This window comes from Macrosteles quadrilineatus, unplaced genomic scaffold (assembly GCF_028750875.1).
Source record: "Macrosteles quadrilineatus isolate MER2022 unplaced genomic scaffold, UCM_ALF_1.0 Scaffold_3__2_contigs__length_128488019, whole genome shotgun sequence".
NCBI classification, from domain to species: Eukaryota; Metazoa; Arthropoda; class Insecta; order Hemiptera; family Cicadellidae; genus Macrosteles; species Macrosteles quadrilineatus.
In genome coordinates this window covers 1,381,683-1,523,931 of record NW_026542596.1, presented here as the reverse complement: position 1 = coordinate 1,523,931, position 142,249 = coordinate 1,381,683, and the positions used below count along the sequence as shown (strand labels likewise).

Below are 142,249 nucleotides of genomic sequence, written 5' to 3'. Positions count from 1 at the left end.
GTAATAATAAATCTGTATTGTTAAATAATAACAATAGTTCATATTAACATAATTTATTAGATAGTTCAGGTAGGTTCTTAGACGCAATGTGTAAAAACGCTGGGTCATATCTCATCATATTATTATGACCATACAAGTGCTTACAAATTGATTCTTAGTCATAACTGTTTGTTAAAATAATCATGAAATGCGATTGATATATGTTTGTTTCAAGTATGTACCTATTTACAAAACATATCAGTGGTTCTAATAATTACAATCACGGTGTTACATGTTTCGGCGTAATGTTTTTATCAAACACCTCAGTCCAGAAAACCGTCGATATTTTAACACACCCAACATAAAAATACAGTATATACTTTTTATATGATTCGCATTTCCTTTAATCCCGTTATTTTAAACCATCAACGAAGCCGAGTAGCGTAACACACTATTTGATATGAATGAATGATTTATTCCGTTAAATTTGCTACATATTATAAATGTTAGCAATTTTTTACTATAACTATTAAGATTACAACATATTTTCAAGAAAACAGAAATAAAAAATTAACAAAGCTTTGACCTTAATGTTAACTATTTACTAGCAAGGGAGGCTAAATATCATTGACATTCTTGAGCGGTATTGTAAATTAATATCCGTCAGTATTTCATCTGTACGACTACTCATATAAATTTCAATATTTACAGTTTTACAGTATTTAGTTTTTCGTGTTTTTGTTTTCTGTTCGTGTTATATGTGTTCTCAATACAATGACGCATCTAGCCAAATCGGATAGTTAACCTGACGATGGACTTATCCTACAGTCCGAAACTATAGTAGGTAGTGTACTACTAAAATAAGGATCACTTGACGAAGCCAGGATTTTATCTATGTGATAATGTCGCGATCATCCAGGACTAGCTTAAAGTAATGTGTAAAAATGTAGAATATAGCGTCCTATGATGTGAAGGTAACAAATATATTGATATAGTTTGTACCGATTTTATAACCAATTAACTATCATTAACATTAAATCTCCCATATTTAATAAATATACTTCTACTATACTGATAATTCTTGATGCGTGAAAAATAACACCTAATTAAAACCAAATCGTCTCTATGTGTTTAAAGGTTGTTTTTAAATAATTATGAGGTTTCTCGTTTCATTTGCCACTCACCTGACCACCTCTCTACATTTGCCCGCCTGGTCTCTCTTAGCACCTCCATCACATCCTCTGACAGGTGCTTCCACCACCACTCTCCTATCTTCATCCTCTACCGGTACAAGAGGCTTCTTGGTGGTAGAGGGTTCTAGATCTGTAGTATCTGTGGAAGACTCGTCAACGGAAACTTCTGGTGTTCCACTTCCCCCGGTCGGATTGTTCTTTTGTTTTAACACCCCTGTTATAGCACTCCCTACCTGAACTGCATGACTGAAGGTGTTGTACGGTTCAAATACGTCAGGTGATTTGGGCTGAACTGTTGTTGAACCAGGAAAGAGTCCGAATCCGATTATTCCTGAGTCACCACTTTTTAAGACGAATAGAAAGAATAAAACACTATTTTTGGACCACATGATCTTCACGAAGTGACTCACAACACACAGGTTGCTTCTGGTAGAGAAGGAGAGCAGGTGTTATTAATGTTCAGAATCAGGATGAGCAACTTCAAAACAACGGTACCAATGGACTACTTCAGTGGGGAAAATCAGGCGGAACCAGTTTTATTTCTGATCGAGATACCACAGAACGTTTCGTTTTAAGTGTGCATTAATAACGGTTTTGTAAAAAGATATAATTAATTATCCTATATTATAGGCCTATATGTGTTTTAATGTTATTTGTGTGGTATGCCTTGTTCGTACTAAAACCCGAACAAATGTTACAGCCAAAACAACCTTTGACCACAGAAAAACAGTAGATAACGCCGGGGTTATCAGTTAACGAGAGCATTGTTGTACATAAACACACAATCAACAAAGCTAGAAGTCATCGCCATGCTAGTGGGACTGGTGGTTTTACTGGGAGTCTACAGTGTGTCTGGGAATATATGCCAGAGAGGGTTTCAAGGCCCCCCAGGTATCCCCGGAATACCTGGGAGGCCGGGAGAGAAAGGTGACAAGGGAGATCCAGGTCTTCCAGGTCTACCGTCGGAAGTGAAACCAAATCCAGAGTTAGCTGAGAAGGGAGAGCCCGGCCCTCCAGGACTACCAGCCTACAGGGAAGCGGCGAGAGCGAAAAGGTTCTTGGGGCAGCATCATCAAGATAATGTTCAAGGTATGATTGTAATCTACAACTTTTAACAAGTTAGTATTAGAAAGTTTATGTGTAGCAGAAGTTTTGTGAAATTTAAAATATAACATATTAGTGTAAATATTTATCTTCAGTGAACCATAAAATGACGAGAGGGAATGGTTCACTAAATAAAAATATAATTTTTTATTAGATGAGGTTTATGTTTTATGATTATTTCCTCGTATTAATTTTTTTTCCTTTGCATGTTTTCTTAAAAACGAGTTAAAGTTACAAGACTAGCATATTTTGGACTATTTTGCATGTCTGTGTATTAGGCCTTAAAATTTAGATATTTTCCAAATGCAAGGAAAAATGTACTTTTTACAAATTTAAGAGATTTAATGTTCAAATTTAATGTTTACAAAGTTGTCTTTGTTATACACTTTTACAACCATTGTTTTCCATTACCACTACAATCTTCAAAGATTTTTATTTAGAGGCAGACACTTCAGTACTTATACTTTCTTTTATCGTAGACTTTGGATGCTAGAACCACGAGGGGTCTAGGAATCTAAAGCCTTTGAGATCTGTGTTTCATGCTCAGTTATCCTACTTTTGAGAGCACTGAGTGGTTGGTGTGTATCTATCTCTACACTAGATTTAAATAAAATAATTTATAAATAAAAAATACTTTTTAAGAATGCCACGTTTTTAAACGCACTAAAAAGTAGACAATAATTTATAAATATGTTGAGAGAATAAATGCTTGTAAGATTTAAAACGAAAAATGTGGAGCGCATGCTAATTTACAATTAACTTCACCTATTGAACTATTATGATATATTGCATGCGTCCCACGTTTTTTGTTTTAAATCTTACAAGTATTTATTCTCTCAACATATTTTTAATTATTGTCTACTTTTTAGTGCGTTTAAAAACGTGGCATACTTAAAAAGTATTTTTTATTTATAAATTATTTTCTACTTTTTAGTCTTTAATGTGGTTAAATCTATTTTATATGGCCTGTTAATAACATAACCAAAACCCTATTATCTGTAATCAGATGTTTGATCTTTACAGTACTTAGAAATCCTTGTGTTATATTTCTAGAATATTCCAGAACTTGTACCTCTTAACCTCTGCTCTTCGAACTGTCAAATTTAAGTATTTACAGCTGACTTAAATTAATTGATTTATTTACATTCTTTCAAAATGTAAACATGAAAAATTTGGAAGCCCATGGGGCGTAGCCCAAGGGAAATATGAAAATTAAGCTATATAATATTGCATTGTCATCCATTTGTGAGCTATTTTTAAGGTTTCAAGTCTCTAGCTCATCGGGGACTTCGTTTGAAATTGATATCAAAATTTGTAGGAAAGCGAGCTAATAAAAACAAGCCCATGGGGCGTAGCCCAAGGGAAATGTAAAAATTAAATGATATAATATTGCATTGTCATCCATTTGTGAGCTATGTTTCAAGTTTCAAATCTCTAGCTCATCGGGAAGTTAGTATAAAATTGATTGCAAAGTTTGTACCGGACAAGAAAGCGAGCTAATAAAAACGTTTTAATAAAATGTCTCCTCCGCGTCCTCTCGTTGCGAAAAATTGCTAATTATGATATCATTGAGTTTGTTGAAAAGATAAATTTTGAATGTGGTTTTGTGGGAAGAATGACGGAGGAGTTATTACTCTATGTTATTAAAGTGTGTGATTATCCTCTTATTTACTAAACCCATAGAATAAAATATTTATTCTATTGTAAAAAAGATTATTCTCCTTCTATCACTTTTCAGCCCTGGCATTGTGACTTAACACGACTAGTTTATCTAACAGCAATATGTATATTGATTGGATTGTGTAGTCTGTTATAATATAGTTTTGATTCTAGGGTTAGTCTTTCATTGAATTCAGATCTACCATTAATTCAGTATATTTGCTTGCTTAGTTTTTGTTTGAAAAATTTAATATATTCCCTGTGGCATGCAATTGTAGGTTATGCGGGAATCGGCCGTTGGTAACCTATGTCCAGCATCGAGGATGCTAACTAATTGATAAGTCAATTTGTATACTGCATATCGTAAGCGAATCTGACGTTTGTGTATCAATTTGTATATCAAAACATACAACAAACACGCTGCCGTTTATCGTCTTGGATTTTTTATTATTCTTTGTGTTACTGTACGATGTAAGTAGATATAATACCAGAATATGACCCCACTTTCGGCGTTTTAGAGGCACTTTTAGGGCACTTTTTATAGGGGAAAAATGAGAAAAAAATGGAAGAGCTTTTTTTGGCCACTTTTTTTAAAGACCCAGCTCTCGACCTATACACCCCTATATAAATTTTCTACTTTTGTTAATACTAAAAATCACGTCTGGAAATGGTGAGCTTTTTATGGCCACTTTTTTAAAGACCTGGATCTCGTCCAATACAAGCCTATATAAATGTTCAAACTCCATTAAAATTTCAAATCCACATCCATTCCCATGTATATTTTCAAAATCATGTGAGGTTTGTGCGCGAACTCGGGCATGCTCCCGGCTCATGATGTGCTCCCTTGGACATCCTTAGTGGAAATCCATGAGTTCTGGCTACTTGGGAACCCAAGCCATTTGACATACAATGAATTACCCTTTCTCCTAATTACCTTCTCTACCAAATACATGTCCTTATACTTGGTCTTTAACAACTCCTCTGTATAGAAGCCTCCCCTGATTATATTGCCATTTTCATCTTTCAAGATATAAGTTACAGGCTTTGTATTCTTAACTTCTGCTATTGTAAATAGTTCCCCTGTCCAATTTGGAGTATAACCTTTACTAAAAACATGTTTATACTTGGAAATCCTTACGCTATCACCTACCTTATATCTTGGCTTTTTAACTTGCACTACTTTAGAAGTCAACCTCTCATGCACATATTTACTATTCTTAACATTCACTTGGTTAGGCTTCATTCCTATAGATCTATGCACTTTATTATTATATTTTCGAATTAACTTTGGAAGTAAATCCAACCATTTATAACTCCCCTGAGCACTAAATTCTCTATATAACCAATTCTTTAAAGTTCTTTGAAACCTCTCCACAATTGCAGCCTTAGTTGTAGAAAATGTGTGATAGTGATTAATATTTAATTTTTTCATTAGTTTGCTAAAATATTGATTAAAAAATTCTTTTCCATTGTCAGATTGAATGTTTTTAACCCCCTTTGGTAGAATGGTTTTAATGGCTTCTGTAACCACTAACCCTGTCTTATTCTTTAGTGGAGCAGCATAAGCTTTTTTAGAAAATGTATCTATTAAAGTTAAAATATATTTATTGCCAGAATTTTCTCTAGCATAGTTTTGCATATCAACTAAATCTATTTGTATGGTTTCGTTTATACCCAATACTTTAAAAGACCTTCTAATGAAATTCTTTCTTGCAGGCTTATGAAGCTCGTATGCAATTTCATTCATTTTTTATAACATCATCCTTTCCTGTAACTCTAAATACATCACCATTAGCCCCAATCAATAGATTATCTTCCATTCTTTTAAATACATAGTTTTCTGGTATATATGGTCTATTATCTATATACTTAAATCCACTCAAAGATGTGGGGTCAGCAACTAATAAATCAGGATTATATTCCATCAAATTAAAATTTTTTTCTCCATATACAAATTTTGATCCATCGTAATGCATAGATTGTGACATTAGACAAATATCATCCAAATGTTCCCCCTCTGGTAGATTTCTTATAAATTGTTTTTTGGCATCCCAACATTTTTCTTTTTTATCAAAAGTTATAGTCTGTTCTTTTATAACACAGTCAGTGTCATCAATGGCAGGTTTAACACGTACTAACCTTTTACTATTAAAACTCCAATAGCCTGCTTCCATTTTTGGAACTTGTGAAACATTCACAGCATCTTTACTATCTGTACCTTCCATCAAATTACTAATTTTCTGTTTCTTTGCATTCCAAACACCATTCTCTGATTCTAAAAATTCATAATTATTATCGTCTTGTACAAATTTACCATCTTCTTTTCGTATTAAAGTCTGTTGTAAAGTGGGCACATCATCTAAACTTTCACCCTTTTCTACATTAGTAATTTTCCGTTTCTTAGCATTCCAAATACCATTCTCTGATTCTAAAAATTCATAATTATTATTGTCTTGTACAAATGTACCACCATCTGTTCGTATTAAAGTCTGTTGTAAAGTGGGCACATCATCTAAACTTTCACCCTTTTCCACATTAGTAATTTTCTGTTTTTTAGCATTCCAATTTTTATTCTTAGATTCTAAAAACTCATATTTAGTTCTACCTTGTAAGAAGACATCACCTTTTCTAGTTAATGTCTGTCCCAAAGTTGATACATCATCTACAAACTCCCCATCTTTAACGTTACCAATTTTACGGTTTAAACCATTCCAACTATCGTCTTGTAAATTTAAAGTAGGTTCACTACTAGCCCTGGGTTCTGCAGGCTTATTATATGGATTATATAAACGATAAAATTTATCTATAAACATATTTTTATTTAGTAAATAATTCCACTTTCTCTCAATTCCTCAATAATGGAATCTATTTCATTATCCACTCCTGAGTTACCGGCTTGGCGACTTAGCCAAAGAAGTCTTAACCTATCTACAAGCTCATTAGGATCATCCCAATAAATATAGTCTATTTTATTACCAGTCACTTGTCTCAAACCTTCACCAACAGACTTAAATAGAGGTTTAATTATATTAAGATATTTAGTATGTCTATTACTTGAAATTGGTGCACCATCTTTGTAACTCTTTAAATGTCCATTTGTAGCTTCCAAAATTTCTTTATAATTTTGCAAATCAGCCGGAGTATAATCCTCAGGTTCTTTTAAAGTTAACAATTGCCACAAACCTTTTGTCCCCTTGTAGGTTTTATTTGCAATTGTAACATCATCATTGGCAATGTCAACTTCCTTATTTCCAATAAAAAATTTATTTGCTTCTCGTCTAATACCATATGTAGTGTCTGTCATACTACTTTTACTGAGGTAATTTCCTAAATAGTCTGATGCTAAAAGACCAAAATCTAATTTCTGTGGGGTGGATTGCTGTAATGGTTGTAATCTTGGTATTATTGGTATTCTAGATGGAGTCATTGGGAGAATCTCCATTCGAGGCCTCTCTGTTTTGGCGATTTTTTTTAATTCTTGTAATGGCTCTATTAAAGGTTGGAATGTTTGAAACCTCTCTTCAGCCTCTAGAAACTTGCCACGTTTTAAAGCTCTATATTTCTCTCGTATTTGATTTGCAGAGTCAACCAATTCTTGTTGAATGTTTTTCATCTTTTATTTACATTTTATTTATCTCATTTGACAAAGGATTGTACTCAAACACTTTATCATGTATTATTAAACAATATGCAGATGTATTTGCTGGTACATTTTCTGCAGTTTCAATCTCTAATTTAATATCAACAATTCCTTCCTTCACTGTTTCGTTCTGTCTAGAACAGTCTATTACAATTAGTGGATATTTCTTCATAAACTCAGCCCTACTAATCATAGGATCTGGGATAGTATTATAGTAAGTCTCTCTAAACCTCATAAACATCTCATAAGCTTTAGAGACATCTCCATTTTCAAAGTCGAGATTTAAATCACTATAAGGATAATATTCAGAGTTTAGAAATACTTTGAGATTTTTTAACTTACAGTGATCAAATTCATCAGTTCTTTTTCGTGCACTATTATCCCTAGCTGTTTGGAAACCAAATATAATATACCTAGGCTTCTCCAAACTTGAAGATGTCTTTACTGACCATGTATGTCTTGTAGTATTGGGATATGATGGAAGTTCATGCAACTCTAAGCTTCTAAATGCAATTTGCAAATTTTTATTTTGCAATAACATCTTTTGTAATTGTAACTTCTCCCCATCTGATGGTATTACATGTGGCATCACCCATTGAATTGAGTTAAGTATAATTTTGGGAATTGCATCAGCAGTACCACTGGCTGGAGCACTAGTGGTTGTTAATATACAATTCAAATCATTTTTGGATCTTTTCAACACCAATTCTTGTTTGACATTTACTAATACCTTATTAAAATCCTCAAATACACCCATTAACAGTTCTAATGGCAAACAAGTACTAAACTTGCCACTTTTATGGAACTCTTTTAAATTCGTGTCAGAATCAAATGCCACATTTGACAATTTAGTTGTTTTATTGTAAGAGCTCAATATTTTCATAAGACTAGAAATTCCTGGGTTTCTTACAATGTCTATTTCTTTACCTGCGACTTCATATCTAATTTCATCAAATAAGAATGCAAATGCATTATTTATAAAATGACCTTTATCATGATTTTCAATTTCTCCCTTAATATACAGATAACTCCTACATGGGAGAGTTAGCAAATCTTGATTATTAATACATATTCGAATTTCATCAGAATTATTTATTGCTAAAGTGTTATGGGGAACATAGGAGTGATTTGTAATTTTAACCACACTATCGTCGAATTGGGATTTCCCTGTAACGTCTAGAAAATCTTCCATTTTTATTAATAGAAAATTTTAACTTTAGTCCTATTGATCGTAGGAACCTAGCATTTTGTATACTTATAGATAAATTCTTATAAATTCTCATATCTTTTTTATATGACAAGTAATTGTAGTTTCTTCTCCATTAAAGTCAATTGCCTTGTCATGCTGATCGGCAAATGTAATACTGACAACATCTAAACTTCTCTTATTTACAGGAAAATATATAATATTTCTTGGAACTTCAATAATTTTGTAGCCAGGAGGAGCTTCTGGATAAAAGCTATGTATGGTGTGTGATTTGTTTCCATTTAAATAGGACCCGTTTGCAATATTACATTTTACTCTAATCACATTTACATTATTAATGTTTATTTTATTTGTAGATTCAAACTGTACACCAGGAGTAGAAACACCTTTAAATCCCAATAAAACAGACCCTAAACATGGTTTTGTAAAATCAAACACGTGGCTAGAAAGTAATGTCGCTTTCATAGTTTTATTATTAGCTGTAAGGAAAAAGTCTGGGATTTGCTTTTGAATTTCCTTTGCAAGCTCAACCACCTCATATGTTCCTTCAGAAATTTCTATTGTAACTGGAGCTTTGTGGTCATAATAGAAAACATCATCACCTTCTCCAATGGTTAATTTGTTGCCTTTAAGTTTATTTAATTTTGGAATAAGCCCTTTGAATAAAAGTTTGACTTTAGTATTAATTAATGCTTCTCCATTTTTATGTATTATAACTTTAAGTTTACCATCTAATAACTGGTTTAAATCATCAACTAAGATCTCTCCCTTTGGTAATGTTTTTTTCTCTACTTTGTAATATGTTAAAGTATTTAGAGGTTTTTTCACATTAAATATAGAATTATAACTTTGAAAATCAACTAATCCAATTACATAATCATCATTTAATTCTATGGGAGGAAAGAACACTGACTTTAGCTCTGGCTCTGTACCCGAAAATGTTATAGTAAATGAATCCATTTTTATAAACAAAAATTTTTTATGAATGATAAACATAAAATTCCACAAATAGAACTATTTAAATCTTGTATTTGATCGGTTGTATAGAATATTTTATGTCCCTCAAAATATTTAATTACTTCTTTTGGAGGTTGGATTCCAAATGGGTCAAAATAAATTACAATATCTTTATTTTTACGATATGCTGTCCAATGTGTGCCAGATGAACTGTCTAAATTAACTATTCCGCACTCTTTTACTTTTGGTGTTAGATTTTTTAGCTCGTTTTTTAGGTACACCCCCCGGAAGTGAGGCACGTCTTTTGCAGCCTCTAACAGCTGGTAGTTGTCCATCTTTTTTATTAAATTTTAATCCCATTCCCATTTTTGCTTTTGCCTTCATCAAATTTGTCACCGCATAAGCTGCAGCTCTTTCAGCAAGATTTGCGTCATTCGCCGTTACTCTAGTCCAAGCTAAGTCTGCTAATCTCATGTCTGCTTTGTTCCGAGCAGCGGTATCGGGATTATTCATGTAGAATATGTCATGCTCTTTACAATAAGAGTCTAACTTATTTTTTGGAGGTACATTTTTGGCTAGATTTTGACGTATATTCGTTCCAGGTCCACAGTACCGATATGATGGTATGTGAAGTGGAAATGGAAGATTATTTATAAGAGTATTCAATAGCCCTCGACCCCTGTAAGGCTTTAAGAATAAACCTTTGCCTTTTTTACATGTTTTCTTATTATCATTTTTCACCATTTTTATTATATAAAAAATGTCTTTTATTCAACAAAAACATAAATTTAAAATAGTACATACTAAGGAAAATATACCAAAGAAGTTGGGTCTATTTCCTACCAATATTCGATGTGTTATTTGTGGTCCAAGTGGAAGTGGGAAGACGGTTGTAATTTACAATTTAATTGTAAGAAAGGAAGGATTAAAATTTACAAACTTATATTTAATATCTAAATCTTTAGAACAAGAAAAATATAAAAAAATAATTGAAATATTTAGTTTGTGTGACGAAGTGAAATTACACACGTTTACTGACTGTGAAATTACACCAAATGATGTCGAATCACAGTCAGTTGTTGTATTTGATGACATAAATAGTCCAAATATTACACAATTTTTCTCAATGGGTCGACATAAAAATATTAACTGTTTTTACCTGTGTCAATCTTACAGCAAAGTACACAAACATTTACGTGATAATGTAAATTTCCTAATATTATTCAAACAAGATGATTTAAATTTAAAACATGTATATCACAATCATGTTGGTAATGACTTTTCATTTGAACAATTTAAAAATCTCTGTCATCAATGTTGGGATAAAACTAAATATGGCTTTTTTGTAATAGACAAAGAAAGGTCAAAGAATAATGGCAAATATAGATTTATGTTTGATCAATTTTATAGTGACCAAGCGCAAGCGTATTGATGCCATCTTCTAGAATAAACCTCTTGTCATCGTCAAATGATAGTACTTTCTTGTTCATGGTTAAGGTTTGAAGATGATGATTTGTAGATTTAATTCTTGTCACATTCTCATAGTAATCTTGCCCAGTTGCAAGACAGTTCAAATAATGTTGATGTCTAAGGAGATGTTTAACTGTAGCACCATCAGCTCCTTTAGCTTTCTTCACCTCTAAAGCTTGCTTGTCTTCTTCATATAACCATTTTAGAGGAATATAAGAATATAACTTTGGTCTTAAACCACAATATTCATACATAATATGACCATCTAATTCGTCTTTGAACTTGCCTGTGACTTTTTTATTTTTATCAGAGTATAAGAAATGGTCTTTACTATATCCAGAGGTATCAAAATAGTGCAAGTCACTTTCTATTTCCTTGTAAAAGTCCTCTGTAACTATAGAATACATTAAAGAATCTGTATCAGTCATAAGAAATCTTTTGTTCTTAAATTTTGACATATAATTATAGTGGAAATCATACATTATTACTTTACTAATATCCAAAATGGTCATTCCCAAATATATCGGCTTATTAAACTTTACAACTAATTTATTTAAATGTATAGCATGTAAATTGTTATCGAACTTTTTGCTACAGTCAAACCTTGGATTAGTGACATATTTTGTTAATAGTGACTCATCCTTGAGATATATATCACGAAACTTGCGTTGGTTCATAATTGTTCGACCAAAGAGACTATTATTTAACAATTTGTAAAAGTCTTTTTCAAAATCATTTTTAGCACATTTGCGTTTTTCAATATTAAAATTAATATAGGGTGCAAGCCATTTTGATTGTCTAAATTTTAAAATTCTATAGTATTTTGTAGCAACCAAACCTAATTCCTCATATTTTTGTAATGCTTTATAATGTAAAATATATTTAGTTTTGTCATTTAAATTAGGTATTAATTTGCCATTCATTTTCTCAGGTGCTAATGGATAGTCATTATGTAAATCATGTAAGCTTTTATCGTATTTTAAATCAACTTCTAAGATATATCCAAACTCATCATTTTGATTGTTTTTGTAGTCTATCTCATTCGTCCAACGAAATCCATCCACGGGTAGTGTCTCACACATAGCTGTGGAGTATAGCGAGTTACAATCTAAATATATTAAATACACACTTTCTTGATTGGGATCATAATGTTTGCCCATATATCTATTATTGGCTTTAGCGTAACGTGTAGAAATCATACTGACTCCTCCTCTGATTGCACTTTCTATGAACAAATGCATGTCAATATCTTGAAATAATTGTAATTTTATACCAGTCATTCTAAGACAAGCTTCCCATGTTAGTCCTGGAAGTGAATACATATGTACGGGGTCAAGTTTGTAATCCTTTAAACACAGGTCTCTAAATGTCTCAAACACATCAGCCAGTAGCAATACATCTGTTTTAAGATATAAATCATGATATTCTTGTAAATTATGTATATTAAAATGGGTCCAGACATTTTTAGCATGTTCATATTCGATGGGAGAGATATGTTCTTTAGTTAAAGTACTGTAAAATTTTTCAATTGGAGGTAGAGACTCTGCAAACTTATCTGGTCCTGTCATATATTCATAGGGAAATACGCCTTTGCGTTGTAGTAGTGGATTGTCTATGAATCTAAATGTATTTAAATTGGAAGCTAATTTGTATAATGGAAGGGACAGAAAGTTATAGGAATCTAAAAATACTAAATCATCAACAGAGAATGAAATGTACTTTTCCATATCTTTGGCTATGCAATTTAATTTACGATTAAACTTTCCCAAGTGTTGCATAATTAAATGTCCATCGTAATTTTTTAAGTTATGAAAGAATACTGGTATTTTCTTTGTTACTTTATAGTTTAAATTGCAATCATTGTGGGCAGCTCCACGGTATTGGCCATTTGAATGACAATGTTCCCGTACCCTATCAAAATATAGAGGCTTTTCACAAATATGACAATGTGTTGAGTTTTGGAAAGATGCCTCTTGCTCAGGAGTCATTACAAGGGGGATATATATTGCCATTTGATTTTTAATGAAGTCATAAGTCTCAAACAACCTTTCGAAAAACACATCCATAACATTTTCGCCACTATATAACTCTTCAGAAATAATCTTAGAATCTTTTACTACGACAAATGCAAATCCAGATGGAGTATGGTTGTTAGAGTTTATAAAGCACTCAAAATCAGCATAAATTACAAATGGGGCTTTAAGTTGATATTTATAATTTTTAAATTGTAATGTATCTTGTTTAGACATTTCCACTCGTTGGACATCAAAGTTTTTACAATATGTTATATGACACTCCAATTTATCTTTGGTGTAAAAATGTTGTAAACAAAACTTGCAAAAATGCTTTTTACTGTTATCTTTTGTTGACCGTAGCATTAACCTATTAAAATCACGAATTAAACAGTAATGTGATTTACGACCTTGTTGTAATAATAATAGATCTATATGAGTGTTACTATTCAGTTTGGTTCTTCTTAATGGATATATAAATTTTTGGTCTTCAACTCCAAATACATTAACACTTATATTATTCTTTCTTTCAAATTGATCTATGTCAGATATTTTTACGGGATATTTTATATTTGTCATGTTCAACTTACCTACGTAGGGTGCATAGTTAGAGACTCTATTAGCATGTTTAGCATTCCTTGGATGTAAAGCTGCTAAAATTGACCAAAGGAAGCATTTATTATCAACATTCTTTATATTTAAAACTGCTTTTGTCAATTTAATACTTTTTGGTGTGGGAATGTATGACTTTGGAGTTAGGGGCTTATACTTGTAAACGTGCAACTGCCAATATTTAGTATGGTCATAAATCCATCCACTGCCTTCGGCTTGATATTTGTGTATGGAAGCGTCAATCTTTAAAAGGGCATTTTCAATTTGAGGCTTTAAATCTCTCTTCTCAATGGTTAAGGTAGTAAGGCTTCTAAAATCTGCAATACATTCTTTCTCATTAACTAATTTTCCATTTTGATCTATTGTATATTTTATAAATTTGATTCTCCTTACTAAAGTCCATTTTATTGGTAGAGGACAAGACTGAAGAGTACTTTTAAGTTCAGTTTTAATCGATTCACCAACAAATTTAATCATTGTATATGGACATTTGTTACAAGAATTTACATGTCTTTTAAAATGACCAACATCATTTCTTTTACAGAAATTACAAGTCTTATGAGTTTGTAATATATGAGATTTTAGAGCCATGTTATTATCACAGATTATATCACAAACTTTGCACAGTTTCACCTTCATTTTATGTATTACCTTGTAGTGGCGAATCAGGTTGCTTTTTTTGGAGAGCGATGCAAAACAATGTTGACATGTAGTCTTCATTTTTATATATGTAATTAAAAAATAGGTTGGAATCTTCTATATAGTAGAAATTACATTTTGACAATTTCAATTAATGAGAAATAATAATTTGAATTAGAATTTTATATTTTAATATTCAAAACAATTTCATACAATAAGATTTAGCAATTGTAATTTTCTAAATCAAAACTAAATCCAAAAACTTAAATAAAAAATACTTTTTAGCAATTCAGATTGCTGAGTCTACATATATACAGAGTAAGTGTTACCTATTTTAAAGGAGACTTGACAAAATTATATAGTGAATATAATTCGGCTAAGTTTTTAAATAATAACTTGTGCACACTTTTGACTCAAAGTCCCCCGGTGCATGAAGTTTGGCTAAGTTTTTAAATAATAACTTGTACACACTTTTAACTCAAAGTCCCCCGGTGCATGAAGTTTGGCTAAGTTTTTAAATAATAACTTGTGCACACTTTTGACTCAAAGTCCCCCCCCGTGAGTGAATTTGGCTAAGTTTTTAAATAATAACTTGTACACACTTTTAACTCAAAGTCCCCCGGTGCATGAAGTTTGGCTAAGTTTTTAAATAATAACTTGTGCACAATTTTGACTCACTTAAAAATAGTAATAACAAAATAAGTTATTTTTTTGGATAGAGAAGCAGCACACAGTTGACATGTAACTAAAAAACAAAGTTAGCATCTTCTATATGATGGAAATTACATTTTAGACAATTTCAATTAATGGGAAATAATAATTTAAATCAGAATTTTAAATTTTAATATTCAAAACAATTTCATACAATAAAATTTGGCAATTGCAATTTTTTAAATCAAAACTAAATCCAAAATCTTAAGTAAAAATACTTTTTAGCAATTCAGAATGCTGAGTCTACATATATACAGAGTGAGTGTTAGTTATAGAGAAGACTATGTTACCTATGTTAAAAGGAACTCGACAAAATTATATAGTGAGTATAATTCGGCTAAGTTTTTAAATAATAACTTGTGCAAACTTTTGACTCAAAGTCATGAGTGAATTTGGCTAAGTTTTTTAAAATAGACTTATATACATTTTAAGTTCCTTAGTGACTGTTCAAAATACTCTAAGTGTTTAAAAATAGACTTATATACATTTTTTACAAGTTCCTTAGTGACTCAATTCGGCTAAGTTTTGAAAAATGGACTCGGGAAATTAGCTACACTCCTAAGTTAAAAGAAATACAGAGTAGGCCTATGAGTACAAGCATCAATTACGTCACCAATTGATCCCATGACCCGACACGCGACAACATATTACAATAGTCTAGCTTAGATGTCAAAGACTTACCAAAACAAGAAGATCCAGGTGGAAGAGTTAGTGATGATTCCGTAGAATGCCCCCCTTATATACCACAAAATTGTCTAAATTAATTTAGAACTTAACAATGGAAATTGAACAAACTGAAATTGAACAATTGAATAATTGAGGTCAATCAATCAAACATATTTGGTAATTGTCTAAACCTGCCCCAGACAGACTGGCGCCAGACAGGCAGAGAATGTTGACAATTGGTTTTGATTGGGGTCATTAGGTTACACTCACAGTCATTCATTTGAGTCAGGCATAGTTTACACATAGCCATAAGCGTGCCCGAGTTCGCGCACAAACCTCACATGATTTTGAAAATATACATGGGAATGGATGTGGATTTGAAATTTTAATGGAGTTTGAACATTTATATAGGCTTGTATTGGACGAGATCCAGGTCTTTAAAAAGTGGCCAAAAAAAGCTCACCATTTCCAGACGTGATTTTTAGTATTAACAAAAGTATAAAATTTATATAGGGGTGTATAGGTCGAGAGCTGGGTCTTTTAAAAAAGTGGCCAAAAAAAGCTCTTCCATTTTTTTCTCATTTTTCCCCTATAAAAAGTGCCCTAAAAGTGCCTCTAAAACGCCGAAAGTGGGGTCATATTCTGGTATTATATCTACTGATGTATTTTTACACTATTTTATTTAGGGTGTCTTTTAAATCGTTTTAAGAAAACTGTCCGAAACCTAATCTTGTCACTACGGTATCCAATGTCAACCTGTTATTAGAAAGCAAAATCAGTTGATATTTCAATGGTAAAACTGGCACCTGGGTCCATGACTTTGCTTGGAAACCTTTAGGCACTATAACCACATTACTTACCCTGATTATTATTATTATGTTATCATTATTATTATGTTATCATACAAAATAACACCTATTATAATTTTCCCCTATCTTATTAGTAATTCTTGGCACATTTGTATGAATTTAGAAGTTCGTATAGTTGGATTATTAACTATGGTTTCTTTCAAAATAATAATTAAGGTTTTTTAATGGTGCCAGGTCCCAAGTCCAGAACAGTTCGTGGCGTGTCTCAGGGACTCCCAGGAGAACCGGGATATCCAGGAATGATCGGATTGCCTGGAATGCCTGGACGACCGGGAGAAAGGGGGGATCCAGGACTCCCCGCACCACCACTTGTAGTTAAGGGTCAAAAGGGGGAGAAAGGTCCCAAAGGGGAATGTTTAGAAGGACCTCCACTAAAGGTAATACTTCAGTCAACTTATGATATTTTTGTTGTTGTTCTTAAAATAAGTAAAATGGTCAGCATTTTATATAGAAATAATATTATACGACAGAAAATGTCGTTTTTAAGTTTTTATGTTCATTCATTGTATTAAAATAACGCGTGATCGATTATGTAAGACGATTAAGTTGGAATACAAACTACTAACCAATTGTAATTAATATTTAACATAAAATATATTATATGATTGGCTTTGTGGATTTTTTATAAAAGCGTATTTTATTATACAGCATTATTGTGATTAATGCTAGATTATCCAAAAAAGTTTAATACTTTAAGCTTTTCAATTTTTACTTGTAACAAGAGTAGTGTTAATCTTGTATTCTAAAAAAACAGTAATCTCAAAAACACGGTTGATTTTTTAAAAGTCTTTTAAGAACTTTTTAAAAGACTTTTTTGAAAGTCAAATAAATTTTTGGTTCGTTTATTTTATCATTACCACAGACATACATGGAACATTTTTAATGGACACTTTGTGCATCATAAAATTAATTTTTTGTTAAAATTAATCTTTAAGTTGGGTACCGATATTAATCGAATTAAATCTATCAATTTGGTTATTAACGTTAGGCTACATTTTTATTAAAATATCAATTTCTTTTATATTTTTAAACATAGTTGCTGGGTAACATTCAGCAGAAAGTATAAATGCCTGCAATATTATCATTTTACATTTTGATACAAACATAAATAAAGCTGGTAGAATACATTATTCCTAATAATCTCAAAATCGTACTTCTCTATATTGATAAACATACTTTTATATCAGCTAGTGTTAAATAATATATAAACTGAAAATAACAAAGGCACCTTAAAAAAGGTTTTGCTATCGTAGTGAAATAAATGTTATGGTCGGTATATTTACTTAAGTATACACGAAATTATGGTAAAATTTCAAATTTGTTAGTACATGATTATAGAGGTAAAAATAAAAAAAGTTTGTATGAACTGAATATGTCCTAAAAAGCTAAGATATCTGTCCTGTCTGTTTTTTTACACATTTTATCATATCTTATGAACCTCCTGGTATTAAATTCAAACTTGGCATGTGCATGTGGAATAATGACATGTATTTCGGTATTGAGTATCAAGTTTCTAATTTGTACCATTTCAAAATAGCAACCTTTTTTGTTTGTAAGGCATTTAGCCGTAAAAAACATAAATTTAAAAAGAAGTACGTATGTGTTTTAAGATATTTAGCCATAAAAAACTGTCGCCATTTTTAAATGGTACAACGTAGAAACTTGATACTCAATTCAGTAATACATCTTGTTATTCCACATACACATACCAAGTTTAAAGTAATACCTCAGGAGGTTCGGAAGATTTGATAAATTACGTAAAAAACAAAAACAGACCCACGGACAGAAAACTTTTGGACGTATTATGTTTGTGTTAAATTTTTGTTCTTATTTTTACCTCTACAATCATTTATACATAGTTTACCACAATTTCCGGACACCATGTATGTATTTCAGTATTGTAATACAAATCTTTATTGTTTCAGCCTGTATCTGTGCCTGTGAATAGACCCAAAAGAGGTAAATATTAGATCCATTAGGCAATATTAGTACAGTACTTAATGTAAATACCGTCCCAAAGAGCAGCTGGACCATTTCCCGTAAGCGGAACGTTAATGGTCGGAATAGTCTAGTTTTCATCTGAATACTTTTTAAGGACGTTCTAACGGTTGGAAATTTTTGTGAGCAAGCTGGTTTGATAGTAGGGCCCAAGGTCGTGAGCTCATATCCCCTCATTCACCAACAACGGATTTTATCAAAGCGTTAATGCCACAACTTTAGGTCGTAACGTTAGACTTATGTAAAAACTTAGCCTAGTTTGTTCAAAATACTTTGAAATTAATAAATAAATTCGTTTAACACTTATTAATTAATAAAAATGCTTTGTCGTCATATTGCAGCAAAAACAGCCGTTTTTGATTCATGTGTTGCAGGTTTAAAGTGGCATTTTTAATAATTATTAAAAACTATATTAGTAAACTATTTCCTACAGTTACCTAACAAGGTACATGTTCTCTCACTGATTTAAAAAGCAAAGTGGCCAATCCGCTCATCAGTGAGACAATGTTAAAATTGTCTCACTCTATTACTTCGTCTCACTCACTCCAGATTTGTAACGTGAAGGCACGAAATAGTGAGCGCGTAACATGCAGACAAGGTTGTATCATAGATAAAACATACTCCCTTAGGTTGTATGCGCGTGAAATACGTTGGCAGCACTGGCTGTAAATCAGCTGGTCAGCTGTTGTACTGTTGTATCATTAAATGTAATATTAAAAGTTCACTTCTGTGTAAAAATATGTCACGTTTCTTAAACAATTTATTTGTTTTATGGTAACTGTAGGAAAAGTATAATGTGCAACTCGAGTGCAAAGTGCAATTGCCTAACTCGAGAAACCATTCCTTACTCGCCTACGGCTCGTGAGTAGGTATTTCTTGCTCCCTTTGCTCACTAGTTGCACAAATAACTATATTTTTAGTCACTTTCTCAAGGTTGGATTTTGTCGGATTATGTATATATTGTAAAGCAAACTGAGTCGAATACCACTTCAATCGCTTGTAAAGCAATTTTGAACCAGTCAATGATAATTTTACGAGACTCTACCTGAATACAGTACAAAGGAAAACGTTTGGCAAAGACAATTGAACAATGAATACACAGAATGTATCATAGGACTTTTTGGAAACTACCACAACTGATCAAATAGTATAGTTATTTATGTAACTAGTGTGCAAAGTGCCACTATGCTGCACATGAGAGAAATGTATACGCACGAGCCACAGGCGAGTGTCGAAAGCTTCTCGAGTGCAGCAAAGGCCATTTGCGCTCGTGTCTCTCGTGTTAATCGTAGAAATAACAAATCATTCAAATACTAAGAACACGTTTTTAGATTAGGTTAAATCCAAGCGTTGAATGAAATGGGAACTACTGCACCAGCTGATCGTAGTCGTAGGATGTTGCCAACTTATTTACAAGCGTACACGTATTACGCGCCTAATAAAAGCACACTGTTTTCTGTTGTTTGGTCCCAACTTCTATTAATCTTAATCCCTCCTGAAATCAGTTAAATGATAAGAGAATGCAGGCAATTTTTCATGGATACGTATACTTAGGAAGAAACCGGCTTCAGAAGGTGCCAGTAAACTTCTTGTCGGGACTGACTTTAGATTAACAGGTTTTGTTTTTGTATGGATGTATGCTATGCTGTGAGGCTGAACCCAGTCAATGAACCTTACGTTGAAGTATTGCCATTTATGAGTCTATTCAGTTGAGCTAACTCACACCACAACCTAGATGAAACAACACTATCTTATTTAGAACTTGGTGTTTCTACAAATCACGATACTAGAATTTGGAAAATGAATACAGGCTTTTTCTGCCAAATTTATTTGGGTATCCAAATAGAATGTAAACTTTCCCCTATGAAAAAGTTTATGTATGGCCATATACAATTGTTTTATATGGTTATATTTGGTTTTGGACCAAATATAACCAGATATGACCATATATGGAATCCCCCATATATGGATTTTTTTTTAAATATATAAATTACAAAAAAAATAATTAAACATATTTTAACATTAAATGGTATCAACTATGCATTAAAACTATAATAAATACGTTAAACTAAAAAATTTCATAACAAAATTTGAAAGTATCCGATCGAGATTCGAACCCGGGAATCCAGCGTGAGAGTCCGCCCCTTTACACTACACCACAGCCACTTCATGCCAGCGTGAGAGTCCGCCCCTTTACACTACACCACAGCCACTTCATGCCAGCGTGAGAGTCCGCCCCTTTACACTACACCACAGCCACTTCATGCCAGCGTGAGAGTCCGCCCCTTTACACTACACCACAGCCACTTCATGCCAGCGTGAGAGTCCGCCCCTTTACACTACACCACAGCCACTTCATGCCAGCGTGAGAGTCCGCCCCTTACACTACACCACAGCCACTTCATGCCAGCGTGAGAGTCCGCCCCTTTACACTACACCACAGCCACTTCATGCCAGCGTGAGAGTCCGCCCCTTTACACTACACCACAGCCACTTCATGCCAGCGTGAGAGTCCGCCCCTTACACTACACCACAGCCACTTCATGCCAGCGTGAGAGTCCGCCCCTTTACACTACACCACAGCCACTTCATGCCAGCGTGAGAGTCCGCCCCTTACACTACACCACAGCCACTTCATGCCAGCGTGAGAGTCCGCCCCTTACACTACACCACAGCCACTTCATGCCACGTAGCTTAACGAAAGCCAATACGAATAAGAGAAGCTGTATTTGGTCTCGAAAAACAAGATTTTTCTTTGACATTTTATGTCATTTGAAGAATGTTATTATTAAACTACGTGACATTGATATTTGCTGCTGTTTGATAGCAAAGGTACAATTAATTAATTATTAATATAATATTCTCCTTATTTAGGCCTACTACACTTACCATTTGAAAACTATACGGCAGTTTTAAGATTTTGTCGTGTTATACTAATATTGTACAATAGATGTATGTACAGGATTGTGTCATCTGGGTTCAAATCTGGTTTATTACTTTACTACTACAGTAATACTTTAAAGGAGAAATGCCTATTTTATCTGCCCCCTTCTGTACCACATTTCAACTCAATCAGTTCAGTAGTTTGTGCTTGTGAGATCAACAAGAAAATACACAAACTCACAAACTTTAAGATTTATAATATTATAAGAAGTGTTTGAGAGTCCAGTTAGATAATCCAAATGTGGCAACAATTCCATATAATAATTCCAGTTATTGTCAAAAACTCATTTATACATGAGCATAAATGGAAAATTATTATTCCATATATGAGTAATAATTCAATACCTGGGAGTCATATATGGCCATATATAATATACAATAATTCCATATATGGAAGATATTTATGGCCATATATGGGCAATAATTTCATATATAGAAAACATGCATGGCCATATATGGACAAGAATTTCATATATAGAAAACATGTATGGCCATATATGGACAATAATTTCATATATAGGATACATATATGGCAAATAATTCCATATATAGGCTACATACATGGCCATATATGGACACCACCATATATGGATGCAACCACATCTGGCCATATATGCTTCCATATATGGTCATCAAAAACCATATATGGCTTTATAAAAACATATATAGAATTTTGATGTGATAAGGGGTACCAGAGGCTTAATGTTTATACTATCTACCAGTCAACCAAGATCTAACTAAATAGGGAACAGTCTTTGCTCATCCAAAACCCGGTGTTAACAATATTTGTAAAACTATACAAATATCAAAATAAAAATCTTAAATGTTCATATTACCCCAGTGTTGCTGAAAGTTAAATCTCTGTAGTCAAAAGTATTTACACAGATGCTTTTTACTACGTTGTTTTATTTTCAGATATAAACTTTTGTATACCTGGATTGCCGGGACCTGCAGGATTACCAGGATTTCCTGGACTTCACAGAGTTAAAGGAGAAAAAGGAGAAAGAGGATTTGATGGATCCCCTGGGCATGTTACCTACATCAAGGGAGAGCCGGGCGACCCTGGAGAGCCGGGTACTTGTGACGCACGATGAGATTATCAATGTACTTTCTCTCACTCGAATATTATAAACTTGAATTTTTACTAGTTTGCTTTTCCCTGTAGATGACCCCGGATCATCCTTGTCTCTAACAAGTGGTACTAGACATATTGAACACATTACAACAGGCACTTAAAACTAATGAAATGTGTTAATTGAACTCAACTTGATTTGCGATTGAATAGTATGCCACGACTGTGTATTGATGAAGTAATATCACATTTTTGTTTATTACCAATGGCTATTTCATAAGGAGAAATATTACAAATTTACTATTCATCGGGATTTTTAGAGCAGTTTTTTCTTATTTTAACACAAGCTTTTATGTAAAAATATAAAATAAATTGATAACAAAAATTGAAAGAAACTTAAATTAATGTATTTTTACATGAACCATTTTAGTGGACAGAAAAGCTCTAATTTTGTATACATAATGAACAGTCAGTCAGAAATAAAAACTATCGCTAAAACACTAATGTTAGGAGTGGTGTCAAATCGAGCTACGTTTATAACGTATATAGCTTTAAAGGCCCCGGGTACGATACGAGCGGCGAGCGACAAGCGGTAAGCGGCGCCGCTCTGACATGGGGTCTTATTCAGTTGCGTGTAAATTTGTTGACAGTGGTCACGATACGTCTGAGCGGCGAGCGGCGTTAAGCGGCACCGCTCATGGTTCCAAGTCAAAACCGATTTTCGCGAAAACGCCGCTCATGCTTCAGTTTGGCCTAAAATGACAGGGAAACAGCAGCAAACACGCGATACGGGTCGATACTTGAGGTGCAGTCCAGGGAATGGTTGTGGAATGACCAGCACGGAAGTTTCAAAACACTTCAGTCACCAGAAAAGTATGGGACAAAGTTAGGGTTAAGGTTTTTCTAAAAACTAAGTTTTTCTTTAAATGCAAACAATTGTCAGATAGCAACAATAGTTGCAATACGTCTTGCAGGTAAGCATAGGTTACCATTTTCGACTAATCTGACTAATAAAACTGGGGAAATTTGACGAGCGTTATAAATGTGCCGCTTGTATCGTAGCCACCGCCGCCGCTTACGTGCCGCTCAGGTTACCGCTCGCCGCTTGCCGCTCGTATCGTACCCGAGGCCTAAAAATGTAAGTTCCTTCTAATTCAATTTAGTCATTTTTAGAGATATACTCAGAAATTTAGCATAATGACATAAAAATTTTGCAGATAAGCTGTTAAAATTAAAAAAAACTGAAAAAACACTTGTATATCGTATAGTTTCCAAATAAACATAAGATTATACGCTAGAGTGAAATAATAATACAATAATGTTATTTATAATGTTTATTTATTGAAATTATTAAGTTGTTAGTACTTACATTCTTTTAGCAAGATTGTCAGTTGAAGAATGAAATCGTAGTGTAGTATTCTCAAAATAAACAGAAAGAATTCCTTTATGTGGTCTGTTTTGACATCTGACGCGACGCAGGAAGGTTGACTATAGATACACTACATTGACTCGTTCTAATTAGTACACATTGCATTTCCGCTTTAATCTATAGCTAGTTGGTTGTATAGCATAAAGGACTTATGTGAGCTCAGCCACTGACAGTGTGAAATAATGATTAGATTTGTATAAGCTATCATGGATTTATAAACTATCATAAAATATATTCCCCCCACAGCAAACCTGCAGACTAGGCGAATGTACATTTGAATGATTAAATGCTCATTAGAATATTTCTTTCAAAGCTGCAAACTTATTCCCTATTTAAATGGCATTAGGTGTTATGGCATTAGTGAGTACTTAAGTTTTCTGCAGCAGGGAAGTTTATAAAGATTATTATTATTGAAATGTTCCTTGCTACGTATGAAAAGAATATATTTGTCATATTTGATCAAAATAAAAGTAAACAACTGCAAATATTGAATTATTCTCCATAAAAATAGCGTAGAAATTTAAAATTTACAGTGTCGTTTTGAGTTTTCTTCACAGCCATTAAAAGTTCAACAACACTTAATATACTAAATTATTTGTTTTTTAGGTCTAAAAAGTTGTTTGGGACGAAATTACAAAAGTTTATGTTTGAGCGGCAAACATGGTGAAACCAATATTTACCCTTTAAAGCCCTACATTAAGAGTCCTTCCTAGCTGCCATCTTGGATTATTTAGCTGCTGAAGAGTTATTTATTGTCCAACAATAGTTTTTCAAACACCAGAGTGAATATAATTTATATATATATAGTAAACTGTAGGTTTAGAAATGTTCTTTGGAGTTAAGCATTGTCCTCCAAGGGAATCCATGGAATTGTACGGCCATCTTGGATTTGCCCGCCAAAAGAGCAATGTTAATTTCATTAATTTCAAACAGGTGCTTAAGAGTTATGCAACATCTCAAAACATTTGTTCAAATACCGAAGTAATTTAAATTTAAATATCTAGTATACTGTGACATTATACATTTTCATTGTAGTTTTTTTTATATTTTTACAAGTTAGAACGTCTAGGCTCAAACGACTCTTTTAAGACTCTCAAAAAACTATTACAACTAAACATATTTTTAGTTGTACATTTAGTTGTAGGCCCCATGGTCTGATCGTGCTGGTTTGTGAACTCGTAAGAATAAACGTAGGTTTACACGTTTATACAACTAAGCTAGGGATTCTGCTTTGCTACGGGGTGAGATTACAGAAGAGGTTTTTTTAATCTACCATAAGAAACTGTTACAACACGTTTATTAGGGATTATCAAGTACTGTAATTGGAATGGGTACGCCATCTATGTACGTATTATCCAAACCAAATGTGAGTGAAAAATGCGTGTAGAATGGTGCGAGATGATATTTTGAAGCTTTTTACTCACTTAGATCGGCCGTTTCATTAGCCAAGATCATTTATTTAATGCCCAGAACCATCAAAAACTAATAACTTTTCTCAGGATCGAACCGGCGACCTTTGATTTGTGAGGCGAGCACTATAACCAGCATGAAAGCTCAATCGTACTTATTGCTTATTTGAATAAAGATCTCTTATTTTAAAAGCTGATGATGTGTTGTAGAAACAAAACTAATACATTTTTGGTTATACCTATAAAATCTGGGAGGATAAAAAGTTTAACTAAGGGCAAATGTAAGCAAAAAATTAAAATTAAATCAACTGTAAAACTTGATTTTAATTTAATATTTTAAATATGATTCAATATTAGCTTCTGGGGACATAAAAATGAAAATGTAAATTGGTCCCTGTGAGTAGTGGTCTCCATGATACCTATGGTAAGCTAGCTATACCATGCTATACCAAGCAAGCTGGTATGGTATGATGGTTGTAGCTGGTTTCTTATATGGATATCTAAAACAGAGAATAAACTTAAATTGTCGCACTTTCTCGTTTAATTTCACGCACTTCTAAATTGACTTTTTAAGAACCACGAAATAATAAAATTAATATATAAACTGAGACTGCCAATTTGCTTTACCTGCATGGCTAGAATCTTGCAAAATGAATGAGATGAAATAAAATGACACAATTTAAAAAATACTAGTTTTTATTATTTAAATAGGTACTATACATATTGCTAAAAAAAACTAATTTGTCTATAACTCCTGTACGGTTAAATATAATAATTCCGTCAGTTTTTAAATAAATAAAACTCTATCTAACATATTTATTTGTACAAACAAATCACAGCTTATTTCGAATATCACATATATTTACTATTTTTTTCAAAGTTCATGTTAGAATACTATAAATGAGTATTATCGTTGTCCAACGTTTAGAAGTTGCATCTTTCAAGCAGCCTCTTTTCCTGCAACAAATAATAAATGTTGAGGTAACTATTGTAAAATAAACATGTTTACACTTATAAGTATCGCGTACCTTAAAACCATGTTTCATTTTTACTACTAATATCACCATTTTCATTAAAACTGGGAAATATTTTGATCATCGTGCTATTGTAGAATAGAACACCGTTGTAATGTTAGCGGGCAGAGGATATTGATACAAATGTAATGAATACTATAACCAGTTTATGTTTGATATTGACCTGAGTTACTCTGTAATTGTACTGAGTGACGCACGGTAGTAAAAACATTTTTATTTATTTATTTATGACCTGTTTTATAAAATACCCTAGGAATAACATATGCAGAGAAATACTCCAGAACTCATCCTTTAGATGACAAGTCCTTTTGTAAACAGAAAAGTAGATTACTTAAATACAGCAAATCGCAACAGGAAAACGAAAAACATAGATGAGTTATCAAATATTTATTTTTATTTATCAGTTTGTGCTCTCCTATTTAGTAAACATCATAGTGTGCTACATGGGATTGATTGATTGAACAAAATTAAATTAAAATTATGCTTGAGGTTTTAAATAATTGTGATGCGTTTTCAAAATAAATCTCTCCTGAATTGTGGAGGAACGTTCAAAAGATTTTCGGTTTTCTTCAGTAGGCATATACTTTAAGCTCCGAATCAAACTTTTTGGATTTTATTATAATTTAATTATTACCATAATACATTCTATACCCATACTATTTAATTATTTTTGTTTAACAATTACTAATAAGGTTTATTATAATTATTTTTAATATTATTAAGTATTCAAACAACTATTTAATATATTATTTTAAACTATTTAAACAACTAGGCAGTAGTGTCGTGGGTTCGGATCCTGGTCACTGCCACTAACTTTTATTAGCACAGTTCACCTTTGTACTGTACCGGCTCACCCCTTGCTTTGCTGGATACGTTCCACGCACAGATCTGTAGTCTATGTGGACGGGCAAATGCAAGGTAAAAAGAGGCCACCAACCTCTTTTTAAAGAAATAAAAACTAACAGTCAAAATGTAATAAACAAAAGTTAAAAGTACCAGATTTATATTGATTACAAATATTTCCGATCCAAGCAAAGAAATTAGCCATTATTTTTACCCTGCAAATGAAAAAAGTAAAACAATCTACATAACTCTCACAAGTGTGATATCGCAGATTGCTTTAAGGAATCTACCTTCACAAAGACAGCAACGTATAGCGCAGCATAGTAAATAAAACTAAATACTAATAAATAAAGCAATCATTGCAAAATTGATATAAATTACAACTTAAACTTAATTATGAAGCTCAGTATCAAACTACTCCAATTCAGACCTCAGAATTGTTTCAAAATACTCACTACAGTTTTGATGCATCTTCGTGGTGGCGATCTTCAGCGTAAGGGCAGATTTTGGTCTGAAAATATGAAAGCTAGCGTAAGCATTGGTTCACATCCTTTCTCTTCAAAATAGAGTATTTCCCGGGGTTTCGTTACAGGGAAGGAAAACTCAAAGAGGCTACGTCAACAGCTATGCATAGGGAGTTGAAAGGAACTATTGCAAATTAATTTTCCACAGTTTGTAACGAAGCATTGAAATAAATTTAAGGGTCTCTAAAGATGGTTTTGCACCTTTTCCAATGTTTAATACAGCCAGAGTTGTTGATTTATAAGGATGACAAACATGTTACCAGATTTAACATGGTTAAACAATTTAAATAGGAACTTTTAAATTTTGGCCCAAAATCCGTCTACGAATTTTGAAAATGTGTAGTATCTAAGCATACAACTTTTCTATATCATACATAAAACGCTGTTCAAAATTATCTATTAAAACTATCGCCTCTATCAATATTGAAAACTCTTGGGGACTTTAGGATCGCTTTATATCTTCTGAATTCCATTTAACTTTTAAATTGCCTGTGAGATAAAATGTGTTGGGCTTAGGTAATCATATAAGTAATACCATATAGCCGGGAACTTCTTGGCCAAGGAAACTATGAGTTATAAAACTCATAGGATTTACTGTATGATAGTTATATCGTGTATGAAGGGACCAAACAAGTCGTTAAACCTCTGAATACATTGCTTCTGAAATATCAACGGTTTGTTCTTTAAATGGGATGTGGGTTATGCCTGGATTGAAAAAGGAGACGTTTTAGAAATGTTTTAGGAAGATGGATCAGTATTGAAACAGTAACAATCTATTGACATGCAAGACATGCAAACAAATTTGCTTTAGATAATTTATTAGAGCAGAGTAACCGTAGTTTAATCTAGTTGTTGGGCTTCAAGGCACCACAAACAATAGGGGTGTCTTGTGTTTCTTAATTTAGGTAGGATGTGGCATCAGTTCATTGTTAGCATCTAAAAAAAATCTAAATATAATTATTGAGATTTGGTTTATTTGGAATCACGAGTCACATGTCACTGTTAATTCTGGCTTTGTTCTTAAGTTCATTAATAACGGGTTTGTTTTGCCTTAGTTACAACAATTAAAACAAATAAAAATAAGAAAAAAGAAGGAAAATAAATAATAGAAATAAAACGCAATGGTAGTAAATATGTTTTTTTCACTTCTCTTAAAACTGTACTATAAACTGTACTATTACTATGAATTTCATACCAATGTAGCTTGTTTACATTTATAAATGTTATCATTTTTAAGCTTATTATCCAACGGAGTGACGAATGGGGACAGAAAGGTAAATGTCCTTTAGGTCTTCGCCCCCCTGGAGTTTGAATTATTTCTAGCGTTTGCTTTCATTGATCCAGTGAAACTGATAAACTTTCTTTATAAAGGTTTAATGTTAATTGATTCTATAATCAAAGTTAATTTGTAAACAAGAGGCAAAACAGTTTATGAACAAGGATCTTAAATCAATTACTATTTTTATAATTTTAACATATTTAAGGTAAGTAAATCACTCTTGTTGAAGATCTTGAACTTAAACATTATTTTAATAAATTGTTTGTTATTCACCTAAAAACAAAAGCTGAAAAGTACAGGGTATTTTTTTATAGTGATCTGATAATTGCGTTTAAGATATATCGATCCATTTCGCAATCTTCACTTACACATGTTTAAAATTTATCGATGTACAAATGAGCCAGGTTTAGAGAAGTACAATAGTAAAAATTTTATGTTTACCAACAATTAAATTACCCCTTAAATAGTAATTTTTAATCCGTATCAGTAAACGGTTAAATATTAAAATCAACTGAGTTTTAATAATAACTGTTCATTAAAAACTTTGTTTGTTATCCTTTAACGTTAGGCCATAGAGTTAGCGTTTGGACCTGTTACCTTGGAAAAGTCCTTTAAAATAAAAAACAGAAAACCTACCCAGGTTTCCTGAACCTTTTTAAATAAGTTCTGGATCCTGTAGGCCGCAGGATTCCCTTGCACTTCTTCGTCAGCTTCGGTCATAGGCGCACTCATCACTACATCCAACATGAGCACAACTATCAGCAAACAGAACATCAGCACTCGCGAGGCCATGGTAAATTGTGAGTCCGGCAGCAGTGTTACAGACGAATATAACCTCTATCTCACTGACCTTGGAACTCTGATAGCGGGTACAAGGGGCGCAGTTTTTGGCTTGTGTATTGTTTACAATGTTTATTAGTAACAAAAACCATTATTACGTCACCCAATGTATCAAGTGATAGTTATGCTATCGATAATAATATTAGACACATCTCACGCATTTTGCATCGTCTACTTAGATAAAGGAATCTGGCTAGATAGGCTTACTATTAAACTGAAATCATAGCTTAATAGTTTGTTGTGTTATTTCAAACGGTTTTAGGTCAAATTGGAAGATATTTTAAATCTTGTAATGTGGCGAGTGGATGATGTTTTGTGCTTTTATTGTCATTTATACAGACTGAGACTGTAATCCAGCTGCAGTACTAGGAGGTCACGAATTTTGGATATTTATAGGCATGCACTGTGGATGCGATACTCCCTGGTGACCCTGAACTGACGCAACGTGACGAAGAAAAAATAAAACTTACACTGTAAAGGATATACCACCCCTTGAAGTTAGATCGTCTCTTCCCAACAAACAGATATTTTTTTATAAAATCATAGATTAATCTGCATTACACTGATGAAATCACGGAAGTGTTTAGCTACAAAAGATCCACCAATACAATTTTAATACTATTTAAAGGTTCTTCCAAAGGAAGAGATACAAAATAATATACTAATAATTCCAATGACGTACAGAATGGGAAATATTTTATTCATTGAATGATCGACCATATTTGGTAACTATCGCAATTAATATCATTATTGTTTTTACACGTAATAACCTTTAAACAATGCTAAATGCTCAAAATATGTATAGTTTCACTCAATTTATCGCAGTTAGATGAATTGGCGTAAATCTAGAAAGTAACCGTCGATTTCGACGGGTTTCACCTAGTTATGATAATTAGACCAATTTGTTAATACCAAGGAAAAAATGTGGATCGGATTCCACTATAAGCTGCAGGCCCCTTAGTTACCATTAGCTGTATGCGCTATTAATTAACAGCTTTGTCTGAGGAATATGTCGGCCTTAAGACACTAAGACGACTACAAGATCGCGTCACTCATTATTAAACTCATCTCCATTCATACTTGGCTTAAAATACTTAGTATGGTTGCCGTTTCAATGAAAAGTATTAAAAAGTATCAAGATATCAAAAAATAAACTTTCAGGATGTAAACTTGTTATTGGTTGCTGATTTCCTACATTACTATACTTTAACAGTCGTTTACAATGTGCCTAAAAAGGTATAAAACTATATAAACAAATTTAAATATAATTATGAAAATACATTTATTGTCAATCACATTTAGATTTTGAATGTTCACCAAAAACTTGAGAACTCAAAAGGCGTTTTAGGAGAAAAGAGAATTTCTAGGTGTAAAATAGTATCTAATGTTAATTTATATTAATTTAATAATTGATATTAATATCAAAAGGTAATTTTCTTTTAGGGGTGCCCCTTCACCTTTATTTGTTTCTAGAGTCCATTTTCAAAGATCCAGTTGCTGAACAACTTTCATCATAACTGTTTATAAATTAATTATGGTTTACAGCTGTTCCTTTGGTTTAATGTTAACCACAGTCAGATTGGAAACAAGACACTACATAGTTGATGCAAATGTATTTCAACAAGGCTCCTTTTTAATACCTGATTTAGGGTGGTAAATCTTTCCGTATAGTTTGGATCTAAAATCATGGTATTCATTGTGGGTTCGTAGTTCTATTCATCTAATAACTAGTTTAAACAAATATAATGTTAAAAATGTAAAATTTAAAATTGAAAACATGTAAAAATGTAAATGTAATCAGTTTTGGACCCTCTTAAACCGCAAATTTTGTGCACCTACTAAAAAATATTTCTTTAAATATAAAGTAACATAGCTGCATAAATTTACTTTATACTATGCCATTTTTATATACAGGGTGTTTTTTTTTAACTGCATATTCTATCTATTGTGGTTTTTATATAAATAAAGATGCAAGTTTTTAAAAAAACACCCTGTATATTACTTCCTTTAATATTCTACATTAAACGTTGGTTGGGATATAAAATCACCAAAATGGGATGGAATGATTTTTTATGCAATGTTATTTCAAATGTAGCGTTTAGAAATGAGGTTTTGTGCTCAAACAACTAAACAATTGTTTTATGTTTACTTTTAAATCAATCTTAGTACCCAATTAGTCCTTGAACTCTTACAGTATATCTAATCCGCCGTGAACCACATCGAACTAGTTTATAAAGTACTACAACGAAAACCCAATTTATATATTATTATTTCCAATAATAGGTTTATATTGTGATACTATGATAGTGATGTTAGTTTTGGGCATATTTGGATGAATATTGATGAATAAAATATGGTGAGGATAGTCTAACTGAATGTCACTCAGTGACACGACAAAATATTATGCATAATTCAAATACGAATATTATACAATCCTCGCTTTAACATCCAGTCAATGTAAATAATATTTAATTACAAATATTTTAGAAGTTTTCCCTCTGAATGTCTGTAAATTCACTTGTACCTTTAATAGCATTAAAAAAATTAACTTGCATTTTATAAATACACAACATACACATTTTACGTTATGAAGATGGTCATTGTATACCATATGTAAGTGTGTAATGCATTGCTAGCAATCAGACAAATGCAAAGACTCTAATAAGGTAAAATAATTACTGAGAAAGTTTTAAGTTTCCAAAATTATGTACGTTTCCACTAGAGAAAGTTTTTGGTATTATTTTTAGTTTTTATTCACAGATGAGTTTTTGCCTTTACAATTTGTATTGGGTTTCCAACAAATCGACGAAATGCAATTCTACAAAAACAGAATTCAACGTATAATTATAGTACTTACACTCTACTGAGTAGTCATCTGAAGACTTCATTCAAAATTCGTCAATTCATAATTAATGATTGCCGATTAATGTGTCTAAGGTTATGAAAACAAAATAGTAAGATTAAAAATAAATAATAAAAACACTGTTGCACAAAATTAAGAAATATGAAGAATAGTTTCTCATGTGTTAAACAAGGTTTTTCTTTATATCTTTATCAGCTTAGAGAGAAGATGTGTATACAGTATAGGAGAATCATCCAAAGTTTTATAATAAACCGGAAACAATGTTTTTCATATTGCACCATTTTTAATTAACTAATTCGCAGAACATAGATATGGATTATTTTTGGCATCACAAATCTCTCAAAATATTTTCCACCTTATTTAGTCTCTAGGCTTATAAACATACAGTTGCCGGGGTAGTCAACCCCTTGGTCAGTTGCGATTGTGTTTTCCGGCGTTACTCATATTGTTAATTTAGAACAAACCAATCACAATAAAAGTTCCGACAGCAATGAACTGCAGTCAATAATAGCCGTGTACAACTAATCTCAATCAGTTCACATTGTTTACAAGTAAGACAAATGTGCAGCTAACATCCTTCACCCCAGAACACTTGGAGTCAATACTAGACTACATAACTTACAATTGCAATTCGGCTTTTCAGTTAAAGTTGTCTAATTCTGATTTATCTTGCCACCAGCTCAAATCTCTGGTTTCAACTCACATTTTTTATAAACGTTTTACATACACATGGCAAATTCGGCTTTTCCTTTCAGCTAGTTGCAATTTTATTGACAACCCGAAATTAATGTACAGTTGGCTTTAGCTGCTAACGCATTGAATAGAAAAGGCCAGTTTCCCTACATTATGATGAAAACAGTTTTCAAGACTTGTAACGTGAAAAATGTGAGGAAACCAAATATTTCAGTCGGGATTTGCCATAACTTGTGGTGTTACGTAGAGCAAGATGTAGCATCATGTAATCCCGCTGGAGACAACCCCCCTCTCATCAACAACCCCCCCCCCCTCCAACCATCCTTTCCACCTTTCAACCTTACACAACACATATATTCTTATTTATCACCTGAACCCTGTCTTTCTTCGTTCTCACATAATGTAATAGTTAACTGAAGCTAGGACGTAATAAACTAATTCTAGAAAATCCTGCGCTTCTAGTCTCTTCAAAACTATAACTCATACCTTATCTAAAAACTGTATACTTGTTTTATTCTATTTAACAGCTTTATCCATGTGTATGGATTTTTTTAAGATTGAAAATGGTTATATTTTAATATAGGCCTAAAAATTATAATTTCATTTTCCTTGTTTAGGTCAAATTTTACTTTGTAGTTTAATTTAGAGTGATTTATCAAACCGCTTGTTGGACCTCTACCTCCAGATTCATTGGACTTATTCGCTACAAATAAAATACATAACATCATAAAAAGATAAATTCGTTGTTTTAATTAGCTAATAGTTAACTATGCTGTAAAATAAATAGCTATAATATATCCATGACATCAAGCCACTTTTATATCATTCACTTAAAATGAGGATAGTTTACAATTTCAGGATAGCTTACATTTACCATAAATAGAAAATCGCATAATATTTACATTTAACATAGGTTTTAAGCTAATATACCACAACATTCGATAGCATTCGATAGCTGTTTAACAAATTATTATACTTATGTCCATACAGGTAGATTTTTTATGGTTTCTATTGCTTCACAATTTGTGTCAATAAAAAATTCTATTTTCCATATCACAGTGTTTTAATCAGGCCAATGCGTTTAAATAACATCCCTCCCGCAGCAAACCTGTTGACTAAGCGAATTTCCATTTGCATCATTAAATTTCCACTTAAATCTACCTATTTAAATTCTAAAATTGATCAAAATATATCCATAAACAATCAAACTCAAAGGTGTAATGCAGACATTTTCCATCACAATGGTAAAAAAATACACAAGTAACTACCACCACCAACCCCGAACATCAAGCAAAGAAACTATAACTATTTACTTATTCTTTGTAAAAATAACTTAGGAATTTTAAATTTACAATTATGTGATTTTTCTCGGTAACTAAAGCCGTACAAAAATACTTGTACTAAATTATTTGTTTTTTTAAGTTCTTAAAAATGGTTTAGAGAGAAAGTAGGAAATTTTCTTGAAAAAAATAGGTGGGTCAAAAAATTAGCAAACCCAATTTTTACCCCCAATAGAACCCCCCACAAAACCCCGTTTCCATGGCCCCAAAAACAGGATCATGCTATTTACGACTTTAAATGAATTAAAGTATTAAGTTATACCGTGGTTTGACTTAAAAATTGAATTTCGACCAAAATATTTAATAACTGCAAAACTGACGAAGAAAATATCAGAGGAAATTGCAGAAGCCGTCTTGGCAAATCAATTAGGCACGTTTGATCTTGCCTGATCAAAGAGGGTCAATTTGCGATCAAGGCCAGCTTCTTATCGCGAGTCGAGAAATGTCTTGAAAGTTGATTAAGTGTTTTGAAAGTTTTGTTGTTTTTCAGTAATGTTTCAACTATAATTGATTTGAGTTTCGCCAATTTTCTGACTGATACAGTATGCCCCCATCTGCCCCCATTGATCCGGACTAATAGCGGTTCCAACTCGTCAGGATTAATTAAATTCCAGATTTAATGCTCGTAAATCTTTTATATTCCAAGTATATTACATGGTATAACTATAAATTTAAGTGGATATGAATTCCTCAAATCGTCAACAACCGGGATTATTTTATGTTAACTCAGGTTTAGAGGCTCAACATAGCACACGGCAGTCGCAAGTAGTGCATACCACATACGCCACTGCTACTGGCATGCCAGTCGCAAGTAGTGCATACCGCATACGCCACTGCTACTGGCATGCCAGTCGCAAGTAGTGCATACCGCATACGCCACTGCTACGGGCATGCCAGTCGCAAGTAGTGCATACCGCATACGCCACTGCTACTGGCATGCAAGTCGCAAGTAGTGCATACCGCATACGCCACTGCTACTGGCATGCCAGTCACAAGTAGTGCATACCGCATACGCCACTGCTACTGGCATGCCAGTCGCAAGTAGTGCATACCGCATACGCCACTGCTACTGGCATGCCAGTCGCAAGTAGTGCATACCGCATACGCCACTGCTACTGGCATGCCAGTCGCAAGTAGTGCATACCGCATACGCCACTGCTACGGGCATGCCAGTCGCAAGTAGTGCATACCGCATACGCCACTGCTACGGGCATGCCAGTCGCAAGTAGTGCATACCGCATACGCCACTGCTACTGGCATGCAAGTCGCAAGTAGTGCATACCGCATACGCCACTGCTACTGGCATGCCAGTCGCAAGTAGTGCATACCGCATACGCCACTGCTACTGGCATGCCAGTCGCAAGTAGTGCATACCGCATACGCCTCTGCTACTGGCATGCCAGTCGCAAGTAGTGTATACCGCATACGCCACTGCTACTGGCATGCCAGTCGCAAGTAGTGCATACCGCATACGCCACTGCTACTGGCATGCCAGTCGCAAGTAGTGCATACCGCATACGCCACTGCTACTGGCATGCCAGTCGCAAGTGGTGCATACCGCATACGCCACTGCTACTGGCATGCCGGAGCGATGTCATAGATTGGATCATTTTAATGCACTGCTGAAAGCAATCATAGAATCACTAGCTGTCACGTTGGTGGGAAATGCCGACTGTCAATATCACCGAAACTATCCCGTCAAGTAACACTTGTGAAACGGTTCGCCGTTACGTTACGTTCCATCACTCATGTACCTGTGATCTCCTGCTACTCAACAGGCGGCCACCATTTAATACGTACCTATATAGTAAAACCGTAATTCACTGTTCACTGCAATTCACACTAAATAATAGTGTTACCAACTACTGTTTTAAACGTAAGTCTCTTTTGAAACACACTGTTGATACATGAGGTTTCGATATTAATGTTGTTGAATGTATTGGTCAGGTTTTGTATTTATTGATATACGCAAGTTACACATAAATAGCTTTGGGTTTTAAACACGCTCATAGCTAAAACTTAAGCACTTAATCAGGTTAGGTTAGGTTTAACTCAAACTTTTAAATGTTCGATCACATAATAATTTTATTGCAGGTGTTATAATTTCAAATGTAGTCACAATTGTAATTATTTATGTAGACATGATTTTTGTTAGTAAAGTTCCTTGCAAGGATGAAATGTCAAACTCGGTGTCCTATACTATATGAAATTGTTTAGTTTCTCTAATTTATAGATCTGCATAAGTCAACACAAAAAATTACTTTCGTGTAATCAAAAAAAGTGTTCTCTTTTTAATATAACTAGAAGGATCTCGTTTATACTTTAAACACAAATGCTAGAATTAAAACAAATACATGTTAAGAGCATACGAAATAACTGTATAAATAAATTAAGGCAAATTGCAGTCTCCAAACAAACAAGGAACGGTTGAGCTTGGAGCTATCTTGCCCTGTTGTGGATTGGGACGAATCATTACTCATTGTTGTGGAAGCTTTTAATGAGTAGGAATCAAATAAAGCTTGAGTTTGATTGTTCCAAGCCCAATCAAGCTTACCCCGAGGCCAAACAAAAACCTCCAACTTTTGCGATGAATAACTTTTCTTTGCTTTAATTGAATAAAAATGTGTAAATATTTGTTTTTAAAATAACTTGTAATTAAAAATTAACTTTTTTCAAATATTTGCTTATGCAATCTAGTCAATTAATAGAGGTGGCTAGGAAATTAACCAATGTGAAGAAGAATGTTGATTATTGCCAAGATTTTTCCTATGACTGACTAAGAAAATAACATCCTAAGATATGAACGAGGGCATACAAAACATAATGAGCTGGTCTGTATCATAACACAAATGTGATGATGGGTTTCAATAACTAAATCTTTGGAATTAAATCTGTGCAGGGAACTTTTTAATGTAATTTATTTTATTAAATTCGTTGATCCTTTTACTTTTCCCCTATACAGGGTGAATGAAGAAAGTAGTGTTTTCCTCAATATTAGAGTGTGAGTTTTAGAGGAAATGTCCGTTTTGTGTCCCCATGAACCCAAAAGAGTAGTTTTAGAAACGAATTGTGTGTGTGGGTATGTGTGTACAGAGCTACAGCCTACGACTGTGGCCCGGTTTTGATCAAATTTGGATATGGATACTACTTCATGGTATATCCAGGAGTTTTCCACCATATTTCTATCTTTGTTTATAATGGTGAGTTTCCCATAAAATTATGTAAAATGAGATTTTTTTTAAACAGCTCGAACGATTTTGGTTAGAATTTTGTATTTTATGGTCCTATTAACTCTTAACAAACCGGTACAACCCCCAAAACCGTAAAATGGTGGCTCAAAAGTCATTGCAATAGTGATTTTGACTCCTACTGCATACTCATTATAATGGTTGTTAATAATGGGAGAATGTATGTGTCAGTTTACTGATATCGATTATTTAATTTGTTACCTCCCATAAGTACAGTGAATTTTACCAATAATAATTAACTGTCGATTTTATATTTACAGCTGACTACGAGTGAATTGTTAGATTTAATTCACATAATGTGAAATGAGCACAAATTGTTGAGCTTTGACGTTCGATTATGGTATCTTCATTTCACTTAGACGTTTTTGATAATTTGATAATATTTTCAATTTCCTCAGCTTACCAGACATCGGAAATAAGCCCAGACATGGCTTCGGCACTTTAATGATAATTTATCACTTTCAGACGCAAATACTTTTTTTACCATGCAGTTAAACAGTTTGAGAGTGAAATAAATTGTATGTGAAATAAATATAGGTATATGGTTCTTATTTTTATCGCTACATTAGGTAAGAGACAATTGTCTCTATATAATGACGTTATACCTTCCCTCGTTATTTTTACATTAATTGTATGTGATAAAGAGTGATAAAGAGTCTCAAAATATACTGTTCTTAAACTTGCTTACAACATCCAGTACTATCAAACTTGCTATATTATTTTCCTGCCACTTTTGTAGTTAGATCAGTACCAAAAAGATACAAATCTTATTATTTTATTTGCTAATAATTATTTTTGAATTACACGGAGTTAACCACTATATCTCGTCAACGGCAAGACGAATTGACATACAACTTTCCATATGGGCATAACTATGCAATGTGAAGGTGCCTAAATACATTTAGCATATAAATAGACCAAAAATATGAAATTTCAATTCACACTTATTTTTCAAATAAGTATGAAAGAAAGATTTAGAAGTTGAAATTGTTCTTTTTAACCCCTATAGTTGGCATTTTTAGGGAAAGCAGTCTGATGTTAGGATGAAAATGACTGTAAGGACATGGTGGAGTTTGGCAATTATTGAACTGACCAAGTCTGTCTTCAGATTGGTTTGACAATGTTTGATTACAACTTCGAATAAAAAGCTTATCAAGAGCGTTACCTAATGTCATTGATTCCAAATAAGTTTTGGTAGTTGGTACGAGGTTTAAGTTTTAACTTTAAGCTGATGGTATGTGAAACTTATGAACTCAGTTACATTGCTTATACAGTATTTCCAATGGTGTTCATAATGTCGTGATGTGGTGTGTGTGTAGAGTATCGTAGGAAGATATGTATACGGTATGTCTACAGGCATTTGCACAGTTAGACACAAGTGGAGTGTGTGTTTTATCCAAAGTTTTTTTATTTATTAGTGTACAAATACATTTAATCTCAACATTTAAAAAAATCAACTTAATGAAGAGAGGCTGAATAAGTAATTACGTTTTAACTTCAGTAGGAAACTGTGGAAGTACTTCCTGGAATGGTCACTCAAGTGTGGTGATAATGATTATACCACATCCGGAAACAATAGCAAACATAACTGCAAATCTACAATTTAGATGATTTCTGCACCCACTTTGAAGTGTAATTGGTTTAACATGAATAATAGTGTCACAAGAGTTAGTATTACAGATGACTTGAATGTTGTCCTGAAAAGGCACGTTTTGAATGGCTATCAGCTGGACAATAATTAAAATGGTGATCAGTCCAGAAATGTTATTGCGATATTTCACAGTTCAGAGAGCTAAAAAAGAGTCAAATAATTGTATTTATCAGAAAGATATTTCCAAACCGTTTCTTCCACGTCTACATTTGTTTGATATTTTTTAGTGAGTTTTGAATAGTCAGCTATTTGAATTTTGAATTCTTTTGGCAATAACGTTATCATCTAAGTAAGTAGCTTATATATACTTTACCAGAGCTAAACATTAAACAGCATATTAATGTTTGATATGCATTGTACTGTATATATAATACGAAAATGTTTACGTGAAGTTGAGTTTAAACGTGGTTTATTGTACAACTAGTGTATTATTTCAAAAAGATTTAAAATGTGTACACTTGGAATTTGTTTACAACGTCTTATATCTCACCTACTTGTATAATTAAACCATTAAATTTCAGATTGTTACTTCAACTTCAAAAGAAACCCTGAACAGAATAAAGTAAAACGTACAATAACCAGGAACAAAAGTTTTGCTTTCCCTTTTACTGGCTCGATCACTGACTCCCGAACACCATAACCCTGGATTACTTTCCTTTATGATTTTCCACTCAACTGTAAGTTACCTTGTTAAGTGGCAAACCAGCATATTCGTTGTTCAACTTTAAAAAGGTTTAATGTGTATTTTAAAAGATTTTGCTAATTAAGAATGTCTGTTGTTAGATAAACTATAGTCAACCTGTAGTCTTTATCTTCGTCACTTAGTATACGTTTTCCTTTGCAATCGCGAAACTTATTAGGCCCTCATCGTGTTATTTGTCGAGTGTTAAAACACAGTAAAACCAAAGCAACTGTCAAGTTTATTATTGTATATGAATCAATGTAATGGTTGTTCTGTTGGAATAAAATAAATAAATAGATAACTTAAATTCACGCTAGACGAAGGAAGACTTCATAATTTATGTGTAAATGTTCTGTTACGAAAATTACACTGAAGCACTACACTGTTGCTTACATTTCCAACAGATGTACAGCCTATAAGTTGTTTTTAAGTAAAAAGGTGTTTAAAATAACATATATTTGTGTTTAAAATTAAAAAACATATTTTGTCTAATACTTCTGTAATATATTACTAGTTTTTTACCAACTAAAATTATGCAAGCTAATAAAATACAACTTCAATGTGTTTCACCTTTGATGTCCTTCACCTTCAATGACCTTCTTCGTCTTCAACTTGTTAAATGGTGAAGATCGTTCCAAGGCTAACAGGTTCATTTGCCTGCTTAGTAACAAAATACGCAACTCCCAGTCCCGTAAGATTACAATATTGATGCAAAATAATGGTGTGAATTATTTTGTTAAATTGTTATTTGCCTTTTTTTCTAATTATATTGACATTTTGTAACTTTACTATTAAAATGAAGTTTTTTCACTACTATGAGTTTGTCTGTATTACTGTTTCGTCATTATGGTTTTGGCCAACACTTGAAGTAATTAGGAAGATAATAATATTGTTTTAATTATAATTACCTTCCTAATATGATTGATTAACTTTATCAATTGAAACCAAGTCACTTACATATTGATAATAAGTTCTTGTGCGCATAATGTTTGTAAAACTACGAAACATCACATACATAAGTAAATTGTTGGGTATTTTAATGGAATTGCTTACTAAAGATTTAAAACAGTTTTTGGTGGCTTAAGTTCGGCGAATGAAATTGAAGTAGAAACTTTAAACTTTAAAAACTTCGAAAACCTAAAAAACGCATCGACCCAAGATGTGAATGTTGATTTACGCCTCATTCAATTGTATAACATTAGGTAATAACATAAAAATTTTAAAATAGAGACAAATAAAGAAAGATTTGAATATTATGATATTCTAATCTCAAATAAAGATACAAATTGCAAATAACGATAACAGTTTAACGCATTAAATTTCGTTTTATTATGACCAGTCATTGTCAACAAATAAATCATGTAGTTGAAAAGTGATTTCAATTAATGCCAAACATGATACCAGGAGATTTTCCAGTAGGGTCAACAAAAAACAAAAACAAAGCTGAGTAATATGAGCTTTAGCAGTGAGATTTGTCAGAATGTTTTATTTTTTTTACATAAAGGAATCCTAATCTTGCTAAAAATGTAACTTAGAAAACTGAAATAGTGTTAGGCTAAATAACTTTGATATAATTAATATTCTATTATATTAGATACATAAAACTGTTCTCTTTTTTTCAATAAACAATATGTTTGAGTATATTCCTATCATAAACAACTATTACCTATTTAATTTTCACGATACCAGTAAACGAAACGATTTAAACAAGTCTGTAACTTTAATTCAAATTTCAAAGGTGTGTATCCAATCCATAGAAGACCGTATATCCCTTGTTACTTGAACATATTGAAATCTGAAACAAAAATTATTCACGTGAAAGACCTAATATTATAAAGCCTTATCTCATTTTGTTACAGTACGGATTACTATAATTGGAACTAACTAGAAGTTACCTTTTAGAAGAAAGTAGAGCTGTATGATTGCTTAACCCAATATTTATTTGGTTAAGGATGACGAGACCTGATGAAGTTCCCAGATATCAATTGATAACATATTCAATTTCCTTATATTCGCTTTGAACAGGCAAGGAAATGAGCTAAGACTTTATGATACTTTGCTCTATCTATGAGGTTTCCAAGCTGATATTAAAGTAAGTTTAACTTACACCAAGTAGCATCAGAGACAGTATGGAACAAAATTATCTTTAACACAAATGAGATCAAAAAAGAAGTTTGTCAAAAATAATAGGAATTACAAGTATTGTATTACTATAAATCCAATATTTTTTATGTATGTATGGGATTTATTTTATAATACTTTTAAGATCCCTTGCATGTTACTTTTTTTACAAGGAAGGTTTATTCAAGGTAAAAGATCAGTTCCAGAGTCAGAGTTAGCGAATTTTTTTTTAGTCATTATTAATTGATCAAAATGAAAAAATATACAAAAAAAAATAATTAAAAAATAAAATATATAAAGTTTTCTACAGTTAGTTTAGTCAGCGTAAATTATTGTACTGAGAGATCGCAAGTGTGGCGGCACCGTCGTGCAAGGAGCTTTTGTTACAAACTAGTACCAAATCGTATCTCTATACTATATAAAACACATAGTCAATCATGGCTTTTTGACTATGTAGGTCTCTCTTCGTGGGTGATTAACCTATCTTCACAGTGCTTAACTGGACTTGTTGTTCAGCTGCATTTGTCGTAGATTTCACTTTTTTAATTTTATATCAAGAACAGTTATTTTACTCTAAAGAATTTATTTTTCCCTTATAAATTTAAACAATCACTGCAGGCTAGCTTTACTAGCCATACGGTATAATATGTTCATTTCTATGTGTATACTAGTCACCATACCCGTGCTTCGCAACGGGAAGAGAATATTATTATTCCATAGATCTGCTGTATGTAGATAAACTTTTAGTATTCCACTAAAAGTATTAACTTAAAATATTAACTGGTTACTTTTATTTCCCATACATTATTGTTTGGGAAATAAACCATACAAATTCAATAGGTTTTATAAACATTTTGGAAAAAAGAAAGTCAATGATGTTAATGAAGTTAATGATTTACGCACTTATTAAAACTCCTTATTCACACACCATCAAAAATTATTTATTAAATTAAAAACATAAACATAACTGTAAACAGTCCTACTTTGACGGTTAATTTTGTATCACAGCTGCTTGGTTAAAATTAGCAACTGTTGTCATAAATTTAGACAATTAATAGTGCTGCACCCTGTTGGTACATTTTGTAACCTTTTACCTTTTGATGCTATTGATCATCACAGAATCAAATTGTTTGGTTTACACAGATGTTAAGATTCTTTAATTCCATTTAAATATGAGTACTCATAAGGTTAACATGGGAAACTCCAGAGCCACTTGGGCGGAGCCCTTATGACGGATCTGCACCAAACTTCACACAAACCCCCCTTGAATAATGCTTAATAATGCCTGAAAGTTTCATTACAATCTGTCGAGCGGTTTTAGAGTCCATAACGTTCAAAAAAAAAAAATATATATATATACAAACTTCCTCTTTTATAAATATAGATTATATCTATTTAAGTTGAATTACCACAACAAATCGAAATTGAAACTACTGGGCCATAATTTTATTTTAATTTTAAATTACTCACCGTGTACTTGGAGAAGCAAATAACATAAAGTTGTATTTAAATGAAAACAAATATTTTCTAAACCTCGGTAAATGTGTTTAAGCACCGAACATCTCCGCCGAGTGAAATATTTCAAGTAAGAAACGTGAAGAAGTGAAGCAAATTCCTGTCTTGTCCCACGGGAGCTGTCCTGGATTGATGAGTCTATCGCTTGTGTGATTGTGCGCATCGGGTTATCGAGAAGTCGTGCTTACTTCAGATGAAAATTTGGAAATCGGGTACAATCCGAATGTCAGAATTATTTTGGAGCATTTGTTTTAGAAGAAATCGGTTCCTCCTTCAAATCGTTCTTGTAATAGAATTTGAGTAAAGTACAATATCAGTATTTATTCGTTAATGTAGCTACATTTATTTTACTGAATATTTAAAAATACAAAAGTTCCAAACTAGTATTTTTATACACACAATTTGGTATTATGATAAATTAATTAAGGAACTATTAACTATACAACATAAATTTTACTTTATACATTGAAAATATGTATGCTACAATTTCAAAAATATGTTTTGCTTCTTATGAGATTCAAGCCACTCTAAAACATTCTGGTTTTGATTTCTTTTCAATAGAACCATTTAAGATAAACTATATAGGCATGTATAGGTACTGTAATATTACCAACCTGGGCACTACAAGCCTATCCCATTTTTCTTTTGCCTTGACTTCGACCTCCTCCCATTCCGTTACCCATCCTCCGAGAGGCGCTGAGGGTCCCTGGAGAGTCTTGACCACGTGGTACCTGAGGGACAGCCTCCGAGAAACCCAAGAGGGCGAAGCTCCCCGCAACAAACAGCAAGAACAGCCAGATGTTCATGGTGTGGTGCAAAAACCATTGGGAGCGCTCACATATATCAGTTCGTTTAATTCAAAGAGGAAATGCTATGATAACCTTTTGTTTCACCAAGGTCACTGATATAAAACTGGAACTTTCCTGATTATACTATCGCGTGTGAAAATTATCAGTGACATCAGCCGTGATTTATATCTAAAATTGTTGTAGTTTTCAATTATTGTATTTTATTGCTTTTCGAGTACAATATTTCAATTTGGGTATGTGATATCGACTTAGCTGTACTGTAATGAGAAGATTCACTGTTGTAGTGTAGGGAGGTGAAAAATGTTACCGTCGCACGTCGTTTTTAACATGGCCAAGGATACGTTTAATGATAAACATGATTGACCATGAAAAATTATTCAATGTTTTAGTTGTATACGAAAGAATTAAATTTCAAAAAGGTAGCTATTTTATACTACGGATAAATGTAAATGAAAATAATGATTTTACAATACCTATCTAAATTTAGGACTGAAGAAATCGGTAAGCTGATTTCCCTTGTCTAAATTTACTTATCCTAGTATAATATAGCTACTATAGTAGTTTTCAGGAGCAAAAGTGGCTCTTTTTGTAACGCAATCGTGTTTTACAAGTGAGGTCCCACCCGAGCTTGGAAATAAGAGCACCAAAATGACATTTTCACTTCGTGTGATGAACAAATATTTTCATCATACTGTGGGGTTCATCATGCTGTGTGTAACCTTCTAATCGTTACAAAATTATACCACATAATTTGAGGTTATACAAGGTCACCATCAATGTTTACATTTCTGTTGTTTAGAAACATAACTTTAAATGTACTGTGATTAGCAGCTTTTTCATAATGCACTGATAAAACTTTGAGGTTATAGGACCAAAATGTTTTTTTTCCTACAGTTACCTAACAATGTACATGTTCTCTCACTGATTTGAGAAAGCAAAGTGGCCAATTCGCTCATCAGTGAGACAATGTTAACAATTGTCTCACTCTAATTACTTTGTCTCACTCCAGATTTGCAACGTGAAGGCACGAAATAGTGAGCGCGTAACATGCAGACAAGGTCGTATGCGCGCAAAATACGTTGGCAGCACTGGCTCTAAATCAGCTGGTCAGCTGTTGTACTGTTGTATTATTAAATGTCATATTAAAAGTTAACTTCGGTGTAAAAATATGTTACGTTTCTTTACCGATTTATATGTTTTATGGTAACTGTAGGAAAAGTATAATGTGCAACTCGAGTTCAAAGTACAATTGCCTCACTCGAGAAACCATTCCTCATTCGCCTACGGCTCGTAAGTATTTCTCTGGAGTGAGTCAATTGCTCACTTTGCTCACTAGTTACACAAATAACTATTTCCTGTTCCCTATTTGAAGCTACCCAAAAACGACGATTTTGCAAACGATTTTAAGTACTAAAAACGGCTGCTTTCCTCACAGTAGGATAACAATTATTTTTTCAGTCTGCCCACCACGTACTTAAGTAATTCATTTAATTTATTACCATTTACATTATAGTATGTGTCAGGTTAACGACTAGAATTGTATCACAAAATGCCTTGGTTCGTGTAATTACACGTAATTTCCATTGCTGTATCAAGTAGTGTTCAACCACAGACAATAGACTACGCTGTAGTTCTACCTATAATGATGGGAAATTCCCGAAGGACTCATAACACCTAATAGTCCCACCAACTAGAGAGGATTCGTTGTGTCTAGTAGAGGATGGATGTTGAACTAATATTAACTTAACTCGGTAAAATAAAACTGAAATTTGCTTACTTTGCATATTTATTCATTTCCCTTCCTCACACAAAAGCAGATCGTTCCACCAGCGACTGTTCCGTCCCTACCCTCTAAAGGGGTTCCTTGACATCCTGGGAGACACTTCCGCCAATTCAATACAAACCTTCTATTTATTCTCGTTTTCCTGACTAATAATCTTAATCCGTAATTAAATATTAATACTGTTTTAATTGATTATGTTTTCCTTTTATGACAAATCAAAAATGTTGTGTTACACATATTTGTTTGCATACAACACTTCACCAATTATTTTTCCTCAACTAACAAACTGTAATTAAAACTGTAAAATTTTTTAAACAATAGTTGTTTTAGGAGAATGCAAATTTAAAAAGGTTCTTTAGTTAGTTAATCATACTTATACAAAAGCATATCCATTTATGGTCTTCACGAGCCTCACATTTATTGAAATTGTACAAATAATATAATACGACATGCTAGTAAACCTTATAAAAATTGAAATGGCCCCATTAATCAGTGATTATTATAAAGGCGTAGTAAATATCAGTTAGATTTGTATGTGCATCTCTTTATTTATTATTCAAATCTAACCAATTATCAACAAAAAAAGTTTTTATAAACTATATCTGTCAAATTATTGTAATCAATTATACAGTATACATTATAATTTATTGTACTCTCTTGCTTATCAACTATTGAACAAATTAGGCTGATGAATAGTTACCAAAAAGTATTAATTATTATAATCATTATAATGTACTTACATCTCAGTGTTTCTACAATAAAACCTCACTAAACAATATCTATGAAAATTTATACAGTATTGTAAAGCTTTTACAACACATGTTAGAGTGTAAAGTTCAAACGTAGTTGTGGCTTGTAGCAATAGATTGGTAATAAAAACAAAAACTAAAGTTTAAACGTTTATATTGTTTGACAGTTATACTTTATAAAGTTATAGAATCCGTAATATCATGTTTCATGTTATTTCAATCTCTACGGTTAGAGGGGTTCATAATAAGATTACCTGAAACAAACATAGTATTCAGTAAACTTAATTATGAAATGGCATACAAGATACTTAATGATACTGAAGGTGTAGATTTGCTCTCCTGAAATAAGTAAATCGTCCTATTCATCCACGATCCCGAGGTAAATCATTTAGGATCCTGAATACTCCCATTTATCGATAAGGATTCTATAGAACCGACCATATAATTTTATCAAATTTGCACTATCATTTTCCTTTTTCCAATATTATTTATTCTATATTATAAATACAATCGTTTAAGGTCTTCGCAGGTAGTTCCCATTAAATATATTATCAGTACAGTATCAGGGTCAAGAATGTACCCTGCACAATATACCAAGGGCTGATATTTTGGTATATATTGTGGCTGATTGTTAAATTTACACAAAACTATCTGATTTCTTTCAGCAAAGGGATCCCTCCAACACGACGGAAGTTCTCACATCATAAAAAAATAAAAAAATGTTGTTTCTAGATAATTGTATGTACATTTTTAGTTGGACTTTGGATAAGCGAGTCATCGAATTACCGCAAATCCAAAAGTAATTGGCGATTGGTGTGATTCGAACCCAAGTCTCGAAAATTGCAACTTTACGCTCTAGTTATTGGATCATTGGAACCCTTTACACCTCAACCACTAAACTACTGGTAGTATAGATAGTGCGTTGAACAAAAACCTGCATCAAGGTATATTTTAAAAACTATTTAGAAGTTTGAATTGTATTGACTGTTTATGAAAAGTTAGCTGGCTACAGAAGCAAATTATGCTCTTTAGACTGCATTACACTTACAATACAATTATATTGCGAAACGTCTAGTTAAGACACTTCTTAGCTATTCAAGAACCTTTCTTGGAAGAGTGCATCTTACACCCTGGGAAAACCCATGTGGGGGTCACAGGGGGTCATGTGGGGGTCGCAGGAAAGAAAAACGCACTAACCATCGAGTATACAGCTTATAGGCGATCAAAAACTGGCCCCAAAGATCCACTATCCATATGTTCCCTTTCTATATCATCTAACAACCGTACACATGTTTGCTAGGAGGTAAACATTCCTGCATGCGCCCTGACAAGTCTCGTAAACTACGATTGGACGCTACGCCACCGCTAACGTGAAACTGACAATTGTTCATTGCATAATTACCTCTGTCCGCGAACCCAGAATCCTCTTCCATGGCCGCGGTATGAAGGATGGGTGTATATAAGTCGTCGATGATTGTTGATGAAAGCAAAGCTATGAATCCTTGAGTGGAATCTACCAGAAGGTTCTGGGTAGTTGCTCTTGATATTTCCTCGAACTTTACCATTACACAGCACAATAAACCACAGCAATAAAGAAAAAAAATATTTACATTTTGAAGAACGTGAAATGGATTTAGGATATACGAATTGAGAAAACTGTGTTCTAATGGTTGTTAGATGAATGATGGATGTTAAACGATGTTTACAATGGCATTAGGATTTATAGATAATAGCTACAAAGTTCAACAAGAGAGTAATTTTCTTTTCAGTTCATGATTTACTAGTAACTTAAGCAATAGCCAGTTATGAACAAATAAAATCATAGCCTAATGAGTTGTTTACCTCCAGTTATATGCATTCTACCCCAAAAGGGTAAGATCTGTGTTTAGAATCTAAGTTTTGTCATTTTGGCCATCTACTAAACACAGGTGAACGTTAGAAAAACCAATGGTCTGGACGTAGACTGTAGAAAAACACAAGACACAAAGAATACAAATTAAAAATACGACCATCTAATAAAAAATTATTGAAAGTAGCCCCAATAAACACGGCATGAAATTTGATATAACTCGATAAAATAAATAAGTGTGGCTAACATAAAAAATTTTAAGTCTACTTGTGAAGCCCAGCAAATAGTTAGGATAAATTGTAGACAGTAACTAACCAATTTCATTTTCCCCATCGACCTCTGCGACGGCCATATTGTCGTCGGGCGACGCTGAAGGAACCAAGGGGGTCTTTCTGGTAATCCTCCGAGGCCTGCGGGGCGGCGCCTACCATCGCCAGGAGGGCGAAGCCCATCAACAGCAAGATCCAGAGGATGTTCATTCCAAGACACTACTCGAACTACTAATCCTTTTTGAAGTAAACGTATGTGAAGAGAACGTGTATTAATTGACCTTCACGAAGGCATCATAGTACTAACGCATTTAAAAAACTAGTTCCGGATGCAATTGCGCAAGTGTTTTTAAAATTGTTTATGTTGTTTCGTAAAGAATTGCAATCAGGACTTTGTTTTTGTTGTCCCAACGTCAAAATATTACAATTATTGCTCAAGTGTTTATATAAGTGTATAGAATTGAATTACTACTGATGACATTTAAATCTACTTTAGATGGGTACTGAAATAGACATCCCACCTTTTTTTACCAGTTGTAGCCAGTGTTTCATTTAACAATATCATAGTTTAATGAGCTCCATTGGAGTTTGCTACAGTCTAAATAAACTAAAATGTTCCCATCGTTTTTGGTACCGTACTATGATAGTTGAAGTGACATAGAAAGGACATGCTATAGTTTACAATTGGTTGTCCTTAAAATTACGTATTTCGTCAGAATTACTTGGTTTCTTCGTCATATTCTTTCGGTTCAATTAAAACAAGTTCATTTTGTCTAGTTTTTCACGGTAATTATCGCTCCATAAGCTCAAATCAAATCAAAATCTCTTAATTCCTGAATAATGTTACATGTTGTTAAAATTGTCTATGTACAGGAAAAATAATTCCCAAGTAGAATATCCGTCTGTGTTTGGGAATGAGTTGCTAATACAGCTATACACAGGTCCATAAACATTCAGGAGTACTTAGACACTTAATGATGATAGTAAATAAAAATAAAATATATATATATATATTAACAAGATGAAAAGAAAAAATCCTACCTGCATCGAAACATCCAAAATTCTATTTTAGTGATTGTAAGTGGTATATAGCAATGAAGAGAAGCAATGAAGCTCCTTATTTGGAGCAATTGAAAAGATTATCATCTAATTTTCTCTATGTCTCAATGAATTTTCCTTTCCGAAAAGACTTGTTCATTTGCCCAATCTGTAACCATTAATGTAATTTAAAAGTATTTGAGTCACTTAAATAGCATATTTTTGCTTGTCAATGTATACATAGCCTAATACTTGAATAAAGATAATCATAATGGTAATTACTTTTTGACACAAAGTTAAAATCGTTGAGAATACTTTATCCATCAAATACATAATTTGACATATCAGATCGGGAGAACTAAAAACAACACGTGAATTCTTTGCAAACAATATTGGCATTCTGTTAAAATTGGCAAGTATTGCGCCGTACGGTATAAGCTCACTCTAAAAACTAAAACCAGATTCAGTGTTTGTTCTGTTGCAATTCTTTTATTTCCCCTTCACAAGACCTAAAACTGTTATTTTTCAAAGGAAATAGTTATTTGTGTAACTAGTGGGCAAAGTGGCACTTTGCTGCACACGAGAGCAATGTTTGTTCGGAATGATCTCGAGTGCAGCAAAGGCCTTTTGCACTCGTGTTACACATTATATTTTTCCTACAGTCGCTATAAAACAAATAAATAGTTAGTCTTTCAAACACTATACAACACGTTTTTAGGTTCAGCTGGCAACACAAATAGGTGCCCTAGAGAAAGTAGTACCCGGTCCGTATCACTCCGCTATTTTTCCTCGGCAAGAAATGTGCTCCGCGTTTGGAGAATATAGTTCCGTATGTTTTTGTAATTTAAAGTGGTTTCCACGCCTAAAAAAATGCTTTAAAGGTATTTTCTTGTTTATTAAGATCGTATGAATGTTTTAAAAACGTTTAAAAGAAAAGTCCAGAAAGTTCAGAAATACCGAAACTATAAACACGAAATGACAGGTTAAATCGTAGTTATAATAGTAAATCAGCTGCTCATAGTATTATTATTAGTGTTGCCAGCCTATTTCCAGGCGTACACAGATTACGTTCATAATAGAACCACGCTGTTTGGTGTTGTTTCGTTGGAATCCTGATGTGCGGCAAAGTATAAATATGCAGCAATTGAAGCTTTATGTACTATAAACAGTACAAGGAAGCCAACTTTGTCGGGTGACTGTAGTTAAAAGCATTTTTGCTCAAAATATGTATCTAGAAATTCGAATAAATGTTAGGCAAGAAGATGGAACTATATGCCATAATTGAGATAATTTATCGTAGTTATGATTTGTAGTATATGAGAGAAAGTATCAATTTGCATATTATTTTATTCTCAAAACTGCATATTCTCAATGGGAAATGCGTTCAAGTAAATTAATTAGGTAAAAATATTACGCCGATCTACTTTATATTCACTGTTTTGTATTGTCAAGGTTTTCTTCCTATGGAATATCGATGAGAAGTTACAGTTCTCTTTATTGTTTTGTCAGTTTGTAATTAGCTGGTGAAGCTTAACTGTTTAGGATTTTTTGGTTGGAAATTATATATTTTTCAAAGCCACTTTTGGGTGTAGTTCATACTATTCAGAAATGAAAAAAAGCTTAAACAGATTTCTTAGTGAGGGAAATTATCATGTATTTGATAACTCCTGCTTTGAACCTTGTCCAGACGTAATGAAACTATGAAATAGAGTTTCCTGAAATTGCCTTTTATGTATTACAAGAGCATATTATCAAATATGACGAAAGTCTAGTATTTATTATGTTGCTAAACTACTATACTCAACTCAAATAGAACTGGTGGGTGATGGTAATGTTTTTAAATAGGCCAGCTGGTATTAGTCAACCACCTATTATATGTCAGTAGGCTATAAAATTTACCCTATTGATATTTTATAGTGAAATTAACAACTGTTTTTATTTTATTTTTGCGTCATGTCATTACAATGTCATATGTATATTTTATGTAAAGGAACTGTCCAAATCCTGGACAACTTACTAATCAACTGTATATATATTAATGAATAGCATCATTTGGTACTCTAATGACAATAATGACATGTAGGCCTAGATTCGTTCCCGCTCGGGATCGAACCAGCAACCATTATGTTACCGAGGCAGAATGGACAACCAAGTTAGAGACAATTTTGTGACATGACAGTTTGTTTTCTTGAACGTTGCCACAAATATAATATTCATGCCGCAGGTTTTACCCGATGTTGGAGGTGAAATGCGCCCCGATGTCAGAAAGGCTCTATCAATTCACGTGCAGAATTGTGCCCCGGAGGTCTCAAGATATAACCTCTATTTATAACATTCGATTGTCGACTTACGTGACAAAAATCGCTATATTTCTTTGAAATTTCTAACTTATGGAATAAAATCATGTTGATATCACTTTTGGCTGATTCTGTTTCTATGTAAACCTTATTTTTACGAGTGCATGTAAAATATAATTGTTGAATAAGTATTATTGCTATCATTTTTTAAACCTGTTTTTTAACTCGATGCCACTGTAAACTGAATTCAGACCACAACCCCAAACAAATAAGTAAATTAGCATTGTGTATATTCCGTACTATACGTTTTGACTCGGGGGTTAAGAACCCAAGCTATATCACAGAAAAGAGTAAATCCAACCATCGAGTAAATAGAACAGTGTATAAGAGATCTCTTACCACAAAATCCACACAATATTTTGTGTTTTATATAGCCAAGTATAAAGATAAGTTCTACTTCTGGGGACAAAAAGGATCAAGTTGACTCCATAGTCCTGCCATGTTTCCACACCATTAAGCCTAACTTGAAGCGTTTATGGGACTAGAGCATTACAATTGCTTGGACCAAATCCAGTGATCTTCTTACATGATTAGGTTCTCTCCAATAATTTGGGAGGGTAACCTTTTGCAAATAATTTGTTTAATAGATATTACATATGATTTATGTCCTTCCTTTCACAAATTCTAGGGCACTAGGCTATATTCCCGGGAACGTTTTACACATTTCTTCCAACTAGGCAAAGAGGGTCGCAACATTCTGGTGATTGGCAGGATTTGAACCTCCTGTGCTCTACTATCCATACCACTCCCACAGCTGACAATAATTTGATAACTATAATCTGTTCACAATTTTTAGGCCGTCTGAGGCGAAGTTCCCCCACCACTATTTTGTACTTAATGTATGTTGCTTATTCATCTGTTAAGCTATTATTTTAAAGGTAAGGATATAGTGGAGGGGATATATTTCTTCCCCTAAATATTATGAACGAAATAGGCTGAACAAACAATGTGGAAATATACTTGACTTTCAAGCCTAGTATAGGCTTTAAGAATTTTACCTACGACCGTTTTTTAAAGTAGCCATTTCAGTTCGGTTCTTAGAATTGAAAAGTTTCACTTAACAGCTGTTTACTTTCATAACAGCATAGTTTCATTTCATAACAGCATAGTTTTTCTCATAACAACACGGGTAACGGACTAATGAGATTCAAGGATTGAGAGAAAAGAAGTAAAATTGTAATGCTTCGAATGTCAACTAATCAGCTGATCAGCTGATCAGTTGACAATTTTAATTGTTGGTCAGTCTTGTTCCTGTTGATACTCACGTAATTTTAACCTAAAAGTTGGTAGTTGAAGGAAGGTAGATTAAACTGATTTAAAAATTTCAGTTTTAGTGAAAGTGAAGTTGACTAGATGGAAATTAGAGCACAAACTGTTTGTGCTTATCTTTTGCCACCATAATCGAAACAAATGTATGAAATTACATACCAGCAATTCATTAAATGAACGAAACAAAATAAGGTTAGATTGATAAATGAAAATATGCTCCTGGTTTATTTTGAAAACCTCTTAACCATTGTTTCACCCAACTCGTTGTAGACCACATATTCGATGCTGAGATCTAACTGTAAATTAACTGTTTCACTATATTATTCAGTTGTCCAAATAAATATGCAATATTTCCCTAATTGTACCTGATACAGTATTTATGGTAAGAATGCTGCTAGCAGAAGCTATTGCCTGAAAAATAGTAATGTATTATTTAACGAAATTTTACAAACACGTATTTACATGAAATCAGCTGATTATACAATCATTATACAAGTCGTTGTATCACTTTCAGTGGTAGTGACAATCAACGAAAACATAACCTCTCTAAGAAGTTATGAGTAATGATTGTTAGTAATTAAAAACCAGATTGTTAGTACTTAAAAAAACTGTCGTAGGTAAAGTAGTGTACGAAACTCACGTAAACTACTTTAAAGACATGCTTTATCAATATGCAATTTATTTGGTTATCCATCCGAAGTATTATTAGGTTTGAATGACTATATAATTTTAGCGTTGAATTAGTTTGAAATGCGTTATACAATCATATGAATTATTAATCATTGATTAATTTAAAAATAATGCTGATAACTTTAATACCAACATTTTTGCTGATAATCTATTAGCCAACAATGACCATGTTTCGCAATAACTTAACCTAAAAATGTTAAATATCCTATTCCTATAGTCTAAACAAGCGCGTGTACGGACAAACTTTTATTTTCGTCCAAGGATGGTCCATATTTTTGTTTATTGTGGGGTATTTGGCTACGAGAAATCGATTGGAGTTGGTCACAAGGCTGGGAAAATCCAGTTTCAGCCATACAGCCCTTGAAAGTGTCCATGTTATCGTCAATACCTTTTTGAAGCTGCAGTTAATGAAAACAGCTCATACAAGTAATTTTTTTTCGTTCTATGAATTTATAAAGGTGTATTAAACTGTTTTCTTTGTATCATCTAAAATATTTTCACATTGGTTACCGTACATAATAATTTAGCTAAATAACTTATCTAATAAATTTAATGTTTAATCAAACACTAGCAAAGCTCGGTCTCCTGGTACTTTACTTTATATAGGGAAATACTGATATATGTAGGAAACAGAATATTAAATTTACAAAAAATAAATCTCAATTATTGGTAACCACTTCGAAATTATACTTCCACAATTTCTGTTAAGCAAATCTATTCCACCCTTGAGGTTTGAGTAAATTATCAGCGAAACGTCTGTTAACATTTGAGTTGATAAACAGTTTGTAAACATACGGCTTCGTAACAGAAACAATTTCCTCTGAACAATTTGTAAACTGTGTTTCGTGTCTGAATTCAAACGGCAATGATTGTGTTCTATCTAGTACCTGGGTGCCGAGCCTTGCTTAGGGAAAGTAATTAGTTTAGTCCTAGTTAATCTGGAATAATTAATTAATTATCCTCGAACAGAGCCCCAAAATAAATATAATGTTATGCTAAAACTAAGATATTTCCAACAACCAAGCGGGAACGGTTGACGAGAGTAATTCATACAGCTTCTGACTTACTCTCGTATGCCAGGTAGGTCAGAGTTGTAGGTATACCCAGGTAGGTCAGGGTATGGCATGGTTTTTTAATACTGTATTGTAACTAAGGCTAATTATAAAGTATGTTTAAATAATGTTTTACACAATTAAAGCATACTAAGCACAGCACTTTTGTAGAGTTTATGTTTAAATGTTGCAATCATTTCCATTTCTGTGTCTTAAGTTTTGTTTTAATTGATAAGGAAAAGAAGGATTCCAAGATCATTCGCCAGTTTTCACCCTTTTACTATGCGTCCCCAGTGCCATCTCACTCTAGTCTCGAGTTGTTATTGAACCTTTGCCCTCAGACTTGCTTCGTTGTATGTGGTGACCTGTTTAAACTAGAAATCTCAAAAGGAAACTGTTTCATGGGACATTTATGATGAAAACGTAGACCGGGATCAATAAAATGACATGTGTAAAAAAACTATGAGTATCTTTACCTAGTTTTGCTATTTTATATAGTTTCCTCATCAAAAGTATTCTCAAAAGTTCTATTAACTTTGTTTTAGTTTTTTTTTTAATAAACTTAAGACAGGCAGGCTTGCAACTTAATGCGATTGTAATGCTTATAATTGTAATTATTAATCCTTTTCTCAGTTTTAACTTTGTGATGATGCATAACACAACCTATTCAATTTTGTAATAACAATAGTTTTTACAATTCTGATTAAATTAAAGCTTCTTAGGAAGTTTATGTTGGTATTTTGTAAATTTACTTTATAGTTTCCAGATTGGTTAAGTTCGTACTTTATTGTTTTTAAAGTGTTTTGTATAAAAAAAAACACTGCATTAAATTTCATCCCTGTGTGATCATAATACGTGTTATAGGGAATTTCTTGTACATAAGACTCAATATGGTAATTCCCCAAGCTCAAAAAGTTAGAAGAATATGTTTAATTCAATCATTAAAATATTGAAATATTGAATATATCATTGAAATATTGAAATTAAATTTCCAGGGTGTGATTCCAGTACCTATTAAATCAACTATTAATTTGGTATGTACAAATCCTTACCAAAGCGTAGTAAACGAAAGAAATGTATACCTACAATACATACTCGACATACTCTATCTGAGCTTCTAAAAACATCATGTTGTGTCTTATTTACAATAAAGTTACAGACTTAAACTTCATAGATAACAATGCATCAATGTATTTCAACATATAAGCCTGTTTTGTCGCTTAACAGTGCCACACAGTACTTGCAATATTTTGGTTGCGTTAAAAAAAACACCCTGTATTATAAAATTGAAATAATTGTAATTTTTACAAATTTTCTGAGTTTATCATTTTATTTATTCATTTTTTACTTATTTAATACATGTGTACATGTGTTTTACATGTGTACGTATAACAAGCTAACTCTACTAATCACAAAGTAAAATTGTATTCATGTGTGTATTAAACGTTGGAGCAGACGAAACATTCTACTTCACTCGAAAGCCTCAAAGTTGCAAAGGACAATCTGCCTGTCGAGAAAGAGACAGAAACAAATACGTTTCTCTTCCTTTTACTGGCTCGAGAATTAACTCCCAAATGCCATAACCCTGGATTACTTTGTTCCTCTGATTTTCCACTCTGTCAACAAGCACTCAACATATTCGATGTTGAATCTTAACGCCTTTACCACTCGGCTCCTTCGTTTGATTTCTTTGAGTTTCTGCTTTCTGTTAAACATAGCGATTTCCCTATTTCCAACATTTTTTACATCAATCTTAAATTTAATTCAATTTATCTTCATCTTTTTTTTACTATTTTTGGCCATTTTAAAGCAATCAGCAAAAACAATGTAACTAAATTATCTTTATGAAAAAGGACTAAAATAAAAGCAATAACTGCTAAATTTAGAAAATAATGTAAATCATCCTGTTAATTGAAATAAGCTACTAGCTTCGAAAATTTATTTAAATCAGGATCATAAACCAGACTAAAATAAAGAAAGAACCTCTAAATGTCGAAAGTGGTGTAAATAGTTTCTTATGTTAATCGTGTTAATTGTACTAAGCAACTAGTTTCGGTGCCAAATTAAATTATTTCTGTAACATTCTCAGGCTGTACAAAAACACAGGTTATTGTGTACAAGATTTAAGAACACTACATAGGAGTAGTGCATCCAAATTAATTTTCAATGTTCATGTGTTTTGTTCCTATCTATTGCAGACTGCATTTGGAGTTCAACTATGTTACTTACTACTTCGCGCTTTAAAGTTGAAAGTCTTTAGCAGAAAATGGCTAAAACAAAATAGACGCAGATTCTTGTACAACTGTGGATGATATCAATTTGACACTAAAACTAATTGGTTAATGATATTCGAACGATTACGATTAACTAGTATTTCGTCTTTATTCAAATATTTATAGTTAATCTGAAAACCATAATACCATTATGAAAACTAATATTGTTTCACAATCTACATCTGTTTACATGTGTCATACATCAATAAGCACAATAAAAGTTTCGCACTACGTTTTACATGAACGAAGAATAAGTTTAAGGTACCAATTTACCGTCTACTAATTTAATAACTGGTATTTAAAGTACTCCTACAATAATAGATAACGTGACATATACAAAGTGATAATTAAACAACTACTAAGCAATCTACACATTTGGTCTTTACCTAAAATCCCATTACGCTTTATCATTTACTTTTAGTACAAACACAAGACTGTAGACGATGTTATCGGAGATAAGTTGATAAAGTTTTCAATTTCCTCATCTTTGTCGTCGTGATCAGAAGAGGAAATGAGCCTCACTTTGTGGCACTTGATTAAAATATTGATCATTAAAGTGTGTTTGATAAGTCACTTACGGACTCGGGAAATTTTCAATTTTCTGAGAAAAGTTACATTTGAGTGTTTGTAAATAACTGTAACTTTAATAATGTGTTTTATTATTAAAAACAACAAAAGTAAAGGACTGGGTGAATTGAATAATTATATTTACTACGATGAATGAAATTATTTTGATACTTTAACTTGTGCTTTGTGTAAATCATACTAGAGATTAATACCACTATAAGTGAACGTGAGTGACAGCTGTCTCTCGCATCTTATTTACTGTATGTATCTTTACTTGCTAGAACAAGAGACCTTCCTATCTCCGCCACCCAGTTACAGTACTTTCGAACATTTCATTTAATAAATGGTAGGCATTTCATGTCACGACGTTTAGTTTATTTTGGTTTTTAGTAAACCATAAATTATATTACTCATCTATACAGGGTGTTCTTAAAGGGGTGTCACAAACTTCTGGGGCTGATAGTACTAATCGATCTAAACAAACAAAAAAATCATATAAACATAGATTGAAAAAAATGTTCAGCCGCTAGCTGCCATTATGTGTTTTTTTACAAAATCATTTACACCTCAAGAATTATTCAAACTACAGAAACCAAACTTTGCATATACATTTATTGTGTCAAGAGGAAATTACAAAAAGATAATTATGTAATTATATATATATATATATATATATATATATATATATATATATATATATATATATATGTGTGTGTGTGTGTGTGTGTGAGTGTGTGTGTGTGTGTCCGTTAGCGCGATAACTCGAGCAAAAATGATTCGATTTCCCATCAGTTTGGATATCATCCCATTAGTTTGAATTGGTAAAATAGATTTTGTATTCGACAGAAATCAGTAATTCAGATCAGCACAATAAGTCAGTGGTTCACATCAACTATGACGATTTTGGTTAAAACTGGCTACAAATTTAATATGGGGATGAATAATATGAATAATATGTCTCTACGATTTACTTAATCCGTATGGATTTGTTTACAGTTAAATGAGTATGAGTGCATAAAAAATCAATTTCAAAAACTATCCTGAACATTACACAAGTAACATTTTTTTTATATTTGTATCACACATTTTACACGACTTGTATTGTATACCTTTGTTTATATTGTATACGAATTGTATACCTCACATCTTCTACCCTCGTCTACTTACCCATGATCAGTAGAGTTCTCGGCAGCGTCCATACAAGTCTCTCTTCTGTCCTGGCGAGCAAGGGTAAACGGGGACGTTAATCATCCTGTTATACCATGGAAACATCCTTAAGAAATCTACACTCTCTCTCTCGTCTTCTGACGCTGCTATGCTTGATGTAGCACACAAACACGAGATGTTACACACGAAAATAACTGCTAACAGATATGCCTGACACATTTTTAAAATGCTACAACCACCTAAATGTAACTGCGGTATTCATTTATAGCTGTGGTTTATTTCGTTGGCTACAACTCAAACTGTCATCACAACAATCTAAAACTGTCTGTTATTTGTTGACTCACTGATCGTGATTGATGATATAGATGTAAATTCGTTGGACGAGACTGATAATACTAGAACGTTTTGTTATTTTGTTATATTTTCGTGTTGTTCTTTGGTACTAGGGAAACCAAAATATCAGCATGTGCCAGTTTAGATTTATAGTAACTAACAAGAATTTATATATATATATATATATAATATGTGTATATATATATAAAATATGTATATATATTTAAAATGTTGAAGACTAGCTGTTGCCCGCAGGCTTTACCGCGTTTGACTTAACATAAGTATTATTAAAACTATTGATTTGCCGTACGGTTGCTAGTTGGTTCAAAGTAGTTGTCTTAATGCAAAAAATAATAGTGCTGCACCCTGTTGGTAAACCTTATAACCTTTTAATGCTATTTAATATCATGGAACCTACTTGTGTAGTTGAAACAGCTGACAAAATTATTGAATTACTTTTAAATAAATATGAATACTCATAAGGTTAACATGGGAAACTCCAGAGCCACTGGGGTGGAGCCCAAAAGTATTTGAGATAAGAATATAACTATATATGTTAATCGGGAATGTGAGCTATCACCATACCAAATTTCAGCCCAATCAAACCAGTAATTAATGCGTGATTGAACTTAGCAGAGTACCCGTCCTTCGTACGGGGTTGGCATATAAGTTTAAGCTTATAGTAGTTATACTCAAGCTTTACGTTTGAAATGGGGGAGGACACAGTTTGATAAAAATTTGCATCTCTAAATTTACGGTATACTATGGTATTACACATCTACCATAGCCATAATGTTTTACCATTTCACCTAAACAATAAAGAAAAATAAATTATTAAAAATTCGCAAAAAGTCACAAATTATTCATGACTTTAAAAACAAAAACATAACTGTAAACAATCCAACTTTGACATTTCTCATTGCTCATCACAGTTTTTTGTGGCTGCTTAGTTCAAATTAGCTGTTTACATAAAAACAAAAAAAATTATAGTGCTGCACCCTGTTGGTAAATCTTATATTTTTTAATTCTTTTGCATATCATAGAACCAACTTTTTTAGTTGAAACAGCTGACTATTCTTTAATTCCCTTTTAATATAAATACTCATAAGGTTAACATGGGGAACTATAGAGCCACTGGGGCGGAGCCCGAAAGGATTTTTGAGATAAGAATATGCCTATATGTTAATCGGGAATGTGAGCTATCATCATGCCAAATTTCAGCCCAATCCGTCCAGTGGTTTATGCGTGATTGAGCTTCAAACAAACAAACAAAAAAACAAACAAACACACAAACTTTCACATTTATAATATTAGTAAGATAATGTAAAAGAGGTAAAAGTTTGTGTGTTTGTTTGTTTGGGGTTCAATCACGCATTAACTACTGTTCGGATTTGGCGGAAACTTTGCATTACGATATCTCACATTCCCGATTAACATAGGGGCCTATTCATATCTCAAAAGCCTTTTTGGGCCCTGCCCCAGTGGTTTTGTAGTTTCCCATTTTAACCATATGAGTATCCATATTTAAAAGGAATTAAATAATTTTGTCAGCAGTTTCAACTAAACAAGTTGGTTCTATGATATTCAATGGTATTAAAAGTTTATAAGGTTTACCAACAGAGTGCAGCACTATTAATTTCTTTGAACCAAGCAGAATTAAAAATCTGTGATACACAACGAGAACTACCGGTAACTAAAACCATGTTAACCTAATCTGGTCAAACATATTAAATTAAATTAGTGGGGATTCGCTAATTAAAAATACTAACTTCAGGAGCGAAATGTTTCTGACCCCGTTCACTTTTATTACGAGGATGAAAATATCAGATTAAAACTTCACTGGCTAAAATTATTTATTCGTCTTATCAAATTATAATACTTTCTTACCAACTTCAACTACCCTACAGCTTGTAACATTCAATTAAACAGTTTATAATCCTTTTCTCTAATCACACAACGAAGCAATCAATCAATTATCTCTAATTTACTTTGATGTTTGGATTTACTTAACGTGATATAATATCCATTTCAGATTACTGATATCTAATGACATTATTTAAACAACTTAAATGCAAAATCTATATGTTTAATAATAAACAATTTACGAAACAAGTCAAAAGTTTAGTCTTAGTATTGGCCATAGTTATTGGTTTTCCATAAAGCTGTTCTACACTTGTCTAACCTTTGACATCATAACAAACTAAATCTAACATACCTTGGTCAATTATGAAAGTACAACACTCCACAGATTTCAACAACCGCACACCTTTAGAAACTATTAATTTCATCGTCAAAGTTTTTATACTATTCACACCAAATTGTCAGGTGATAACTCTTGTCCAGTGGCTGAATCTACTACTGTTTCCTGCGGCGTCCGCTTAAAATCTCCAATGGCGAGCATCCCTCCAGTGGTGCTGTTGAGTTTTCTCTCTTCTTTACGGGTAAATGTCTCCTCCACAACACCTCCGTCCGTCGCATCACCTGCACACTGTTGTTTCTTCTCAAAACATACCTCCTGGGACGACATGGTTGTCTTCAATTCTCCGGAACTGAAGCTGAATACACAGAGATGTCGTCCGTTGTTGTCAAAGCCAAGGTCTAGGTTGGACTAAATTCGAAACTATTCGTCGGACTAGACAACCCCTCTCTCCCTCAAACATCTATTCTTCTCCCCCTCTTTCTCTCTCCCTCTCTCTCTCTCTCTCTCTCTCTCTCTCTCTCTCTCTCTCTCTCTCTCTCTCTCTCTCTCTCTCTCTCTCTCTCTCTCTCTCTCTCTCTCCCTCTCTCCCTCTCTCCCTGTGTCTCTCTCTCTCTCTCCCTCCCTTTCTCTCTCTCTCTCTCTCCCTCCCTTTCTCTCACCCTGTCACTTCCACTAATGGATAGAAGACAGATGGTTGCTTCGATATCCAATCGTCTGCTGTAGCTATGTGTGTCGCCCTGGAAATTTAGTCTTGCCACACGGCTGGTCTAGTGGGAGCAGGGGTTTTCGGATATTTCTAAAAGTTAGACTAAACATATGGTATGTTTCCTCAAAAGAAATGTGTTTCTGGTGATTGTTGACCAGAGACTCTTTTGCATACCTAAACCTGTTTCAACAACAATGTCTGCCAAAATCTGTCTGTAGCAAAAAAAATTGTAAAAACTATATTTTTGAAGCTGTATGTTAGGTAAAAATAGTGTTAACTGGATTATACTTGGATTGATATGTATTGTGACAAAATATGTTCATGATCCGTTCAGTGCTTATAGTGCAGTAGAAATAACTGAAAATATAGCTTAAGGTGGAACTAATTGCAACAGAAATTATTCTTGCTGTAAATGGTAGGTAGTATGCTTCTAATCAACATACTAAAAGTATACATCCGTACTGTGGCGCAAAATACGTTTTTTGGCCGCCATCTTGAAAAAAATGTCAAAATTTGAATATTTGTAAAAATAACTTTTTGGGTATCAAATTATAGGAAATTTAATGCTGAAAAATGTTGTAATAGTGGTTATAAGCACTATTTAGAAATACGGTCGTAGTACAAAATACCCCTGCCGCAGCAAAGCTGCAGACTAAACGAATTTCCATTTGTCTTAATTGATTTTCAAATAAATCTAGTAATTCAGTTTTAAAAATCTTTGTACAACTAAATCTAGAGTTCTACTAGACCAATTTTATTGCCTAATGGGTCGTTGAAAAGCTTAATTCATGTAGATTTTCAAATAATTATGAATGTTTGATTTTTGTAAAGATTTGCTAGGTGAAACCAAGATTTGTTGATATATTGGTTGCAAGCATGATCTTTTGACTATAAATCGATAATAAATAACTCCATTTTTAAACAACATAGGTTGTTTGTCATTTAGCAGTTTGCTTTAGGTAGATCCGATCTTAATAATCAATAATTCCAATGGAAGCTGGTATTTCACTGAAGGTTTTTAGAAAAAAATATAGGATATTTTAACTGCTAAAATACATTTTTAATTGAAGTAAAAAATGAAAAAATCCAATTTAATTTTTTAGTAATACATTTGATGGATTAATGATGATGCTTGATGACAAATATGTCCTTGCATAGCTTTGAGACCAAAATTATGAAAATCGATCGGGTAGAAGAGCCAAACGAACTCGAAAAAAAAAACAAATTTATCTCCCGCAAGTAGGTAATGTACAGGGAGGCAGTTTGTGCATGACTCGAAATATACGTCAAAATGAGTGCTGATGCTCGATGGCAAATCTATGGTGCGTCCATACCTTTAGCTTTAAGCCGGATTTACACTATGTAGCAAAACCTGCTATATAACTTTTGCTATATAACATTGCTATATAACTTTTGCTGTATGAACAATTTACGGACAATTTTTGTGATTCTATGGTGCTCGTGCTATATGCTATATGTAGCACAACCTCATTCGCATTCCGTATCGAAATGTGCGTTGAAGAGACATTGTTCGTGGCAGCAATCGTGGTGATCTTGGAAGTCAGAGAGAGAGACAGACGGGAGCGAAGATTTTAGCAAGTTTTAGGTTTGACCGCTTCTTGCTTCGAGAAATAAGTACAGTGTAGCAGATTTATTACAGGACCTTAATGATGATGAATACGCTGACAATCCATGATTAAAACGCTAAATAAGGCGACGGTAACTTCAAAAACGTTTTACGTATGATCACAACGCCGGTTGTCCACGGAACAGTTCAATTAAGTAATATCATCCCGATCCTAGGCACTGCCACTTTCCGTTTTCAGTCCTTCCATTGTAAACAAAGATCGCTGAGCAAAACCGTTCGTACCCAGTAGGCTACAACTGTGAACTGTGTGCACTAAAGGCTACATATAGCAGATGCTAGACGAAAAATATATGTATATCATTGCTACAAGTCCAAGTCCAAGTTCATATGATTGTGGCGACTAGCGCCACGTCTGGGGGAAGTGCCTGCTCGCTGGGAGCATATACTTCCGGTCTGCTGTGGGTCCAAGCCCTGGTAGCTCATATGGCAATGTAGCACGTATTTCTTTTGATATTTACCGACTCCCGATGGATAGCACAATTTTAGCTATAGCAGGATCTGGTACATATAGCAGTGTTATATAGCACTTTTGTAAAGTTACTTTTTCTACTTCTAGCAAATGTTATATAACATTGCTAGATGTTACACAAATCTGCTATGTAGCAGTTTAGCTACATAGTGTAAACCCGGCTTAAGGCCAAAATCGGTCTGGTAGAAGAGCTAACCCGACTCGGAAAAGAAAAACCAATTATTTTTATAGATGGCAATAATTGATTTAACAGTATGCATAATCTAATCATACGAAAAATGAGTTAATAATTTAACAGTTTATTGTTATATTGTTATTTAATTAATTTTTCTTTGATTAAATATTGTTGTTAACATTTTGCATTTGTGTTTAAAGTGGGTTTCTTATGTTAAGTGTGATATTCTAATGTTATGAGCTTAATCTGTACCAAATATTAGTGAGCAAAGTGGTGTATGGATTTCATAACCATTATTTTACTAGAGACCGTTGTATTTAACCACAATGGGCTCTGTTGCTAGTCTATTAAATAAATAACACTAGGTTTAACGAAACGAGTACCAAGGTTTGCTGCTACAAGGAAACTAATTAAATGTGTTTTTAGTAAAATATTAATTTTTAGTATAAAATAAATAAATCTGCAAAGTTGTATGAAAATATATCCATAAACAAGAAACTACAACTTTTTATTATATTCTCCATAAGAATAGCATGGGGATTTTAAATTTCAATTTTTTTGAATTTTTTCCGTTACCAATAATCGTACAAAAACCCTTTGATATACTTAACTATTTGTTTTTTAAGCTCTTTAAAAACTTCTAGAGAGAAATTGGAAAGTTTTACATTTTAAGGGTCAAAAATGAAAAAAAAACAAATTTTAAAAGTATAAAATAACTTATAAATAAAAACTTTTCAAATGCCACGGTTTAAACGCACCTTTTTTCGCCCATAGTGCATCACTGTTAACAGTATATTTTAAATTCAACCATTATATTCTTTTCCAGCATGATATGTTCTATAATTTGATACCAAGCCAGATTTTTTAACAAGATTTAACAATTTACGCTTTTTTTAAATGGCGGCAAAAAAACCGTATTTTGCGTAACAGTACAAATGTATATTTTTAGTATGTTTTTTATAAGTGTATTACCTACCATTTATAACTGAAATAATTTATGTTGCAATTAGTTCCACCTCCAACACTATTTCTACTGCACTATTATTTAATATTTAATTAAATTATCTTTTGTGTTATGATTTCTAGGTAATAATGAAATTTATATATTTAGAATTATCGCACTGTCTGTCCAACATTTTCATTATTATTTTGTAACCTATCTGTCAACTGACTTTAACGTAGTTTTGCGTAGTTGCGTAGTAGCGTAGTTTTGGTTTCTATAGTAGTGTTATTGAACCAACCAGAATGAATGCCTCTTTAGACTCTTTCATCACTAACTTAGATTCGTGGAACTATGAAGTAACTGTCAGTAACGACCAAATTGCAGATCACAAGCACATTTTCTTAAAGTTAAAGCTCTGTAATGGACAAAAAGACTGTGAAAGCCCTAAGCTGATATCTGTAAAGTTTAGATTGTTTAACGATGTTCGCTTGGGTTTATTTTGTGATGACATTAGTAACCATATGGATCTGTGGTTCAATGAAGTTTGTGCGCTCCCACCAAACACTGCATTTTCAATTTTCTTTTCTAAATTTAAGGACAAATTTGATTTTTACTTCCCATTAAAGCAAAAAACAGTTAAGTCAACTGATAGAGTATCTGACGGTGCAAAAGGAAAGATCAAGAATTGGTATTCTGAGGAGCTTGCTGGTTTAAAAAGGTACATTTTGCTAGTGCTTGATATGTCTAAGGATAGGCCTGATCTTATCCCATATCTTCGGGAATTGAGGAGAGAGTATCGACTCCAACTCCGCGAGGCAAAGCAGCGTGCAGCGGCTGACATGATCTCCACTGCTGCAAACCCATGCAAGGCAGCTTGGGACCTGATCAACCAGAGCAGGCCCAGTACCAGAGTTGCCGCTGACCTTGACTTCGCCACGGCGGATGACTTCAACAGCTACTTCTTGGACTCAGTGGATAGTATTGTTGATGGTATTCCTGTAAATAATACTGATTATCTTGATAACATACCTGTTGTAGATGTAAATTATGAATGGAGTATGGTCAATGCTGTCGATATTGTCAAAATCGTAAACGGTTTCAAATCCTCAAAAAGTAAGGATATCTTTGACATGTCGACTGAGTTTTTGAAAAAAATTGTAAATGTGATTGCACCTTTGTTGGCTCATTTGATTAACTGTTGTTTGTTGCAAGGTGTTTACCCTGATGTGCTAAAAACATCCAGAACTGTTCCCGTGTATAAAAAGGGCCCTAAAAAAGATCTTTCTAGCTATAGACCAGTGTCTTTGATACCTGTTTTAGGTAAAGTGTTTGAGGCTGTGATGTTGCAGCAGCTGAGTAACCACTTTGAGGAGCACAATCTCCTTGTTCCTGCCCAGCATGGCTTTCGGAAGGGTTTGTCGACTGTTTCGGCAGTTGACTCCCTTGTGAGGGTCATACTGGAGGCATTTGAAAGCAAATCTTCTGTTTCTGTTTTGCTGTGCGATTTGTCTCGAGCATTTGATTGTATACCACATGATATTTTACTTAAAAAACTACAAAAATATGGGTTTGGCGAGAGTGCCCTCAAGGTTGTCAAATCATATCTTGCAGATAGATTCCAAATTGTAAGTTGGTCAGGTGTTCATTCAGGCGCCCTGCCAGTCAAACACGGGGTGCCCCAGGGCTCAGTACTGGGGCCTTTTTTGTTCATTATAGCAATGAATGACCTCTGTTTTTCTGTTTCAAACGATGTACTGCTCTATGCTGATGACACAACCTTGTTTGCAAAGCACATTGATCCTGTAATTGCCAGTAACTCCACAAAAAGATTGTTTAACATAGCTTCTGAATGGTTTTCAGGGAACAAATTGGCTCTTAATGACAAGAAAACCCAAGAAATAATGTTTAGCTTAAGTAAAACTAATTCTGTTTGTGACTCTGTCAAACTCTTGGGCTTTACTTTGGGACTCTGAGCTTGTGTGGGATGAACATGTCAACGCCCTATGTACTAAACTTAACAGAGTAATTTGTCTTTTGAGGAAATTAACATCTGAATTGCCTCCTGACTTTGTGAGACTAGCATTTTTCTCTTTTTTTCAGTCACACGTTGTGTATGGAACCAGGCTTTGGGGTCACTCCCCACAGGTTCAGAAGGTCCTCTTGCTACAAAAAAGAGCAATTCGTGTGATGTGTAATTTGCCTTTTAGAGCACATTGTAGGACATTTTTTGTTGATATGCAGATCATGAGTGTCATCAATGTATATATTTACCAGTGCTTAGAAGCTATCAAATCGATGGAAAATGATCTTATTTTCAATAGAGACATCCATCCGTATAGCACTAGAACTTGTAATGATGTACATACTCCTAGCAACAGGCTAAGTAAAAGTCAAAAGTGTTTCCCTGTTTCAGGTTTCAAATTTTTCAATGCTCTGCCTGTTACCATTAGAAACTTGCCAAAATTGAAGTTTATGAAAGTGTTAAAGAATTGGCTGATAACAAATCCTTTTTACAAATGTGACGAGTATTTTGAGGCTTTGAAGGGTTAAAATATCATGTAGTGCATGGACCCGATGATAAAAAAAGGTATGCCTAATTTTTATTTACCTTTGCATGGTTTGCTGTTTTGATTTGCAGTTTTGTTTGGTTTGTTTTCCTTTTATATTTAGTTTTATTGAATTCTTATTGTACTTTGACGTAGCCTATTGTACAAACTTAATGGCCTAATAAAATCTTTGAATCTTTGAATCTTTGAAAACTAAAGTACCAATGTCTTGAGAATGAAAAACATATATTATATAATAAAAGACAAGCATGTTTCATGAAAACTTTTTTATCTCAGCTCGTGTGCTTCGCAGGGGAAATCTACGCATAATGTTAGAAATATATTTGTCTGTTGATGTGCAGAATCCCTTTATAAATTAAAATAGGCTTAAAAATAAGCACAAAAAATGTATTATAATAAAAAAAAAATTAACATGGGCCTTATGGGTGGCCATGCTGGTGTCGAAATAACAACGAAATATAAACAGAAAAGAAAAACAAATTGAATAAAGTAAAGTCCAATCACATGTTTTACTTACAGTGTCGGGTGAAAATAGAGTCTGTAAATGACACATTTATGGTAGAGTTGGCGGTCACTGGACGACCTCTAGTTTAAATTATTTTACTGTTCTATAAAAATAATAATTAACTAGCCATGGATTTTTGGCAATATATATTAGAATCTGAGTGATTGCCCGATGTTGAATGGTCCCCTTACCATAATATCAATTTATTTACTTGGAATTCAAATAAAACTGATTATAAAATGGCCAAAAGGTGGGTTTAAATTAACTCCAAAGTCAAGTAAGACTTTAGTAATATACAAATACAGAATGTAAATAATTAAAACAAAACCAATTAATGATTCAGAGTAGGAGGACACAGGTACCAATAGATGATTGTATAAAAAGGGAAAATAATATTATAGAGAGGGATTGAGTTGATGTAAGAGAAAAGGGTCATGAGAAATATTCCAAGGACTAGTGAGAAATGTTGAGACATGGAAATATTGAAATTGAGAATACGAGAGAGAGGAAAAAATTAACACACTACTCAATAATGGTTAAAAGAGAAAGACACACACTTAAAAGATTACAAAGACACTCATAAATTAAATAAGACATAATAATAGTCCGCATTTTTTTTACTATTACCACAATACTTAAAACAATAGGGATTGTCTCTGTAACATACCTTTTTCATCCATCCTATTTGGCTGATTTTTACGTTTGGTTTGTCATTTTAAAACTTTTAATCTAGCGAAGTGACTAATGGTGAGTAAAAGGGCAATGTGTTTTAGGGCTTCACGCCCCTACCATTTGATTTCTTTCTAGAATTAGCTTACTATACTTTACTACTTTACTTATTCTACGATCCAGTGATTCGGACCTGTTAACGGTTCCAATCATCAATATATTTATTACATAAGGCGATTTTTTGCGTCAAAACTGTGGGTGACTGGGAAGTCATAGAACGACGGGAGATGGCTCAAATTAAAGGTCTCTATACCATGACGGTGGGAAAAATAGTGAAATTCCCAAAATGTCAACACCAAATTAGATATAACGTAAAATGTTCTCCATAAGAATAGAAGCCATTTGCATCTGATTTTGGTATATTGGTTTACTTAAATCATAGTCATAGACAAAAAGAATTAAATATAGACCGACAGCTGTGCTGTGGTTAACATAGGTTCTGGCGCACACCGCTGGGAGCGCCATGTAGTTACGGTCTACACGCTACTATAATTACACGGCGGCGGCTATAACTACACTAGAACCTATGTTAACCATTGTAACCACTGTACGGCTGACAGTCTATTAATTCTTTTTGTCTAAGCTTCAATACAGCTGATCATGACTAATCATTAAGCCAGTACGCAATATCATTGACTATATATAGATAGTCATACATATGTTTAATCTATATTTTGTATGAAGTGGAATAACCTCAACAGCTACTCTAGAGAATGCCTTGGGAATAAATATGAAATAGGTTCGTACAGGCAATATATATTTTTCTTTCATTGATTAATTACTGTGACAAATTCCAATGGGCAGAAAAATAACATTGTTTGGAGGATATTTTAACCAGTTACCTATTGCCTGTTGTTCCAAGGGAAAAATTTTCAAATAATATAGCCTAGCATGCAAAGTACATAGATATTAGCTAGTAAAGGAAGCATCCATAATAGTAAAACCTAGAGATAGTTTCCGTTTCTTTATGTTTCACTAACCAAAAATATGTACCTATGTCAATGCTGATGAAAAGCTACGGTATTTCGTGATTGGTTTCGTTAACATTATAATGGAACCCTAAACAGTGGCAAAAGAGTTGTAGGTTTTTTAACTGTAGGCTAAATAAATATAAAAATGTTAAAATGTTTTCAAACAAAAAATAGATCAATTGAATGAAAAATGTTACTATTAACAATTAAGTACTTAAAAATGAGGACGGATAAGCAAAGAAATACTTTAATATGGTCTAAACTATGAACCCGCTGAACGTTTAAATAGGCCTATTTTGATAGAGTGTGTAAAATCAATCACAGCTTTAGGGGGAATACCACCACAAGCTTACACGAAGAGTAGTTTCTATTTTATGTTAATCAGAAACGAAACTAGGGTTTGGTTTAGTCAGCCTTTACACTAATTTAGTTTCGGCTTAACAAACGAAGTAGAGCTATAAGATTAGAAATAATAACTGGGCCAGGGTACTAACTAATGTATTATTGTATCAATGTATCAATTCTGGCACATATATAGTTTTATTCTGAGTTTGTTTAAATATTGCAATAATTTGTTTTACATTTGAGCTTTTTAGGGACTTGTGTCCCTACAAGCCGCTTGTGTTAATTAAACCGTAAAATGTTAAAACGGTAAAATTAAACGGCAAAGGTGGTTGTTAAGAGGGCATAGTAAACTACGGTTAGTGTCCAGGAATTACGGTGGTTGGGGGTAAAACAGTGGTTGGAGTCGAGATCTTTTGAAGGGGAGGTGGACGGTGTTGATATGATTAGGGATCATATAACGCAACTTTGTACTAGGTTAAGTAGAATGATCTGCCTTTTTCGTAAGCTTAATGATTTAGTTCATATTAGTTGTTTAAGATCAGTTTACTTTGCTTTATTTCAGTCTGCCTTGAACTATGGTATAATTCTTTGGGGTAATAGTTCTCATGTCTCCGATGTCTTAATATTACAAAAAAAGGTCCTGCGCATAATGGCTAAGGTTGATCCTGAGGAATATTGTCGCCCAATTTTTATTGAATTTAATATTTTAACCGTTATTAATCCTTATATATATTTAATGTCATGTTAACTACCTAGTTTTAAGGAAATGGACTCCCATGCCACAAGGAGTTATTTTCATGATTTTCAAACTAGAAATAGACATCAATTTGATATACCCCATGTTAGACTAAGTAAAACAAAGAAAAGTCATACAATTCTGGGCCTAAAATGTCTAAATAAATTGCCCAACAAATTGCTATCACTTCCTTACAACGTTTTTAAAGCTAAAATTCATATGTAGCTAGTAAAGAACCCATTCTACAAACTTAACGATTTTTTAGAACTTCCTAGACCATTACATATTGAGTAATGTTTGTACTTTTTTCTCTTGTAGTTATCCACTTATCCTGCATGCATTTGATATTCTCTTTGTATCTTTTGATTTGACCTTGTACTCTACATCCATTGTACTCTTCCTTGGCAAATGTTTACCAACATAATACCTCTCATTGACCATTCCACATGCAATTGTATTGTCTATTTGGAAATAAAGCTTTGATTTGATTTGATTTGATTCGGGTTGAGCTTTTTTCTTCCGAATCTACGAAAAATGAAAGAAAGAGGTTGGATTTTGGTTGCGTTGATGTTGATACACCAGAAGGGGCAGTAGTGAAGGTAGTTTTGGAGAGTAGATGTGGTAAATATAACAAATCGAGAAAATGACCGGTAAGTGGGTCTGAACACCCTCGAAGAAGTGGGTTACACGTCTAATGATGGACACAGGGAACTAAAGATTGAGCAGTTTTACCCTTACATTGTTCCAGACGATGAGCCCTTGACTTGGGCGTTGTGGACGAGCTCAAGCGAGTTCAGATGGATGTGGTTACTAGTAAATATCAATTTTGTTAACGTTTTAATTTTAATTTAGAGCAAGCTATAAAGTACTATTTCGTCTGCTTAAGCAATAAAGTGAATTATTAATACCAAGAATGTCGTTCTTCATTATCATGACCACACCTACTTGTTTCCTAGATATCTACCTCCTCAACTCAGCTTATCAAATAATCTCCACTTTCTAAGATAGTGTTACTTAACAAACCTTTACTAAACATTCCTCCTGTTACAAGCTCCACCAAGATGGGTATACAAGTTGCTATATTTGTATTTGCGATCCTAGTTTTATCTACATGCGGTCCTGGGGATTGTAGGGACATCAAGTCTCCAAAGACCACGAAGCTACCCTCACCCAACCAAGGTCTGGGCGAGATCATAGTTGTTCCGACACTTCCTTGTCCAGGGAACCAAAAAAGGGACTGGCGAGGAATTTGTAGAGATCCGTTCTAATCTAAAGGTATTGTAATTAGATTATATCTTTTAGGTTTGTAAATTGTGTTTAAAATACAATAGATCGAGGACTAGAAAAGTTATCTTGCTAAACGATATTATGTATCGCTAATTTTCACCATGTTTATACAATTACTAATAGGTTTTCCACAACCCGGTAATTTTAAATTGCGACCTATGATCGAAAGAGATCATCAATAAAATTATTTTACCTTAAGTATAAGAGTTTTTTTAACTTTTGAATTTGTTAAAATGGTTGCATGCAATGTTTACAACAAAGGTAATAAGGGAATATTGGTGGTTGAAAAGACATAGTTGATTAAATTTTTTTGCCTACCTACTACACAGCAAGCAGCTGTTTACTGTTATATTCTTGTAGACCATCAAGTTTACTTAAAAACGAAACTAGAGGACCCATACTGCTCCGCAGCGTTAAAATAAATATAATATCCGAGAAATAATCAAATTTGTGATTTTTTATGAGTAATACAGTATCTTAATCGCTTAAATAAAAGCCGATATTTCACTGAAAGTTCTTAGACCAAAATATAAAGATTACTAGCAGAGTACCCGTCCTTCGTACGGGGTTGGCTATAATATTAGTATGATTTAATTATAACTGGTGAAATACATCTTAAATTCATGTAAGAATTCAAAAATTAATCAAATTATGTTTTTTAGTCGAGTAATACAGTAGGTAATTATATAATGCTTGATGTCTTTGCGTGCATGACTTCAATTTGAGATCTCAATCATGAGAATCGGTCGGGTAGAAGAGCCAAGCGAACTCGGAAAAGAAAAACCAAATTTAACTCCTATAAGAAATGCATGGGGAGCAAATTTCGTTTACGTATAAGCCGAGTGGGATTATAGATAAATATATTCTGATGCTTGATGGCAAATCTGTGCGTGCATAGGGCCTACCTTTAATTTGAGACCTCAATCATAAAAATCGGTCGGGTAGAAGAGCCAAACGAACTCTGCAAAGAAAACCCAAATTTAACTCCCTTAAGAAATACATAGGGAGCATATTTCGTTTACGTATAAGCAGAGTGGGATTATAGATAAATATATGCTGATGCTTGATGGTAAATCTGTGCGTGCATATCTTTAATTTGAAACCTCAATCATGAAAATCGGTCGGGTAGAAGAGCCAAACGAACTCGGTAAAGAAAAACCAGATTTATTTTTTGTACTGTATTAAATATCTGTTGAATATGTGTGAAAAGTATTTAATGGCTGGCAAGTAGTTGGTTTATTAATTTTCCTCTATGATGGTTATAGCTTATGGTGCTATTTCATAAAGTATTAAAACAAGCTGATAAATATCATGCATTTTTTGCACTACTTGTGTTTCTCAATGCAATAATTAATTTTAAGAATAGCTATTGCATCGTATCGGCTTGCTCAAGTAAAGCACGACTTATCTATATTGAAGTTACTGTTTATCCGACATCTCTAATGATGGTCTTATCGCTATGTTTGTCATGTGTGGTGATTGTCAACCCCTATACTTGTTTGCTTGTTCAAACTGAGCTTAGTGTAGCTAAACCATCGTCAGTGAACTTTTATTATTTACTTTTGGGTACTGTTCTATTAATATACAAGTATCTTAACACATATCTCAACGGCCAAAAAGTCAAGATTCAACTTTTTAAAACTATCACTAGAAATAATTTGAATGTAGCCTCAAGTGAGGTCTCCTATGACGAATGGTTCAATGTTACTTAACAGCTTACCTACTGTCACACATGGGATCTTCCCTGTTATTTCAAACTTCGTTTATTAATAGAAAGCAGTATTTATTTGAATTTAATCAGTAGTTTATAAATAGCTATGGTTGTTGTTCAGCTTGTTGATATGTGTGGGATTTTTTGGGGGAAACCCCCAAAACCACCCTACCCCATTTAAGCCCCATTTACTATATCTATCCTGTTTTACTATCTACAGTGTCATTGTCGCATGGTTGTATCTTGTTTTCGACCACGTTGTTGCTAATTCCTCGGTCCTCCACAGAGTGCACAACAATCGTGAAATAGTTTGTAAACTAACTTATGGAAGGTCAACAAGCTCAATTGGAGAGCACGTCTCTAGTCAGTTGCCTGTTGACATGAGGGCTGTCGCGGTTGTCTTGGTGATATTAGACTTCGTAGTAGGATCACCGCCCTATTACTCTCCAAATCCCAATGAAACCTCTGAAACTCTAGGTGGCTCACCTCTTTCTATTTCCTCTTCTGTCCCTGACTTATCCTCAAGTGTTTCCTCTCTTCCCTCTCCCACTGCAGTTTCCAAGGACTCTCCAAGTTCACCTGCCCCACCTTTAGCCTCCCCTCCAGAAGGGTCCAAGGTGCACCTCAAGGGTGCCACCATAGTGACAGCCCCTGTTAGGTCTTGTGAACCCGGCAAACGATTCGTCTACGGACGATGTCGCAACGTCTGGTGGTAAAGAGTAAGTATTTTCCATTTCTTTTAAGTATATGAGGAAACAGTTCAAACCACCTAATGGTCTGAAATTAATCATTTTAGTGAATTTCCCTAAAGGGAAGTAGCTATTTATATTTTGAACGTGAATAAAATACTTATTTTGTTATTTCAATCCCTACGAAAATACAGATGTGATTTTGAAAGCTCGGTGACAGGTACTTGTTACATTGGATTGGGCCAAATACTGTTTGTTTTCGCCAAACATTTGAGAACGTAAACAGCAAAGGATGGGGACTTATACTTACCGTAAGTAATAATTCGTATGGACTGATTGGTAAAACAGTTTGCCACTAATGCATGGTATTCAATTCGCTCGTATCGTAATACGGTAAAACCACATAAATGAAGTTCCTGGACAAGCCTATGTCCTATTTTGAGTAAGATGCTTGCTAATATGCATAGATTGTAATGAATTCATATTATAATCAGTTACTGTTGAAGTTTTAAAGAATCCTTGATAAAGAGAAATAGTTTCCCATGGAGAAATCTAGTCTTTGATTAATCCTAGTGATGATGGAATTTTATAATGCAGCATGGAATTTTAAATATTTATTTTTTAGGCGGTAGAATGTGTTGGTTTGTTTCCGGTTCGTTAAACAGTGTTTGAGTTTCCATACAAGACATTCTCTTATGAGCAATTTTATGGCAACATATTATTTTTAGTTAGGAAAAATTGTTCCTACATTTATGTGACAAAGTGGGCTTCCTTGTGCTGATCATAGCACGCAAAATAGGTAATTGGTTCAATTATTTACTTTTGCCACACTCATTTTGTTGTTACCGCACTCTTTTTTGCCACACTCTTTTTTGCCGCACTCATTTTTTGCCGCACTCCAATATTCCAACCAAACAATACAAAACTGTGAGCTTTTATCAGCTAATGAAGCGTTTGTTTCCCATTTCGTTCAACGCTTGGATTTAACCTAACCGGAAAACGTGTTGTATAGTGTTTGAAGGACTAATTATTTATATGCTTTATAGTAACTGTAGGAAAAATATAATTCGTTACACGAGTGCGACAAAAGTGACAAAGTGGATTTCGTTGTACTGATTATAGCACGCCTACAACAAACAACAACACAAAACTGTGACCTTTTATCAGGCACGTAATACGCGTACACTTGAAAATAAGTTGGCAACACTTAAATATACTCCGGCTACGATCAGCTGTTGAAGCATTTGTTTCCCATTTCGTTCAACACTTAGTAAATCGTGTTGTACAGTGCTTGAAAGACTAATTTGTATGCTTTTTTGCTTTATAGTAACTGTATCAGTGAGTGAGAATCGACCGTCCGCCAACCCACTTTAAAACACAATCGCTGCTTTATTGTAAAAATATCGGATTTAAAATGCATACCGTATAAAGGTCGATTCACACACATCAGTCCAGTCACAGTTCCGTTACAGTCCAGTCACAGTTCCATCCGCAATTTCTCAGTCAATTGTCCGTCAGTTGGTTTCAGTCAGTCTTCCGTCTCTATAATTCACAGTAATTTATAGTCAAAATTTTAAAGTTATAAACCTATATTCTATCAAACTATCATTGTCCATCTTGTTGATTGTTACAAACAGTACTCAAAATACAAACGCAACCATTTAAATAACAATAACACTATTTTCTAACCTCAAACAGTTCCGTCAGGCGTCCGAACAATCAAAAAGTATCGTTGGAAAGATATCTGAAATTGACTGACGGATGCCAGCAGAGTGACTGACGGGACTGCAACGGATGAGTGTAGATAGCGCAATAGAAAATCCATCAAAGAATATTTTTGTTAACTGTGACGTGTCTGAAGTGACTTTACTGTGACGTGCCGTAACTGATGTGTGTGAATCGACCTTTAGCCTGATAATCGGATAAAAGAAATAGGTGGTCACGTCATATTTGATTACAATATAAATTTTTCTTTGCGCGTGTAAACTAGCTGTTCTGTGTTATATTCAGTTTTAATCGACCACTTGATTCCCGTAGGTACTACCGGGCCAACAGCTAGTGAATTTTATTCAAACAAAAGTTCCTATTTCTGAAACGTAGTTTAAAATTCACTGCATTAATTAATTGGTTAAGCTAATTATAGTTTCAAAATTACTGTAACTTCGTATAAATAAGTAATCTATAATGTTCTTTGTTTAACTATTTCATATCAGTTAATTTCGTGGAGTTGTCATTTTCGTGCACGTCAATGATTTATTATAGTCATTAATATACGTTAGATATATAAAATGATAGTTACTTAACAAGGAAATATTTAGTATTTTACAGAGGTTGACTACAATGCTGAGATTGTTTGTAATGCCTGTTTTGTTAATCGTAGTGCTAGTGCTAGTTGTTTATGCAGAAGATGGGTTTTCCGATCCAGACTACGAAGAGACGGTCGAAGACTATCGCAGGATTGATGCACCCAGACGGCCTTGTCCCAAAGGACAAAAACGGACCTCTTGGGGAAGGTGCAGATATGTCTTTCGGCGTTCCTCTATTGACGATCAAACGGATGGCATGATGAATGCACGAACACGGCGTTGTCCGACAGGACAGAAACGGGACAAGAAAGGAAGGTGCAGATTTGTTTCATGGCCTTCTCGGACTGGCAAAAGCAAGAATGAACTGATTGTTCCACCCAAACGGTCTTGTCCTAGAAGGACAGAAACGGAAGGGAAATTGAAAGTGCAGAAAAAATGTGTAGATACTTTTGGATCAATTTTTAACTTCAAACATGTGTGAACTCAATCAAGCAATAATGTCTTACCAATAAATAATTATTATCGATAAATTTTATAAATAAGCACGTTTTAATATAATTAATTAAAATCCTACCTGGAACGATTTCATTATTTCTTAAACATGTTCACAATTTGTAATGTAGATTTATTATTGAGAGATTGAAATTAAGTCTATCCCAGTTAAGATCCGAAAATATTGTGACCATCCTATCCAATTGTTTATTAGCCTATCTTTTTAGTTTTAAATATATGGATGAAAAATTGATTGTAATTTACAGTATAGCCTCTATGATGAATGAATAACACGTATTTTTTAAGGCAAAATCTATTAAAATGAGCCTATAGAACAAGGTGTTTAAGAAAACAGACATTGCATAGTTTATTCGTTATATACCAATAACACTTAGGCTGTGAATATCTTATTCTAAACGTTGGATTCTCTGGATTTAACTATCATAACACAATATTTGAGTTCACGCCGTATTTACAATTAGACTTGAGAACTTCTGCACTTTGGTCTCAACTTCAACGTGAAACTCAAATACTATGCTATTGCTATATGCTTGGAAATTGTTAACACTGCCAAAGCCTGTAGAAGATAAAAATTGGAGCACCAAATTATTTTGTTTTGTCTACAGTTAGTTGGCTAATCTCTAGTAGGCATGTTTTGATGATTAGGGGTTATCTTAAAAATGTGACTAAGACTAATGGGATGAATTGTTTTTGAAAAAGGTTTTTGGAACTAAAAATGTAATTACGTCGATCAACATGGTTGATACAAATCTACAAACACAAAAGTAGTTCTTTTCTAACTGTACATAGGATCTCATTTGTGGTAATGTAATTAACAAAAGTATTTTAAATCATAAGGTCTAATTGCTACCCGATGTTATGCTGATTGTGTTTTATAATATTTTGAACAAACGGCGTCGTGGGAGGCTTGAGAAAAACGCGAAGCCATAAATATATTTTTCAACCATTTTTCAGCAGCTGGAGTGATTAAACATTAACAAAGATTATTGTATTGGAAGTTTTAGCTGTTGGAATAAAAAAAATGGTACGGTATATTTCATCACTAGGGCCTAAACTGACTCAAAAATTACAACTGAGTTGAGAAAGCTGATTTTTACTCCCTTAAGAGTAAAAATACTACTGAACAACTATTTTCATCATATTGTGGATATAATCTTCTAATCGTATAAAATTAGACCAAAAGATATTAGACATTAAAGATCATTGCCATAACTGAAATTTGTTCATCTATGACCAAATTCTAATATTGTTGTAATCTCTGGTATAACTGTGATGATGGAGATGATGGAGATGCATGCCGGTAAGGGCTGGTCCAACGTTTCTTTTTGCATAAAAGCGCTCATATGCAACGTTACAAATCAATAACCGGTCAATTGTTCACTTAGGACTTTTGTCATGGTTTCCAGAAACTAAGCTGGTTGATTTAAACCTTTGAACTAACTTGATCACAGAGCACTATATAAAAATTAACCAAATGTTTATATTATGTTATTTGTTTATGTTTGATTGAGACTGATGATGTTTATGTAATATTACAAAAGAGTTATGTTTCATTAACTACCTATCATGAATCTATACATTTTTTTATAGTTAAATTTTTGCTAACTGTTAAATTTATAGCTGTAGGTAAATAGGCTCAACTAGAATGGTTTGTGTAAAACATGCCCATTGTTTGCGACAACAATACAGTTTCAATTAATCGTTTCTCTGTTCACTACTACACCACCCGTAGTAACATTCATTTTTACCTATTGACATTCAATATAGGTAGAAGTTCATTTTAACACTCTTTTAAGGAAGCGTATTTTTTTTTATTAAATAGTATAGACTATAGAGTAAACGTGCATAAGCGTCACTACATTTCATAGTAGGTAACTAATAGTTTTTCCCCATTTACCTGAATAAAAAAGAGGTTTTTATCAAACTTCGTTCTGCAATAAAATGTTGTTCCTGAAACCAATGGTGGATGTGTCAGGACTTCATACAGTAGATTTAAAATGTCCTCTCCCATAGCCAATAGCCATCTCTATTAGAGCCTCTCCCTGTTGCCTATCATGGATATACTGTATCTGCAAGTGTCCAAATAAAGATGCACACCTACTTTACAGCACTCTTTCTTACCAAGTCCATTTCGCACAAATAGAACCACACAAAGTATTACTCTCAATTCATTACAAATCGAATTATTTATTTGAAACAGAAACGCTATTACTATGGGTGAATAAGGAAGACAGGGTCTCTATAATGTAAACTTACAACCGTAGGCCTATTTGAGTTGTTTCTCTAACTTGGTGTTTACTTACTACCGGATCTACTCGCTTGATCAACTCTCCTCATTGATATAGGCTCAGTTTGATTGACTTGGACTAATTTGTGATTGTTACATCCTTACTTCATACCTTACATATTTCGGACACTATTTTGTTAAAGTGAATCACCTTAAATTACTTATAGTAAATTTTAAAACATCTTTGTTGTTGGTTTTCCTGTTCAACATGGTGTGATTAAATATTATTTTTTTATTTTTTCTTGTGTTTTTAATGATTTTAAAATCAAAACTATTCGAACCACTAACCGTGAAGGTTTTTCTTTTCCTAGATAATCATACTGAGAAATTAATTCATTTTAACAACTCAAGTCTACGCACAAACCACTGGGGTCTATGTAGACCTATTTCCTAGTACTTTATTATAATCTGAAGCAATTCGTTTTAAACTTTTGTTTAACTTTTTCCAGGTTTCGTTAGTTAATTTCACACATTAGTCAATAAATGTATGTAATGCATCTTACCTGTAACTACTCTTGGACCTATACTATTGCATTTTATAAAAAAAACTTGTTATTTTGTATGTAAAACTGTTGCGGAAAAGAGTCTGATGTGATTCTAGTTACACTAAGCTATTTTTTTGTGATATTTTAAAAAGTATAGTTTAGACCCTTCTAATTTTATATTAATGGTCAAATTAAGATCACGATCGTGTTGTAAGTGAGGAGCTTATGTTTATTATATCCCCTTTTTAAATTTTACAACAACAAATTGTATACTTGGCACAATATTGTTTGTATCTACAATGTTATAATCAAAGTGTAAATCAAACATTGTAAAAGTTATCCTGGAATAAAAGAAAAAATTTAGTCGACATCACTGAAGCGAAATCTGGCACTTATAAGAAATAAGACGCAAACGTTCTACTTGCAATATCCAATCTCAATGGTGTTTTGTTTTAGTGAAAATGTTACGAGATGATCAATCTAAACGGTAATTATTCATTCTTGTCCTACTTGTACCTATATCGTTGATTTAAAAGATTAAAATTGTATATCCTATTAATGTTGCAGAAATAAACAAGAGCTAAAAAGTTTCAAATTCCTGAAAAAAATTATTTTTTTCTGACTGGGCAATGTTTTAAGATGATGAGCTTCAGAACCTTGAAGCAATAAAGTAAACGACAAACAATTGGTATTGTACGAAATATAATTGTAGACAACTTAAATCGTTCAACCTGTACATAACCATGAAGACACACATTATCTTGACGTATAATAATTAATTGATTATAATCATCATCAATGTACGGTATAACTTCTTGGCAACGAGTTAGTAGGTTTTAGGCTAAACTTGGCATTGTTATATTTAACAAACCTTGAAAAATATTAATGAAAACTTGTCGTTGAGCATACATATAAAATGTTTTCAACTGTAGGTCCCTTGGTTCCCATTAGCTGTATGGGCTATTAATTAACAGTTGTGTCTATGGAATAAGCCGGCCTTAGTCACTAACAAGACTACGAGATCGCGCCACTCATCCTACACTCATCTCTATTCATACTTGGCTTAAAATACCTACTTTGTATGGTCACCATTCCATTGAAAAAGTATTAAAAAGTAAACAAACAATACTAAAGGTAGTTTTATCAAATACAAGGTTTTTTATTTCTTAAACAGTTCTCAGGTGATTAAGGGTTTCGTGAAAAAGTAAATAGGTTTTCAGGATGAGCTCATCACTCTGATACGCTTCATGTTTCAACTCTGTCCGTAATAGAGTTTCACTCACTTAGATGGGGATACTTTTTCTCCTACAGCTGGTCATTACTTTTAGTTTACAGCTACTGAAATTTATTTTTACTTGAAGCAATTCAAAGTAAAGGCCCTATTATCATAATCACGGTTTTTTTTATTTTGTTAGATATTTCAATCTCCATATAAAGTTCAAAGCAACATTCCTGGCAATCCTGTGACATGAAATATTCAATTCTTTCAAACATTTCGACGCAACCTGGAATGGATTTGTCTTTGCATAATCTCTTGGATATCTTTTGAATACGGCACCTAAATCTCACGCATGTACAAACGCAAGGGTTGCATATGCTCTTTTGTTAGATGGATAAGACTTTATTTTAGGTGTACAATTTTTAAATTTTTTTTTTAGATGTGTATATTTACAGTGGACATTTTTAATTGGTTTCTTGTCAATCAGTTTCCATTTAAATATGAGGGGAACATTGGCATAAAGTTGTTAAGTCCACAAACTTAAACTCATTATAAAGAAGGAGTCGTTGAAAATAGTTAGATTAAACAGTTTAACAGTTTCAAACTGTTAATAAAAACAACACTTGTTTCAAAATTGTTTTTCTGAAATATTGTCGATGGTAAAATGTGAAGCAATAATTAATTGAGGGTGTTGCAATACGCACCGTGTCTAGATATATTTAAAGGGAAATAATTTGGTGCATCAAGATATTGTAGGGTGGAAAATATGAACACAAATCCTTACAAGTGATAATCTCAGCAGAGCAGACTTATCTTGTCTGCCCCAAGCACAGAATGTTCTAACCAAAGTATTTGCTAACTACCTTCAAATTACAATCAATCAGAAAAAAACTCGCTTTTATAATTTGAATGCAAGTCACAAATGCTACTAGGGTGTTTCTTTTATTAGTTCGATACAATTATTTTAGTTATGCAACTCTATATAATGTTTACCAAACTGAAAGATCCAAAGACCTCTTTGAAATTACCTATTGAAATTACAATAAAAACTAACTCTTGCAAAGTAAACATTCCATTTCCTACATATGTAGTTAAGTTTTAAACAGGCTAAGGCCTGTTTAAAACTTATTGTATTGGAAGTTTTTGCTGTTGGAATAAAAATTAATGGTACAGTATATTTCATCACTAGGGCCTAAACTGACTCGAAAATTACAACTGAGTTGACAAAGCTGATTTTTACTCCCTAAAGAGTAAAAATACTACTGAACAACTACGAGTATTTTCATCATATTGTGGATATAATCTTCTAATCGTATAAAATTAGACCAAAAAAATTTAGGTTACAAAAAATCGTTATCAGTGTTTAGATTACTGTTGTTTACAAACATACTGTAACTTTAAATACTGTATTGTGTGGTTAAAAGCATTTCCATTATGCACTGACAACATTTTGAGGTTAGCGAACAGAAAAAAATTACCTGAAAACTATGATTTTGCTGACGATTTAAGAGAACTAAAAACGGCTGCTTGCCGGATAGTACGATGTAATAGTGTACGCAACGATTGCGTTAAGTTGGTCTTAACGACACGAGTAGACAATTTTTTTTTAAACTTCTACGAGTGTCGTAAAGACTATTAACGCGAGTTGCGTACACTACTTTACCTACGACAGTTTTTTAATTACTAACAATCTGGTTTTTAGTTACTAACAATCACTACTCATAACTTCTTAAAGAGGTTATGTTTTCGTTTATTATCAGTGGCACTGAAAGTGATGCAACGACTCATTGTATAATCAGCTGATTTCATGTAATAACGTGCTTGTAAAACTTCGTTAAATAATAAGTTACCTTTTTCAGGGAATAGGTTCTGCTAACAGCATTCTTACCATAAATACTGTATCAGGTACAATTTAGGGAAATAATGCATTTGTTTTTTTTTACAACTGAATGATTATAGTGAAAGAGTTAATTTACAGTTAGATCTCAGCATCGAATATTATAGAATATTATAACCAGTTTGTGCTCTCATTTCCATCTCGTCAACTTCACTTTCACTAAATGACATTTTTTAAACAGTTCTACCTTCCTTTAACCACCAACTTAGGTTAAGAATACGCGAGTATCAACAGGATCAAGTAAGATCAACAATTAAAATTGTCAACTGATCAGCTGATCAGCTGATTAGTTGACGTTCGAAGCATTACAATTTTTATTCTTTTCTCCGTTACCTGTGTTGATATGAGAAAAACTATGCTGATATGAAATGAAACTATACTGAAATGAAAGTAAACAGCTTTTAAGTGAAACTTTTCAATTCTAATAACTGAACTGAAATGGCTACTTTAAAAAACGGTCGTAGGTAAAATAATTTAATTCAAGGGTTAGGGCGTGCATCTTTTTAATTTAATTGAGGACTTCGACTGAATAAAAAGATACTACATTTACACGGTGGAATTTCTCTTTCGCCTAAGATGATGAATGAACAGAAAACCTGTTATAAAACATTACTTGGTGTAAGAACTAACCTGAGTGGAATAGAACAAAAGAGTTTAATGAGTAACAACAAAGTTGATTTGTTTTTATCTTCAACTGTTAAACATGATAATCTTGTTATTGGCCTGTGGGTCAAAGGGGCCTACCAAATAATTGCATTAAACAATTCCACAAAGAGTTGAGATCTAATAGTGTATAGAATGGTTGGTTGTGGGTTAGAAATGAATTTTTATTAAATGAGAGCATAATAATTGTATCAGCGAGTTACTCAACGAATTACATTTTTTAGGATTGATGATCGTGCCACTAATACTTGTTCTTAAAGGAGTTGTATAGAATAGTTTGACAGTATTAGACAGAAAAAACATCACCCATATGTTCGGTAACCGACAAAATTAAACTACTATTTAATTATTTTAATACACAGAGTGCACAAAAATCTTTCCTACAACACCCCATAATTAGAAAAATAAGTTAATGCTAGTTGTACACATAGTTAAAATATTCAAACATGTTTATATATTTTTGAATACGAGTTGCGATAAGACTTGATGGGTTCCAAATCAAGAGCACTTGGGGCACGTGAGTAGATTTTAAATCGAGTCTTTGGCACAAAAGGTTGTTGGAATTCTTCCCTTGACTGGGTGTTTGTTCTACCCTCGCCTCCGAGCTTATTGCGACTTTGGCAGTCGTCTGATTGTAGAATCGCTGAATGAAAGTACAACTTCTGAAGAATTACTAAGTATCTTCAGGCCCCTTAGAAGGTTTTGACACATAATACATCTTTATAACTGCGTTGTAAGTAAATTATTTGGCAAAAGATTTTATATGTAGGCCCTATTAATACCCGTTTTGTATGGCCTTAGGTTTATTTTTAGACACAAAAAACTGCTGGAAAATGTATGTTATCTTTTTAACTAAACTATTGCTATGGTATATTTTATAATATGGCGTTTCTATTTTTACTTTCTCCCCCTATACATAGTACATGGCAAAAGTATTGTTTTCTTTCAAATGTTCGAGGTGTTTTTTTTCAAAAATTATTTTTAATGGTGGTTTTTCCATGAAAACCCATAAAATAACAGGAAAATTGGATTTTCACAAAAACAGCCAAAACTATTTTGGTAAGACTTTTTTTGGTATGTTATAGCCCTTTAAATTCAGAACAAAATGGTACAAATCCCATTTCTGTTAAAATTACGGTTCCACAGTTATTGTAATTTATGTTATTTTCGCATATAGACGAAAATTGGATTTAAAAAAAGGCTGGTTTTGATTAGAATTAGTATGTTATGGTTCAAAAATGATTGTAAATTCTGTTATTTTCTCATTAAAACCCATGAAAACGGAAAAATTGACTTTTTTAAAAGAAACCGATTCTGATTGAAATTCCTATGTTATGATCCTTTTAATTCTAAACAGAATAGTGCAACCCCCCTTTCCTGCAAAAATTACGGTTCCAAAGTTGGTGCAGCTTTCATGATTTTACCTATTAATTATCATAGTTACTCTCATCGCTTACCCATTATAAAGGTTGTTGACAAGCTAATGGGAGAAAGTGTGTGTCAGAGTGCTGATGCCGTTTATTTAGAGTGTGACTATCCAAACACCACACAGTTTAAAATTAAAACCAATAAATCACTAGCACTAGTGTATTGTGTTTTGTATCGAAAATGTATTATAAATGGGCGGAAATTAAACTGTGTGGCTTTTCATTGAAAACTCCCCCAGTAAAAAGACAATTATCCTGCGACCTATCTACGTTTATTTACTTGGTAGGTAAGCCCAAAATTTCGTTTTCATTAGGTTGCCAATTCGATTTTGAAAAAAAATGTAAGACCCTGATGGTTCAAAACTGGGCTCACCTATCCATGATGATTTGCCTTCTAATAAATTATCCTGGCTAAGGAATTGCTGGGATTAGCCAGAAAGAGAAATTTGCAAATCATGTCTTAATCGATTGTGGACCCCAGACTCCCTACCACTAAGTCTCGGTGACGTTACATAAAATATTGCCATTGGTGATTGACTGGGTTCTAACCTCGGTCTCTAAGAAAAAACTCCCTTGCTATAATATCGAGACAAGCCGTCCCTCAAGTATTATCTCTTATAACAGTCAACAATACACATTCGACCTTCACCGTAATCTTGCATGGCAGTCTTCGGTCTTCAGTCTTCCGTCCTCGTCCACACAATGTCCCTTGTGTCGGTTAGTGTTGTGTTCTTTTACTCGTGTTTTTGTGATTGTGCTGCATTGCCTAGGTCTGGAGTTAGAACCAATCATCTCATGTCTGCACAGTTTTGTTAAATTGTTATTGGGCGACCCTTTTGCTTATCCAATGAGTTTTCTGGTCAAATGCATAATCTTATTTTGCCATGGGGTAATTTAGTGGGTTCTTAATTTTTCTCTTTGCTTTAGTTTATTTTCGAATTGAGCCATTTGAGTACAAACTTAAGTGACACCTTATAACTTAATCTTCACATTTTTTCCGTTGAGTGTATTACTTAAACGTTGGCTATTTTCATATTCAAATTATAATATTAAAAATGTATTCAGCACAGAATCCACTTGTTTTTTATTTATTGTTTAGAAGAGTCAATTATTTCTCAAACTATTAGTAAAACGTAAATTGTTATTGGTTGGATGTAACTGAGGCAGTTAAATAAGTTACTGTGTACAGTACACCTTGCGTATCTGAAACAATGCTAATTTTACCGTTTCCTGTTGAGATAAACTAATTAAGTTTTACACAATGCTTACGTGATTATGATATACAATTCTTTGTTTTTCAACGTATTAAAATGTTTTAAGCATTTTCATTTCCAAAATAATGATTTCGAGATATTATTCGAATGGGTAAATGATATAGGAGTGGATTAGATTGCAAACATCATAATGATCAGATTAAGGCTAAATGTGTCTGAATGTTGAGAAACATACTTCAAATTTGTTCAAACAGTATAACATTTAAAACATTCTATTTAAAATTGGAAATGGAATATATATTTCACTTATAAAAGGGCCATTAAATGGATTCTTTGTTTGTTTGAACAAATTTCTAGTAATAGAAAATTTGTCAACATTCAGGCGTGTGTCTGACGATGCAAATTCGCATAAAGCATTGTACAGTATTAATATATTTTGAAAGCGAGCATTAAAAAAAAAATATATGAAACATATTAAATAACATCCAAGTGTTGTGGAATTATTTCTTTCCCAGTTAATATTTCTGCACTTGAAGCAACTGTGTGAACGATTTGTTTAGTTACTAGGTATTAGATTGTACGTAAAATTACAGTATCAAAGTAAGCAAAAATCTTTGATAGAACAAGACATTCCATTCTCACTTTAAATGTTTTTTTTCTCATTAAATTACAGTAATTATATTTAGCCACCGACAGAGTACGCTAGTCTGAACTACTGGTTTCTGTTGAATACGCCTACTTGTTAATCACCCCAAACTGGGAAAGACGTTTAATAGTAAACTATGACGTCTTATTATAACTCTCTTGGTATTAAGGGAGAAAATAGAACTCCTGAACATTCTGAGAGTGGCTCATTCAACTGTTCTGTAGGACCTGACCCATGTAAATGAAATGTCTAGTAATGATTTATAGCCTTGACTATTTGCAACTATGCACTACTTCATCCATTACTTCCACAGCTCCGACCCAGCGTTTCCTCGTATCCTGGTGGCAAGTCCTGTGAGGGCGTGTCCTGGGGGGATGATGAGAGACCCAGGGGGTGACTGTCGTGCTGTGGTTGGGGGAGAGGACGACGAAATATGGACAGTGAGTCCGGGAGTGACAGGGGGAAACGGAGAAATACAGGGAGGAACCTATACGTCTGGGCCGACACAAGGTGAACAATACATGAATGGTCAGCAGTATGGCAGTAACAGCCTCTCAAGTCAGCAGAATGGCAACAATAGGCCTTATATCAGCAGCCAATACAGCAACAATAGACCTTATATCAACCAGCAGTATGTCAACAGCAGACTTTTCAGTAGATTTAGGCCTAGCAGCATCTCAAGCAACACTGTCAATCGAACGTCTACAAGGCAAAGACGTCTCAGCCGCTACAAAGCTCTTCCGCTACACAAACGATCCCGATCAAAAGACGTTGATGAAATGAAATCAAGGTATTTTGATTTTGGAATATACGCACCTCAAGTTTAGTGAATTTCATGCCGTCAAGCACATTCTTTACATTTCACTTTGTATTTTTGTAATACTCGAAAAACTATAATAACTTCTTCAGTAACCGCTATGGTGAGAAGCATCCAGTTTTCAGTGCAAAATGCCAATTTTGGTTTTCTTTCAGTTTGAAAAATTGTTTTTGGGACAAGTCCTAAGGCAAGGATGAGTTCAAGTAGTCCAACACAACACAATACCTATATTTAATATTTTTACTGTGAATTTGTATGTTTACGTGTGAATCATTGTCATGGTAGAAAGGAAAACCTTTTAATAACGTCATACAGAAAGTAGCTATTTTCGATGACAGTTCAAAGAAAATAATCGTTTCCCTAGCTTTAATTTAGAGCGAGGCAAAAATGATCAGCAAATTTTTCCTTGTTCCTAATTTACTTTCCCGTTCTCTCAATCTGTTTTTCCATTTGCCCACTGCGCACTACAGTTTCTTGTCGTGTTTCTATCTATTTTTCCCAAACTCTATTTTCACTAAGTTTTACCGGCTAAATTTGGACGTTGTGCCAACGGTAAACAATATAACCCTCTCAACTTCGGATTCAATTGAGTAATTAATTGCAAATAAAAAAACACAAACGTTAGTTACTTATTACACAGGATCTGAAGTAAATTATTTTCAAAAGTAAACCTCTACAATGCAATTTACTCTTCCAAATTAATTAACTCTCGTCTAAATGCCGTAGTATTATATCCGCCTGAATTATCAATTATCAATTAGTTGAAATCGGGATGCCACATGTGTGCGTATTTTAACCCAAATATGAGTGTTGAGATTATCTGTGTAGCTTTGTTACTGGCTAAGATAAGCTGGATGATGAAGGACAGCTGGGTCCAGTTTCGAACCATCAAAAAGCTAAACTTTCTCAGGATCGAACCGGTGACCTTCAGATTGTTAGCGAGCACTTTCCATTCAGTTACCGAATATAGCGAATATCGAATACGATTAAATTAAAAACACATTGTTTCCAATATTTTCTTTTAACTCTGAAAAAATACTGCCGTAGTTGTTGGGGAATGATTTGTTCAAGGTAATTTGAACACCTGTGCTAGGCTATTAACCCTTCAACAAACTTATTTTGTATACAATTTTGATTGAGAGTTTTCATTTTCACGAATAAATGAAAATCATATTTACATTGTGATTTCTCGAATAACCCAAGGATCCGCATTTCTTGCCACTTTAGCCTACTATCTTATTCAAGGATGCGTAATGACTCTTTAAGTGCAGGTCCGAGGAAGAATCACAGCGCGTGTACAACTTGGCATTATCTCGCACTGGACAATAAGGTCTGACGCTGCGGGATTTCCACTCTCAAGTCATCTTTAATAAAATTAGAATATCCTGTTTTATTCAGTCTCACCATGAAGACGAGTGCGTTGTTGCTTCTGGTAATCGCGGTCTTCTCTGTGATAGACGGAACCAAGTATAAAGGGTATGGAGGAGGTTATGGGGGCTATGGGGGTCATGGAGGTGGTTGTTGTGGAGGAGGTCATGGTGGATATGTAGGTTACGCTGTCGTTCCCATATCCTATGGTTACGGGGGTCATGGCCATGGAGGTTACGGTGGAGGTCACAAGAAGGGCTATGGGAAGAAGTGGGGTTAACAGGAATGGTGAGTAAATAAAGCGTAACTCATTTTATTTCTAAAAAATAATAATTTTCATACTACATGTATATTTTGTCAAATACATGTTGAGGAAAAAGTCTTTCTTCATTGAAATCACGGTGTGAGGACAACTGCATTTCTGTTGGCCATTTTATCAAATTACATTCAATATCGTGGCATAACCTTTTTCCCACATCAACGAATCAGAGAGCTCCAATCCAACTATTGTTATGCCAGCTGCAAGTTATCTCTCCCCGTGTTATTATAAACTTGTTATTATTTGTTCGTAAGTTAAGTTGCTAACCATACTTTTTCTGCCAATAACACAATTCAAAAAGGATTTACCCAAAATTCCTTTCTTTCATTGTTATTTATATCCATTAGTATAATGATATGAACAGATCTGATGTTTTGCAGCCCAAAAATCAATTTTACGCCTACGACCAATTCCACATACAAGTACAAATATTCCCGCCGCAGCAAACCTGCAGACTAAGCTAATTTCAATTCGTCTGGATTTTAACCAAAATATTTCCATAAACAAGTGATATTTATTCCCCATTGCCCATTGTTGCCATTGCCATTGTTAAGTGATATTTTTAGAATTAAAGAATACTTAGGTTTCCTGCTGTGAGGAAGAGACACATTTTTTATGTTGGTAGTATGGGATGGAATGGATAATTTTGCCAAATTTGATTAATATAATATGTACTATGAAATGAATAACATTGGTTATTTTAAATGTAGCCATGCTACCTTTTTCCTAGCTCGAGATATTTCGTGGGGACCGATTCGCTTACGGAATTAAATATATAGATTTCTTATCAAATGTTTTGTTAGTCGAAAGCTGAGTCGGTAGCACCACGATTTCGGGGCGAAGCAGCGGTGTCGTGGGTTCGGTTCCTAGTACCTGTTACGACTTTTTATGAGGACAGTTGTAATGTACCAGCGCACCCCTAGCTGGATATGTTCCACGCACATATACGTGTAATCTATGTGGACGGGCAAATGCAAGGTTAAAAGAGGCCACCAACCTCATTATAAAAAAATCAATTAAATCACATTTGACAACGAAGTCGATAGAAGTCTGAAAAAACACACAATAACAACTTAAAATGAAAATGATTTGCTTGTACCACAGGCACCAGGACACCATTTCGTAGCTATAGTTAATTGACTACGTTGATTGTCATTGCCATTACATTCAAATTCTAGGTTCTATATGATGAACGCATTAATCCTAAAGAATAGCGTGATTATCTTATAGGTAAGTGAATGTGACTCATTGCCACACAAGAGCCTTTAGCTGGAGTTTATTTTGGAGGTAGGCCCGCGGCCCGTATAGGCCTACAAACATCTAATGTTGTTAACTGCAAATCAAAGCTATTTACCAGACTACAGTCTCGGAACATGATCACACAACCTTGATGGTTTGAGTAATTTGACAAACATATAACAGAACACAATGAGAATGTTGTTATTGTTACTGACACACTGACTAGTTCACTGATAAGAGCTATTGTCTGTGGAACTGTGAAAGGTGAAAGTTATAACATCAAGGCTTGCTTGGCAAACGCTAGTGACTACCATTTTGTTTTTCTTCAAACAATAATGGTCAATTCATTAGCATCTTCATGTTTATAAGCTGAGAAATCATAATTATATACTTCTGTTGAATCAGTATAATCCTACACGACATCACAACTATTAGATTAGCTGGGAATGCTAATGCTACTGAGGCGTATTTTAACTCAAAATATGAAATTTAAGATGAGTATTGGATTGTAGTGAAAATCACAATGTAAGTTTATTACTGACTATGAGCTGTGGACCCATTCTAAGGACGGGAATCGAGAAGTCAATTAAAACTAAATTTAATTTATGTTAACAGCTATTTAACATGCATATTGGCAAATCCTAGCAGTTTTAATGGGGAAATCCATTTTAAGCAAATGTCACGAGACCACCTATTTGTTTAATCCGATTATAGGCCACTGACACCTTAAGAGGATTCTGGCATCCCAATATCTTCTATCCCCTGCCTCATCTAACGTAGATCCCAGTAAGAAGATCTTTCATTACTTGATTTTGCCATGTCATTCTTGGTCTTCCAAGAGGTCGTTTACCTTGTGGTACTGCTTGGAATACACTTTTAAAAGTTATTTATCTTCTCTCCATCCCACATAGCCAACCGAGCCTTTTACTTTTGGAAACACCCTCAAATCTGGGTGTTTATCAATTTTTCTGAGCTCTATGTTCTTGTAAGACTAGATTACTTACGTCAATAGCTCATTGAATTTCACTTCATGTTTCAGTACATGTTTCGACACATTGTCATCATCAGCTGAGTACTAACTAGTGAAGTTTTTATTCACCATATGGTTTCGTCATTGTTCAATTAAATAAACACGTAACACGTAACACGAATACAACACGACACGGAACACATACATTTACAACACGTAAAGCTTTATGTTCCGTGTCGTGTTGTATTCGTGTTACGTGTTTATTTAATTCAACAATGACAAAACCATATGGTGAATAAAAACTTCACTAGTTAGTACTCAGCTGATGATGACAATGTGTCGAAACATGAAGTGAAATTCACGATTCAATGAGCTATTGACGTAAGTAATCTAGTCTTACAATAATATCTACAGCTCAGGGGCTTGACAATGAATAAAAAAAAAAACTCTATATTCTTTCATATCTCAACCTCTGTTATCTTGAACTGGTCCGTATATTGTCTCTACACTCTAATCTCAAAGTTTCTGAACCATACAGTACTACTGGGATGGTTATGAATCAATTTTGGTTCCTACTCAGTTGTTTCATTAGTCAAGGCCACTTAAGAGAAATGGACTACGAATATACCGCACCTATTCTATCACTTAACTCTCACGGTGTACTCTAGTTGAGGTGTTTAGTCACTAAACTGTAGAAGTAGAACGTAGAACCATCATATCTTATCAATTCACTATCTGATGCAGGTTAGCCACCGGATGTGTAGGTTAGTCAGTTCCTGAATCAGTTGATCACAATTTTCAGATCAATTCTCATTTTCACTACGATCAACTAGTTTGTGATCCTGTGCAGTTGGACATTACAGTGGTTTAAAGTTTATATTGTAGTGAGTATTTAAGTTAGTAAATATAGACCCTAATATCGATATTATAAAATCAACTTAAAAGTGAACTCCACAAGTTGTTCTTGTAATTTTATCAGGAGTGAATATATATGTTTAAATTGATCTGTAAATTTTCATTTGAATATCATAAATATCTTTATTTTAATATAAGAGAAGTAGACTTAAGGAAAATATAAGATTTAGTTTACCGTACCACATCAAACATTAAAAATTCTGCTGCTCGTTTATACATTTGTTTTAATTTTTCTATTTAAATACTATGCATTCAGATTTCCATTTAACTCTTATCCACTATTAAGGAAACTTTTTATTCACTATCAATGTTCTAGCAAATTTATTTGATTCGCAAAGTATCACTGGACAAGTACCTATTTGTTCTAAATTTCAATAATATTGACAAACCCATTTTTTACTCCCACTATAGTTTATGTTTTTACTAAAAATCATCCAAAAAGTTAATCATTTTATATGCTACCAATCTATTATTTTAGACCAATAAACTTATGTTTCTTTAATAAGCAAGGTATTTGTTAAAATTGAACAAAATTTTTTTCCAGCTTAAGCAAAGTAGTCGTTTTGTTTACATCTTATTTATAGATTGAAATCCTACTATTTAAATTATTTTATTTTTATTTTGGAGTGTTTTGTAATTAATATTTTCAATAATGGTATAACAATTAATAACTCTGAAAAAAAATACAAGAAATACTTTTTACATAACCTGGCTTAATACATCTAAAAATGTATAAGAAGATTAACTTGAAACTTGTTGACTTGAATAGGGATCAACTTAAATAAAATAGAGATCGAAAAAAAGCATAGGTGAGGTTTTTTAGGTATAAAGAGTGTCCTGTAGGTAAGTACACAAATTTATGAATAGGTGTAATGGGTCAAAATAAAATGAAAATAAAGAATATTTTTTCAAAAAACTTCTCATTATGTAGCAAGAAATATTTAGCATTTCAAATTATCCATCAAATACCACCAAGTTCAAATAAATCAAATGATAATAAAAATAGCTAAGAAATCACAATTTTTAAACGTAAAAGGAGGTGCACCCTAACAGTCTAGACTGTTTTTTTTCTCAGCTATTTATTTATTATTGGATCTTTGAACTTAGTGTTGCCATATTTTAGTAATTAAAGTTATAAAAGTAAAATGGCTGCCTTTTTAACCAAATAATATTTTTTATGGTTATTTTCCATAAAAGTTTATGGCTCCTAAACATTGTAAACCAAATTTCATAAAGATTTCTTAAATAGTTTTAGGATATGAATTTAAAATCCAAAAAACCTAAAATGGCGGATATTTTGCTAACGAGGTGTTTTTGCAAAAATGTTTATTCTCAATTTTCATGTTATTTCGTATACCCATTTAACATACCCCTCATTTTTCGAACTTGCTTATGGGACACCCTGTATGATATATGTAGGGTGAATATTGTTTGTCTAGATTAGATTAATTTATTCCTATCAAAGTCAATGATTAAACTCATTCTTGAGTGTGTGGGGCTGACTCGGTAGACATTTTATTCCCATGTTAAAGCTGTAAATAGTTTTATGATAAAAATTAACGTTAAAGTTAATAAAGAAAGACAATGAGAGTGTGTGTTGATGTATACAGAGTGTCCCGTACGTAAACGACCAAACTCCGGGAAACGGGTAAAATTAAAGGGAAAAACTCCGGGAAACGGGTAAAATTAAAGGGAAAATCAAGAATGACGTATTTCCCAAAAACGCTTTGTTAACCAGAGATCCACCATATTTTTACACTAAAATAATCAAGTACAATATTTAAGTGTATCTTTGAATATTTTCAAACAATCTTTGTGGAACTTGCTTAGTATTTTCGTACAATAAAAAAAAATAAGTTGGTCCAATCCCTAATTTCAAAATAGAGTTCAATGTTTATTTCTTAAATTCTAAAAAAGGGGTAATTATTATGAAAATATGTCAAGAACATTTTTGTTTACCATTTTAAATGTTCAATGAAACAACACCAATTGAAAAAGATCCAATAACAAATAGCTCAAATATCATCTTCAGTTGAAAATAAGGCAAATTGAGGCACACTTTGTATAGCCTAGCCAGATGGATAACAAAGCGTTTTTTGGGGAAAATTACATTCTTGATTTTTATTTCATTTTGACCAATAGAACCATTTCCTGAAGTTTGACTGTTTACTTGGATGACGCCCTATATTACTAATTCTGTCGAATACGCCTGTTGACCAAGCCAAAAATAACAATTTATTGTCAACTACAGCATTTTTATGTCATACGAGTTTCATAGTAACAAAAGCTATTGGGGAAACTCTTTCTGGGAATAGCTTAATTAACAATGTAATGTAACACATTGGCAACAGCTATATACGGGATGTCTGTCTACTACTATTATACTGAGTCAAAAGTCAATAGTAGGATATCTGTTGACTTAAACCTCGCAATGTCCAACTCCAGGTCCAGCTATGATTGCCCGGCTAGTAGTGATTGTGTCCATGGTGGCTGTATGCTTGGTGTTAGGCTGGTCCTACAATGTATCAGCCAATCCTATCTATGTCCCCAGTAGAGACACTTGTCCCCCGGGATATAAAAGAGACTTTCTCAACAGATGTAGAGAGATCATACCTTCCTTTGACAACTGGAACTACAACTGACTCTAGCATCTTCATGTAAGTTGGTGGATTTGCTCAGATTTTGTTTGATTATTTTTGCATAAATCTTTGCCTAGGCTTTTTTTTAATTTTCAGGACGGTCCAAACCCTGGTATTTTGACAACCTTTTTGTTGGCTGGAATGATTATTTAACCTAAAAATGGCATCTGTGCTATAACCAATAGATGTACTGATATGTGTGTAATATTTCCCAACCTGTAGTACACAACCACTAGTTATGGTTAAACCTTGTTTTAGGTTAGAAAAATAAAAAATGATAAACATATTCTATCCTTAATTTTATGGGACCAAACCCTTGTTCATGCAATTTATAAAACAATTAGGAGATGTTAAGAAAAACAATGAACATTATGTCCTAATCTCGCCTTCTAAACTCATTAGTGGTTAATGATGGGGGTGTTGTGCTGCATCGGTCTGGTTTTTTTTTAAGAATTAATGTTTTTTTTAAAGGTTTTTAACAGTTGATTGTAACAGCCATTGTATTCTATTAGACTAGAGATTGTCCTCTATATACTCATTCACTAAATTTAGGCGGGTTTAAAAGAAGAAATCTATCCCCTTCACTAGATCCTACCTTTGAAAAATAGCTCAACAGCTGAGGTTTGCTTAAACACCAATCAGCTGCAACATACAATCAACTGCAAAAGAGTGATGGGTAACTTCCCTTCAAACCTCCTAAATTTTGTGAAATGACCATAGGTTACTCTCTCATCCCGATGATATAGGGCTAGTATGAATCATTATTTTACTAAATGGATGAATCAATAATACAGTGTCTACATAATGGCATTTTGTTTCAGGAGCTATCTCAACAATTAACACTTTGAAGAAGACCACTTTCCTCTACCAACTTCTCTTATGTTGAAAACTTCAGCAAGCATCACTTAATCATGCATTTAAATTGTTCACCAAATTATTTGTTTTCTGAAGACTTCTAAAGTAAATATTTCATCCAGTACAAATGTACTTGTGTATTAGTGTACCCTTTTTCTTAGTAATACCCTGTGTCCCAAATTAGGTGGGAAGGTGAGTTGGAATTTTATTTTTAAAGAGAGTATAAGTACACAAGTACACTTGTGTTCAAGTATCCATGTGCCACAATAAATTCTGTATATACATGAAAAACTCGTAAAACAAAATACTAACCTTAATGTTGATGGTGGATAACCATCAAAAAACGGTTACAAACGTTAATGTTTACATATATATAAATTTGAACGAATAATTGTGTTTTTGGCCTCTGGCGACATCAAAATGAAAAAGTAAATCGGTCCTGGTCTTACCATGCCACCTACGGTAATAGCTAATATAGGGAAATTCGCTAAAATTAACTAAAAGAGGCAGAGAACCACTTTAATTAATTGCTTTATTAAAATACAAAAAAAAATGTATCCAAGAGGTTACTTTTTTACAAATAATATAACTTTCCCCTTGTGAGCTTTATAAATTAAATTATATTCAAGCCCTCTGTGAAATGTTTAACGTGAATTTCTACTAAAAACTTTGATGATTTACAAACGCAATTGCTCTCATTTTTAATCCTATTGAACCAAAAGAAAACTTTGTTCTTCTCATTAAACTGTTCTGCTCCACTCAGCTTGTATGCCGACTGACCAATGTTTTAAAAGTTTTTGTTGATCTAACATCTTATTTAGGTAGGATTCAGCAATCTGATCTTTTTCTCTCTAATTCAAACTGAATGATTAAATTGAATAGGTAGGTTTGCTTTTCAACAAAAAACAAAATATTTTTGATTATGCAAGTTTTTACATTACATGGCAATACAATTACAAAAAAAATACTGGTTTCAGTAGAAATCTTCAGTAGAAAGTTTGTAACCTTGTAATGAATAATAAAATGAGATGTTAATAGTGCTTTAAAAAATCTTATATTAACTGTTCCCAAAATGTTACGTAAGGAAAATTGTAAGTTAATTCAGATTTCTAAAGATTCCAATTGACTGCCATATTTTACTGGGTTAAGATAGAGACCTCTAATTTGTGTTGTTAGTTTTCTTTTATCACGACCTTCAAAATGGGGGTTCTCTAACTAATCAGTCAACTTCCAGGACCTAACAATAAACATAACAACAATAAACCTTGTAAAATCCCAAATACAAGCAGCTCAATCCAACAAAAACCCCAGAAAGGAGAAGAATATAACCAAGACCAAAACCTAAATTTAATAACCACCTACCACCCTGGCCTACAATCTCTGAACCATCTTCTAAAATCAGCCTTCAAAATTCTACAATCTTTGAGCCTAACCAAGAATCTTCTCCAAAAACCTCCATCCGACAACCTCCAAATCTGAAAAACTTACTTGTCCCAAACTACCAGACACCTCAATACCCCCAACAGAAAAGCCTAACCCCGGCTCTTACCCTTGTAATGAGAAACGGTGCAAATCCTGCAACATTCACAAACCAGCAGAAACATTCTCCAGCTCTTTCCACAATAGACAGTACAAAAAAAGGACACCTCACCTGCAACTCAGTAAACATGATTTACCAATTAGAATGCACCCAATGCCCTGCCCAATACATTGGCCTCACAACAGAAACTTTACGAAAAAGGATGAATGGATACCGTCATGATGTTAAACCCAACAAAGAAAAACTCATAGAACAACATATTACAACCTCCAATTTGACATGACAGTTGCTACACCACAAAAGCTGTGAAATCCCTACCAAAGAACCAATGCAATAGCTCATGCTTAGAAGATGGGAAATGGCCTATCAATTTGTTACAAATTCACGAGCTCCACCCAACTTAAACATAAGATAAATCCAAATTCCTTCCAAAATATTCCTTGCCCACACAACTAACTACAGTAGTACAGTAAAATTAATGGTGTAAATAACTAAATATGTGTATATACAGTTTATAACTTTTAGCGTATTAAGTGTTGGCAAGACATTTAAAACAGTGTCACAACTGTAACTGCCATTCTACCTTCTACCTCTGAAGAAGCCCCTGAAAGGGACGAAATATCAGTTTAATGTGTACTTTTTATGTGTTTTGACCTCCTGGAACTCTTTATTCAGGTTAGTTAGTTGTGTATCCTTCTTTCTCCTTAAAAAAGTAAACAAATATTTATATTTTGGTAAAAGCTAATATAGATGATAATACAAACTGTTAAAGTAATTAGCTGATATCAAACAGCAGAGAACATGTAGTGCCAAAGGCATACAAGGGGAGTTGCCCTAAGAAGGATTATAACATGCAAGGTCAATGTTCATAATTCTCCAGGTCACTAAAACTCCTTTGGCATAACAAGTGTAGATTGGAACTATCAAAAAATAAACTTTGTTGGTTAAATGCTTCACTTTGATTGATTTGTTTTACTCAACGAACCAAAATAATATATTAAGAAAACACATTAAATCAAATCTTTCCCATGAATCAGACAATTTTTTTTACATCATACTACACAGAAATAGGTGCTTTTCCATCTGTATTGATTGGCTGGAAAGTTGCCCTTTGCCGTGCCTACACACAGAAAAGTAACGTAATGTACTTTTACGCCACACTACATTATTTTGACGAACTTCCCACGCAAGTATTTAGTCCAGAAAACAGCTGTTTGCCGCCAGCTTATTCAAATGGGGTTTCATTGCGTACTACTGTGCTGCAATGAGTTTTACCGGACACCAATCAGCTGATTGTACTGTATTTAGTATTTAGGTGGCAATGAGTGGTTATAAACAAAAACATAACCTCTCAATGACTAGTGATTTTTAGTCCTTTAGTTGGTGGAAATATATAAGGATTTGTACAGATTTAGTAGTATGGCGTAAACTATCGTACGTCACTCGTCCAAAATGTGTGTACCGGACTCGTATGGTAATCCCGTACTCGACTTCGTCTCGCACGGGAACGACCACACTCGTCCGGTAAACACTTATTTTCAGGACTAGTAACGTAATATACTATTACCGACACACTTAGTCAGCTGATGAAATAAACAGCTAATTGCAACGGCCTATTTTATTTTCTGAAATATAAAAATATTGTAATTTATGTTATGTTACACTCATCCTTAACTCATATTTGGGTTAAAATATGCACATAGCACATCCCCATCTTAAATAATTGATAATTGAATTGAAAATTAATTGACAACTTAACTGCTACCAAGACAATTAATTAAGTAAGCAATCCAAGCATTAGTGTAATATATAATCAAGGCTTAAGAGGACTAGATTGTTTTAACGGTGTTGGCTGCACTGTACCAATGCCGTGACGTCATTGCTACCTACCAGATTGCCCGCTGAACGGCTGTCTAACGTCATCCATGCTAAAAGTAAGTCATGTTCTATGTTGTGCGTTATACCTAAAAGTAGTGCAGTTCTTTATACATTTCATTGGCGCAGTCGGTAATTACGGATTTCTTTCTATGGATTAAAAAGTAAAAATCTTTTCCGCGAGTGTTAATGGGAGACAAAAAGGACAAAGGAAAAGGATCTACTGTGACGAAAATGTCAGGTATTGGGAAGGTGGGAGAGTTTAATCCCCATGAGGAAGCCATTGAGTCGTATTTAATGCGTCTCAAACACTATTTCAAGGCCAATAGTATTGAAGATGGTAGTAAAGTTTCAGTGTTGATTACTGTTCTGGGCCCTAAAATATTAGCAGTTTTGTCAGATATTGTGTCTCCTGATGAGGTGGATAGTAAATCTTATGAAGATTTGTCAAAAGTATTGGTCAAACATTTTTCCCCAAAGAAGTTAGTAGTGGCGGAACGATACATGTTTTATTCCAGGGTACAAAAGCCTACCGAAACTATTTCTGAATTTGTTGTAGCTATCAAGCATTTGTCTAGTACTTGTAAATTTTCTACATTTCTGAAAGATGCCCTTAGGGACAAATTGATTTCTGGAATTAATAATGAGGTGATACGACAAAAATTGTTGTCTGAAGACTTAGATTTTGAAGAAGCTCAGACTTTGGCTCTCAGGCTGGAACAAGCAGAGAAGCAAACAGGTCTTTTCAGTTCGAAACAGGATGTTAACAGTTTGAGTATGAAACGTGGTAAAAATGTTTTACCTGCTAGCTCTTTTAATAAATCCAATGTAAATGGTTATTTTAAACCAAATATGGGGTTTAATGGGAAAAATAAGTGTTACAGGTGTAATTCAGTGGAACATAAAGCTAATGATTGTCCATATTCTAGTTACAAGTGCAATGCATGCAATATGGTTGGGCATTTGTTCAAGGCTTGTAAGTCCCGAAATAAATTTAACAAGCAGAATTCAAAGTCCAAGAGTGGAAGATTTGCCCCACACAAGGTGCATCATCTTAATTTGGAAGAGGAGGACCCTAGGCCTAGGCCTAACTTGGATATAGTCAAGGAGACTCGGGACTTGTGTTTGTACAATCTAGGCCTATCTGACGGTACAGAAGCTTACAAGGTAAGACTAATGATAGAAGATGTAGTTGTAGAAATGGAAATTGATAGTGGATCAGCAGTATCCGTGTGCCCGTCTGAGGTTTTTGCGGAAAAATTTCCTAATGTGGAATTAAATCATGTAAATTTGAGTTTATTGACATACACTGGTGGGGAGGTGCCTGTGCTAGGCCAAGCTGATGTAACTGTAAAATATAAAGGTCAAGAAGTTATGTTGCCCTTATTGGTTGTGAAAATGTGTCGTAGGAACCAGCCTATGTTGTTGGGAAGGAGCTGGTTGGCCAAGTTGAAACTTGATTGGCGTTCTATTTTTTCAGTAGTATCGGAAGTAGGCCTACAGAGTAGGCCTAGTAATCAAATTAATTTGACTTTGTCTGAGCCTAACCCTGTGAGTAGTGTATCAGGACCTAGTTGTAAGGATCAACTGAGTAGGCCTAAGCTTAGCAGTACAACTGAAGTTGATGTGCAAACGTTGAAAAATAAATATGCTATGGTATTTCAAACGGGAGCTGGAGAAATTAAAGGGGTTACTGCTCACATTATTCTTAAAGACAATGTAGTTCCCAAGTTTTGTAAATATAGGCCAGTGCCTTATAGTTTGAGGGAGAAGGTTGAACAAGAGTTAGACCGAATGGTTAACGATGGAATAGCCTATAGGGTTTCCAGCTCCGAGTGGGCTACACCGTTGGTGACGGTTCCTAAACCAAATGGCGTAAGATTGTGCGCCGATTTTAAGGTAACGTTAAATCCGGTGCTGCAAACAGAGCACTATCCGCTTCCGCAACCGGAAGATATTTTTGCCTCGTTGTCAGGATGTACATACTTTTCAGTAATCGACCTCACAAATGCCTATCAGCAGTTAGCAGTAGCAGAGGAGTCACAACCTTTGTTAACCTTGACTACCCATAAAGGACTTTTTAGATTGAGACGTTTGCCGTATGGGTTGTCGTCCGCACCGGCTATTTTTCAAGCAGTCATTGATCAGATTGTATGTGGGTTACCAGGTACCGTAGCGTACTTGGACGATGTTCTAGTGGGAGGCTCAACACGTGAAGAAGCTTGTAGTAGATTAGAAAATCTGTTTCAGCGTCTGATGGATTATGGAGTTCGGGTTAACGAGAGCAAGTGTAAATTTTTGCAGCCTAAGGTTGAGTATTTAGGCTATGTGGTTTCAGCAACGGGAATCAGCCCCCAGCAAGGGATTGTGTCGGCTATTCGAAATGCCCCGGAACCGAGTAACAAGGATGAGTTAAGGGCCTACATTGGGTTGATTAATTACTATGGAAAGTTTATTTACAATTTGTCATCAAAAATCAGTTGTTTTTATGATCTTTTGAAGAAGGACGTCCCATGGAAGTGGACCAAAGAGTGTTCACGCACTTTTGAGGAAAGTAAGTCATGGGTTCTTGACTCCAATATTTTGGTGCATTATGATGTGTCTAAGCCACTTGTTTTAACGTGTGATGCTAGCCCTAGGGGAGTGTCAGCCATTCTGTCTCATATGGTCGATGGAGAAGAGCGGCCTGTAGCTTTTGCGTCCAAAACTCTTAGCCCTAGTGAGAAAAATTATTCCCAACTACACAAGGAAGCATTGGCGTTGATATTCGGTGTAAAGAAATTCCACAAGTATATTTATGGTCGTAAGAACTGTGTGTTACAGACGGATCATCAGCCGTTAGCGGCAATTTTTGGAACAAAACGTGGTGTACCTAGCCTAGCTGCGGCAAGACTTCAGCGATGGGCTCTCATTCTGGCAGCATACAATTTTGAGGTTAAATATCGAAAAGGGGTTGACTTACCCCACGCTGATGCGTTATCACGCCTACCTCTACAAGATGATGAATCGTTGGAATTGGAGGATAATTATGTTTCACATGTTGAGTCTTGTGTTCAAGTAATCAATTTCTGCAGTGTGAGTGATGATTCTCCGATTACGTCTTTGGACGTAGGAAGATTGACGGACAAAGATCCATTGTTGTCGAGGGTTCGGGACTTTGTTTTACATGGCTGGCGGGAGGTTCAAAATCCTATGTTGCTTCCATTTCAGAGGAGACGATTGGAGTTGTCAGTGGACAAGAATTGTATCTTGTGGGGAAGTCGGGTGGTGATTCCTGAGATGTTGAGGGAGAACGTTATCCAGATGCTCCATGAACAGCATCCTGGTATAACCCGGATGAAGTTGTTGGCTAGAAGCTACGTGTGGTGGCCAGGTATCGAAAAATCCATTGAGGAGACAGTGGCGTCTTGTTTTGTATGTCAAGGCACGAGAAATGCCAGTCCTAGAGTTCCATTGCATCAATGGCCGTTAGCCACGGAGAGGTGGCGCAGAGTTCACATTGATTTTGCAGAAGATCCCACGTCAAGACAGCAGATGCTCATCCTAGTCGATAGTAACTCAAAATGGATTGAGGTGTTTCTGATGAGCTCTACATCTTCCTCCAAGACTATAGAGAAGCTTCGGACTTTGTTTGCAGCCTATGGTTTGCCCGAAGAATTGGTTTCTGATAATGGTACCTCATTCACTAGTCTCGAATTCCGTGAATTCCTTAGAAAGAATGGTGTCAAATTCACCCTGTCCCCACCCTATCACCCGGCATCCAACGGAGCCGCAGAACGTTCAGTTCAGGAAGTCAAGAAGAGTCTGCTGCGCCAGGTCTTGAGTGAGAAGCGCAGTCATCCTACTTCTTTACAGCATAAGCTAGATAATTTTCTATTTTCCTATCGCAACACCCCCACTTCAGTGACAGGCGTGAGTCCGGCTGAATTGTTCCTACGCTGGAAGCCTAGAACTCACTTAACAATGTTGAAGCCAAATTTGCTTGATGAGGCCAGGAAGCAACAGGAGTTGCAAAAACGGGCAGCAGATAAACACAGAGGCTCTGATAGGTCCTTCAGTGAAGGCCAGCATGTGTTAGTAAAGACGGTGAGGCAGGAAAAAATTTCTTGGGTTCCCGGCCAAATTGTGGAGTGTAGAAGTCCAGTAACTTATCTTGTGAGGGTCCTGAACCGCACCAGGTTTTGTCACGCTGATCATCTAAGACCAAGTCAGGTGGAGGAAGAGGAAATTTTGGTTAGAAGAGAGGAAGTGCCAGATCCACCGGAATCAGTGACCGTCAGCGTGTCGCCGGAGAGAGTATCTCCAAGTCGGCAGAGTTTGCCGTCATCGCCAAGGGCCAGAAGTCCACCGTCACCCCAAGGACGGAAGTCGATGGAAGAGGGGCAGCGTCCAGAGGTGCAGTGCAGTCCAACTCCTGTGGTTAGAAGATCGCAGCGGACTGTGCGCAAACCAGCTAAACTGGACTTGTAAGTGTGTATACACACGATTCAAAAAGAAGAATTTTTAGTTGGTTATTAAAAAAAATATATATAAAAAAAAGAAGAAAAAAAAATGGAAGTTAAAAAATTGTTTGGTTTTAAAGAACGTTTTATGTTGAATTAAAGTTTTATAAGAAGTTTTAAGTTGTGGGCCAACTATTTTATAAGGGTTGGCGAGTGTAATATATAATCAAGGCTTAAGAGGACTAGATTGTTTTAACGGTGTTGGCTGCACTGTACCAATGCCGTGACGTCATTGCTACCTACCAGATTGCCCGCTGAACGGCTGTCTAACGTCATCCATGCTAAAAGTAAGTCATGTTCTATGTTGTGCGTTATACCTAAAAGTAGTGCAGTTCTTTATACATTTCAATTAGTTAACCTATAAATAAAACACATTTATTTTACTAAGCCAGCTTTATTAACATTTGCCAGAATATCTCAGTGGGTGTATGTACAAAAATAACAACAAAGCAAGTTAACAACGAACTTAAGCTTTTATCACATAATTTTCTGGGTTTCAAGTAACATAGATATATTTGACTGGTTGACAATAATTGCCGACTTATCGCTAATAGTCACTATTTATTGGTTAAATTAATGTATTTCACCACGTTTTGTATCTGTGGAATGATCTTCTACATTGTCTACAACCTTTTTACCTATTCTCTCTGGCCTGACGTCATTTAAAGCATTCCGTACTTGGTTCAGTAGCTCGTCTTCCCCTTCAAAAGTTTGCTTGGAACCTGAAACAAACCATTGTTGGATAACACTCTAGTCAGGCACTTGTTTTAAATTTCACACAAGCCCAATTTTTTTTTAAGTTTTTTATAAGGACACACTAGGGATAGTTAAGCCCAAATATTAATGATCTATGGGTCCAGAATGTGAAAGTTGTTTCAGTTTTAATTGCTTTTATTTAGACCAGCAGGTTCTTCAATTACTCAGTCTAATGATTTAGTCCTGCTGGGTTTAGTTTTAAACTATAAAATAGCTATAAACTTTTCTTAACCTTAAGATCCAACCATAAAAAGTGCTGTTTATTATTGAACGCCATATACCTGTTTCACTAAATAAACAAAGGTTATGTGTGGTCTCATGATAAAAGAGGCTTTAGGAAGTTCACCTTTAGTCCGTTTATCAAGGTAATGTTCGACTCCAGCAAGTACGTTGGCGTGGGGGATATTGGTATGTAGGGATGTAACGTCTATTGTAGCTAGGGTGGAGTTAGGTGTGAACTTGTTGAGAAGTCCCTAATATAGATGAAATATTAAGTTTTACTGTTTTGTGTTATGTGTTTTGTGTGTGTTACCAAAACTAATCTGGACTCTATCTACCAGGTAAACTAGCTGATCCTATCCTTGTATATAATAATCCCTAACTTATTGAATATAATTTGTAAAGTAATCCGGAAGGCAACAGACAAAATGAAGGCCTAAAGAAGTTTTCATTGAAAGGAGATTGTTATTTTATCTATTAATTAAACTATTTTAATGAAATAATCATTTTTAAACAAGTTAGGCCTAGTGTTTATAATCCAAATTCAAAACATAACATAAAAATCAACAACTAGAGATCAGCTGGTTATATCAAGGCCAAGTTCTCTCTCCACTTTCTTTTTTCCTTCCAATATACTTATTTATTTTTTATTGAGTTTAGAGTGATAAATAAATAAATAAATAAAAATGCCTTTATTTGCGAGCGTCTTTCAGTACAAGAACTGTTTTACAAAGTGACTCTTGTCAATATAACTAACTTAAAAATATACAAAAATTATAATACAAAACACTGTGTATGACAAAACAAAATTATAATCTATATACAATATTTTACATCTTTTTCACTTTTCTTTTGAAAGCCAGGACGGAAAGCTTCTTTGGAAAGCTTCTTTTTTAAGTGTTTAAAAATTTAGCTTAACTTAGAAAATACTTAATTTAAGACAACTCAAAACATTAAAACGATGTTTGTATTGCAATTTGAGTTGCAATAATAAAGTTGTAACATTTTAATATACACTACTGTTGCAACAATATCTTAAAAACATTAATTAAATGATAAGATACCAAGAAGGGACAGATTGTAGTGAACTAATACAAACTCAAAACTCATAAACTAATACAACTATAGTTAATTGAATAGTGGTACATTAGTGAAAGACCCTGAAAAATGCTACAATAGTCAGGGTTATGGCCGACTGGAGCATCAAAAAATCCCGTCAAATCCATCCTTCATTGGGGATTTCCATGACTTCCATTACTTTTTAGTGAATTTCCATATAGGGAATAAGCTATTACCGTGGTTCTCATGGTAAGACCTGGACCCGGGACCGATTTGCTTTTTCGTTTTGAGGTCCCTAGAGGCCAAAAACACCAACCGTTCAAATTGATATATGTATATATATATGTGTGTGTGTGTGTCCGTTAGCACAATATCGATAACTGGAGCAAAAATTATCTGATTTTGATGAAATTTTGTGTAAACATGTAAGTCTACATTTATTCTAATGAGTTCACGAACCAGCATGATCAGACCATGGGAACAGGGGTTTATGCGGGGTTTTATGGGGTAAAAATTGGTTTTTCTCATTTTTGACCCTAAAAACATAAAATTTAGCAATTTCTTTCCAAACCATATTGTAGAGCTTAAAAACAAATAATTTAGTATGTTGAAGCGTTTTATGCGCCTAATGGTTACGGAGAAAATTTTAAAAAAAATGTAAATTTAAAACATCCATTTTATTCTTAAAGAATAAGTAAACTGTTGTTGTGTGCTTGTTTATGAGCATATTTTGATAAAATTTGGAAAATGCATTTATTTCGTACCTAACTATTGACATAATTTTTTTTTTTACCCTTCCTGTTTCAAACTAGAGGTACTCGTTAAACTAATGCTATTTAAATAGGGAATAAATGTGATATTTTATTAGGAGAAATTTTAGTGTGAAATGTGAATCCAATTAGGCAAATGGAAATTTGCTTAGTCTGCAGGTTTGCTGTGGCGGGGGTATTGCCTATTTCCATGACTTTCCATGACTATCTCTGACTTTCCAGAATGTGGACACTCTGAATTTAAATCACATTCTCTTTATTTGGCAAATGTAATTTCACTGAAGGACTAGCGAGAGTGAGTCAGTCATCAGGTGGATGAAGGTGATTGGTGAGACAAGAGTCTATTAGAGAGGGAAGGTTTACGGACGTGTCTGCGCCGTCAGATTAACAACCTTTCCTGTGTAAATTGCTCCTCAGTTTTTCTTTCGGTTTATACTCTAGCAGCAAAGTTACTAGGTACTTAAACAAGTCTTTGAATGATTTGGAATAGTAAGAGTGAAAATTATTTAACCGGAATCTTAACTATCAACCATAATTACTTTTTTAATTTTTCTGAACATTTTACATTGTCCTGCATTTAAAAAGAGGTTAAACATTTTTGTATAAATTCATGAGATATTATATTTTTTAAGTACTTCAGGTGTTAAATTTTTTTTTAGGCAGGAGATAGCAGATTTTCATACACAACATAAGACAATTTGTTTTCATGTAGACCTACTTAACAATAATTTACTTCTGTTAAACTTTCATGAACTTGATAGGAGATATTAGATTTTTATACATCGTGTTCTTTATATTTTTGTTTACTTGAGGAAATATTACATTTTATATTATATTTTCAAAGACAATAGAGCGTTGATTATTTTTCATGATTTTTATGGGGGATATTAACCCTCCGAGGGTCCATAGTTTTGGCCTTAATGTTTGCCTATTTTTTGCACATTTGCAAGGTTTTATTAAAACAGATCTGAGAAGCTTAAAAACAATGTTAATTATACTGTTCTATATACCATTTTGTTTGGAAAATCATGGGCTTCAATATTATACATAAAACATAAGGAACATTTGTTACAAATAAATCTTTTAGGTAAAAAAAAAAATTTTTTGGAAGATTTTCAAAAAAAAAAATAAGTTCGCGCTCAATGAAGTTGTATAAATTATAGGCCTATAAATATTTGAAAATAGCCACTTTGTTCTAAATTTTATGAGAATTACAAATATATAATCATATAAGGAAGTACAGTAGAACTCCAATTATCCGAACTCCAATTAACCGAATCTCCAATTATCCGAATCGCTTATTTCAACAATTTTGAAAACGTACAGCTACAGTAATAAGTTTTGCAAAATATCAAAGAATTGTTATTAAACACATTTAGCCAATTTTGGACTTTGATGGAACACTATTGACTTAATAACATGTATAGAACACTTGTACTATGAGCATTGTAAACTGTAAAAATGTTCTGATTTAAATTATTATTATTTAAAAGTTCACTTAGTACCGTAAATGAGGATTTTTCTTTAAAATTCCTGGAATTCCGGTAAAAATCCGATTATCCGAATTTTTGATTATCCGAATGGGGTCTGGTCCCTATTGATTCGGATAATCGGAGTTCTACTGTAGATCTGCAAATAAATAAGTTATGGGCAAAAAACAGATTTCGGTACATAGCGTTTAGCTAAGAATGCATAGCCTAACCATAGCTAGGAATCTGGCTGATAATTTACATCAATATCACTACCTACTTCTTCAGGATCATCAACCAGCCCTTCAAAATCACTTGAATCTTCTTATAATGCACCACGTATATCACTACTTTTGATTTTTAACTCTAAAACAATGATAAACATAATAAAACACATCAGTCATCGGTCCGAGGTTAACTAACCTGTTTAGAAATATGCACGTCAGCTGTCTGCTACAATTACGATCGGCTCGGAGAACATACAGCGCTTAGAGACAGACCTTTAGAAAGCTTAGAATCTAACGAAAAGAACGATACCTAACTCGATCCAGTTCAATCCGATTTTGTCAGTCATAGAGCCTTTGCTGTAAACAGTGTTTGTGAGTGGAAAAATCAACACAAAACACTACACAAAGTGTGTTATGTGTCGATTTTTCGACACCTAACACTCGGAGGGTTAAATTTTTATACCTCATGTTTTTCATACTTTTGTTTACTTGAGGAAATCTTCCATTTTCTTTATATTTTCAAAGACAGTAAAGGTAGAGCATTGATTATCCAATTTATGGTTATCATAAATAGTGGTCAACCAAAAGCAGGAAAAAACAAAATTTTAATTACATTGTGCGCGAACCACAAGTTCCACGAGGGAATACTGCAAAGATATTGCCTCATATGAACAAAATCTTGTCCGATATAACCGTGCGCTATTTTCACTCAGTTTTCCTAAGGTTTTTGTCAATGACAGTTTGTACGCTGTTCTGCTGTGATGTTTGATTCTAACTATGTCCTCTAAAAGTAAACGCACAGTGCTTAGTGTGTTGTGCCTTTAATATACTATATTAAACCCCTTTTGTATTTCACATCCAATAACCCATAACATAAAGTAAACATAAAATAATAATACATTAAATCAGAATCAGGTGATAACTAAATAAACACACTATTAATATAACAAATGCAGACTTCAGGACATAGTGTTTCTGAGAAGCCCAAGATACTGAGGCAGTTAAAATTAGTGTTTGTAATCAACAGTGGAAATGAGAGTTTTCATGGAAAGCTATCCAAGAAATTGGTATCCAAACACCCCAAATCCCCAATTGTTTCATTAGGATAATCTACTGTATACTGTATACTGTGTGTAGGCCTACTATATCATTTCCTGTGTAAGCCTGATTTAGCAGGTATTATTATTTATTAGAATTCAGAAAACATATCCTTTTAATGAAAACTTCTTTAGGACTTCATTTTGTGTGTTGCCTTCCGGATTACTTTACAAATTATATTCAAGAAGTTAAGGATTATTATATACAAGGATAGGGATCAGCTACTTTACCTGGTAGATAGAGTGGTGTAGATAGATTAGTTTTGGTAACACACACAAAACACATAACACAAAACAGTAAAACTTAATATTTCATCCCTATTAGGGACTTCTCAACAAGCTCACACCTAACTCCATCCTAGCTACAATAGACGTTACATCCCTATATACCAATATCCCCCACGCCAAAGGACTTGCTGGAGTCGAACATTACCTTGATAAAAGAACTAAAGGTGAACTCCCTAAGACTTCCTTTATCATCAGCTTCACCAAATTTATCCTCGGAAAAACCATTTTCATTCCAGGACCACCACTTCTTGCAGATAAAAGGGATTGCCATGGGTACCAGAATGGCCCCCTCGTATGCCAACTTGTTTATGGGCAAACTGAAAATGACTCTACAACCAACCTGTTGGTTTAGATACATAGTCAACATCTTTATCATTTGGCCCCATGGACAAGCTTGCATGTGTAATTAGACCTTGCATCTTTTAGTTTTAGTTGTGAACATAAAGTGATTATTTATTATTATATATTATTTATTTATTGTAGAAATTTTGAGAGTTTTGTAGAAGCATGATGTTGATTGTTATTGAATTTGCCTTGTGATTATTATGACGATTCCAAATGCATGTATTTGTCTAAAGGAAAATAAATATTCTTATTCTTATTCTTATTCTTATTCTTATTCAAGATAGCCTCAACCATATTTTAAACAACCTACATTTATTATCAACATTAAAATTCACTTGGGAATTATCTGAAGCTACAGTTCACTTTCTTGACGTCATGGTGGAACTGAAAAATGGCTCAATCTCTACTACTGTCTACACCAAACCCACCAGCCACCGACAGTACCTACACTACAACAGCTGCCATCCATAACCTGGAATAATGAGACCCTTATCTACCAGCTACAGTGCAATCACTGCCAAGCCCAATATATACCACCCAATCACTAAGAAAAGGGATGAATGGATATAGATAGGATGTTAAAACCAACAAATACAAACCAATTGCCTTATATGCATTATGTAGCAAACCACAACTTAGATTTTGATACATGTTTTACCACAAAAGCCATCAAATTCCTCCCAAAGCCCAATGCAACAGCTCCCTCCTCAGAAGGTGGGAACTAGCCTACCACATTACTGACTCCAGAAACCCTCCTGACCTTAATATCAGATAATCCACCCAACAATTTCCTCAGCTAGCTTCACATTTTTTCACTTAACTTTTAATCAACCTACTTTGTGTATATGAGTGTGTGTATATATAGATGTACATAGCAATAATTTTTAATTTTTATTTCAATTTAACAGCACTGTAGCGGAACTTTTAAATTTGAACTGTAACTGTAAATCTTCTTTATTCTCCCTTCTAATGAAGTCCCTAATAGAGACGAAATATTAAGTTTTACTGTTTTGTGTTATGTGTTTTGTGTGTGTTACCAATGCTAATCTGGACTCGTATCTACCAGGTAAGCTAGCTGATCCCTAATCCTTGTATATGACACTCCTCATCAGCCAATTGGCTTTTCCTTAATTTCTCACATACAAGTTAAATTATATTCTTTCGTCCAAGTAACCTGAAGTCGTCTATATGGCAACCAGATTTGACATCTATAACCTCATTGTCTATGGCGTCTAGCTTGACAATGACACCATAGACTTCAAAACCAATCGCCATAAAGAGGACTTCAGGATTACTTCTACTTCAGGAGATACTAGATTTCTTTTATTGGAGACTCATACAGGGTTAGGCAAAAGTCTGGAACCCTCCAGTTAACTTTTTAACGAGTTGCAGTAGGAAAACCAAACTCAGCACATATTTACAACATTAGAAGTTGCACTTTTTCATCAAAGTTACAACTTTGCCCCAGCCCCCAAAATGGGGAATTTTGGGGGCAGCTCCAAATTTTCAAATGTAAACACCTATCATGTGACCCCTCATTTTAAAGGGTTTATCAAGAGAAATTGAATGTCGCAAACCAAAGGTCAATATCGCACCCCTAATCAAAATGGCAGCCATTTTAATTTAAGATGAGCAAGCAAGAAAGTCTGGACACCCCCAGTTAACTTTATAACCTGTGGCAGTGGGAAAACCAAACTCGGCACATGTTTACAACATAAAGAAACACACTTTTTCATTAAATTTAGAACTTGTACCCGGCCCCCAAAATGAGGTATTTTGGGGGCAGCCCCAAATTTTTAAATGTTAACACCTATCATGTGACCCCTCATTTTAAATTGTTTCTCAAGAGAAATTAAATGGCGCAAACTAGAGGTCCATATTGCACCCCTAATCAAAATGGCAGCCATTTTAATTTAAGATGAGCAAGCAAGATAAAGTCTGGACACCCCCAGTTAACTTTATAACATGTGGCAGTGGGAAAACCAAACTCGGCACATGTTTACAACATAAAGAAACACACTTTTTCATTAAATTTAGAACTTGTACCCGGCCCCCAAAATGAGGTATTTTGGGGGCAGCCCCAAATTTTCAAATGTTAACACCTATCATGTGACCCCTCATTTTAAATTGTTTCTCAAGAGAAATTAAATGGCGCAAACTAGAGGTCCATATTGCACCCCTAATCAAAATGGCAGTCATTTTTAAATATCCCCTATTAACTTTTTAACAGGTTCAGGAAAACTAAACTCAGCATACCTTTACAAAAAAAGAGAATTCACCTTTTGGTCAGTATTAAAATACTACATTTTTAAAGTTAACTGGGGGTGTCTAGACTTTATCTTGCTTTCTCATCTTAAATAATTAAAATGGCTGCCATTTTGATTAGGTTAGGTTCCTTTAAAATGAGGGGTCACATGATAGGTGTTTACATTACACTGTTGTTTAAAGATAGGTACCATAACAAATAAAAACAAATCTACACAAGATATCTCAATTTGAATTTTTGATTGTACACAGGGACGTAGCTACGAGTATGTGGCGCCCTTGGCGAATAATACTAGTCCGCGCAAGCCTCAGCAAAAGGAGGGACCGGGGGTCCTTCTCCGGTAGTTTTTTGCAATTTTAGGTGTGAAATAGTAAGTTTTGTATGTTTTATAAAGTTTTTTACAAATATCTCATAGGAATTTAAAATGGTAAGATTTGTGTATTTTAGCAAGTTTTTTTAATATCTCATGGCATTTTTTTAGGTAGCATAGCTGCTGAATATTCGGCCACGATGATTATTTAAGAGTCTTCAGTAGTGCAACGATATAATTTTGTCGTCACAATAACAGTATGACTGTTCTCTAGGGAAATGCCTTTTTTTTACAAACTCTAATTTACCGTAAACAATTTTAAAGTTTGTTATAAAAAAGGCATTTCCCTAAAGAACATTTATCTTTAATTTGACCCCAAAACTATTTTTTTATAACGACTTGGGAAGGTGTTATACGGTCACAAGTTTAACATTACTCTTATGGGAATATTTTCAAGGGCGCAGCAATACTCAAGACATCATCTTCTGCGTGATATACTGTACAAAATAGTATGTGTAGTTTGAACCGGTACAACAGTGTTTCGTAATCTTTTAACGGGTTGGCTGATTTATACCGTAGTGCAGCGAAGAGGCCGACCCTTGAGCGCACTACCTATAGGTCTATTGTCTATTAAGACCAATAACAACCGAAAATGAATAAAAACTTCATAAGCAATTTAATTTTAAGATATTTAAAAAAACAGTGTTAATATTAACATAAACAATTAATCAGTCTGTGGCCAGATTATGTTAAGCCGGTTAGGTACCTTGTTGTCACTACTACCATTGACTATATAAACACTATACTACTCACTTTTAAATAGACAAAATACAAAGGCACTGCTGCACTGCCAACTATCCTACCAAAAAAATTCCCGCCTTGCAGTTCACATTAAGTTGGGCGGTAGTTCGACGTACAACATACAAAAGCGCTCCGCTCCTCCCATAATTATATTATTCTACGTGGCGAAGTATGGACAATCTTTTTTCAATTCTAGTTAGTAGCCTACCACAATTCCATTAGAACTGTGAATATAAAAAAATATTTTCAATTATTCTTACAACTATTCAATTGCCAATTTTGCACACCAATGCTTCCTGCGCCCTTGGCGGGGGCCTTTTTTTGCCAATACCTTGTTACACCCCTTATTATACAGTAAGTAAGCAAAACCTAGCCAGCCTAATGATTACCTCACAATGTTTCAAATCTTTTTATAAGATTATTGAACTATGTATTTAATTAAACATCCACTTAAATAATCTTAGTCCCTATTCAACACACAATAGGACTACTAAACTGACATAACACATTGATATTAAACACACAATTGATTTATTTAACTCACAATACTACCGTTTATCCAAATATAGCTTTTTTAATTTTTGTTAAAATTCCGTCCTCAGATTCCTTTAAGCGTTCTTCCGACCCTGCCAATGGCTGTTCATCTAGATTAGGGTTCCCTAAAACAGAATTAAAACTTTATTAATTTGTGTTAGTTAGATGAATTGAAAACAAAATTTGTAATTACTGGCTTAAATATATGGTTATTGTTTTGTAGTGAGAAGAATAAATATAGATAAACATGAATTTTGATAAAAATGTAAAGTTTTTTTACATATGTTTGAAATTTGACAGTAAGTTTTACCTATCAATGAAATGGTAATACTTATGAACTGTCAAAAAGTGGTTTGGTGCTAAAGCGATCATTCAAGCACAGGCATATTAATTTATAGACAGTGCTACAATACTTTGGAAGTGAGCTAGCGATTCGGAAAAAAATATTTGTAGTAAATTTATCATTGATGTCTTTGTTTTTGAACTAATTCTCAGTCATGAAAAGTGACAAGTGAATCAAGCTTGCGAAAGATAAGTTCAAGTTAATTACGTATTTTTTTTATTGAAAATTTGGTGAATTTGGTAATTCACAATCACTAACAATAAAAAATAATTACCGTACTAAATAGATCTCACTAGACTGATTGTTAATTAAGATTCTAATCAAAACTCTCAATTTAATCAATATTTGATAAGGAATTGCTATTAGATAAACAGCCATTGCAGAGTCTTTCTAATACTGCAATATAAAACAAATAATATACAAGCAACATACAATATCTTGCTAATACGCTGGGAATAAAACCAACAATAATAATACTACATAAAGCTACTGGTAGGATTCATAACACTAGGTAGTTCTAGTTAAGGCCACAAAGTTGTTAGTTGGTATTGTTAGGAACCACAACAGAACAACATTACAGTCCAAGCAAATAGAAATGGCAGTCAATGTCAAGTTTTAAAATGATAACATTTTACACACACATTCCTTCTGCAATGCCTCCATTGAGATTGGAATACTCGCACCAACCTTCAGGCTCCAGCGCTTAATCTTTGTTTTCACAAGCGGAACACAGTTCCTCAACTTCTCATACACACATACCCATCAGGTCTTAGTCTGAGTGGAAATGAAATATCCAACGGTACTTCTTGCTGTGGGGTTTGGCGGAAAACGTCAAAAGGTAAACCAAAAGGCAATTGAAAGGCAGTTTCAAACTTTTTCTCTAAACTTTCTTTAAATACTGAATTTGAGTTCTGTGTACTTGCACTTATTACATAATATTTAACAATTAAATCTAAACTTTTGACAATTTCCGATGAATAAATATAACTTACCATCTTTCTTGAGAGCGATTCCCCGTATGATACCTGGGGTGTCTTCCTCAAGCTCAGCGTAAGCTATCATCAGGGCTCGCTGCTTATCAGTGAGTTTCTTTGGAATCTAAAAAAATTCAGTTTACTGAATCATAATCTGTTATTATTTTACTTAATATTAAATTTTGCCTACACATAGAAGCAGTTAGTACAATCTAATTTTTTATTTACAAAAAATCTATTTGCTAAAAAAACTCTCTAAGCGTCAAAACTCAATTAAATTGTGTTCAGACGTTTGTGTTTGTTTGTGTTCGTACTTTCAGTGGTGATAAGTCCTTATAACTTAGCTACGGGCTTATTTTTATGTTTTATAACTAATGAATGGGGCATTCAAACGTATTTGATCGCATCTTCTTGAATGAGACTGACAGACTTTTGTGTGAAAATGACAGTGAAAGCGACGGCAAATCGGGCGGCGTATTGGGCAATGACAGTGGTGATGAGAGGTTAGACAGTGTTTTACATAAATAGCTGAAAAACATAGACTATTGTAGATAAAATTATAAATAAAAAATGTTTATGTAGGGATTGAATAAAGTAAATGAATAAAAGCAAGAAATATCAAACCATGTTCTCCCCCATTGCAAACGCAGAGCATGAGTACAACTCAATTTAAGCATTTTATACTTTTACGACAAGCCCATACAGAGGACAGGTACTCTAAATAACTGCTCAGTAGCAAAGCTGTACAAATCATAACATACCCAACCAGTGTTGTTTTAAAAAATGCCTTTTATATATTTTATTTTATGGAAAATAGAGATGTACAAGTACTCGAGACATACAATTAGATTCCCATGCTATTTAAATGTGAATTATTTTATTCCCTAACAACCTTTTTGGTGCATAATTAAGAAAAATTAATAATTTTCCCCAAAATTTCATGCCCAGACCTTTAAAATGAGACCTCTCCCAGTTTTCTACGACCTCTTGTTCGCTCACAATTTCATTGTAAAATTTTGGGCTTACGGAATTAGATATATAGATATATGCTCACTTATTGATATGCACAAATATTAATAATTAATTTTTTTATAATCTATATATTTAATACACAGTTGTAACACTGTTTTCTCAGTAATTACTGGACCGATTTACAAGATTTATGTCTCAAATTAAAGGGGATAGTGTGTAGATTTGCCGAACTTCCTTAGAATTTACGTTTTTTCTAAGGGCCACGACCTACAGCCCTTTAAAGGTCGAGTCAATACAATTCTTATTGAAGAATATAATACACGGTTTATAAATTATTCGTCAGCTGTTTAATGTTTGTCAGACATTTGTAATTATGTTTATAACCTCACTTTCAGTATGCAATTATTAAACTTGGAGTTTCTGTTTATAAACACACGATTTTGATGAAGGAAAGTGTATTTGTTAACTTATTTTTGAAATGTTTTAGTTTTCCTGCAAAGTGATCTGAAGGGGTAATTGAGTTTAAGTTTGAGTATGGAATGTGAAATAATACCCATAGTAGGGAACAGAAACTTACTGTTTTGATCAATATAATTTATTTTGTACGGCCACCAGAATAATCATGGGGAAATCCGCTTGCAAGTTGTACATATAATTGCTAATGAGTGGGAAACATACAAACATTTTATAGTAGGTGACGAATCTTACTCAAGATCAGTGTTAGACGTTCAGTGGTACCAAACTTTACCTTCTCGAGTTGGCGAGTACGCTGGGATACGTGGAACTACAATATATCAGTGAATATTTTTTTCAAGTACACAGGGAAGTTGCTTGAGAAACCGTGACTTACCATTCGGTTCTGGCGAAGAAGTATGTGACGACTTGATGTTTAATGGCAATGTTGACTCGGGTCATTATATAGTGTTATACAACTTTATAATTAAATGTGCTCTGGAAGTCCCTTCTAAAAAATACCAATTTTTTTAATTGGGGTCGTTAGATTGGATTTGTTAGTACTGCAAATAATCTATAAATTTTGAGTCAGAACAGACTAACTGGGACACAAATATTTTTTCCTAATGTTGTCACAAGGGGAAGGTAAAATGAACTCCTTATCAACATTGTGAGTTTATGGAAAATCTTATCAACAGTGACTATAAAAAAAGTATTAAGGGTCAAAAGAGACAAAAAAACTATTTGAGTAAAATATAATACAAATCTGCATTTGAAATGGCCAGTTCTAAGTCTCACTTGAATCAACATCTTTCTGGTAGTGGTAGTCTACATAGTTTCAAAATCCACGACTCCTTTTCCATCAAACTGGACCGTTAATACCCTCTTAACATTGAACAAAGTATGCCCAACTTTATACATACAACGTAAACACAGCTTTTACTCACAGTATGGGTCAAAGATTCGTGAAATGCGACCAACTGCTGATGCGTGATTTACATGTAGGCTAAGTGACTATCTTTATTCCATAAAACAAATGTAATGAAAAAAAACTACGAATAAAGGAATATACTTGAGAAAATTATCTAAATAGCATAAATAGCTGCTTATTAGGTTATCAGCATTGCCCAGTTCGTATACTATTTATTTTTCAAATGAAACTCGAATTAATATAAAACATTCATTTGGTTAAAATAACATATCGGTTTGATTAACATAAAATAGTTTATACAGGCAAACTCGACTCTAACTCGACTCGACCTGAAAAACCTGTGCTCACACATCTCTAATGGAAAACATCCCGTAATTGTGAAAAAGCTGGTGAAAATATAATGTATTTACCTTTACTCTGATGTGCACGTAGTGGTCTCCGTACTGACTTGTAGTGTTAACTTTTTTCAGTCCCTTGTCGCTTAAACGTATTCTGGTGTGGGAAGAAGTTCCTGGCGCTATCTGAAAGATTTAAAATAATTATTAAATTTGATAAGTGATGTGCTTTCCAAATTTACTGGCTATACTATAATTTTTTATAGACGCCTGTTCTGTACATATTATTATTGTTAATACTATGATGATTGAGTTACATAATAGAATCTATACCATAACACGAGTATCGTTTCCGCACTATGATTTCAAAATCGGCTCCTATGATTCCCTCTAAATTGTCAGGAATATCTTAGTTTCAGGCTAAAAACAATATCCATGCTAGCTAGCCACTGTTCTGGGAAAATTTGATTTTCGTTAAAAACTTTAAATGAAATTTTAATATATTTAACATTGGTCTTATGTCTTATGGAATGATAGGTAGCCCTGACAGATTTAGAAAAATGTTAATAAATGAACTGTCATCCATATATAAATCCCAAAGTACCCATGAACTTTTGAGAAAAATACAAGTCAGAACCCCATAAACCATATACTTAAAATGTTCATCATGACAAGAAACCTTGCACACAACATCCATTATTTCATAAATTGCCCTTTAAGGTAATTCCTTCCTAAAGGGAACTTTCCATATACCTAATGTTAAAAATACCTCAGCTGTACTTATTAGTTTGTTATTCTTTCAATTTATTGTCAAACGGGGTGAAGCAGCTAGTACGCTTGAATAACAAATCACCCACAGTACAATGGCAAATTAGTAAATACATTCCAAATTAAAGGACATTTCTTAAATACCATTTAGCATTGGTTATTTAATACTTAAAATTAACTTATTTAGAACTTAAAATTAAAAAGTACCATGATATGTCAAAAGAGTGGAAGGACATAAATCAAGTGAAGTTCAATGCTAGGAATATTATTACATCCGATGAACAAATTCACGGATCCAGAACTAAATCATACAAGTAAATTTTGTACAACAGATTTTGAGTCATTGGAAGGGAAATGCTACCAATGTGGGGATATAAAATATAGAGCGAATGTTTGTCCAATGAATAATGATTGATGAAACCTGTAACACCTGTGAAAAGATCGGACATATTTCAAGAGTATGCCTTAGTAAACATAAAACCAGTAAAAGACAAGTTCATTACACTGAAAATAATGACATTTTCGAAGAAAACAATCATGAAATTAATTTATTGTCCGATAAAAAGATGGATGACAAATTTCCAATTGAAATAAAATTAGAAGGAAAAAACGTTACTTTGGACTTGGATACTGGAACATCATCACTTACATAGATTTTTTATGAAGACTACAAAAGACAATTTTCCTCCAAAAGACTTTACAAGACTGGTGTAGAGCTACGCACCTACACTGGGGAAATGATAAAACCTAAGGGAGTAAGATACGAACAATGTGACTACAAGGGGCAGGGTTTCATAGGAAAGATGTTTGCCATTAATCAACATGTCAACAGCATTTTTGCATGTGAATGGAAGAGAGAAATAACAAAGAGTGGGGAGAGATAAAATCTATAAAAATGAAGGAAACAAGGGAACCAGAGCCTTTACTCATGTCAAAGAATATTTTAAGAAATCCTTCATGGACTTATGAGAGTTCCTTGCTGCTTTTGCAACAGAAAGTTATTTATTTTGATGAATTAACTTCAAATGTAAATAGTGTAAATATATGTTTGTGAAAGTGTAATTGACGCAATTATCCAGAGATGGGCTACAATCAAGGATTCGGTAATGGTTATCGTAACTAGAGCATGGTGTCTTCCACCAGGATCGGGTCGGACCAACTGTTGGGGTTGCATCAGGACAAACTCGGGTTCGATCGAGTTGAGTGTTTATTTTCACGAATTGCAGAAAGCGTTTTTGAGATGTGCGAATGAAAACTGATCATTTTGCCTTAATTGCGTCCGCAGAAGACAATCAGGATTTCAGAAGTTATTGATTATCCGGTGACCGCGGACATGTTCTTTATTTCACCATGACCGCGAGAGATTTTCACGAAAAAACATTGTGTGTGAAGAAGAATTTTATGATTTATTGATTTGCAATGACTGCAGATGAATTCTCAATTTCTCCATGACCTGTGATGTTGTTCACGATTTCACATTGACCGCATACAATGTTTTCGTTTTCGATATCATCATCACTGTGAAAGCTGTTCACAATTTTGCCGTGTGTGCTTAATTGGGACGGGTGGCGTCGTCCTGTAATCCAGCTACTTGGAGGTCACGGATTGTGGATATTTATAGGCATACACTGTGGATGGGATACTCCCTGGTGTGGATTAACGTCCGCACTAGTGAGTACTACTACTATCCGCAGTACTATCCTGATAATTAGACCAATTCGTATATACCAAGGAAAAAATGTGGTTCGGATTCCACTATAAACTGTAGGTCCCTTAGTTGCCATTAGCTGTTTGGGCTATTAATTAACAGCTGTGTCTAAGGAATGTCGGCCTTAGTCACTAACAAGACTACAAGATCGCGCCACTCATCCTACACTCATCTCCATTCATACTTGGCTTAAAATACCTACATAGTATGGTCGCCATTTCATAAGAAAGTATAAAGTATAAAGTATAATTATTTACTATTGCCATGACTGAAAACAAAATTCACGGTTTCTTCGTGACAGCAGAGGAATTTTGGACTGTGGAAGGTGTTCTCAAGACTGCAGAAGACGATCACAGTTTCGCAGTGACTGCAGAACATGTTCTTTAGACAGTGAATTCTACCAGGTTGGTATACCTGTACTGTGTGGTCCTCGTAGATTCCTTGTATCCTGATGGTACCTCCCAGTACAGCCTGTGACAGAGATATGTCAGCATCTGTGTGTACGTCAGCTCCATCTCTGTGAAAGTACTCTGACTTGTCTACTCTAAATGTGATGAACAGCTCTTTGTTGCCCACCGGCATCCTTACTGTTTGACCATCCTCCACTCCTGAAAAAATATTGAATCATTTTAAACATGTACACATTGAAACTTTGGTTCAAATTCTGTTTCATTCTTTGCTCAGAAAATATTTGTTGACAAATGTTACTTTAATAATATTAAGTGGATGGATGTTTAACACATTTACAGGCTTTTTTTACGCTGTCAGCGCACTAGGCACAACTAATAGTAGCGCCCCTTTGCAATATATATTACAGTGACATTTCCGTGACCACGGGAGACGATAATATGTCAACATATGACTGCGAGGGATGATCAAGATTTTGCCGAGATATCGCAAGACATTGATGATATCTAAAGAGTTGCGAGGGATGATTAGTCCACACGACCGCGGGAAACAATCAGAATTTTGCCCGATCATTGAAGACGTTGATAATGTCCACACGGCAACGGGAAAAGATCAGAATTTTGCCTCATTAGTTGAAGACAATGATGATCTCCACATGACCACGGGAGATGGTTACCTTTTTACCGCAATCGAGGAAGGCGATTACTATGTTCACACGGCCTCGGGAGACGATAATGATGTCTTCACGGCCACGAGGGATTATCATTATTTTACCTCGATCGCGCAACAAGATGATAATGTCCACATGACCACGGGAAAAGATAAGTGTTTTGACTCATTTGCGGCATACGACGATAATCTCCTGACGATTTTGGGACATGTTTATATTACCGCGATCATAGGAGACAATAATTATGTCTACACGACCGCGGGAAACATTCAGATTTTTTCTGCGATCGCTTGTGACGATTACAATGTCTACACGGCCACGAGAGACGATAATGATGTCTTCACAGCCGAGAGGGATTACCAGAAGTTTACCGCTTTGCTATCGCATGAAAATAAAACCACCATTTTTTTAAATTTTATAATTTTGTTTGGCGCCCCCAAAAAAAAGACATTTGTCTCGGGCCCTAGGCACATGCCTACCATGCCTATTCGGTAAATCGGCCCTCCAAATTTATCATTAATTACCCACCACATTAATTACTGTACCATTGATATTAGGTAAGTGATTTATATGAGTGTGATAACTGGTATAGAGTTTTTTTTCATCACTTATAAAGTAAATAAATATAGCATCATTTCAATTTAGAAAATAGTAATTTATAATATATATAATTTTAAGTTTTGAGAGGGTGAGATGAGGATTTTTTACAGTTTAGTTGACTCTTTAAGTTGAGAAGACGACTCATTATTATTTTCCAAACTGTATGTATCAAGGTAAAACAGATAACGTTGAATTCCAAGCTACCGCTAACTATTTAACAAGAATGTCAAAAGTCCACTCTTCTAGTGATGTTTACCTGGAGGCACTCTGACAACAAGCTTCTTACGCTGCACATTGCTTCCTTTTCCCTCACATTCTCCACAAGGGTATTTAATGAGCATCCTGGTACCATTGCAGGCCCGACATGTTGACCTCATTACAAATGGACCTGAAAATCAAGTACGCCCAAAAATTATTTAATTAATATGCTCTTTATTTTTTTTTTTTAAGGTATGAAACTGGATTTGAACTGATTTCCATTACAAACAATTAATACTGGTAAGTGCTACTGGCCATTGATATGCTATAAAACTGGAATCATTAGGTATTTGATCCTGCTACAGTAGGCTGTGTATAATTACAATCAGTTTAACAAAACATATCAAAGAGTACATATAATTCTTTTAAACCAAGCTACACAATGATAGTGAATGTTTGGTATGGGTTCATGTTGATGCAGTGTATGTTTTGAAACTGTGTAGGACTACTGAGTAAATCACAAATACACAGTGTTGTGGAGAGGTTAGGCTACTTACCGGTAGACAGCTGCTCATAACCTGTCCCATTGCAGATGTGACATTTGATGGCCTTGGTGCCAGGTTCAGTGCGAGTTCCATTACATTTGGGACAAGTGTCCACCACATTCACATGTATCTCCTTGTTGACACCTCTAGCGGCTTGAGTAAACGTCAGGCGCATCGACACCTGCAAATTATTTTATTATTTCTAAGAATTATTTTTCTTGTCATATTTACCAACTAGAAAAGACCTATATCATGCCTCCAGTGTTGTGTTTTATGACTATCTTAGCATCTATTATCTCTTGGACCAATAAAAAATAATCATTGAAGTACATTTTCATGGCCTTTTATCCAACTCACTTTCAAATAGATTTAAAGTGAGTTGTTGGCCAAGTAGCCTACTGACACAGTTAGGCATAGTTAACATAATTGCAAGTAATTACATCAGAAACCCGTAACGTTCTGCGATTTTAGCTGTATTTGATCTATTTCTCATTGAAAGTCGATCAAGCTCTTGCGACAGACTTACTTTTTTTATATTCAAAACATTAAAGTAGGGCAATTATGTAACAGTCCGATACATTGACTGACCTCTTGAGCCGCACCAAATCCAAATTTTGATTCAGCATAATCTTCTCCAAAATTAGCGTTCGCAAATCCTCCTTCGCCGAAGATCTTGCGAAACAGTTCCTCAGGGTCGATGGTGGAGTGGAACTGCCAGTTGTGTGTGTTGAATCCCTGACTTTGCCCACCAGGGGGAGGAGATCCCATACCCATCTGCTCCGACGTTGCTCCCCATGAGTCATATTGCTTCCTCTTGGTGTCATCACTTAGTACCTAAAACCAATCATACCATCAGGATAACTATACTCCACATCTAGGTCAAAACTAGCTATTTAAAAAATATCTTAGTTAGTTGATAGTAGCTTTGCTAATTTAATTTTTCTATTGTCTGAGGAGTAGTGCTAGCCTTTGAATCTGAAGATCGCCAGTTCGATTCTTAGAGAGGTTGATTACTGGTTGTAGATTAATTTTCTAAATGGTTAGAAGAAGCCTGTCCCATGACACAAGCAACATCAAAGAAAACCATCGAGTTTTTGGAAGAGACCATTGCACGATTCGGCCTACCTTATACATTGGTGAGTGACAATGCTTCGATATTTAAATCAGAAGAGTTTAGTAATTACTTAAAACAGAATGGTATTATTCATAGAACCATTGCACCCTAAAATCCGCTGAGCAATGGCCAAGCAGAACGCTATGTTCAAGAAGTGAAAAGGTACTTAAGAAAAGAAGTGGACCTGGACACAAAGGGAAACCTAAAAGAAAAACTTCTTAAAGTTCTCTAATCTCACCGGCGAACACCGACATCAACAACAACAAAAAGTCCGGCGGAGTTGATGTTTGGAAGAAAACTGCGGAATTCGTTAGATGTGTTAAGACCTTCACTAGAGTCAACGTTGAAACCTACCTTTCGCACAGCCCAACAAGGACGTACATCTTTCAAAGGAACCATAAGAGTGTTCAAAGAAGGTGAACATGTTTTGGTAAGAGAAATGATGAAAAATGGCAAAATTGTTTGGAGAAAAGGTGAAATAAAGAAAAGAATTGGAAGAGTGATGTACTCCGTTGCTGTTGATGATATGCTATGGAAACGGCACATAAATCAACTTCGGAAGATATAGAATTCACAGTATCCTTTGAATTATTTCATGGGGGAAGAGTTTGTACTGTCTTAAAACTAGGGATGGTCAAGTCTCGAAATTTCGGGAAATTTTCGGGAAATTTTCAATCTCGTTACACGAGACGAGATTACTTTTTGGCCGAGATTTTTATCGAGACGAGAATAAAAAAAAAAAAATTAAAAAATTAAAAACGCCTGCAGAAAGTCAATGCAATACCCGCAATACAGGAGCGTGTTGTAGTTGCGTTTCCTTTTCGAAGGCGTTCTTATTTAATTAATTCTTTTAATGTAAATATTACTTTAATTCTTTTAATGTAAATATTACTTTCATCTATATAAATAAAATTAGAGTTTTGTCTGTACATTGCTTAGAATTATATATTTTTAGGATATTTTTACGTCTTATACATTAAATAAGCAGAAACGAGTCTTATCTCAATTTCTGTCTGTCTGTCTGTCTGTCTTTCCCTCTGTCTGTAACACTCAAGATGGCATTTTACGCTATCTTCTCCTGGAAAACGAGAGTACCTATCAAGATCCAAGTCATTTTAATGTATTCACTGGATTGGCGAGATTGTCTTTAGCCATTAAAATATGGCCTCTCTACTTTGTAAATAATATTACGAACGTTCAAAAATGTAGTTATGTGTGATTTATGTAAAGTTTTCGTCCAATTTTTATTGCATAATCTATGAAATAACGGACAGCTGTTCGGATCAAGAATATTTTTTCTAGCTGTCACTGATATGTTTACAAATACCGCAACCTTTTTCAATCACGTTTTGAATGCAAATCCCAACCAAGTGAGATTAAAAACGTTTTTCTTACATAACGGATTTAATTAATAGAAAGTGCAATAATATAGCGTAATAGTGTAACCGTGTAAATGAACCAGAGATTCTTTGTGTATAAATTGTTCTTGAGTTTTGATAACCAGAAAGAAGACCTTCTAATGTTAATAGATAGCCTTTACCAATCATTGTTTAGAGAATAGGTACGTAATCTATTAAATAACAAAAAGTTGTTTTTATGAGGTGGTTTTTTTTTTAAACCGACACCGATAAGTTTATATTAAAAGTTGTTTACAAATAAAGCAATTAATGGGAAATAACTTTGATTGCCGTTTTAAAACGTTTTACGAGAAAATCCAAAACCAAGAGATCAATAACCTCGGGACTTGATTAACTCATATAATTGGTCGGCTGTACTATAGTTCTCAACTGTGAACGTTGGTTTTTGGTACCGGTTCTATTCCTTAAAACCGTTGGTACTGTTGGTAGCAGCAAGAATCATTTTTAAGTACCAACACATCACTGTACTTTACAAATTAGTTATCGTTGGTGTTGCACCTTATTTATTATTACAGGCTATTCAATTTAATTTATGTCTTAACAGTGCAATTTTTGCTTTTTCTTTCTTGATTCCAAAATGTTAGTTTATGCTAAGAAAACGATAACGAATTTTAGTAAAACATTTATTCAGCAAACCATCATGAATTGTTTAAACGTTTTACGTTGTTTCAATAGTTCGTGGCCTATTTTGGTAATATTTACTATAAATAATTAACAATCGTCTATAGTACAGTACTTCATTTCATAGGCTATAAGTTAGTAAGCCGTCATTTCGGGTCATCATCGGTCCAAGCAAATATACATTGTTATGATGAAATTTGATGACATTAACAAATATTTCAGATACTAATTTTACAAATACTTTGTTATGCTTTTAAACTAAAGCGTAGCAAATTCCCTAATTAAGTTCTGTATTTTTGTGTATATCAAAACGTTGTATGTCTGTTAGTAACGCATTAATGTCCTTATTTCTCAGTGTTTCACGGAAAGGACAAAAGTACCTTCATAATGAAAATGTCAACACGAATAAAGTGTTAAATTGGGAGTTTGAGATAGTACCTTAAATACTTTTAACCATTGTGGAAGGTAACTTTCAATTATAGGCCTACATTAGGGCTATGCCTCATAGATCTATAAAGCATTTTTTTAGTTTAATCATTGGATTTAACATATGAACCAACACGACCCAGGTTACATTTAATTTCGAAGCATTTGTTTTGGCTTGAAACTGTCAGATATTTTATTTGCGAAGTTTTATTTAAAGTAGTTTTGCCAGCATATCTGAAAATATGCAAACCAAATTCTGTTCTTAATAAAAAGGTTTCAATAACTGACTACAATAAGATCCCCGTGCGTAGAACGGGCACACAGCTAGTTATTTTAATAATATTACTTTAATAACATTTGAGAAGTTTTGTTAAGTGTAAGCAGTGTGAGGAATGTTTTATTACTATAAAAAAGTCAAAACAAGTAACTATTTTATAAAAATTAATATTGCTTTTATTTTATGATTTATTTTATTTTAGGATAAGTTGAACTCTATCCTAACTGATATCACCATGTTTCCTAATCGTAGGCATTTTTAATAAGTTAGGCGTGATTAATAAAAAAATGTTATGCTGATGTTATTTAATGAAAGATTGTAAATATTCTTGCCTATTATCATTATTTTAGTATTTAAACAGTCATCTAACAATGTTACAAAATCAGGTAAAAATTTCGAACGTGCATTTCCCGTTGTGTATGAGAAGAGAAATCTCGTCTCGATCTCGTCTCAAAATTTTATGAGAAATAAAAAATCTCGTCTCGTCTCGTCTCGTCTCGAACTAAAAATCCAATCTCGTCCATCCCTACAGATATGATATATTAATTTAAATAGTTTTCAGCTGACTTAATTGTTTGTTGAAAAAAGCTGTCACCAGACTGAAATGAGGAGATGAAGGATGGCAAATTTAAAGTATGTGACAGTGTTCCTAGAATGGTGTGTCATGCACAGTAAAGGCTGACAATACTGATACCAGTAACCAATATAATTTGTACGCAAAAAAGTACAAACCAGGTCATTTAGAAAGCTATGCAGCACTCTCAGAGGATAAAACCTTTACGTAGCCTAATTACTTACAGAAAAAAAACTTACTTCATAGGCTTCTGAGACTTCTTGAAATTTTCTGACTGCGTCTGCATCTTTGTTGGTATCTGGATGGTACTTTTTGGCTAGCTGGAAGTATGATTTCTTTATGTCCTTGACTGATGCATTGCGGGATACTCCAAGAACTTCATAATAGTCTTTTTTCTTAAATAGTTGATGACTTGTATGGAGTTTTCTATGTCCAAGTTGACCACCAAAGCCAGCTAACACTGCGAACAGTAACAGACCTGATAGTTGCTTGGCTATCACAATTTAAAATAGCAAACAAACAAAAGGAAAAAACAATTGGACAGTATCACTAAGCCTAGGCTATAGTAGCTTCTAAGATTAAACTTATCAACCAATATCACAGGACGTTACTTAAAGGCAGTTTAATGTCCATAGATGTTATTGCAAAACTTACTAAACGTTAGAGTGACAACTACAACTAGTCAAATTTACCCGGCTTGAGGTTTAAAAGTTTGATAGGTACATTATTTATCTAGTTGTACTTAAATATTGGCTTGGCCTTACAAATGTTCACAATTTCATTGCTATTAAGGCAAAAATTGTATGTTGTCTCATGAATTTGTCGCGGTTGAGGAGATTTCTCCATTATGGCAATTGGAGATGATGATACTTCCACTGCGAGAGAGAGATAACGATTAAATGCTACGATCACGGATCAGTCATGATGACATAACAGTTAAAATAGTGAAAAAAAAACAAATGAATATTTATTTTAGGGCCTGTTTATAATTTACCGTATAGCAATAGTTAATGCTTATAGTCAATTGCAAAACTTTCACTTGAGATTTTCTAATAGAACTAAACAAAATTGTCTCTTGTTTTACAAGAAGAATAATTCTATCTCCTTCACGTCCCGAAAATCAGGTATGAAATGAAAATTTCCATTATGAGAATTTCAATTGGCTGCCATTTTTTACTGAACTGAGATAGAGACCTCTAGTTTGCGTTGTTGGTTTTCTTTTACCAGGACCTTTAAAATGAGGGGTCACTCGATGGGTCTTTGTATTTGAAATTTTCTAGTTTCCCCCAAAATCCCCCATTTTGGGGATAAACGCCAAGTGGCGGTTATGCCCCAAAAGTACTTCATAACATGCCATAATGGTGTGCCGAGTTTAGTTTTTCAAGTATGGGCCATTAAAAAAATAACAGGGGGTCTTCACACTTTTTACTAACCCTGTATAAAATACAATGTATGTTTGATTGTTTGTTTGTTTGCTTGTCCTTTATGGACTCCGAAACTGCTCAAACAGATTGTAATGAAACTTTCAGGTATTATTAAGCATTATTCAAGGATGGTTTGTGTGCAGTTTGGTGCAGATCCGTCAAAAGGGCTCCGCCCCAGTGGCTCTGGAGTTTCCCATGTTAACCTTATAAGTATTCATATTTAAATGGAATTAAAGAATATTAACAGCTGTTTCAACTAAAGAATTTGATTCTGTGATGTTCATTAGCATTAAAAATTTAATAGGTTTACCAACAGGGTGCAGCACTATTATTTTTTTTAAATTTATGACAGCTAATTTGCAACCAAAAGGTGAGTGAGCGAAGCGAACGAACTTCAAGCTGGAAGCAGGTGAGTTAGCATAGCGAACGAGCTAGCCTGAAGGCAAGTGAACTCAGCGAACGAGCTCTAACCTAAAGGTGAGTGAGCGTAGCAAACGAACTTCAACCAAGACGTGATTAAGCCATGTGAACAAGCGCATCTTGAAAATGAACGAGTATTTGACATAAAACCACATTAGGACAGGACAAGGCCTGTCGGGCCAGCTAGTATTAAATAAAAAAAGGAACAAAACCACACACGAGGACGTAAAGCAAAATCTTAACAACAATATACAAGTAAGGTAGGGCCTACTGTATCGAATTGAATGCCATTTTGAAAATATAGTGACACAACTACGATACATAAACTATTAATTAATCACATGAACATTAATTATAAAGAAATGGAATTTATTTTCTTAAGATACAAGGGAATAGAAGCTATGCCACTGCTAACTTCAAACAACATGATCGTCCTCACTTCAAGCCTCAATGTCTGTTAACTAACGTGCCATAACGCAATCACACAATGTCTAAAAGTGAAAACTTCCTATAGGCCTAGTACATAATGTCACAGTGCCTTAAAGTGAAAACATGTCATAGGGCATAATTTGATGTAGGCCTATCAACAACTACTGTAATCAAATATACTAAGTTAGTGCACCTGTTGCTCGGATTCGAGCAATTGCAAATTATTACGGGCGTTATTTCAAAACTAATAACAGTCATAATTTCCGATGACTTAAGTTAAAAGAGTCAACTCTAATGTTTAATCAATCACTCCACTCCAGTTATCGAAACTGAAAACAAAAGCTCTTGTGTGTATCATTTTTGTGTTTACTATGAACAGCTAGCTGTAATAAATACAAATTATTTGTCCGTTTAACTATACAAAATCTTTTAATACATTGGGATTTTAATGGCCTGTGGGGCAAAGCCCGAGGACTTTTACTACAGGAATTGGTGAAAGGGGGCATCTACACAAACAATAGGCTACTTCATTTTGACACATCGTTTGTAAAGTCCGTCCATTAATAACAGAGGAGTAGTGTTTTGTAGAAATCGCCTTCACGTATTATACAGGGTGTCCCGTAACTCTCTGGACACTTGTATATAGCGTTATTCCTTAGGTCAAGACAAACACATTTCACCATAGGAACATGGGTCTGTGGTGTCTAGTTTACCGACTGTCGGTATTTATGTGTTTTTTACAAAAAAACTAATAACTCCTAAACGGTTTGAGATACAGCTTTGATATTTTGCATAAATGTTAATCTTATTAAGACCTATTATCGTTAGAAATTATACTAAAAAATCATTAACAGTTTCAAAATGGCGGCCATTTAAAATATTTGATGCCAAATTTCACGAAAACCGTTAACTTTACAAAAAAATTGCAAGAGACAAAAAAGTTTGTAAATTTTATATAGTTTTCAATGATACCTGATTTCTTAAGATTGGATAAATAATAACAGAGAAATGTCTTCTTTTCTAAATGTATGACCACTTTTCTCCATTTAAACAATGCTAATACTCCTTTTACCTTGTTTAAATTTTTAAATTTTTAAAGCCGTTTGGTGACTTTCTGAAGCAATTTTAACGCCTAAAACTGTGTCCAATAATAGTCCAAAAACTCCCATTTCACCTGTTATTTGTCATGCATGAGCAAATAGACATAAGTAGAGTAAAGTAAAGTATATTTTTTAAATAGTTTTTACCAATTTATTTAATAGATCAGATTTATTATCCTAATAGAACTAGGCCTATATTAAATATGAATAGATATTGCAAAACATAACAATTAATCCTCTATTGTGGTTTCTATTTCATAATTCAACTTTTTAAACCTAGTTTTAATTTGTACTGCTCAATTTCGGAATTTTGGGGGAGGGGTTTGACCCTCTAACCCCCCTCCCTGCCTACGGCCTTGTAAAACGGGACTACACTGTATTGAAAATATAACTAACAATTGATAATTTAATAGTAAAAAATCCACGGCAATAATGAGTAGATAACCAAACGGTAAGGCCTGACATTGATTGAATTGTATAATTTAAACACCCACGGCAATAACGAATAGAAAACCAAACCATGAGGGTAAGGCTTGACTAATTGTATTGTATATTAAAACATCCACGGCAATATGAGTAGAAAACCATACCATGAGGATAAGGCCTAACTTTAATTGTACTGTTTGAATGTGAAATCCATCCTCCTTTCTTTCTGCCCGGCGAAGTGATCTATTACTTTTTCGTTGAAGTTTAAAGTTGACAACAGCTTTTTTTCGATAGAACACATAGCAAGCGCACTTAGTCTGTCTTGTTTCATGGTACTCCTGGTAAACGTTTTAATTCGTTTCAAAGTAGAGAAACAACGTTCACTTTCCGAAGTAGTCATAGGTATTGTGCTTATGATTTTTAAAAGTTTGATTGACTCTGGAAGCACATCTTTGAGGTTGTTGTCATAGACAAAGTTGAGTAGTCTTAATGACCCTGTGGCCGTTGAAAAATCATCCCTATTGTAAATAACATTTAACTCCTGTTTCAATTCAGTTTTATTTAGGCTAAATAGTTCCGCAGCAGCGTGTAACTCTTTTTCGGGAAACTTGGTTTTAAACTCCCCAAACAAACTTGGCTGAAACAGTTTTGCCGCGGACAAATGATTTACAAACGTAAAACGGTCATCAATTCCCGACGTAATTATGTCACACACTTCCTTTGCGACGACGCGTTTTTGATCGTCGTGTCTTCTCCGCTTTTTGCTCGATTCGGGTTCACTATCTCTCGGTTGATCTAACATGGTCGAGTTTCTTACGCGATCTACCACAGTTTTGAAATCGCCGACAAACTTAAACGCCTTGACGCAATCAATTGTTGTTTGCTGCAGTTGGTTGTACAGAATGTCACTGTGGGGCAGTATTTGATTGAAAAAGTCCAGCCAGAAAATAAAGTCTTCGTCTTTTAGAATACTTCTTAGGCCAACAGCTTTATTTATTGTGGCATAGTCATTGGTGTCATCGTCGAGTATGTAACTTAAACATTCCTCCAACTCTCTTTAATAATTAAAAATTGTGCTTACAATTCTGGATTTAAAATTCCACCGAGTACCTGAGCTTTTTGGAATACGACGTTTTACTATCTCATCGAGAACTGCAGTTCTCTTTGTTGACTGGGAAAAGAATGATGAAAACCCCTCGATATTACTGAAGAATATCTTAACCTGCTTATTTTGTGTAGCACTGCGTTCAATGATTAAGTTTAATTGATGTGCGTAACAGTGGACAAAATTTGCATTCTTATATTTAGATTTTACACGCGCTTGTACTCCCGTGTGTTGGCCACTCATTACGGAAGCCCCATCGTAGCTCTGGGCAATGACTTTATCAGGAGTTTTGTCGAGGTTTAATTGCTCTAATACTTCAAAAATTGTTTCGCTAGCCTAACTGATTCTGCATCATGGCCTTTTGGTCTAATAAAAGTGATAAATCGCTCGTGAATCGTGCCATTCAGCTCGTACCTAATAACAAATACTAGTTGGGATAAAGTGGCACAGTCTGTTGTTTCGTCGGCTTCAATAGCAACATAGTCGGTTTGTGTCAATTCGTCACGAATCATTTGCAGACAAACGTAATATATTGAGTCCAATAACTCGTTCTGTATGGTTTTAGACAGACCCAAAAACACTCGGTTATTTGTTTGATTTATGTGCTGTTGCAATGTTACATCCAGCTCCGCCATAAGGTTAACCAAACCACGAAATATGCCAGGATTTTTTGAATTTTCGCGTTCATCATGTCCTCGTAATGCTAATTCAAACGCTCCACAAAATTTAATTGCATCAATTAGCTTACTTAGAATGTATCGATTTTTCGAAACATCTTCATTTTGTTTTTGTATTTTTAACCTATATGCATTGTCCAATTGGCATCTAATATCAACTTTACCTAAAACAGCATATTCTATTGGCGCATTTATGTGTTTTTCACTTGTTTTGTGTTTTTTTACTTTTTCCAGTAGATGTTTAAGGTCTGAAATGCCGTCTACAGTCCATGCTCTATCTTGAACCCCCATGACCAAACAAGTGTAGCAGAAAAATGAATTTTTAATTGAACAACCACATAGCCAATCTGCATGATTGTACATATGTGGCGAAAATTTTCGTGTGAAGCTATTCTTATTCTTTGAACTGTTTTGAATTTGGTTTATGTTCATGAAAGGTCTAGGAGGTCCTAATTTTTTCAAAGAAATTCTGTGGTCAATATTTTTGATCCCTTCATTGATAATCAGGCTAACTTCGTTAGTGACGTTAGCCGTCGACGACAACGAAATGCCGCCGTCCATTATTATTTAGATTTAGGCCTTCAACCCACGGCAAATTTACCCGTAATAACTTATTAAGACTAATAATAAGTAACTATAACTAAAATTGTCCGAGTCACTTTACCTATGGTTAGTTTACTTAGTTTTCGGGTTGATTAGGTTAGCCTATACTAAAACTACAGACGTAACTTATTGACTCAAAGATACCAACTAACTAACTCAATCAATTAAGTATAACTATTAATAATTTCTACTTAGCTCTTTCAATCTTCAACAAACTACCGCTGCCTTCCTTACGCCTCCATCACTATCACTAAACACTATTGATCACAAAACAACAGGTCGTTTGGCACTAAACTATAACTGAACTGTGGTCATGGACATGGAAAGAAGTGAGGTTAGTTAATGTTTATGGTAGTGACAGTGTGGATGATGGCTCCAGCGCTGCCAACATGGTTCTTCCTATCCTAATCGTGTGTGATGCAGAATTATCCAGTTTAGGGTGGCTGCCCTGATTTATGGATGCGCGCGCAGCTTTGGACTCTGCCCCAGAGTCCCTATTGTAAAGCATTGGAATGACGTCACGGCACCCTCAGCGCTGTTAGGTGTTTCTACCATAAGACTACATGCATTGAGTTTGGGACGGAGGTTGCCGCCGTCCGCAATCCACATTATGAAAGCGACTATCGCAAAACAGTCATTACTGGATTCAAAATTTAAAACTATTTCATTTCATATTATTATCATATTGATTAAGTAGTCGTAAGTAATTGTAATTTAATTTTAATTACGACATATTATTTTTTTATTACATAAATAAAAAAAATATTGATTTCTGTATTGTTGGGAGGGCGGCGTCCGAGAGTCCTTATGGGCTAGCCGCTACTGAATGAACCGACTCATTAATTAATTTTTTTTAACTCCAGGCTGTTTTTGCATTATTAAAATTGTTAAGTTAAAACTTTGTTGTGTTTAAGTTAATTATAACCTAAACTTTAACATCCTAAGTAAGTTCTAACTTCAAAACATTTAAGTTAATAACTTACAGTAATGAATCGGCATAAAACCCGACCTTACTTAGGCTAACTTACCTAGGCTACCCTACATGCCTAAGTTAAATAAGAGCTGATTAAAACTTAGTCTGCAAACAAGTCCTTGTAGGCTACAAATTATTCTTTCAGGGAAAGAATTGATTCCATTGAGCAAATTAAGTCGAGTAGACCTATAAACAGCTGTTTGCTCACCTCAGTTCACATACGGACCCATCCAGACCACCATATGACCATCAGTACTGCCGTACCGCACGATATAGGCCTACCTTAAATTCGTAATTTTAACCATTGTTTTACAGCTACTTAGGAATCGCTCTGACAAAAACTGATTGCATTTTAAGATTCAGTGTGCAAACAACTGTAAGTAAACATATCAAAATGACATGTTTAACCATTGTCCCTAACTTAGATGTACGGAATAAAATATTGTCAAAATTTCTAACCTAACTTAATCTTATCACTAGGCCTACTTAGTTTTTATCTGTGAAATTAGACATAAGCCCCCTCACCAAGTGAGGATTGTGGTTGCCCTCAAGGAATTAGGACTATGAAAAGAAGTAGGCCTAACTTAAGGCTAGCCTAGGTCTGGGCCCATGTCACATGGATAGGGCCTTAACTTATAGGCTAAACTTATTGATTTAATCAGGAGTTTTCAGAGGTCTACTCAATGCAACTTAATAAACAAATAGAGCCAAGGGCCTCCCAATCATAAGTAAGCTTAAGCTGATAAAATCCTTACCTTGGTTATCAGAAACAAGACTTCTAGATGTCGATAGGATTGCTGCTGCACCAAGTAACTGACCACAGTCACTACATTTTTGCTGATATCTAACAGAAAAACGTACTTTTGGATGGACAGTTATGTGCTTGGTAACGTGTCTAATACCAAAAAATGTTAACAAACCCCTGGAAGCCATTTTTATTACCGTCGGCAACCTTTTAACAAAAGAACCGACACAGACATGGACATTACATCGATATCATATCACACACATTTCGTCATACATAACCCTACCCTACCTACACTTACACTAAACTAAAAACAAAAACTACCCTACTCACTCAGCAGGGCAGCATAGCATTCAGCCAGCAAGCAAGGAGCAAGCAGCTGCAGCAGAAGGCAGAAGAATGCATCATCATATGTAACCGAAACAATAAGGTACTACCACGGCCGCCTTTAACTACCTACACCGATATAAAGTAAATACCCCCGCTACAGCAGACCTGCAGACTAAGCGAATTTCCATTTGCCTGTTTGGATTTACACTATGATTTCTCCTTTAAAATATCACATTTATTCCCTATTTAATAGAATTAGTTTAACGAGTACTAAGGTATGCTGCAACAGGGAGGGTAACAAAGTTTTTATGTTAATATTTTGGTAAGAAATAAATGCATCTTAAAAAAATATGTTCATTGTTTATTTTTGTTTTTTTAACAAAGTTTTATTTACAATCTGTTTTACATTAAACAATAAGTAAATATGATGACATTTATATAAATAAATAAAAAATTTGAAAACATGACTTAGCAGCCAAAGAGCTTTAGCACTAACAAAAATACCCCCGTTGCAGCAAACCAGCCGACTAAGCGAATTTCCATTTGTCTGAATTGATTTTCAAATCTAATAACATTAGGTTTAACGAGTGCCTAGGTTTGCTGCTACAAGGAAACTAATAAAGTGTGTTTTTTTGTAAAATATTTATAGCTTAGTATAAAATAAATATATTTGCCAAGATTTATCAAAACATGTCAATAAACAAGCAAACTACAACATTTTACAATATTCTCCATAAGAATAACATGGGAATTCTAAATTTATTATTTTTTTAATTTTCTCCGTTACCAATAACCCTAAAAAACACTTTGATATACTAAATTTATGTTTTTTTAAGCTCTTTTAAAAGGTCTAGAGAGAAATTAGAAAATTTTGTGTTTTGAGGGTCAAAAATGAGAAAAACCATTATTGACCCCATAAAACCCCCCTAATACCCCGTTCCCATGGTCCGATCATGCTGGTTCGCGTTTATTAATTAATTCATTCAAGTTTATCCCGCCTTACACCTTTAAACCAAATTTGATCAAAATCGGACAAAAATTACTCAAGTTATCGCGTTCACGGACATATATATAAAATATATATATACATATATAACAATTTGAACGAATAGTGTTTTTGGCCTCTAGGGACATCAAAATGAAAAAGTAAATTGGTCCCGGGCCTAGGTCTTACCGTGCCACCTACGGTAGTAGCTACTTCCCTATAGGGAAATTCGCTAAAAAGCAAAGAAAAATTTATTTAATAAATTTCAGAGCTGCTACAAATCGAGTCGGAAGGTCTAAAACATTTCCACTTTTTAATCTGTAGACATGACTGTTGTCTAGGAGGTTGATGGCCAAATGGTTTGGATGTTATAACTGAGCAATACATTTTCATAATTTTTGTTTAGGCCATACACACGTGAATTACAATTAGTTAATGAAGTTTTTAGGTAACTTATTTTGTAATTCATTGTCATAATGCTGAAAAATAAAATAAACATGGGTATTATACCAGGTATACACCTACAGAAAATCCTAAGAAACAATAACTAATTTTTCAAAATTATTAAAGTTTCATGTTTTTGTCTTCAATAAAAATATGCGAAAACATGACAAATATTGTTATTTTAATTCTAGAATGACCCTTCCCTTAATCGTTATTTGTAGAGAGTTTATCTTACAACTTTTTTAAACAATAACTGTAGTTAAAAGGAAACATTGTCTTGCGTGGATGCGTGTACTTTACGATTCGAAAATGAATGAATTAACAATAACTAATGTCGAGTTAACTTAAAAGTAAACTCGATAACACATGTCCAAATACTGCAAAAAGTTATGCATTTTATAATACACAGACAACAGCGGCTTTTGCCAACAAAGATGGCGGGTTGTCGTGTACGCCCCATGTTAACTCTCGTCAACCCGCCACCTCGCATGTAAGCGACAACGTGCCACCACGTCAACCCGCCATCACTATTTTATGACGTGGCGGGTTGTCGTGGTATGAACACGTCTAAGCACCACCAGGACAACGTGCCACCACCACAACCTGCCACCACACATTTTTACAAGGTGGCGGGTTGTCGTGCACGCTAGAAGAGTCAACGTGCCACCTCAACAACGAGCCACCACTTCAACCCGCCACCTCAAACTTCTTCTTGAATACAATGAATACAATGAATTTATTAGGCCAATCAACAACAACATTGTTACAGGCTATGTCAATGTACAAGCATAAAATAAAATAAATATCAAGACTTAAAAATCAAACCAAGCAAAAATCGATCAAAACCAACCATGTGAAAAAAAATATGTTCAAGACCATGCACAAAAAGATTCAAGGCAAACAAATGCAGTTCATGCAAAATGCATGCACAATGCAAAAATAGCAAACAGGCTGTTCAGAGGAAAACTTAACTAAATACAGTTTCAAAAAACTCTTTGAATTTGAAAAAAGGATTTTCAATCAGCCAATCAAATATTGCGGTTTGGAAGTTCTTTCTTTCCAGATTTCTCACATGACCAGGAAGGTGATTGAACAGTTTTATTCCTGAAACAGGGTAGGCCTATGACCTAGCTCTTTTATCAGTCCTGGACCGAGGAATGACAAGCTTAGAACTAAACCTAGTGTCATGATTGTGCACTGAACTGGTTACATGTAAATCATTCATGCTGTTCTTAATACTAACAAGGCATTGGAATATATACATATTTACAACTGTCAGAATTCTTTGTCTCTTAAACAAGGGCTTACTGTGTTCTTTATAGTGAGCATGACAGAGAATCCTTACTGCCCTCTTTTGCAGTCGCAGGATCTTTTCGACATTGGGTGAATGGCCCCACAAAATTAACCCATAGGATATGTGAGGTTGGAAAAATGCAAAGAAGGACATTCTAAGGGTACTCTGTGGCAATTGGTCACTTAGACGTCTTAAAAGATGTACTACTCTACTTAGTTTAGTACAGACTTGGCTTATGTGGTCTTTCCAATTGAGACAGGGGTCAAGGGTTATACCAAGGAGTTTGACAGGCTCTTGGAAAGGAACAATCTGGGAATCACATAGGCTAAATGTTATGCACTGTGTTTTCTCATTATTGAGCACTAATTTATTGTCAACAAACCAATTTGAGGCTGACTCAAAAATCTTCTTACAGCTCTGCTTGTTCACGGGTCACTTTACATGATATAAGGGAAGTATCATCTGCATACAACATGCAATTACCTTCAAGTCTGGTATAGAGGTCATTGATTGTTACTAAAAATAACAGAGGTCCCATAATGGAACCTTGCGGAACCCCGTGTCTTACAGGTAATGGTTTAGATGTAATACCATTCCAACTTACAACCTGTTGGCGATCACTGAGGTAGGATTTGACCAATCTCAAAGCACTGCCTTCTAGGCCATATTTTCCCAATTTCAGGAGCAAAATTTCATGTGACACGCAATCAAAAGCGCGAGAGAGGTCACAAAGTATTACGGAGGTAGATTTCTTAGACTCAAAAGCATCAACAATTAATTGTACAATAGAATTAACAGCCAATATAGTGGATTTGGCTTTCCTGAAGCCAAATTGACCAGGCACCAGAAGGCTGTGTGCTTCAAGGTGGTCGTACAATTGAGCAAACATAATAGCTTCAAACAGTTTAGAAAATACAGGAATCAACGATATTGGTCGATAACTTGCAACATTGTCACGGGACCCTTTTTTTAAAGACAGGCACAGTTCTAGAGACTTTTAATGGAGCAGGAAAAATACCTACTAAAAAGCATACATTAACCAAATGGGCTAGTATAGGTGCCAGTGCCCACACAATGTGTTTCAAAAGATTAGGTGTCATGCCATACACATCTTTACTGTTAGAGAGTTTAAAGCCCATAACAGCATTAATAATGTCTTGGACCGATACATGTTTCCATTCAAAAGTAGGTGCACCATCAGGTATGCTTGACAGGATCACAGGAGAGGATTGTGTTATATTTGGAATGGTTGACAAGATGGACTCAACAGACTCAACAAAGTACGAATTGAATTCATCAGCAGATGCAAAAGACGGATTAAGAATATCAGACTTTGTTTGAGGTCTATTTTGATTTATTAAATTCCAGGCCGCCTTACAGGGATTGGAAGCCCCTGTTATGTATGCGGCATTTGAGTTGATCTTTGCATCCCTCACATTCTTACGGTATTGTGTTCTAAGCAGCTTAAGCAAGTTAGACAGATCAGGTCTTACACTAACTAAATCATTAACTAAAGTTATCATGTTCTTTAGCCTAGAGAGTTCAGGGGTATACCAGTCCTTAACAACAGGCAAACCATTATTTTTAGAAACCCCTGACTTGCCAACATGCACCTTTTTACATTTTATTGGGAAAAAATGATCAAAGGCCATGTTGAAATTGACATGAAAAAACATGAAAGCATCATTTGCCGTCAATGCTTTGATTTCATCAAACCAGAAATGTGCATTCAGTTCTAGGTATTCTATAAGTTTAAATTCTGCCTCCTCACTGTAGACTCTGAAGGATACCACTTTTGAGGACACCTGGTGATGTTGATCCACATTCGGAGTAGTGACCGACAGCAGAACATGCTTGTGATCTGCAATACTGTCCACACTTACCGCAGCCACATAGTCCCAACTGTCTTCTTCTTTTTGATGGCGGGTTGACGTGGTGGCGCCTTGCGCGTTCCCATGCCTCTAGTGGGTCTCGACCCGGCTACCTTCGTATTATCATAGATTAAACATAAAGTGTGTTTAATCTATGGTATTA

At 34.1% G+C, this 142,249-nt stretch overlaps 4 protein-coding genes and 3 long non-coding RNA genes across 14 annotated transcripts; 3 read left to right on the top strand and 4 right to left on the bottom strand.

The window, feature by feature from the left end:
• The first annotated feature begins 1,950 nt into the window (after positions 1-1,950).
• Positions 1,951-22,803, top strand: LOC128988741 (collagen alpha-1(IV) chain-like). Its single transcript, XM_054410340.1, has 4 exons — positions 1,951-2,261; positions 16,893-17,095; positions 18,644-18,677; positions 22,575-22,803. The coding sequence occupies exons 1-4, from the start codon at positions 1,982-1,984 to the stop codon at positions 22,751-22,753; spliced, it is 696 nt and encodes a 231-aa protein (XP_054266315.1). The 5' UTR covers positions 1,951-1,981; the 3' UTR covers positions 22,754-22,803.
• Positions 22,804-26,247: 3,444 nt separating this feature from the next.
• Positions 26,248-30,052, bottom strand: LOC128988748 (uncharacterized). The gene is made up of 3 exons (XR_008490426.1): positions 29,886-30,052; positions 27,902-27,957; positions 26,248-26,526 (listed from the first exon to the last, which is right to left on the bottom strand). It is a non-coding gene; the product is annotated as an uncharacterized LOC128988748 (long non-coding RNA).
• Positions 30,053-42,032: 11,980 nt separating this feature from the next.
• LOC128988752 (uncharacterized) lies at positions 42,033-45,019 on the bottom strand. Its single transcript, XR_008490430.1, has 2 exons — positions 44,817-45,019; positions 42,033-42,361 (listed from the first exon to the last, which is right to left on the bottom strand). It is a non-coding gene; the product is annotated as an uncharacterized LOC128988752 (long non-coding RNA).
• Positions 45,020-47,682: 2,663 nt separating this feature from the next.
• LOC128988751 (uncharacterized) lies at positions 47,683-49,888 on the bottom strand. Its single transcript, XR_008490429.1, has 2 exons — positions 49,708-49,888; positions 47,683-47,797 (listed from the first exon to the last, which is right to left on the bottom strand). It is a non-coding gene; the product is annotated as an uncharacterized LOC128988751 (long non-coding RNA).
• A 23,528-nt stretch (positions 49,889-73,416) lies between these two features.
• On the top strand, positions 73,417-97,995 carry LOC128988744 (uncharacterized). 6 transcript variants are annotated; one of them, XM_054410346.1, is made up of 3 exons: positions 87,579-87,655; positions 89,059-89,535; positions 97,834-97,995. In XM_054410346.1, exons 1-3 carry the CDS (start codon positions 87,588-87,590, stop codon positions 97,850-97,852), a joined length of 564 nt encoding a protein of 187 aa, XP_054266321.1. In that variant the 5' UTR covers positions 87,579-87,587; the 3' UTR covers positions 97,853-97,995. The 6 variants fall into 6 exon arrangements, 2 of the variants coding, with proteins under 2 accessions (XP_054266321.1, XP_054266322.1); XM_054410347.1 differs by lacking the exon at positions 87,579-87,655 and adding an exon at positions 87,673-87,774; XR_008490423.1 differs by lacking the exons at positions 87,579-87,655; positions 89,059-89,535 and adding exons at positions 94,208-94,342; positions 96,819-97,030.
• A 3,476-nt stretch (positions 97,996-101,471) lies between these two features.
• On the top strand, positions 101,472-105,752 carry LOC128988418 (uncharacterized protein K02A2.6-like). The gene is made up of 2 exons (XM_054409682.1): positions 101,472-102,021; positions 103,450-105,752. Exons 1-2 carry the CDS (start codon positions 101,472-101,474, stop codon positions 105,750-105,752), a joined length of 2,853 nt encoding a protein of 950 aa, XP_054265657.1.
• Positions 105,753-106,164: 412 nt separating this feature from the next.
• LOC128990121 (protein tumorous imaginal discs, mitochondrial-like) lies at positions 106,165-137,462 on the bottom strand. Of its 3 annotated transcripts, none has more exons than XM_054412381.1 (10): positions 137,173-137,461; positions 129,500-129,720; positions 125,419-125,664; positions 124,843-125,011; positions 124,344-124,475; positions 122,824-123,017; positions 120,009-120,119; positions 117,261-117,366; positions 115,936-116,050; positions 106,373-106,506 (listed from the first exon to the last, which is right to left on the bottom strand). In XM_054412381.1, exons 1-9 carry the CDS (start codon positions 137,348-137,350, stop codon positions 115,947-115,949), a joined length of 1,461 nt encoding a protein of 486 aa, XP_054268356.1. In that variant the 5' UTR covers positions 137,351-137,461; the 3' UTR covers positions 106,373-106,506; positions 115,936-115,946. The 3 variants fall into 3 exon arrangements, with proteins under 3 accessions (XP_054268355.1, XP_054268356.1, XP_054268357.1); XM_054412382.1 differs by having other exon boundaries at positions 106,375-106,506; positions 115,944-116,050; positions 137,173-137,462; XM_054412380.1 differs by lacking the exon at positions 115,936-116,050 and having other exon boundaries at positions 106,165-106,506; positions 137,173-137,460.
• Between the last annotated feature and the right edge of the window lie 4,787 nt (positions 137,463-142,249).

Excerpts from the sequence above, each read along its gene's own strand:
- LOC128990121 (XM_054412380.1), bottom strand. The coding sequence starts at position 137,350 with ATGGCTTCCAGGGGTTTGTTAACATTTTTTGGTATTAGACACGTTACC. Across the intron at positions 125,012-125,418 it reads GATTTGGTGCGGCTCAAGAG|GTGTCGATGCGCCTGACGTT; the intron begins GTCAGTCAATGT and ends AATAATTTGCAG. Across the intron at positions 123,018-124,343 it reads TGTTGTCAGAGTGCCTCCAG|GAGTGGAGGATGGTCAAACA; the intron begins GTAAACATCACT and ends ATATTTTTTCAG.
- LOC128988741 (XM_054410340.1), top strand. The coding sequence starts at position 1,982 with ATGCTAGTGGGACTGGTGGTTTTACTGGGAGTCTACAGTGTGTCTGGG. Across the intron at positions 17,096-18,643 it reads TAGAAGGACCTCCACTAAAG|CCTGTATCTGTGCCTGTGAA; the intron begins GTAATACTTCAG and ends TTATTGTTTCAG. Across the intron at positions 18,678-22,574 it reads TGTGAATAGACCCAAAAGAG|ATATAAACTTTTGTATACCT; the intron begins GTAAATATTAGA and ends TTTTATTTTCAG.
- LOC128988418 (XM_054409682.1), top strand. The coding sequence starts at position 101,472 with ATGGGAGACAAAAAGGACAAAGGAAAAGGATCTACTGTGACGAAAATG. Across the intron at positions 102,022-103,449 it reads ACAAGCAGAGAAGCAAACAG|GTACCGTAGCGTACTTGGAC; the intron begins GTCTTTTCAGTT and ends GTGGGTTACCAG.
- LOC128988744 (XM_054410346.1), top strand. The coding sequence starts at position 87,588 with ATGTCCCTTGTGTCGGTTAGTGTTGTGTTCTTTTACTCGTGTTTTTGT. Across the intron at positions 87,656-89,058 it reads GATTGTGCTGCATTGCCTAG|CTCCGACCCAGCGTTTCCTC; the intron begins GTCTGGAGTTAG and ends TTACTTCCACAG.